The 137,260-nt window shown below is 35.4% G+C and overlaps 21 protein-coding genes and 2 pseudogenes across 34 annotated transcripts; 17 read left to right on the forward strand and 6 right to left on the reverse strand.

The window, feature by feature from the left end:
* Positions 1-1,546: 1,546 nt before the first annotated feature.
* Positions 1,547-2,918, forward strand: LOC142556737 (GATA transcription factor 12-like). Its single transcript, XM_075668217.1, has 2 exons — positions 1,547-2,020; positions 2,197-2,918. Exons 1-2 carry the CDS (start codon positions 1,742-1,744, stop codon positions 2,812-2,814), a joined length of 897 nt encoding a protein of 298 aa, XP_075524332.1. The 5' UTR covers positions 1,547-1,741; the 3' UTR covers positions 2,815-2,918.
* Positions 2,919-5,191: 2,273 nt separating this feature from the next.
* LOC142556738 (CASP-like protein 3A1) lies at positions 5,192-7,318 on the forward strand. The gene is made up of 3 exons (XM_075668218.1): positions 5,192-5,600; positions 6,674-6,809; positions 6,973-7,318. Exons 1-3 carry the CDS (start codon positions 5,317-5,319, stop codon positions 7,186-7,188), a joined length of 636 nt encoding a protein of 211 aa, XP_075524333.1. The 5' UTR covers positions 5,192-5,316; the 3' UTR covers positions 7,189-7,318.
* Positions 7,319-7,820: 502 nt separating this feature from the next.
* On the forward strand, positions 7,821-9,060 carry LOC142556060 (early nodulin-like protein 7). Its single transcript, XM_075667280.1, has 2 exons — positions 7,821-8,154; positions 8,570-9,060. Exons 1-2 carry the CDS (start codon positions 7,962-7,964, stop codon positions 8,896-8,898), a joined length of 522 nt encoding a protein of 173 aa, XP_075523395.1. The 5' UTR covers positions 7,821-7,961; the 3' UTR covers positions 8,899-9,060.
* A 106-nt stretch (positions 9,061-9,166) lies between these two features.
* On the reverse strand, positions 9,167-12,909 carry LOC142556059 (proteinaceous RNase P 2-like). 2 transcript variants are annotated; one of them, XM_075667279.1, is made up of 7 exons: positions 12,330-12,909; positions 11,349-11,741; positions 11,143-11,244; positions 10,862-11,034; positions 10,377-10,497; positions 9,717-9,780; positions 9,167-9,555 (listed from the first exon to the last, which is right to left on the reverse strand). In XM_075667279.1, the coding sequence occupies exons 1-7, from the start codon at positions 12,834-12,836 to the stop codon at positions 9,545-9,547; spliced, it is 1,371 nt and encodes a 456-aa protein (XP_075523394.1). In that variant the 5' UTR covers positions 12,837-12,909; the 3' UTR covers positions 9,167-9,544. The 2 variants fall into 2 exon arrangements, with proteins under 2 accessions (XP_075523394.1, XP_075523393.1); XM_075667278.1 differs by having other exon boundaries at positions 9,717-9,785.
* Positions 12,910-13,345: 436 nt separating this feature from the next.
* On the forward strand, positions 13,346-18,832 carry LOC142556061 (uncharacterized). 3 transcript variants are annotated; one of them, XM_075667282.1, is made up of 14 exons: positions 13,346-13,479; positions 13,574-13,654; positions 14,206-14,632; positions 14,788-14,879; positions 15,071-15,229; positions 15,316-15,649; positions 16,029-16,220; positions 16,287-16,507; positions 16,588-16,644; positions 16,922-17,078; positions 17,529-17,639; positions 17,728-17,898; positions 18,301-18,360; positions 18,439-18,832. In XM_075667282.1, exons 2-14 carry the CDS (start codon positions 13,611-13,613, stop codon positions 18,550-18,552), a joined length of 2,139 nt encoding a protein of 712 aa, XP_075523397.1. In that variant the 5' UTR covers positions 13,346-13,479; positions 13,574-13,610; the 3' UTR covers positions 18,553-18,832. The 3 variants fall into 3 exon arrangements, with proteins under 3 accessions (XP_075523397.1, XP_075523398.1, XP_075523396.1); XM_075667281.1 differs by having other exon boundaries at positions 13,358-13,654; XM_075667283.1 differs by lacking the exon at positions 18,439-18,832 and having other exon boundaries at positions 13,357-13,654; positions 18,255-18,350.
* A 1,386-nt stretch (positions 18,833-20,218) lies between these two features.
* Positions 20,219-21,006, reverse strand: LOC142556739 (dynein light chain 1, cytoplasmic-like). Its single transcript, XM_075668219.1, has 2 exons — positions 20,608-21,006; positions 20,219-20,524 (listed from the first exon to the last, which is right to left on the reverse strand). Exons 1-2 carry the CDS (start codon positions 20,743-20,745, stop codon positions 20,384-20,386), a joined length of 279 nt encoding a protein of 92 aa, XP_075524334.1. The 5' UTR covers positions 20,746-21,006; the 3' UTR covers positions 20,219-20,383.
* An 8,425-nt stretch (positions 21,007-29,431) lies between these two features.
* On the forward strand, positions 29,432-34,335 carry LOC142556062 (CRM-domain containing factor CFM3, chloroplastic/mitochondrial). The gene is made up of 9 exons (XM_075667284.1): positions 29,432-30,287; positions 30,577-31,033; positions 31,113-31,243; positions 31,642-31,980; positions 32,189-32,345; positions 32,483-32,775; positions 32,942-33,001; positions 33,611-33,691; positions 33,873-34,335. Exons 1-9 carry the CDS (start codon positions 29,466-29,468, stop codon positions 33,975-33,977), a joined length of 2,445 nt encoding a protein of 814 aa, XP_075523399.1. The 5' UTR covers positions 29,432-29,465; the 3' UTR covers positions 33,978-34,335.
* Positions 34,336-35,565: 1,230 nt separating this feature from the next.
* Positions 35,566-37,745, forward strand: LOC142556064 (uncharacterized). Its single transcript, XM_075667285.1, has 2 exons — positions 35,566-35,924; positions 37,350-37,745. Exons 1-2 carry the CDS (start codon positions 35,670-35,672, stop codon positions 37,533-37,535), a joined length of 441 nt encoding a protein of 146 aa, XP_075523400.1. The 5' UTR covers positions 35,566-35,669; the 3' UTR covers positions 37,536-37,745.
* A 5,317-nt stretch (positions 37,746-43,062) lies between these two features.
* On the forward strand, positions 43,063-45,070 carry LOC142556741 (uncharacterized). The gene has a single exon (XM_075668220.1). It carries the CDS (start codon positions 43,114-43,116, stop codon positions 44,995-44,997), a length of 1,884 nt encoding a protein of 627 aa, XP_075524335.1. The 5' UTR covers positions 43,063-43,113; the 3' UTR covers positions 44,998-45,070.
* Positions 45,071-51,465: 6,395 nt separating this feature from the next.
* On the forward strand, positions 51,466-64,422 carry LOC142556065 (N-terminal acetyltransferase A complex auxiliary subunit NAA15-like). Of its 2 annotated transcripts, XM_075667286.1 has the most exons (26): positions 51,466-51,675; positions 52,964-53,042; positions 53,709-53,791; positions 53,898-54,047; positions 54,946-55,061; positions 55,588-55,693; positions 56,429-56,500; positions 56,582-56,697; positions 56,851-56,983; positions 57,370-57,447; positions 57,527-57,580; positions 57,652-57,722; positions 57,999-58,053; positions 58,144-58,239; positions 59,331-59,459; positions 59,568-59,650; positions 59,742-59,972; positions 60,173-60,305; positions 60,384-60,488; positions 60,698-60,829; positions 61,196-61,252; positions 61,400-61,497; positions 61,645-61,703; positions 61,783-61,894; positions 61,966-62,066; positions 63,700-64,422. In XM_075667286.1, the coding sequence occupies exons 1-26, from the start codon at positions 51,625-51,627 to the stop codon at positions 63,894-63,896; spliced, it is 2,697 nt and encodes an 898-aa protein (XP_075523401.1). In that variant the 5' UTR covers positions 51,466-51,624; the 3' UTR covers positions 63,897-64,422. The 2 variants fall into 2 exon arrangements, 1 of the variants encoding a protein (XP_075523401.1); XR_012822513.1 differs by lacking the exons at positions 61,783-61,894; positions 61,966-62,066; positions 63,700-64,422 and having other exon boundaries at positions 61,196-61,301.
* A 4,710-nt stretch (positions 64,423-69,132) lies between these two features.
* LOC142556068 (auxin-responsive protein IAA17-like) lies at positions 69,133-71,135 on the forward strand. Its single transcript, XM_075667290.1, has 5 exons — positions 69,133-69,384; positions 69,727-69,905; positions 70,204-70,315; positions 70,410-70,471; positions 70,957-71,135. The coding sequence occupies exons 1-5, from the start codon at positions 69,179-69,181 to the stop codon at positions 70,992-70,994; spliced, it is 597 nt and encodes a 198-aa protein (XP_075523405.1). The 5' UTR covers positions 69,133-69,178; the 3' UTR covers positions 70,995-71,135.
* On the reverse strand, positions 70,955-74,726 carry LOC142556066 (D-glycerate 3-kinase, chloroplastic-like; annotated as a pseudogene).
* Positions 74,727-76,936: 2,210 nt separating this feature from the next.
* Positions 76,937-82,776, forward strand: LOC142556067 (uncharacterized). Of its 2 annotated transcripts, XM_075667288.1 has the most exons (9): positions 76,937-77,238; positions 79,247-79,444; positions 79,861-80,139; positions 80,855-80,974; positions 81,103-81,249; positions 81,562-81,645; positions 81,856-81,978; positions 82,192-82,266; positions 82,551-82,776. In XM_075667288.1, exons 4-9 carry the CDS (start codon positions 80,878-80,880, stop codon positions 82,664-82,666), a joined length of 642 nt encoding a protein of 213 aa, XP_075523403.1. In that variant the 5' UTR covers positions 76,937-77,238; positions 79,247-79,444; positions 79,861-80,139; positions 80,855-80,877; the 3' UTR covers positions 82,667-82,776. The 2 variants fall into 2 exon arrangements, with proteins under 2 accessions (XP_075523403.1, XP_075523404.1); XM_075667289.1 differs by lacking the exons at positions 76,937-77,238; positions 79,247-79,444 and having other exon boundaries at positions 79,451-80,139.
* Positions 77,117-80,109, forward strand: LOC142504503 (katanin p60 ATPase-containing subunit A1-like). The gene is made up of 3 exons (XM_075617356.1): positions 77,117-77,248; positions 79,247-79,444; positions 79,861-80,109. The coding sequence occupies exons 1-3, from the start codon at positions 77,117-77,119 to the stop codon at positions 80,107-80,109; spliced, it is 579 nt and encodes a 192-aa protein (XP_075473471.1).
* A 744-nt stretch (positions 82,777-83,520) lies between the features above and the next one.
* Positions 83,521-87,420, reverse strand: LOC142556069 (plastidic ATP/ADP-transporter-like). The gene is made up of 5 exons (XM_075667291.1): positions 86,417-87,420; positions 85,334-85,588; positions 84,886-85,029; positions 84,449-84,796; positions 83,521-84,044 (listed from the first exon to the last, which is right to left on the reverse strand). Exons 1-5 carry the CDS (start codon positions 87,194-87,196, stop codon positions 83,694-83,696), a joined length of 1,878 nt encoding a protein of 625 aa, XP_075523406.1. The 5' UTR covers positions 87,197-87,420; the 3' UTR covers positions 83,521-83,693.
* Positions 87,421-94,110: 6,690 nt separating this feature from the next.
* LOC142556070 (uncharacterized) lies at positions 94,111-98,191 on the forward strand. Its single transcript, XM_075667292.1, has 9 exons — positions 94,111-94,286; positions 94,717-94,896; positions 95,802-95,881; positions 96,408-96,467; positions 96,684-96,917; positions 97,037-97,099; positions 97,324-97,392; positions 97,615-97,660; positions 97,865-98,191. The coding sequence occupies exons 1-9, from the start codon at positions 94,277-94,279 to the stop codon at positions 97,921-97,923; spliced, it is 801 nt and encodes a 266-aa protein (XP_075523407.1). The 5' UTR covers positions 94,111-94,276; the 3' UTR covers positions 97,924-98,191.
* A 582-nt stretch (positions 98,192-98,773) lies between these two features.
* Positions 98,774-100,304, forward strand: LOC142556071 (uncharacterized; annotated as a pseudogene).
* A 145-nt stretch (positions 100,305-100,449) lies between these two features.
* Positions 100,450-102,774, reverse strand: LOC142556072 (protein RESISTANCE TO PHYTOPHTHORA 1, chloroplastic). Of its 3 annotated transcripts, none has more exons than XM_075667294.1 (6): positions 102,616-102,774; positions 102,419-102,488; positions 101,433-101,608; positions 101,033-101,243; positions 100,771-100,940; positions 100,450-100,690 (listed from the first exon to the last, which is right to left on the reverse strand). In XM_075667294.1, the coding sequence occupies exons 1-6, from the start codon at positions 102,682-102,684 to the stop codon at positions 100,664-100,666; spliced, it is 723 nt and encodes a 240-aa protein (XP_075523409.1). In that variant the 5' UTR covers positions 102,685-102,774; the 3' UTR covers positions 100,450-100,663. The 3 variants fall into 3 exon arrangements, with proteins under 3 accessions (XP_075523409.1, XP_075523410.1, XP_075523411.1); XM_075667295.1 differs by having other exon boundaries at positions 101,033-101,239; positions 101,429-101,608; XM_075667296.1 differs by having other exon boundaries at positions 101,433-101,605; positions 102,616-102,773.
* Positions 102,775-103,580: 806 nt separating this feature from the next.
* Positions 103,581-108,981, reverse strand: LOC142556073 (uncharacterized). Its single transcript, XM_075667297.1, has 6 exons — positions 108,516-108,981; positions 108,046-108,113; positions 104,499-104,690; positions 104,227-104,389; positions 103,918-104,064; positions 103,581-103,829 (listed from the first exon to the last, which is right to left on the reverse strand). The coding sequence occupies exons 1-6, from the start codon at positions 108,588-108,590 to the stop codon at positions 103,803-103,805; spliced, it is 672 nt and encodes a 223-aa protein (XP_075523412.1). The 5' UTR covers positions 108,591-108,981; the 3' UTR covers positions 103,581-103,802.
* Positions 108,982-117,424: 8,443 nt separating this feature from the next.
* Positions 117,425-121,048, forward strand: LOC142556074 (isovalerate--CoA ligase CCL2-like). 4 transcript variants are annotated; one of them, XM_075667298.1, is made up of 2 exons: positions 117,425-118,009; positions 118,395-121,048. In XM_075667298.1, exons 1-2 carry the CDS (start codon positions 117,619-117,621, stop codon positions 119,834-119,836), a joined length of 1,833 nt encoding a protein of 610 aa, XP_075523413.1. In that variant the 5' UTR covers positions 117,425-117,618; the 3' UTR covers positions 119,837-121,048. The 4 variants fall into 4 exon arrangements, with proteins under 4 accessions (XP_075523413.1, XP_075523414.1, XP_075523415.1 ...); XM_075667299.1 differs by having other exon boundaries at positions 117,426-117,969; positions 118,400-121,048; XM_075667300.1 differs by having other exon boundaries at positions 117,651-117,914; positions 118,400-121,048.
* A 206-nt stretch (positions 121,049-121,254) lies between these two features.
* Positions 121,255-123,596, forward strand: LOC142556076 (uncharacterized). Its single transcript, XM_075667307.1, has 3 exons — positions 121,255-121,968; positions 122,482-122,654; positions 123,274-123,596. Exons 1-3 carry the CDS (start codon positions 121,420-121,422, stop codon positions 123,428-123,430), a joined length of 879 nt encoding a protein of 292 aa, XP_075523422.1. The 5' UTR covers positions 121,255-121,419; the 3' UTR covers positions 123,431-123,596.
* A 123-nt stretch (positions 123,597-123,719) lies between these two features.
* On the forward strand, positions 123,720-128,925 carry LOC142556075 (F-box/LRR-repeat protein At4g14103-like). Of its 4 annotated transcripts, none has more exons than XM_075667302.1 (6): positions 123,720-124,578; positions 125,357-125,901; positions 126,550-127,720; positions 127,818-127,961; positions 128,055-128,230; positions 128,542-128,925. In XM_075667302.1, exons 3-6 carry the CDS (start codon positions 126,749-126,751, stop codon positions 128,552-128,554), a joined length of 1,305 nt encoding a protein of 434 aa, XP_075523417.1. In that variant the 5' UTR covers positions 123,720-124,578; positions 125,357-125,901; positions 126,550-126,748; the 3' UTR covers positions 128,555-128,925. The 4 variants fall into 4 exon arrangements, with proteins under 4 accessions (XP_075523417.1, XP_075523419.1, XP_075523420.1 ...); XM_075667304.1 differs by having other exon boundaries at positions 125,619-125,901; XM_075667305.1 differs by having other exon boundaries at positions 123,720-124,565; positions 125,619-125,901.
* A 2,166-nt stretch (positions 128,926-131,091) lies between these two features.
* Positions 131,092-135,726, forward strand: LOC142556077 (uncharacterized). Its single transcript, XM_075667308.1, has 5 exons — positions 131,092-131,530; positions 132,246-132,375; positions 133,173-133,393; positions 134,605-134,778; positions 135,255-135,726. The coding sequence occupies exons 1-5, from the start codon at positions 131,327-131,329 to the stop codon at positions 135,339-135,341; spliced, it is 816 nt and encodes a 271-aa protein (XP_075523423.1). The 5' UTR covers positions 131,092-131,326; the 3' UTR covers positions 135,342-135,726.
* Positions 135,727-137,260: the final 1,534 nt, after the last annotated feature.

The raw sequence follows: 137,260 nt of genomic DNA on the forward strand, positions 1-137,260 counted from the left end.
CAGTCCTTAACTATACTAATAATGATTTCCAACTTATTATCTTGAGAAACTTTAAACCCCACAGATTTCGATAGAAAGTTCAATCTCACAATAAACATCAATTTTGTTCTTCTTCTCCCTTACAAAACAACGGGGAATGAAAATTTCAGATAGGGTATTGTTTATTTGTTTTAACGGTACATTTAGAACAAAACCTCCACCGGGGGGGCCTTTATCTGATTGCTTCAGTCTGTATTCTTATTTGTGACGGACCGACCAGCCCATTTTGTTATATTATTGTGCTAGTTTAATGGAATCCCAGGCCCACGATTTTAATATCAGCCCTACTCTCCTCCAGTTTAAAGACTCTTTTTTTTCGCAGTGGCCATTCAAAGACTCATATTTTCCCTTTTAATTTTTGATTTGTCAATATATGATATGGAATTCATTTATTTGATAATATATGATTATTCTTATTTACACTTCAAAAATTTATTCCTACACCCTACTTTTTAATTTAAATGTTATCCAAAATGACAAAGGTGCATGCCAGGGGCGGAGCCAGGATATTGGTTCAGTGTAGGCAACAAAGCAAAAAAAAGCAATGATTAATTGATAACTAAAAATAATGTGTCATAAAGTTTGAACACAAGTTACGCACAGCCAGTAACATTGATAATTGATGGGAAAACGTCAGAAAAATGACGAACAACTAGCATGTACAAAATCCGAAATCAAAATAAAATATGATATAAAATATAAAATATACGTCGGAAAAATAAGCATGAGTTCATTATCGATTTGAAAAAGCATAAAATTATAAAACAATTGAATGATCGACAAATATTGAATGAAAAAACGAACCTAAAATTTGGTAACATTTTGGATTTTTTAGAGATTATGAAAGATGAAATAGTAATTAAAATGAATTGGAATGATTGTTAATCAAAGTATATGACGTTCGTAACTCGAGAAGAGAAAACACATACAGAAGGCTATAAAGTGTATACTTGGATACTAATAACATGTAAAAAATCGAGTCTAAAATTTGAGAAAATTTGATCAGTACAGACAACTAAGCATATAATAATAGCACATAAAAATTAAAAATTTAGATATATATAAAATTGGCCCAGTGTAGGCATCGGTCCACACTGGGCCTATGCTGGCTCCGCCAGTGGTGCATGCACGGGCGTTTGCAACGGCTTACTCGAGACACGCAGGCCGGAGCCACATGCTCATGTATCTGAATTTTAGTCTGGATGGTCTAATATTTTTTTAAAAAAATTTATATATAAATTTTGTATAATTTTAGAATAATATGATATTAGCTCGGATAGATCAATTTAAATTATTAAAAGATTCTATAGTTTAAAATCCTAATTCGGGCCATGTTTCTGGCTCGGTCATTGAAAACACGAAAAACAAGCGTTGAAAAAGTTGCTGCATTAACTATTCCAAGAGATTCATGTTAACATTTTGTCGGTGTCGATAAGATGATTATCACCATGTATGCCGATAACGCTATATGTGTGTGTGTGTGTGCATATATATATATTTGTTTAATATGAAATGTAGAAACGAACATGCTTGTGCATGGGGGAATGTGATTTTAAAAGATAATTTGCGGCATTTACGTGACATTTCTACCTCTGATTTGAGCCAACCCATCTTTCCGAAGCTTTCCACACCACCTTTTTTCTTCCACTTCAAAAAGAGGAGAAATTAAAAGCAGCAAATTTTGAAAAATCCCATTCATATCATGGGGCATTTTTTCAAAGATTACACAGAATTCTCTTCGGCGAAAACAGTCACTAAGTTCAACTATGATAATGGTGTTAATTTCAGGGTGGATCATGATGATATGCTGGATTTTCCAAAGGAGAAGGAAACCATGACCAACGCGTTTGCCGACGTCAGTTTGACGGTCAATTCCGGTAACACCTCCAGCATTACCGCGGTTGACAGCTGTAACTCATTGCTTTCCGGCGGCGTTAGATTTAACGAGTCTCAGTTCTCTGAAAATGAACTGTGTGTACCAGTAAGTGCACAGTCTCTATTCGTTTTGCCTGCGTTTTAACTTTCATTTTCATTTTTGCCGACACTAAGTTCAATAGTTTTAGAGTGTGCGTAGTGTGATTGAAGTCTTCTGAGTATGAAAATGAGATTACCCAGTAAGTACATCTGATTCCGTATCGTAAATCTTGCTCAACACAGTATGAGGATTTAGCCGAGCTGGAATGGCTTTCAAATTTCGTGGAGGAATCATACTCAACCGACGATCTCCACCTGTTCATCCCTAGCGCCGCCGTCGCCGAGAAAAGCTCCCCCGCCGACGGTTCTTCCTCCGCCAATTCCACTCAGAACTCGCCTCCAATTTTCCCCACCGAGGTCATAATCCCCGCCAAAGCACGTAGCAAACGCTCGCGAGCCGTCCCCTGCGGCTGGTCCACCCGCCTCCTCCATCTCTCGCCACATTCAAGACCCAAAACGGCGCCGTTGAGGATAAGGGAACCCACTGGCAAAAAATGCCTCCACTGCGCGTCGGAGAAGACCCCGCAGTGGAGAACAGGCCCATTGGGCCCAAAAACTTTGTGTAATGCATGTGGAGTCAGATTCAAGTCTGGTCGCCTCGTACCCGAATATCGACCCGCCGCCAGCCCGACCTTTCTTTCCTCCAAGCATTCGAATTCACACCGGAAAGTTTTGGAGCTCCGAATACAAACACAGATTCAGCACCAGCAATCAGGAGACAACCTATCCGACGGTTGTGATGAATGGTTGATTCGTCATCGTAATAGCGTCGACGGCCCAGATACAGGGCACTTGATCTAAGCGCATGGGAACACGGAATCTCTAATCGTGTTCCATTTAATCAATCAGTAGATTGGTAATATTTACGTTTTATTTTGTGTTATCTGTGCATTTCACTTGTGTAAAAAATATATCAAATTTATTTATAAATTGAGTTTAAATATCAAATTCTATAATATTAATATTATAATAAATACGTGTATATAATTTTCTAGTTTGATATATTTTATAAACCGGCGAAATATCGTGTTAAAGATATTAATTTAACATGGATTAATTGCAGCGAATACTGGACTTCTCAACAAGACCAGATTTAAAATATAGTCACACACATAATTTAGGGAATCAAATATATATCAGATCGTATGCTGTACCACGTGAATATGCGATTAGAATTAAATGCTTCAAACATCGAAGAATGATGAAAAGATATATATTTTTTTGGTTCGAAGGATTTTTTGGAATTAATTCTCAAGACATGATATTTTTAATGTAAGCCACCGAACCCTGCCAATCACACAGAATTTTATCACAATAGACTGAGGAACATTATATGGTATTAAAAAAATTTAATGTCAATATTATATTATAGTTTATTTAAAACATATATATATATATATATATATATTTTAAACATACATCTCTCTGTAGCGCACTCCAACATCCATATATATATTTTAAACATACATCTCTCTGTAGCGCACTCCAACATCCCTAGATAGCCAACATAACTCCTACTGGTTAGGAATTAGGATATGACTTTGACCAAACACAATGAATGTGCATAATTCCAAGTGCATTGCATGTGCACTCGTGGATTGGGGAAGAGGAGCACATGCAGTTATTTGATGTGCATGCACCATGGTAGACTGTGCCCCATGCCTGTCCAGCTAGGTCATTTGCCTGTCACCTCTCAATTGGATGAGTCTCTTTCAAATCCTCCATATTTACATATTTATTATTATTATTATTATTATTATTATTATTATTATTATATTTATATAGTATTTTATGTTAATAAAAATGTATTTTAAAAGTGTATTTTTCAAAAGCTCCGCTGATTTCTGACATTTGATTAACATGAAGAGAAGACACTCTTGCGGTTTGATAAATAATACGCCATTAGTGTCGGTACTGATGTTCTGTTAAACGAAGAATCGAACTTGAATATCCGAATGTCACATCTGGGCCTATAGCTGTTCTGGCGTATGAGTTGGATATGGCCAAAGTCGGACCTTTGTCGGATTAGTGTGAATTTTATGGTCTTAACTCAGTATCTACTAATAAACCCACCAGTCTTGTCTGGGCTCGGCCCAAGTAAACTAACTTCAATTTTTGGTTAAATTCCAACTGCAATTCATATCTGCTATAAATGTACATATCTATCATATGTATAATTTAATTGATTCTTTTGTTATTTTCAAATAGAATACGTGATTTGGATACATAAATGGAATTTTTTATTGAGTTAAGGAACATTATTAACATCTTAAAATTAAATATTTTAGATAAAAATGATATCTTCGTTTTCTATGAAAATTAATCAAATTTTACATTGGTCGAAAACCATAGTGTCTTTTTTTACCAATTATCTATACTATATATTAAGGATGCCCCTAATAGAGACAAAAGTGGACACCAAATTTTTTTCCCAATTTTGCCCTTATATAGTATAGATATTACATTTTTGTTTTGTTTTTTAAAAAAATTTAACAAACATTTTTTTTACTTTTTTTTTAATTTCAATAATTCAAACATCACTTTAGCTTCTCGATAATTTGTCAAATTTCACTTTAGTCCATCGATAATGACAAAAAAGACTTTCTACACACACCGCGTGTGCAAAGTGACTAGTATATATAAAAGCTGCGCTCGACTACGTGTGATTATACCAAAATTGTTAATTAATTATATATATGAATATGATCTCACTCTGATCGGTGGAAATTAAGTGGATGTGTAAGAACAAATTAAGCCTCGCAGGTCCAAATAAGTAATACACGTCCGCGTGAAAGTAAGGTCAGTGATCACGGGACACCATGTTCACATGTGTTAACAAAGTTGTTGTTTGAGCTAGAGTAGGTGAATATTTTCTTCATTGTTAGAAATTCATTTCTCTTATCAATTTTTTTGGAACAAGTTTATCATAAAAAGTTTGCTCAGTATAATTTACTTGACTAACGTGATTTATCTGTTATTTTGTTAGCTCAAAAGTTTACTCCATGCACACAAAAAAATAAAAGTTGCGGATCCAACATCAAAAATTAAAATTAAAATCGAGAAATAAAGATTGACGATAAAATATAAATTAAATAAATTATAAAAAATATTTTACAAACACGTAGTTAGACTAATGTAAAATAAGAACAAATTCGATAAGACATATACTTGCCACGTGTCCCTCTTTATGTTTAAATCCAAACTCAAGCCGGAAATGTACCAGTACCATAACCCTTCCTTCCTTCACACACCACGGGTCATTTTGCGTTCAAACCAAAAGAGAGAAAAAATATAAGGCTAGAGATGATGACAAACGGGTCGAAAAATGGTCCGGATCTGGTAATTCAGCTGCCGGAAACCAAGGCGGTGGCGGAGGGTGGGCCGCGGGTCCCAGAAAAGAACGGCGGCCCGAAGGTGGATGGGTACCGGACAGCTGATGTAATGCATGTCTTGATCCGATTGGTCTGTATCTTCACTAGCGTGACAGCCATGTCAGTGATGATAACAGCGAAACAGGCTTCCACCATTTCGCTTTATGGCTTCGGCATCCCTGTGAACTCCAAGTGGTCTTTCTCCGACTCCTTCGAGTAAGTTTCTCTTGCAATATATATTTATTTCCTTTGGCATGAAACACTCGAGAAATACTTTTAAAAATACAATACTTTATATAATTTTTTATTTGAAAGTATCTGAAATTTGCCATTAACATAATACAAGGGAGAGATTCAACGTCGTCATGGCATCGTTGGTTCATGTTTTACGATAATTTTGTCATTTTCTTTTTATTTATTATATAACGAGCCAGATATATGTTGTAAGAGTAATCTATATGTTTTACTCTGTTATTACTTTAATTTAGACAAATATTTCACTATTACGGCTCTTTTTATAAATTTGCTTTATTATGGCCTTAGAAATTCTAGTTTAATAATTTATCTTTGTTCTGAAACAGTAATTTGTAGTTGATATTCAATTGTAGAAAATGGATTATTCGTTAATAACTTTTTGGATACAACAAGTTGAGATTTTTGAATTTGTGTTTTTCATCAATCTTGCTTATTTATATAATCGAATCTGGGGGAAAAAAAGTCCAGTGGGAAATATTTTGAGCACTGGGCGATCGGTTCATGCATGGCACTTTCGAATCGAAATAAATACAAAATTGCATGTGGTAATATTAAAATATTGGCTTCTTAATGCTATTTTTTGAATGATACATATTACTCGGCCATTATTTCATTGAGGTAATTTTGGTATTTTCCTTGCGCATAAATTTGTATGAAGTCTCAGTTTTTTAAACTCAAACCGGTTGAATATATAATCGCGACAAAATCTGAAAAGGACCCTCTTTATCAACGCCAAACACCAGAGCGCATAAAAACAAGAACCCGTGAACCACTTTTGTCTTTGAGGCGATTATTTATTTCTTGAAATTCAAAATTATCCACCTTCAAAATAAATAGCCACAAAAAGAACTGGAACATACATAATTCTAGGTCTTGAATTTATTGAAGTTAAACTTAAAATCTTTAAAAAAATATGGTGAAATGTATTTGATGTGAAATGGAAAGACATGCAACAAGAAATGGGTGAAAAAGAGTGGTTGAGTAATGTAAATTTTGTGTTGATAAATAATAATAATAATAATAATAATAATCAGGTATCTGGTCGGAGTATGTGGGGCAGTTGCAATTCATTCATTGCTCCAATCGGGCATAAAATTGTGGAGAATGTTGAGCAAGTCGCCCATCATTCCTTCTAGGAATCATGCATGGCTCATTTTTGCTGGAGATCAGGTAGTCTATCGACCTGAAACACAAGTTTCATTGATTCTTAGGATTAGGGGGTCGATAATTATTTTTACATTTTTAAAAAATTTGTATGAAATTTAAAGAAATTTTTTTTCTACTGTATGTAATTTCCCCCAATGGGAAAAGTAACGTGTACATATCCCCGCAGATATTTGCATATGCTATGATGAGCGCTGGATCAGCTGCATCAGGCGTGACGAACCTGAACCGAACAGGGATCCGCCATTCGGCCCTTCCGAATTTCTGCAAACCCTTGCATCATTTCTGTGATCGTGTTGCTGTGGCCATAGCCTTAACCTTTTTAAGCTGTTTCTTGCTGGCTGTTTCTGTTGTTCTTGATGTTGCATGGCTATCTAAGTGCTGATCATTCAATTTTCATTTCTTTTTTAGTTTAATCTCTCCTATTTTCGTACGTGTTTTCGATCTTCAATGTGGATTCAGAACTTGCAAGTGATCTATTAATCCATTTTGTTTAGTTTATGTTATTGTGTGATATGACTAATTCAATTAAGTAAATTAAATCTTTTGGAAGAAATATCAAATATAATATTATATTAATGTGTTAACACAAGTCGATCGTTGTGATCTCTTATGAATTTATTATATACAATAAATTCATGTGATTATTGCCTCTAATTTTTTCAAAGATTTATGTATAAAATTTGTGATTATAATGAGTTTAAATATGATTAACTTATGTCTATTTTTGCCCAAAAAGGATTTATATTCGAAAATGTGTTTGGTAATCAATTTTAAAAGTAAAATTAAACATAGTTAAAATATATATTAAAAATAATGTTGAATGATCACGTTAGTTTTGGTTTTTGGGAAATTATAATTGTTTAAATATGACTTATGATTTTTATAAGAACATATTATTATGGTTGGTGATATGGGCCTGGCTTAGTCCAATCCAATCTGTGGCCCAATGGCAAAAAGGACCCGACCCAGACCACTAACTTTCCGTCAACCGCCACGATCAACCACTCCTCCGGCGGTTACTCTGGAATTTTCAAAAATCCCTCCTCCCTTTCCTTACCACTACTCTATACAATCAAAAATCCGCTTCTCTTTACCTATTTTCTTAACTTCTAAACAAAGAATTCAGATACAATATAATATAATATATATAATATAATGAAGCCCCACAAAATGGAAACTTTCTTCGCTGTTTTGATAGTTCTGTATGTCGTCGGTTCTGCTCCTGCCACAGCAGCTGAGGAGTTCAAAGTGGGCGAAGATGAGGGTTGGCGGCAGCCTGCCGCCAATGAAACTGAGATGTACTCCAGATGGGCTGCAACTAAGAGATTCCACGTCGGAGATTCACTGCGTAAGTTGACATCTCATGCATGATTTCATATTCGTGATTGTGTCTCTGCAAAGTGAACAATAATGTATGATACAGGGTAATCCATGATTTTTGTCGAGCATGAGACAACATTCTATAAAAAAAATATGCTCTAAAATTTGGCTTTTGACCGTGTGATCTTTCTCGAATACCTGAATTATATTTGGGTTGAAAAAGTTTAGAAAGCCGTAGCTTCCATGTGTGAGTAAATAATTAATGCATGGTCTCATTTACTTGTTTCTTCTGCTACCACCATTGTGTATGATATTAACAAATTTGAAACATGGATACAGGTATGCATGAAGGGGAGAGATTGTATTATATGGGATGGATACATGAATATATATTTGCATTTAAATAATTACAGAAAATGTATCATTTCATTTCTTGAATACAGGTTTCGAGTACAAGAGCAATACCGTCCAGATTGTGGACAAGTGGGGATACTATCACTGCAACTCAACTCGTCCAATTTCGGTCTTCAATGATGGCCACACCTTGATCAATCTGGATCGATCTGGCCCACTTTACATTGTGAGCGCCGACCCGGATCACTGCAGAAGCGGGCAAAGAATGATCGTGGAAGTGATATCGGTGAACCCGAGATCTCCCAGTTATATGGATGCTTCTCCAGCACCATCGCGATATTCGAGCGCAGCAACATTCTCTTTCGCGACAGAAGTCGTTTTCTTCTATGCTGTTTCTGTCGTGGTTTCTGTCACATAAAAGTTTTAAGGATAAGTGCCGCGTTTAGGTTAATAATTTAAGGTTATCAACGTCTGTTTCGTTTCCAGCCTCGAGGGTGTTTACCTTTTATCCTTATCATTGTATTTTTACTTTGGGAAAAATTCATTTCCGTCATGTGTAGGAATTTATAACGATTTATTGTGGAATTTTAAATCGTAACTGCAATTTTTGTGCTGTATTTCATTTGATGGCAAAATACTTGGGTCGCTTTGGATGGGACAAAATTTAAAACAATTTATGGCATAAATGAAGCCCAAATATGAGAACCCTTTTTAAAATTAACTTAGGGATTACTGCCAAAAAAATAGGTATAAATGAAGCTGAAAATCTCAGGCGGCACACTGCTCAAATTTTCAGTCGATTTGTTGGGTGGAGAGTCTGCGTCATAGCCACCTTCCACTAGAAACCAAAGAAGCTTTTCCAATCACTTCAAACTTTGATTGATCTGAATCAATTCCATGCTCAAGAACTCTAAAAAATGTCACCACCGTCGCAACTGTTGTTTGAAACATGATTGTCGTGGGAAACTTTTTCAGCTTCATTGGAACCTGGCCGTGTCACGCAGAGCCAAGTTCTGCAACGCTCATCACCTGCTACTTCTGCTGAGGGCACGTGCCATGATCCCTTAACAGATTCCTGAAATAGATATAAATTTGTTTAGGACGAAATTGAAATGGAGGTCCATGTTAAGCTCAAGCCATAGGTTTATATTGTTCAAAGTATGAAAAAGGATGATGAAAACTGAAACCAAATAAAGATTTTAAGCAGCGAAAATAAACGGGTTCAGATAATAATACCTGGATAACGAGAGAATACAATGGCGGCATCAAAAGCTTCGGATTGCCTTTCATGAAAGTATATCTGACCTACAAAACAATATGCTTGTCTAGTTCAGTCAAATGAGAAGCATCATTATAAAAAAAACGGAAAACTTGACTCTCGTCTGCCTCGGGATGTTCAACATCATCGAGAAATTATCACACTACCTTCCTGGCTCTAATCCACCCGACCCCTGACAAAACACATGTTATGTCGAGTGGTTGAAAAGGTCCTAATCATTATCTTACCTTGATGGAAGGGAATGAATAAGAGGAAAATAAAATGCGCAAATATCCTTGTTGAGCGAATTTAGTCTTTCAGGCAACTGAACTATATCAATGCTTCACCTTTTACATATGAAGTCCACCAATGTTGTTTAAATTACTGCTAAATAATTTGCTTCTATGCCAATCACAACATCGTATCAAAAAAAAATCCATTATAGTTGTTAGTGGTATTTTAATAAATGATTGCAAGATTTCACTTGACATATCCATCCATGTCAACATAAAGTTTTTTGTTGCATCCTATTGCATTCAGTTTTTGGCAGTGGGATCATAGTTTTTATGACGAAAGAACTTGTAACTAATGTAACATAAACTACTAAGTTTATCGAGGAACATAATAGATAAACCAACCTGATGTCTTTCTTTCCATCTGAAGAAAAAGTTGCTACCAAGGAGTGCAAAAATGTGATCTCTCATTTCATCATTTGTCAGTAAGAAACACTTCAGTTTCACAGTGGCGTAAAGCCAATACCTGAATTACATAACCATATGTGACAAATTACAACAGGATGCACAGGATAATCGATACTTCATTAAAGATGAGCAAGTATGATTGTACGCTTTAGGGAATCTTCTTCTCGAACCATCAAAAAGCAAGTAAATGCAAGTATGAGCAAGATTAAGGAAAAAACTGTACCAACTGTCCTCACAGTCAAAAAGAAAAGAAAGGAATTTTGTCGAAGGAGGCAATTTAATATGTTTCCGTTACTTTTTCTGTTGATGAAGCGAACAAAGGTCACCGTTTTAGAGTCATAAAACACAAAACTTGAAGTTACTTTTCATTTGAGAAGGGAAATCCCCAGATGTATAATCTTTTCACAGAACTATAAGTTTACCAATCATCATTAGATCCATATGGTGTTCCATAGAGAATGCCTTTATCGATCCACTCCTCGATCAGCTCTCTTTTAGAAGCATCCTCAAGCAGAGATCTCACACGCTTTTTATGCAAAACAACCAGGGGCCACTTCTTGCTGCTGTTGTGCACTTCTTTGACAACAGCATCAAGCTGCTCTATTGAAATTTGGGAAGGTAGCAAAATGAGCCATGGATTTTTACTCAATATAATACAGGGAAAAAAGTAAAAACAACAAACAACAACACCAAAATACACAACCTGTTCAATGCTAAACCCCCCCTCTGCAAAGTTCTGCTGGTACAATCCAATATTTGCCCCATCTATCACGGTCTCATAGTCAGAATGCTTTTCCAGCCAATCCTTTACAATGTTGAAATAATTTTTTACTACCAGTTTCCATAATTGATCGTGATAAAGGAAAAAAATAGAAGATTCGATCATCATTTACTGAGAATATTTAAGACCTGAAATTCTTTAAAATTTGATTGGGCTTCTCTTTCCATAGCGAAAGAAGCAATTGATTGCTCAAACTTCTCAGTCTCTGCTCTATCAATATCAACACAGACCAACTGCTCATCACATGCAGAACACTTTCCATCCGAGGCTATATTCGATCTTTGTACAATCCAAACGCCCTCTCCAAGCCAGCCAAGTCCATGCCATCCACCTCCATTCCTTAAAAGGGCTTCTTTCAACTGATTCTGACTCAAACTAATTGAACCCACCTCAGTTGCATGATTCTCTCGAAACCAATTATCTATGAGTTCCATAGCCGGCTGGTTAACCCCTCTTAGTGCCACTCTTAGCTTATGCAAGTACTCATAAACCTTTTCCAACCTGCTTGCCTCCATGCTAACCTTCAGAAATATGAATCAGACTGTCAATCCTACAAAATATGGATAAAAATTTCCCACCAATAATGAGGAACTCGCTAAACTCAAGGTTAAGACAACTTGGGGTGAAAATTCCAGGGCTTTCAACTATCATCTTATTAAAATAAAATTCAATCAACCAAGATTATGTCCTATAATTTTCCAATAGTCAAAACTAGACTTCACAATTGACATATTCTAATGCGTCAAATGGATGGAAAAAAATATTATGGGATTAATTAAATGAACAGATTGAAAGATTTCTCTGACGTTCAATTTTAAAAGGTGTTTTCCTAAAATCGATATAAAATTTTGAATTGAAATTACATGTATGGAGCAGGACAGTTGCTCAAATTTCAAGTGTAACTTTTCAAATATCGCAGGTGAATCTTTTCAAATTTTCCACGATATCTAAAGTCTTCCTTGACCAGCAGGCAGGGTTGCTACTGCTCACAAATGATAATAGCACAACAATTCACAGTCACTAAGTGAAACAGGCACAAAAAATGATCATTAAACCTTAACCTTACAATCGTGGAAACAAAGTCCCGTTCATGAAGAAAAAGCTCTCACCTTTAGCAATGCCACAAGTTCGGGTTCCTCCAATTGAAGCCCCACAGCTTGCACGTGCTCCTCCACTTCATACGCCTTATCCGTCATCCCACCATCACAAAAACAAATCAACGCCGGCGAAAAAGTCCTGAGCTTAGGCGCAACACCATGACCCTTCACTCTCTTCGCTAACTCAAACGCGTAATCCCCGTCGCCTTTAGCTGCCGCCAGCCTGGATACAGCCGTGATCGTGGCCTCGTTCGGCTTCAAGTTTCCATTGTTCTGGTGGAATAGCTTGAATCCGAATTCAATAGCGGGTTTCCGAGTTTCCGGGTCAGACACGGAGTTGGAGCAGATATACAGGAGGGAATTGAGGTTATTTAAGGAGAGGGTGGGGGCGTCTGTGGATTCATAAAGGGAGATGGCCTCGAAGAGGTTTTTGGTTCTGGAGCAGTGGTCGAGGGCGGCGCGAAATTGTGCTTCCGGTGTGAGTTTCTGCTTCTTCCACCGCCGGTTCATGGCGGTCATTTGTGGGCGAGGCGACGGAATGCGGCGGCTGAGACAAGCAGGAGCCAGCCCTCACTATCCAAAGTGTTTGGTTGATAGAATCTTCTCTATTTAATTATTTAAGGGGCCGGAGTTTGAAATCCCGGCCCATTAGATTTTTTGTTTTTAATGGACCGAGGTTTGACAAACGCGGCCCTGAGATTTATAAAAACATTTTCTTAAACTATATTTTGATAATATTATTATTTTTTATTTTTGTTAAAATATTATTATTAATTTATACACATAAAAGTAAATATATTATATTATAATTATTATCAATGAATAAACAAAAATACTAATATTGAAACCACGGAAAAAACAAATATGAAATATATTAATATATTTTTCATTGTTAGAAATATTAAAAATAACGATATTAACAATAATAAAATAATATTTGACAATTAGTAATATAAAATTCGACCTACGAATTCGATATGTGAGACCCCATGAGTTTTCACGACGAACAATAACATCGTGTAACCAAACAAAACCTTACTTTATTTATTGTTATGGTTGTTGTGTTGTTGGAGAGAATTGTTAAAAGAGAGTGAAGATAGGATTCAGGCGTCGCTGTCTTAACGCTGGAAGAGAAACAAGAAATTTGGATAAAACTTTTTATGTAAGTAAAGCTAAATGTTGGCGGGAGCAAATTACGAAGACCTTTTGATGTTGAAATTTCTTGTATTTTATCACACCTCAATGTTTTCTTGAAGTTGCATACAAAAGCTCTTCGTTCGCTTCTCTATTCTCATGGCTTCCAATTTCTCCGTAGGATCCTCCGGCTTCTGCAATCGGTATGCTGTTTTCTCGTTTTGACAGTAGTTTAAGCGGTGATTAGGTAATAAATCTTCAATTTTACGTTTATTTTTTTTGGACTGACGAGTTAGTTTTCAATTCTTGGGTGCGTTATTTTGGACTTAGTTCTGTGCGCTCTAAATTTCCAATCTTCCGAGTGTTACACAAGGGCAGAAAGGTTACTCACAATCCGTCCTGAAAAATTTTCAAATTATACGTGAAACTGTGATCCCAGGTATATAAATTTTACCTACTCATGGTTCACCTTCTTGGTGAGGGGGCGAAATTAGTTGAGTTGTTCTTTTGTTGCACGTCCTCAGTTTCCTATTTTTTGCAACATCTGATCAAGATTTTCAGTTTCTGTCTATTAACAACTTGAAAGGGCTATTGGTCAGTGGTCAGAGATGATAATTGCAAAATATAACTGCACTGAACCCTTCAGGGGAAAAAAGTTATTAATAGTAGAAATCGATCGTGCTGAATATTATTGGCATAAATTCCATAACTCTGAGAACCCTTCAATTTTTTATTTTTTATTTTTTTGTACCAGAAACCTCGTTCGTAGTGAGGATAGAGTAAATTATGGAAACAATGCACCGTGCCTGGCAAGGTTTATTGCAAAAGAGCAAGAAAGGAATGCCTTTGTGATGAGGTCCCATCCAAAAGAATTTCTCCTCACAAATGCATCTGCAACATTGTCATCGAAAAGGATTTCTTCTAGGGCACTATCATCAATGGCATTCGCTCCCAACTATGGTCAAAGCATATTGGAGGATAACCAGTATCCTTTTGTTAAGTCACAAGAAGGTGAAATGGAATTCAATCGGGTTGATTGTCTTGTGTGGGTGTTACATGAATCTGCTAGAAGTTTATCTCTTTCAATACAACAACTTGAAATGGTTAGAACTGGTCCACCAGTTGCAATGGCATGGAACGGGGTCGATGTGCATGCCTGGCATAAACACATTGCATATCAGGTATGAAATTGTTCTGGTCTTTGTTTCTACTGACTCATAGAGAGTGATGATGTGAAAAAATGGAAAACAAATGTAAATGTACAAACAGGAGAAACAGTTTTCAATAATTTGAAGAATAATTTTTATAAACAGATGAGCATTACAAATCTGTGCAGGTTCCAGTGTATGCATTACTGAAAGCAGCACTTGAAGTGGAAGTGTTTCTTTCTCACAAACGCAGTAACAACCCTTGTCCTGTTCATCAAATGTATGTGCACGTGTCTGGAAACTTGTATTTATCAGATGCATAAGATTTAATATTATAAAATGGAACATTGATTCTTCATTACTTCTGCATACCACCACATCAGGTTATATATGTTGATCACAAAACAGCAAAATATCGAATGATTGATTGGTGATTGTGTCATGACATTTTCTTCTTTTATGGCATTCCAGTCTGTTTTCAAAAGTAAACTTTCTTGAAGAACACATCGAAAACCAATTATGCGCGAGGAGTCCTACTTTGGTACAGTGGTTTAGAACTATGGAAGTTCCCCGGATTGCTGGATTGTTTATGCCCTTGTTCAAGAAATGGTCCATGGATTATGCTGGCAGGTTTGTAAACCAAATGATGAAACAAGAGTTTTTTAAAAATACCAAAGACGAGTCGCGCGAGAACTCTTAGAAAACAAAGAATTCAGTGGTGTTGCAGGAACAATTGTGGCGATCACTTGTTGTGCAGCTGTGGGAAAATTGAGTTGGAGAATTTCTTGTTCGTTGTTTTCAAATTCAATTGGAGATGCATTGATCGAGCTCATTACCACTACACGTGATCTTGTTTCTGTTGATAAATTGTACCACTTAGCTACCAAGGCTGGATTTGAAGAGGACTTCTTGTCTCATTTTGGACGTAAAATTCTTCCAAGTAAGAATGTTGAAGATCTAGAATTTTGGATTGGATTGGTTCAGAGAAAACTTTTTACGGCATTCCGAAGAGAGAGTGTTACTAAAGGCAAGCATATTCTTTCCAATAAGGTTTGCTCATTCTTCACCAAATTTCATCAGATCTCTTACACTGCAAAAATTTATATAGCGTGAGTATTACTTCCAGCTACACACATTTCAGGGCGGATAAACTATGTATGAACTTGTGTTAGAAAGTGGGTGTGCAAGTGGTGATGTTCAAATGTCCTGTTTTGTATTTCAAAAACTACTAGTTCCGTCGCACAAAAAAATTAGATATTCTAGTAAAGCTACTCTGTTTAGATTCTTCATTCATCGTGTGCATACTTCAAAGTACAAAAACCTCCACTCTCAAATCTTGAGAGTAATTTATCATAATTATTTGCATTTCTTTCACTTTTCTATTATTTAATGAAATGCCATCTACATATGGTCTTTTTGGTATCAGCAGGTTCAAGAAAATAGTTTGCCCATTCTGGGTCTTTTTGCTTATCTAGGAAGAGAAACGAGATTATTTTTGTCAAGACACAATGTGAAGGACCTTGACGAGGCGATAAAAGACCTTTACAGTTACTTGGAATGTGGTATCATCTTCATTTATCCCGAATTTTCGTCCCTATCAGTGTATCAGCATCTAATGGAGGTCAGTTTGTTTGTAACATTTAATTGGGCATTGAAGACATCAAAGCGTAATGGTTGATGTTAACAGGTAATTGTCGATGAAATTGGATGGCTCGACTTTTATTCTGCATATAACTGCCAGCTATACCAAGAAAGGAGAAGATCCAAAAATCCAATTCAGGCAGAGAAGGAGATTATCTTGTACTCTGTTTTTACAGTATGCTATGATGTGGTTTCGGGTTTCGCTCACTACAGCAGTTCAATACAGCAAACTTTAGATGCTGATTTGTTAGAATTCTTGCTTCAGAGGTGTTCAAACTCTGTCATTACCTTTTTTCGGGATTGTAAGTAAGCATCAGATGTCTGAGCAATTTTAATGTCCTTCTTAGTCAGGGCCTGCTGTCATCATGTCTGGAGGAATACTGGGCTGCTTATGACGTATTAAGGTAAGTTTTCCTTGGTGGATAATTGGGAACAGTTTTTGCAATTCATATAATAACATTTCAGTTTTTCATAAAATGTTGGGGGAGGCACAATTGGCATTACTGTCACGTGACTGCATATTTGGTATAGCACTTGAAACAAGGTGCTTGGGCTATTAACTATTTTAAAAATTTTGAGTTGCATAACAACAAGAAGAAAAATGAGATATATACCACAATTAATGTCACGATGAGTAATATTAGGGTATCAATTTACGTGTCTGTAAACTTTCTCAAGCAGTGATCTTCAGAAAATAGGTGAAAGAAATGAACCTGATTCAGCACAATCTTTTCTGATTAATGGCACAAAAAATCCATCTTTGGTTATGGATGCTAAGCAGATTTCGGCAGAATTGAAAGCGAGAGAGACACAACGGAACTTGTCAACACAAACTGCGGTATGGCTGCTGGATAAATGACTGAGATCTGCCGTAACATGTTTACTCTACCTAATTTTTTGTTCTTGAACCAAATACATCTTTTAACTACTGGTTTATATTTTATAGGAAGAGTGATTTCTAAGTTTAACTTATCGCCTTCTTTTACAAGTATTTGATGAGCAACACGAGGTTCAAAATTCATGATTAGAGGAAAACCAACATTTCTTGATAAATTATTGGGGCAGGGTTGATCAAATCTGCAAACTCTATTACGATCTTTGTATTGATTCTGCAAGCAATTGTATGATTTATTTAAATTTAAAAGATTAAACTCATTTTCCTTCCATAAGAATGTGATTCTTGAAATGTAAAATGGATTAAATGTTTGATGTCCTTAGTTCCCTCTCCCTCTCCTCGTGTGTGCTTAAGTCGCCTGCAACTATTATAAATGGCCTATAAGAAAAACAGGGCCCCAGCTCAAACCAGGCTGGAACCGCAGTTGATTCGGGGCATACTACTACGTCCACTCAACAATGTTTTTTCAGAAAGACAACGGCAAATTTAATTGCTACAAGTGTTGTAAGTTTACTTATCCTATATATATCTGACTTTTTTTGTGTGTTTTTCTTGTTCTTGCTAATTATACAATCTGGAATACTCGATATAGGATATTTGTGTGGGTACTCAGCTGCTATTTATAGATATATTGGATTCCCTGAGGCTTCTGGCCAAGAAATTATGCGGCCATAAAGTTACAAAGCGGGAGAGGAGAAAAATGAAAAGAACGGCCACCGACGTTGTTACACTTGTTCCAATTACAATTTTAATGCTAATTCCAGTAAGTCCAGTTTTGATGCGATCTGTTGAATTTTCGAGTAAACGAAATATGGTGAAGAGAGCATGTAATGTAACACGATTTTCCTAGTTAGGCTACAAAGGCCTACTACATCCATGACACAATAACCGTAAGGCTAAAACTCAGTCATTTTATCTTAGCGTAGATTGCAATATTAACACTTATACAGGCAGGGAATTTTTCTTTGACTTGAAAGATGGTAAAATAATATAAAAGACGCATCATAATTTTAACAATTTGAATGTCGTGAATTTGCAAAGTTACTCCCCAGTGTTTGGTTATTCTTTGTAGCTGACCAATTAATTCGATGGTGGTTCATTTACTTTCTTGGAAGTCAGAACTTAGGTCTGGGTTTATATCATATTTAACGTCATCATTCATCAGGTTTCTGCAGTCGGTCATGCGGCCATGTTGGCAGCAATCAGGAAATACATACCATCTCTTGTAAGCAACATTTCTCCCTTTTATGACGTTTCTTGCAGTTTTTTCCCTTCCATTTTTTACAGTCTTGCCGTGGATTAGATACCCTCTCCCTATTCGGATTACCGGCTCGACGTTGCTAAGCAACTGAAACGAACAAAAAAGATGGAAGTTCAACGTATTACTAACGAAGATTCAGATTCAAAAGTCCTATAAGAAATCTCATACTATATTTTGATGCGACGATAAGAGTTGACACATCAGATTCGGACCTCTAAAGAACAAATACATTTCAACATTTGATGTTACATTTTTTAATATGCTGATCAGATGTATCAAGTCACGGAGTCACACGAGGCACATATGGCACAAAATATGTAGTATTCGACTTGAATAACTTCCACCTCAAGTTTGGAACATGTTCCATCTTTGGTCTGTATATTAGGGAAGAGGAACATAATGCTTTTAATCCAGATAATTTGGTTATCAGTTGATATTTCCGTGAGGCAAGTCGATCGTTCATACTTATATTTTGAAAATTAATATTTTTGACATAAAAAATATGATTTTTTTCACGTCAGATCGAAGATCTATCTAACAAAATTGATATGTTCTGAATATTTTATGAATTGAAGTATTGTTCTAATTATAATATAAGTTTCATCTTCAAATTATTCAACCACTAACCTCATAATTCGCCATTTGAGGATGGAAGACCCAACATATTATCAGCAATTTCAGTTGGTGGAGACGATGGATTCTTGTTTTTTCTCCCCCGCTTCTCAAATAAGCAAAAGAAACCAGAAGTTATTCTCAATTGTCGATGATATATATACCTCACGTAGGGGAATATAACATATTTTTTTATGTACGTTCTCTCAGTGAACAAATTAATCTATATTGGGTTATTGATTATGCTTTTAAATGTTACTAATTGGGTTAATTTTTCTCTTTTCATCCAAGTTATCTACCCATTCACGGGTAAAATGAGAAAATACAATGTTGAAAAAATCTATTGGGCGATGAAAGGTTATAAGAACTTTTATTATTTACTTTCCTTCTGATCTTAATTCTCAAATACAAAAACCCATGCAATTAATAATTCCATTGAGATTGACTGGTACTAATTACGCGCAAGCGGGGCGGTTGGTAGAATCATACGACGGGTCAGGCTATCGGACTTGGACATGGATCCGGACGCGGGTGGTGGTGAACAGTAATAGATGCAGGTACAACGAACTTCGTTCACATACAATTCACAAAAGCCTTTGATCAACTTATCCTGCCCGTACTTATTTGTGCATGTTGCGAGGCAATCCTCGCCACCTTCCGTTGCATGATCACAATCCGACACCCGCGAATAGAAACACTTCCCCGTGAGCCTGTGCCTGGCCATGCTCCCCTCAACCAATTCTGTTCCAATTACAAAAATCACCGTTATTATAATTAATATTGCAACCGATGGTTTTAGAACTGGCTTTCCCATCTGCTGTTTCTTAATCAAGTATTTAATTTTTCGAATGTTTACTCCGATCCACTGCAAGGCCTCTACCTATATGTATAATTCGAGAGGTTTTACGTACGTATAATCTTATTCTGCCTTTTTTATTTTTATTTCACGTTAAGTCAACGTTCCGTATCTTTGATTCTGAGCATGTGATTTGTGGATTGCATTTATTTTCATTTTGAATTTGTCAGATTAAGTTTCGATTATATATTTATATACTTTTGTATTATTATTACGGCAATATAAATTGTTTGACTAGAATTGGAGAAAGAATATATCTTTTTATGTACGCAATGAATGCGTGGTATTGCATGCATATTTACACCATTCCGATTAATAAGAAATTGTGATAAAAGGAAAAAAATAGAAGACTATGTAATTTCATTTAATCCCCAAAATTATGTCGCGTATCTAAATTTGGTTCTCCTCCTAACACTAGCTAGCCAATTCTTGTTATCAATCCCGGTCTCCATTTAGGTATTCAAACTCCCAGTCTTTAATAACAATATTGAAATCCCTTCAAGGAGAAGACGGAGGAGATTATGAAGAGCCTTTGAAGATGAGGAAGTTGAGTGTCTCAAGTGTGAAGTATATGAAACTCCCCTTTTTGTGTGTGAAAAAGCAGCCGAAGTTGGATCCCACCACACACTGCCATCCATTCCCATATTCCTTGTCACATTCCTGCACATATATACACAAAAATATAAATAAAAACTTACAATCGCTAAAAGATATATAAAAAGTATTATATATATATACATGACCTTCTTGATATGGGCAGCAATAGATTTGCAGTCCAAGACATCGTACAGATCCAGAGCTTGAGAAGCAAAACCCATTGCTTGGATCTGCATCTTCAATGGCATATCTGTATCCTCTACCAAACCTCTCCCTTCCAACATCTTCCTACTTGAAGAATCTCGACTTCTTTAATTAATTCAAATTTTCTGTATCAAGAGAGAAATTCCCTTTCTGTGTTTGAAAGAATACTGAAGAAAAAGTCGAGCTAAAAGTTTCAATGCAGCCACCCATGTTCCATGTACCAGGTTTTATACATAGGCTGTAGAAGATGCCATTGATATTGGGTTCCTAGGAGAGGGAAATGGACAATGACAATTGTTCCATTCTTCAATTATTATTGTAGTTTGTAATTCTCGGATCATGATAAAAAGTAACCACTATAGACAGTATCTAGATCAAGGTCCTATGTTCAAAACATACGCTAACACATATAAAATGTATAGTAGTGTCTTGCGATACGGTCTCACGAATCTTTATCTGTGAGACGGGTCAACCCTACCGATGTTTACAATAAAAAGTAGTAAAAAGTAATATTTTTTCATGAATGACTCAAATAAGAAATCTGTCTCACAAAATACGACCCGTGAGACCGTTTCACATAAGTTTTTGCCTAAAATTTAATTTGATTTAATTGGAAGGTATTTGTAGCTTCATATCCAACTAACTTTGTATATAGATACATCATTTTTACAGTGATTTTAGTTTGTATTTTTTTCATTTTTTACTAATTAAAGAAATTCATTTCAATAAGTATATGATCATGTTCTTATGTGGTTTAAACAAAAATTATGGTGGGCATAAAAAACTTTGGATTTTTTTTGAATAATATTTTATATATATATTCTAAATATAGCGAATATTGTGAAGAAGAAGAAAAAAAGAATTTCGGTGGATTATCGCGAAACTTATCTTAAAACGTGGGTGATTCATGATTCAATATTTCGGCACACATTCCAAGATTTTTATGTCCTTTTCCTCACACTCTATGGATAATTCATCACTGTCTTTTCGGCTTGGGAGATCACTCGCTTTGTGTTCGATGCTGTGTACTGAATAATAAATCATGATCATTTATCTATATTATGAGATCATAATTTATCCACTCAGCATACGTATTATGGGTCGAATGGATTAAGACATTATCCGTATATACATGAACAAAACCCACCTTCCCTATCTATCGTGATAGAGTTTGTTTTCAAATTTCTGTAAATTTTTTTTTTTGGTCGAACAAAATATTTGGCCATACAACTTATCGAGCTGTGTTGAGTAATAAAATTTTTGAGGCCCTAGTTCTCACTCCTAACTAATAAATAATAACCATTAATAAATGAGCTTCATAAATGATGATAGATGAAAAATTGTATTTCTAATTTTTTATATTTATGTCTGCGTGATTTTGAACTTATATATTACTTAATTTTAATTTTAGTTATATATCTTTTTATTTTTGTTTTTAATTTTATTTTTTTTCAAAGAAGTGCTAACGTGACACTGAACACTTTAAAACTACGTCCGAAAAGGAGCAACATTTCAAAAAAAAAAAAAAACGTAACAGAGAAAAACTGAGATTTTAAAACTTAAAGTGTCGAAATCACAAAAATATACAAGCACAAAAAATGCGATTTTCCCTAATAATCTTAGCTGTTGATAAAATATGTAAACTAAAAATATATAGATTCCCTATACAAATCGCTAAATTTGATTTGCATAGTATTTTTGTTTATCTCGCTACATAGATTTCGTTTTTTCTTGCTCTTAATTCTTAAATGATTTTAAACTTAATTTTGTAGGAAAATATTATACAATAAAACATATCTAAATTAATACTCTCCAAATTAATAATCTATCTAAGATAATATTTTTTTCAATCTCGACTTGAAACAGTTTATTAAATCAATAGTTTCAATAAATTTATAAGAAAATACGTTTTGAGTAGGTCTCTTGTGAGACAGTCTCACGAATCTTTGTAAAAAAATTTCATGGATGACCTAAATAAGATATCTGTCTCACAAAATACAATCTGTGATATCGTCTCACACAAATTTTTATCATGCATTTTTAGAAGACTCTTATATAAATATATAGTTTTTTCAATATCATAAATTAATAAACCTTTAAAATTACAAAAAGTAACTAAGACAAATTAGTAAAATATGATTGAGTAGGTCTCTTGTGAGACGGTATCACGAATCATTCTATCCTATCATGGAGACAATACTCACATGAGTAAGATGAAATAAACATACATACGGTGAATTGAAGTGAAATATGGAATCTGGCGGGACGCTGTTGGAAGGCCAGCCTGTCCGAGTGCTGCGTATAACTACGACATGTTCATTTTAATTTTGTCTTAAATGAAGATGGAACAGTTCCGATTTTAATAATATATATATATACACAAATTTATAAAAATAAGGGTTCCACAGTAAAGAATATGTAAGGGATACGAGGTACACTCAATCTGTCTTAAAATTTGACTACCCCTCTTAATTTGTCATCAAGTAAGTGTCCGGAAAATGACTATACGTGGCAAAATTTACAAGGACCTCTATACTTGATTACATTTATTATCATATTTTTCTTTTTATTTTTATTTTTTTTGCTTTAAATCCCGACTTTTAAACTTAAATTTGCATTCAATCATTATAAAAAAAATTTACCTGCTTACACTCTTTGATCCAAAAAAAAAAAAAAAATCTGCACGTTCTGATCCCACATGTCTTATTTCGTACATAATCAATACAAAATCTTAAACATATAATAATAATATGTGATATTTGAGCATCAACTCTTTCAGATCTAAAACCAATACACCAATTTTTGGTACAATAAAACTGTTTCAATTTTATGATCAAAATCTTATTACTTTGTTATCAAATATCATATATTAGTACCATATTTTAAATACTTTGTATTAATTTTTATTAGAAAATATAAATATGTCATTAATATTAATATTTGATATACATTTTTATACTAAAAAATTATAGATTAATATCATATCGAAAATAATTTATATTTAAATATCATATATTAATAATATATTTTTAATGTTTTGAATAGATTTTTATTAAAAAAATGTGGGCAAGGAAGTTTTGTACCGATTTGAAGTGCCTAACATTTTTTGTGGGACAGAACCCGTTGCCTCACATAAATGCCACAATAAATTCTCTGAAATTCCTTCGAACTAGATCATATGATCATGTGTTAGGATCATACGATATTTGAGCATCAATCCTTTCCAATGATTGTAATCAGACTATGTTTTTTGATAGACGAGTTTATAGATTTATATCCTGTCAAACATGATCTATTTTTGGAGTCAAAAGTAATATTTTTGACGTCAAAACTAATATATTTTAATGAGTCGAACAAAATATATGTCTTACCAAATTTATTCATGAGACATAGAGATAACAATGAGACAGAGCCGAGTTTGTCATTCTCATTCCTCATTTTCATCCCTGAATTATATATTTGTTCTCATCTTCACTTCTAGCTAATTGGTGAATCCTCATCAGTCATCTCCGACACCTTTAGAATTAAATCACCGACGTCCGTCACATCTCCATCCCCCCTTCAAATACACAGATAGCTTCCCATAATTAAAATATCTAATCCTTGACAGTCGATCAAAAAGATACTACAAACTATGCTAGATTTTTGTAGAGCTACTCAATTTAGGCGATAATGTGCGTACATTTAAAAATATTATTGGATCCTTACCGATTATATGTGCACTCAAAGGTGACTGGTTTCTGAATTTATTTTTTATTTTTTTAAAAAAATAAAGATCTGAAGCTTAATCTCAAAATGACTTTATGAACATGTATATAGGACATTCCATTACAAAAAAAATATTATTTAATTAAACCGCAAAAGAAAATAGGTTGTATTTTGACGTATTTGGATTTGAAAAATGATTTAAAAAGTAAAAAATTGAAAATTATTATCAAATGATTTTACTGAAACAAATCAAAAAATTTGTTATTATATATTTAAAATACATAAATTCAAATCAATTGATCCAAAACGCAAACCAGTTCGATTAAGTTGGGGTGGGTAGGTTTACACCAAATATTCCTTTAGCACTAATTAAAACACCTAAAAACTACCAATTTTCTGCAGCTGCATAGAGCGAACGAAGATGAACAAAAAACCAATCCCACAAAAGCTGATTCAAGAAACCCTCCACACAACCAAGAAATTCCTCCAAAGAACAGTCAAAACCCTCAAATCCCTCCACCGAATCTTTCCTGATAACAGCAAGATCAGTTTCAAGAACCAGAACCTGCACAAAATCTGCATGAAAAAGGATGCTCCATTCACGGGACAGACAAAGGACATAGATCAAGAAAAACGCAGCAAGAGTTTAACCAGTGTCACGGATCACAGCAAATCGAGGGACTTAAAAAGAGCGGAAAATGCAAGGAAACACGCCGGAGGGATGAGGACCTCGAAGTCGAGTTTCCGGGCGGCTAAAGCCTTAGGAAAAAAGATGAAAGAGTTGGAGATGATGGATATTGATGACGAGGATCACGTGTTGGACATTAAGGAGATCCTCCACGACTATTCTCAGCTTTCTTGCCCGGCTTATCTTGAAATAGTGGACAAGTTTTTCATGGATATGTATACAGAATTATTGGTTCCACTGCCATTGGGTAGCAGTGTCCACGGCTCTATGAGGAAGGTGGGATCGAACAGTGTCCACGGTTCTATGAGGAGTCTTGGCCCTATCAAGCTGTAGAATTGGGAGGAAAATGGATAGGAACTTAATTACAGTACTAAAGTGGGAGTAGGTCTTCGTTTCACTCTTCTCGTGTCTACCAAGAACACGTACACGTAGCTAGAATAATTATGTCTCCGACATTTTTCATTTTTTAAAATACTATTATATCACGAGTTCCATTATGAATTATCCCTCTTGATAATTTGTTTCGGAGTTTCCGTTAGGTAACTTAAACATTATTATTTAAAAATAAAAAATATGCCACTTAAATTACCAAATTGTCGATTACCTTTTCTTGACAGAAATAATAAAGTTCGTTGTTTGGGTTTTTGGGTATGAAAACCCAAGTTTAATCAAATCACAAGTTATAACTTAAATATTAAGATTTTTTTTACTAGCTAGGGTCTTTATTAATTACTTATTTTGTGATCAGACACAAGGAGGAAAAGATTTTCAATTATTTAGGAAAAAATCTTTCAATTCTAACTTAATAATATTGTAACGTGTCTCAAAATATTTGATCGAGTGGTAGCTCTACTAACTTAGAGAATCATGTATTTATTATTCAATTACGCTTATGATGATGTTTGTTAGGTTCTCCCACTTAAATAAATAAATACTAACTGACAAAAATTTGTGTGAGACATATTTCTTATTTTGTGAGACATATTTATTATTTGGGTCATCCATAAAAAATATTACTTTTTATTCTAAGAGTATTACTTTTTATTGTGAATATCGGTAGGGTTGACCCGTCTCATAGATAAAGATTCGTGATACCGTCTCACAAGAGACCTACTCATGCTAACAAATGTGATTTTAAATTTCTGAAACCACAACACTCATCAATTACCATAAAATTTAGGTAAAAAGCTTTTTCTACGATTAAGATTTGAGGAACGAAATACCTAATTGGTGTACAATCAATGAAAAGCCAAACTAAATTTCTCAATCTTCCCGAAAGAAGTTTGTCTTTACTTTCGACTCCCCTCTTTTGCATCATATGTAACCAATGGCGAATCATGCTGCAGTTTCTGCCAATTTTTCTGCTTTTGGGATCAATTTATAGTTTCTCCGAATCCCATCAAAGGAAGATCCCATTTTGTATAAGTTCAAAACTTTTTAACAAAACCTGGAAACTTTTTAGGGATCCCTTTTCATATTACAAACTTATATGTGGAGGAAAAATTATATTTTCTTTTTAGGAAACAGAAACTGTATGTACAAAACGGTTGAATGTCACATATTCTTTTCTATTTTAGGCTTCGTCCCTTTCCTATTTTTTTTTAAAATTTTCGTGGACTGGAATTAACAGCCACGTCTTTGGAGATTGGGGAACCAAACACGGAATTAATATTCCACGAGAATCAAAATCCAACAACGAAGCTGTTTTATTGGGTCTGAACTGTTGCATGGGTTCGACTATCCCCAAACTGTCGATTCAATTACTCAAAAGGAGTATAAAATACACATGCGGCTTTTTTTTTTCATTACACCAATGGTTGTGACATTGTCCCAACTACTTAAAGATAGAGTACTCATATAAATCGTAGTATGATACCACAGCTAAAGAATTTGCCGATGATGGATGCTCGGAAGATTGGGGGTAGAAAGGGTGCACAATCTCGATCGAGCTCAAGAACTCTCCTTTCGTACGTTAGATTTAATATCCTGATTCTACTGTTGGTATCTGGAATCCCAAAACCGAGCTCTTGCAAACATACAAACAACAAATCTCGTGAATAAACATCAAGAACAAGAGGCTAAACAAACATATATTATCATCAAAGTTAAGAAAATACGAGCAATCTAATGGTATCTAAAACTCGAGCGGTGTCTCACCACAATCTAATATCTTCACAAATCTTTTTGAAAAAGTGATGCTTTCCTCCGGTGATTTGCAACCAAATGCAAACATTATTCGAAAAGTTACAAATTTCAACAATGAGGTGGTTATTGAACTTTAATGCGATATGTAGAGAAAAATCATCGTGTGGAAATTGATATTGATCATTCTCAAAATCAAATTTCGGCATTCTCGTCTCAAACGGGTAACAATTATCAACTTTTTAAACTTTTCAAATATAAAGTTAGAGAAAAAACTGCTACATATTGTGTGATTAAACAACTTTATTTTAGTTTTATTGATAAATTATTTTTTCAAAATTAAATTTCAACCAATGCAAGTCCTTATATTAGATTTATCACACGAAATACACTCAAACGCATACGTAAAAAATTATTGTTGAACCAAAAAAGAATTAGTTAATTTAAATAATAAAGTTTCTTTGTGTTCAAATATTTGGAATGATCATTGGCAAAATTATTCATATATGAATATTACATATAATTGGATTGATAGTTCTATCAACATTCAGAAATTATTGCTTGTATATAGATTTTTAATAAATCACACATTACACATTATTGCTCAGCTTATATTTGTTATTTTAAAATAATATAATTAACTTCTCAAATTTTTTCAATTTTTTTATAATGCTAGTGCAAATATTTATAGTATTGGTGATCTGATTAAAATATGTAAATCATCACTACATGAATAATTTTCATATTAGGTGCACATGTCAAATTTAAGTTCAAGTTGAACTAAAAAATTAAAATCACACATTAAACTAATTAGGACTGTAATTCATTATCTATGAACACATCCCCAAGCAATGAAATAATGAGACAAGTTTTGCAATATTAATGGCATGAGGCCTAAACAGTTTGAACAAGACTTTCCAACTCGTTAAAATTCAACATATAAATTGTTAGTACCGTTTTTTGAATATAAATATTTATTATGTTTATTTTTCGTCAACATGTTCAACCTCTTGATATTTATTTGTTTTCGAATTAATGTAGTATATGCACTGATATTTGTGAAATTTTAAATTGTTTAATGATATGTATAACCAATTATTTGGTGTTTTTTTTTATCAAACTTTTCATTTTAGATTTAATATATTGTTGCAACACTGCTTAAGTTTTCATTCAACGTATTAAATGAAGTGATGATATTTCAGTTCAATGTATTTATTTTATGAAAGAGAAAAATATTGTTTAGAAATTTCTTAAATATTTTTATGTGCTTTTGTTTTAGATCCTAGACTCAAATTATATGATCTACAAGAAATGTTATTATTATTATTATATTATGATTATTTAGACCCTGCTACAGAAACGGTTCCATGCATTTCATTGCTTTGTTTAATATTAAAACTCATTTATATGATATTTATAGTGAATATAATACCAAATATTGTGAACAATTATTCCACATGAAGCACAATCCACTAACACTGATAATATCATTTCTAAACTTAATAAAAAAATTTTATTAAGATAATAAGCGAAACCTCGACGAGGATCCTCGGGTTCTATCAAGAACTTGAGAATAATTTTACTACTATTTTTTGTTTTAGTTATGTAAATGATGAAATTTTTGACATATTGCGATAATAGTCGCAAAAAACTCAAATGGTTGCAACGAAGGAAGCTTTTAGTCCGTAAGGAAATACATTGGATAAGAGACGTTATAGCTCAAAGTTGAAAATTTTAGAATATTAATATTTGCTCAATATCAGTCAAAAAACGCTATCCGAACACAATCTATTAAAAACGACGAAGAAGATCAGGATGAAACTGATGGAATATTCGAAACAACGACGAGAAAAAATGTGAGTGATTGAAGAACACCACTCATATAGATAATTATGCGAAGATAAACGAACTACGTGAACTTTGATTCTTTAACGTCAAAAAATTATACATATTATAACTTATATATAGTTGTACTATATATAATTATAACTACATAAGTACAAGTTTATTTATTTATTTATTTTTAATTTAAATGTATATTTGAATAATATTTTCTTAAGAAAAACAAAAAAGTTAAACCAGACCTAGACTCAAATCACCTGGATTTCTCGACCTCGACTCGGATCCAGAGCGTCTGGGTACCAAATGAGAGGCCGAGAATATTTTGATATTTTTTAAATTATTTTGTATTGGTATTATTTATTTAATTATAAAAACCTCATCGTCAACAATGTCTACTTGCTTCTCAGTCTGGCTAAAGATATGATGACCTCCTCAACGGCGAAATTGACAGAATTGCCGCCACATATCTTCTCCGCTCTGTCTCGTAAGCCACCGCATTATTCTCTCATCGTTTTCAAGCCTTTCTCTTCTGCTCTACGCTCTACTAAAGTACCCAAAACCTTCCCCAGAAGGCCTAATACTGCCAAAGAACCGGAGAAGAACTCCTCCTCGTGGATCAACAAGTGGAGCTCTCCACCTAAGGGCAAAGCTTCTCGTCCTGAACCCGTTTCCAAACGAGCCGAACAGTCCCCAGCTGAGACTCGGGCCGGAACCACTGCCATTGATAGGATCGTGCTTCGGTTACGTAATCTAGGGTTAGGGAGTGACGACGAGCGAGATTTGGGGGATGTTGCAGGGGGTTTGGATTCGGATTTGGATTCGGATTTGAACTTGGATGAAATGGGAAACTGTGCGGTTGAGGATGGAAAGTTGGGGGACTTGTTGAAGAGGGATTGGGTCAGACCTGACACTTTTTTAGTTGAAAACGATGGTGATGATTTGCTGCCATGGGAGAGGGGCAAGGATGATGATGATGAGGATTTGGGTGACGGTGGAGGTGAGGTGAAGAAACGTGCCGTGAGGGCCCCGACTTTAGCCGACTTGACTATCGAGGACGAGGTGTTGAGGAGGCTGAGGAGAATGGGGATGACTCTGAGAGAGAGGATTAATGTGCCCAAGGCTGGTGTAACTGGTGAGGTCTTAGAGAAGATACATGATAAGTGGAGGAAATGTGAATTGGTGAGGTTGAAGTTTCACGAGGACTTAGCTCATGATATGAGGACTGCACATGAGATAGTAGAGGTTGGTGAGTTCCAATATAGCCTCTAATGGGGGAAAATATTAAATTTCATACAGTCCTCCCTGTATTCCCACATTGTCCACTGCTTCCATGTGAACCCCTGAATTCTTGATTTGGAGCTATATTTCAGTTTAATTGATTCTATAGAATATTTATTTTTAGTATTATTTTGTTAACTCATGTTATCGAATTGACCATGCTTGATTGGGACTTAAATCCAACTTATACGGTTTCTTTAACTAGCAATATGTTTACGAAACAAAAAATTCTTATGCCTATTTCTCTCATCAGCGTCGCACAGGAGGATTGGTGACATGGAGGTCTGGAAGCGTTATGTTGGTCTTTAGAGGAACTAACTATGACGGTCCTATTTTGAAACCTGACAGAGGGAACGGTGAAACTAATTTTGTCCCTACCGTTTCCCCTGCCTACAATTCAGCTGCAAGCAATAGCAATGTTAGCAAACCAGTTGTCAAGAACCCGTACCCAGTAATGACTCGTCGTGATGAAATCATGACTGAGGAGGAAGTTGAATACAATCGCCTATTAGATGGGTTAGGTCCACGATTTGAAGATTGGTGGGGTACAGGAGTTCTTCCTGTTGATGCTGATTTACTTCCTCAGGCTATTTCCGAATATAAAACTCCTTTTAGGCTTCTTCCCACTGGAATGCGTCCACGGCTAACCAATGCTGAGATGACCGACTTCAGAAAGTTAGCTAAAGCACTTCCATGCCATTTTGCTCTTGGTAATGTTAGCCCTGCGATATTGTTTTAATATGCCACAAGTGGATTTCTTGTGATCAATATATCTCTTTAATTCTCTAGGGAGAAACAGAAATCATCAAGGTTTAGCAGCAGCCATACTAAAGCTTTGGGAGAAAAGTTTAGTTGTAAAAATTGCTGTCAAACGTGGAATTCAAAACACAAATAACGAAATAATGGCTGAAGAACTCAAGGTACGCTCAGGTCTCTTCTCAAAATAGTGATTAAGAAATTTGAATACTGTGGATTTGAAAATTATCCAAATGAAAGTAATAAATATATATAACGGGTTTGAAATTTTTTGCTCCCAATTCCTCAATTAAACACACCGTCAGAGTTTATATTGTAAGTAAACATGTAGGACATATATTTGCATGTGTATGATTGATGGAGGTCAGGAGGAAGGGATTATTGGCATCGCAGTAACGTGTTCATGTTACTACTGGACTAAGTAGTCACTTAATATTTTCATAATATCCTGAGAAACATTACATTTAAATCCTGGTATATTATTAGAGATCTGGAATCAGTCATTCTTTCACATTAATTGCTCATTTTCCCTCTTCTTCTCTTCTCCTGGTTTTTTTGGCAGAAATTAACTGGGGGAGTCTTGCTTCTAAGAAACAAATATTTCATAGTTATGTACCGAGGAAAGGATTTTCTTCCACCTAGTGTAGCTACTGCTTTAGCAGAAAGACAGGAATTGACGAAACAGGTTCAGGATGGTGAGGAGAAAGTCAGGGTTGGACCAGCGGCATTTTCAGTTTGTGAAGAAAAAGAAGCCCTGGCTGGTACTTTGACTGAGTTTTACGAGGCTCAGGCACGATGGGGGACAGAAATCTCTTCCGAAGAACATCAGAAGATGATAGAAGAGGCAACCCAAGCTAAGAGTGCCAAAGTGGTCAGCCGACTTGAACATAAGTTAGCCATTGTAAGTATGTCTTGTGTTACTACAATAATCTAGTTTTTCCTGTGCGTTATCTCTATATTTTCACAGAATTATATTCGAGCCCATCCACATCTCTTCACATCCATCCTCCAAGTTAATGTTCCTGTATAGTATCCAAATCACTAAATGTAGGACAAGATGTATCCCTCATTTGTTGGTTGAGATTTATGAACTGACAATTCATTTACAGTCTCAGGCAAAGAAGCTCAAAGCGGAAACTCTGCTGTCTAAAATTGTGTCATCCTGGATGCCTGCCGGTCCTTCAGATGATCAGGAAACAATCACAGAGGAGGAAAGAATTATGTATCGCAAGGTTGGATTAAGAATGAAACCATACCTTCCATTGGGTGAGTTGTCATTGTGATAGAGTCTAATGGTGGAGGGGAATTTATGTCTAGTTGAGACCAGTTTCCATTTTTCAGTCAAAACATGTGTTCAAAGTTTCAAAAATGGAATATCATGTTTCTTTATGATAATCTCTCAGGGATTCGTGGTGTTTTTGATGGTATTATTGAGAACATGCATCTCCACTGGAAACATAGAGAACTTGTAAAGCTTATATCAAAAGAGAAAGTACTTTCTTTTGTTGAAGAAACAGCTAGACTTTTGGAGTATGAAAGTGGTGGAATACTAGTGTCAATTGACCGAGTCCCCAAAGGCCATGCTGTAGTTTTCTATCGTGGCAAGAATTATTACCGACCTCTTACCTTAAGACCGAGAAACCTTCTAACAAAGGCAAAAGCATTGAAGCGTAGAATTGCCTTACAGCGATACGAGGTTGGGTCATTCGTTCTTTACATATAATTTCCAAATTTATAAAAACAAAATATATTTAAAAAAAACAAGCAATGGTTTTATGAAAGCATGACTCATAGTTAAATGATTGATGTGACGCCCCTTCGATTTTGTATATATTAGTTATGTCTTTTACTTGATGGTGCAGGCTCTAAGTCAGCACATATACGAACTGGAGAAGAATATAGAGCAGATAAAACAAGATATTGTAAGTTGCGATTTTGAGGTTGATTGCAATAATAGTATCTCTCAATATAATTAAATTTTCAAGGATATATTAATCTCCTTGAGAGGCTGACTATCATGTTAGACTCAATTTCTTAAATTTTCGTTTCTTGGTGTGCTTTCGCTCTTTGTTTGTTGACTTTTCTGCTATTTTAAGCTGTTTGTTTACTAAAGTTGTAGGTAAATATACTTTTGAACCTGACATATACATTTGTTGTTAGTTCTTACTTCTTGGAGTGATTCAACTCTCGTAGCATTTGAATCCTCGTATTCTTTTGTTGAAGAGATGAACCTCCGGACCCATATAGTTCATCTCCGCTGAAACAGAGGTCATCATCCTTTATCTGTATACTCCAAATTTTATAATTCTAAAACGGACAGACCCAGTGAAAGTGAAGCAGGGGTAGTCGTCTTTTCAAATATTGTAATTTTGAGTGTGCTTTTAGTGTCATCGTTAAAAACTCATGACACCCCCCCCCCCCCCCCCCCCTCTCAAGTCATTTTATTGTGCTAATATGTTTAAATATATCCATGGCAAGAGGTTTTTAGCGTTTTTATCACAACTAAACTCTTCCATCCCAACTCTTTACAGGGTGGTTCCAATAATGTGGAGAATAGCAAGCCTGGTAAGTTACAGGATCACGACCAGTTCGACGCTGCTTTTGCTGATCAAGTGAGTGATTTTGTTTTCCACGTACTCATCATTTAGCATGCGTACGTTCTAGTTGAGCAGTTCAGGCGATCACATAAAGCAAATGCCACATTGAAAACCAAGATTTTAGACATATGCAGGGAAATGACCAAACATAAGACAAGAAACAGGTAAAAAGTGTGATGTTCTGTCCTCTGTGCAGGGTGAAGATGAATATTCAATAATAGGTTCTAATGGTGATGAAGATGCTGAAGAGGATTTGGAGGATGATGAAGATTCTGAATTTTCCAGTTTCGAAGACTTTTGAGACTCCTTCCCATAATCATGGCCAGGAATGACTTTGTCCCGCTGATTATTATTTTTAAAAATTGCCATATATAAGAAAAATTTGACGCATGCTATATGAAGGAGAGGCGTTGCTGTGCCTGTTAGCTAAGAATTCAAGAAAACATTGATTCCAGAGTATCAACGGCAATTAAAATTAACATTTGAAGCTTGGACAGGTTGTAAAGCAATCACCGTGTTGTTTCCCCAATGTGTGGGAATTTTTGGAGTTTTATTGGCCTGTGTAATTTATTTAATGAAAGAACAAAATTATAGGGGTTATAGATTTTGCCGTGTTACTTGTAAGGAGTTAGAAAAGAAGTAAACTTCTCCATAAGTTACTCGTTTCAACTTGTCTTGTTCATATTTAAATACATGAAACTACTGTGACTCTCACGCATCTCTAATAGTTAAAACGTGATGGTTAAATTACATTGACTTAGCGACTTAAATGAAAAAAATCACTCGCGAGCTACTCAGAGTTTGGCTTGATAAAAAATTGTTTGAAACTATTCGTTAAGCTTATCGAGTCAAGTTCGAGCTTGAAAATTTTATTGAGTCGAGCTCGAGTTTAAGGATATTCAGCTCGTGAGCTTGTTCGCGAGCTCGAGCTCGGCTCGTTTATGTGGTTCAAGTTCAAATAATTTGTTGAGCTTGAGTGTACAATAATAACTTTTATTATCTCACACAAAAGTTTAAATATAAGAGAAATAATTGAAATGCTATAAAATGATAAGCATATCTTCATAATTCTCTTATCTTACTCGACCTTTTGGCTAAGAATGTTCGACGAGCTCAAAAAAGAGCTTGATTAACGAGTTCGAAAATGGACCGAGTTCGAGCCAGAATCATTAAAATTTCTCACGTTAAGTTTGTGAGCATGTTCTCGTGCCTAAGTCGACTTTTTGGCTAAAAATACATGACGAGTTCGAAAATGAGCTGAGCTCGAGCCAGACTCGTTAAACACGATAAACAAAGCTATTAACGAGTCGAGTTTGAGCTACTCGTCCGCTTAATAATTTTAAAATGAGTTGAGTTCGAGCCTCATGATAAAAACTTGAATAAAACTCGAACCGAACTCGAGTGTATACATATCTTAAACGAGTTCAAATCGTTTACATCCCTTGATTGACTCTTGTCTAATAGTAGTGTCATGCTACCAGGTTTGCTGAAATAACCACTAAACAAGCACCAGAATTTTTCCTGAGACCTTGGATTTGGTAGACCAATTGCAATGGATATTTTTTGTGGATAGGTGATGTGGGATGCGTAATGAAAACAAAATTCAATGATAAACCTAGATAGTACGAGGAAAATACAAGGAAGATGATCATTGCCGGTCTAAGTCCAACTGCAAATATGTAATTAAAATAATAACTTACCTCGTTAATTTTTTATAACGAGACAAGTCGGTTAGACGAGTTTAATCTATTTTCATTAAATATTAACCTGAAATCATCGTGAAAATATAGAGAGCGAATTATAATTTATTTACCAATTCGGGTCGGACAGAAGACATTCGGATCCAAACTCAAGTTTTTAGTCGTGGACCGCGCAGCCCTCTCCCTCTCTCTCTCTCCCTCTCCCTCTCTCCCGTGGCTGTGCGTATATTTCTGGCTGAGAAGCTAAACAATCGCCGCAGGAAATATATCAGGCACTGCACCAGCTGCCCCATATGGCGTTTCTGTCCCTCTCCCTCCTCTCATCAACTAGAACTCCGACTACTCCGTCGGTTTTTTGTCCCTCCCCTCCTTCGACTTCAACCACGGCAGCGACGACGACGTCGTCGGCTTCCCTGTTTCCTGCTTTGCCTGTTTTCCCGAGAAGTCACTCTCCGGGAGTGGCGTGCGGAGGCCGGAGGTCAATGGTTGTGGGTATGGCTCCCGAAGAAGAGAAGATGACTCGCCGGTCCCCACTGGATTTTCCAATTGTGAGTTCAATTCATTGCTTTTCCAACTCACTGAACTATTTTCGTATGGTTTTCTTGCCTTTTTCTGTTATTTTCTGAGCTTTATTCATTGATGAATTGTGGATTTTGGGTTGCTGATTTAGTTTCGTCATCTGATTATGCTAAAGCTTACCATTTTTAGCTCAAGACTTTTATAGAATAAGAGTGGCATAAAGCAGAAATTTGAACCGGAAGATCTTGGAGAAGCTCTTTTCTTACTTGTCAAATAATATTGAGCAAGAACAATCCTTGCTTATGGAATTTGGACGAGGAAGCTACCCCAGACTCGGCCTCAAATGCGCCAAAAAAATAGCTGGTGAAACTTTAATCTGTGAGAAAATTTTAGCACGTGTCTTAGTTTGAACTCTGAATTATTCAAAATAATCGGAATCGATAGACTGAAAACATCGAGTTTTGTTTTGCAAACTTTGAATCATAGAGATAGCGCACAAACTATGATAAACGTGAACTGTTTATGGAGGAAATTAATTTGAAATTTCCCTTGTAGAGACAGGTGAATTCTTGATTATCAGTCAGTGAAGTAGTAGTTATCTTGGATAACTGGAGAATATTACTGCTTGTGATGATTCCTGTTTTTGTTTTTTAACGAGTCCTTTTCAACTTGATTGTCGTGTATCATGTTCTCCTTGGTGGTTCACTGGTTTGTATGGAAGAACAAATGAATTCCCTTGACTTTAGTTATCATTAGGATTCCTTTAACTTAGACTTTAGAGTTTAGACTCCCGATTTCATGACATGAAGAATTTTCTTTTTTTCATCCATTGAGCATGGTTGATGTTGAACATTTCTAACTGTACCAAAAAATACAACTGATACTAATTATGTAGTCCGAACATATCATATCATACATTAGTTCAGACTCCACAATCTGATCACACAGTAGGAGCCATACAGAACAACATGGCTACAGTTGATGCTTAACAGATATGTGGTGATTTTCAAGTCTTTGGCAGTTCTTTGTGGACAATTAGGAGCCGAGACTTCTTATATTGTGCCTCAAGTTCTGCCTGAGTTTACTGAAATTCAGTGGATTTCTTTCATCAACATGCTTTGGGAGATATTTGTCAACAAGTCATGGTACTTAAACTTGGAGGATGCTTCCTCTTTTGGACCACGGTTCACATATTGGCATTTATCAACACAAAGAAGCGATTTTTTTTTTAAATAATCCATGTCATGCCTATGTTTTCTTTCTATTTTCGGTGAGCGTGAGTAAGAATTGGGGTGGGACCTTCAATTGGCAAGATTTCACAATATAATTCTCTTGCAACATTTGTTATCGTATCTTTCTCGTACTGAACATCCATTCATTTAAGGGATATGATCAACTATAGCAAAAGATTTGAAACAATAATCAAGTACAAAGCTTATTTCAATCATTTTCAGGAGTGGGATAGGCCGAAACCAGGAAGGAGACCTGACATTTTTCCGCAGTTCAGCCCAATGAAAACTCCATTGCCACCACCAATGCCAGCTGATCCACCAGAAGAAGATGAGGAAGAGGAGGAAGAAAAGAAAGAAGAAGAGGAGGAAGACCCTGATAAAGAGGAGATAGGCGAGCCGGAACAGTAGGTGCAATTGGTTTGCATCTGAAGCAGGTTGCGTAGATTTAATTTTTGATCACATGCTATCAGGATTCGTGAGACCCTCATCCTGTTTCGGTTTCGAGTGCGATTATGAGGTTTGTAGTGAAGTATGCTCTTGCAAGATCGATGTATTAATTTGCAGAGAATGTATTTTTGTTGATCTGTATTAAGGTTATTAATGCGGTTTTTGGGACAATTTCGGTCGCATTTTCTGATATCCAAAAACCAAAGACACGACATTTGGTTTCATTAAGCAAACCATCATCCTATTTTTTGAAATCCTTTCCCCCGAACACATTTTTGTGATTCCTATTCATTTTTTGCCTGCCCAATTCCTATATTCACTTGAACTTTTCATACTTAAAAAAACGTAGATATATATCCTCGAAAAAAAACATAGGTATCGATTATTTCCCTACTACATTCATTATTTTATATTTAAAATATTAAAATTTAATGGCTTGAAATATTGATATGATTCGATATAGAAATTGTTTTTCAGAAAAAAAAAGATTAATTACACGTACATCTGAGGTGTATTATAACTAAAAAACCCCAACTAGCTTTGAAAATTACATATACATTCTTTCAGATTTTTATTAAGCTTACATTTACATCCGTTAACTTTGAGAATTACATATATCTCCTCACAGTATTTTATATACTTTGCACTTATTGTTCATAATATTTAAGAGTTTACACATTTAAAAATTAATTTAAGAAAAAAAATTACAAAAAATGAACACAAAAATAAAATTAAATCAAAATGAAATTTTTTGTTTTGGTTGTGAGTGTTAAAACTTAAAATATTATATTTAGTTGATGTATTTTAAAACTAAAATCGATAAAATCAAATCAAAATATATTTATAATTTGAATTTTAAATTTGTTGTTTACTTGTATTTTAATTTTTTTGTTTTTTTTATTTAAATATATTAAAACTAAAACTAAATTGAATCGATTTCTTGAATACTTATATTTGAGAGATAATTTTAATATTGACATATAATTTAGGAGAGATATATATAATTTTTAAACTGAAACGATATAAATATAAGCTTGATACAAACTCAGAGGAGATACAAATAATTTTCGTTAGTGAGTTTTTTGTAATTATGATAAAATTAGGGGAGGTATATGTAATTAAACCAAAAAAATTAAATATATATCAGATCATCATCATTATTATTGAAAACTCATTTGCTTAATGTATTTTGGGGAAAAAAAAAATAAAATCAATATTACCTGGAATAAAGCCAATAGCCTAAAGTCGAACATTAAACATCGTAATTTCCCGTAAATTATCAAAATTTGAGGCATTTCCCTAACATCAAAGAAAAAGTCGGCTGGCTGGCTGGCTGGCTGGCTGGCTGGTTTTATTTGTTCTGAGGTTGAATCTTTTTTTAGTCCAAAGTTCAATATTTTCTAAATATTATATTGCCGATTCTTTTCAATAGAAGTAGTGAAAAATCGAATCACTCGTAGTATTTAACTTCTCTCAAAATCGGATTATATAAATTCTAAAAAGAAAATGGATCCTACATCATACATAAGACGAAAATATACCAATAATTCCTTAACATCCAAAAACTTGACAAGCCTCGTCTCAAATATATATAATTTTACTTTTTCAACGTAGATTTAATTTTTTTTAAAAAATAACTTTAAATTTTATCTCTATTTATTTTTATTAGAAAATCGGTTGCATGTTCTTTAGTTAATTAATACGAGTATATCAGTAATAAAATAAAATAAAAACAAATACAACTAAATATAGAGACATACTATATATTTATTATTATTATTTTAAAAAATATGTAATTGGAACTGAGAAATGAGGACAAAGAAGTTGGCATATGTCTGTTGAAATTTGTAGACAGTTATATGTGCAACAAATAATGAAGGAAATGACTTGATTCGTCAATTTTCCTACGTTCTTGGAGAAGCTGAGAGTAACGATCTTTATACAAATAAACTCTCAATTTTGTTTAAGAAACTCTCTCAAGTTCTTATGTTGCTCGTTTTAGAATGCTGGAAAGCTCGTGAGCTATTTAAGTTTTAACAACACACACAAATATATATATTAATATATATAGACACACACACATGAGTGGAGCTTGAGATGGATTTTACTTGATCGAGTCGAGCTTGAGTAATATGATTGCACCCATCGGATCATGGTAAGAGCGTCTAGTAGCATTGCCCCATGATCCCCTAGGTATCACTGATAGTGCCTGCAAGAACCAGTCGATTATGATTAACGTACAGTACGGTCCCTTCATCTCATATATCTCGATCGAATCTGCAACCATTGGTTCATCGAGGGTTGCATATTAATTCGATAACAATGTGATAACTTTAATAGTGGCATCGCGTGTACTATTGGAGAACTCCTTCTCCAACGTACATCTCATACTCTGGCCAGAGATTCCATGCATTATTATTACATCAGATCACATAGGATATCCACACCCGCAGGTGAGCGGTGAATCCCCGACTACAATGCACTGGCTCCTATATGTGTCGCAACTGTACCCAACCTCGCCACCTGATGACTCTCCTGGAGCCGGTAAACGAGTCAAAGCACAGCCCTAGCATATAGAGCCTCAGTGTTGTCCTGGGTCGTAAGGACTAATGGTGTACAATCATAACCACGGACTTATCCTCTCGATGAATGATAACCACTTGGAAAGTCCGAGGGAGGGTTGTTCGGTATAATCATCATATGACTACCCATCTGCATGTTTGGACATTTCCATGCCCTTACCAAGAAACGCAATACACAACATCACAGATGCTAGTCTCGAGCTCAAGCGACCTTTATCCATGTTTAGGCGGCTGAATCGACTAGGAACGAATTTAGAATATGCAGTGTTTATAAATGAGTTTCAACATCGAATTACGATTCATTTGTATTAAAGCATAATCAAGGACTTTATCTATGCTGATTGCATGGGTATACAGATAAAGTATAACAAGACCATTAAAAGTTAAATTATATTAAAATAAAGATTGTTTATTTCACTTGAGTCAATAAAATCCCTAGTCAACCATTGGCTTGCAGGGCATCTACTCTAACAGGAAAGATGAAGGAACGCCATCTTTTATTCGAGTTTTCTCCCATTTAATAGTATTTGGATAGTTAGTTATATAATAAACGAGTGAAAATGCTACTATAAATAGATGCTTCATTCTTTCATTTTAGACCATCTTTTCTTCGAGTTTTCTCCCATTTAATAGTATTTGGATAGTTTGTTATATAATATTTGTGAGGTGTCTTGTTCTAGAGAGTGTATGTTCTCTTTGGACACACAGTGAGTGAGTTGTACACCAAAAATATTATATTGAAATTATTTTCATCTTGTTCGTTGTTTTTATCCTAATAATTATTAGAAGTTTTTCACGTAAATCTCGGTATTCAATTTATTCTTTATTTTCATATATTATTATTTCAAGTTACCGGACCAACACTCCAGTTTTTCCGACCCCAGATATCGCACCCGCCCTAAGACATGTTTGGTAGACACAATGTTATTTGATTCTTGCAATCCACACAAACCATATATCTCTAATTGCAACCAATGCTTCAGAAGAAGAGAAAGAGTTTATTCCACAAACCACCAGCACCGGGGTCATGACTGATGAAGCGGGTTGTTGCGTTGGATTTGCCATCTTGACAAATGACTGTAGGCCTGCCATTAAAGATTTATCTTATGCGAAGAGAAATATTTACCACAGAAATGACTGTTGCCATTGTATTTCGATTTTCTTTTATTATTTAGATTTGATTTTTTAGGGTTGTTTGGTTTATTTTTTGGCATGACTTGGTAGAGTTCGTTGATTGTGGTTGGTTTATCATATTCTCGATTAAGAACTTTTATATATACATACATATATATACGTACTAATCGGTGGCTTTTATAAAATATTATGCAATACATACAGCTTGAGATTTTGGAAAATGAATTAAGAGAAACAACGTTAAAAAAAAAAAAAAAAAAAAACTGACGACATTGAAAATTCTTGGTTTAATACTAGGTTAACATATCAAAACTAGGGGTGTAAGCTACTTGTGAGCGGATTAGAACTCGTGTCGAGTTCGAGTTTTGATTCACGAATATATACTATTATTTTTTAATAAAGATATATAATTTAAGGGTATTTTAATTTGTCCATATAAAAATAAAACTTGAACCCTAAAATTATTTTACAAATACTTTTGAACTTTCGAGTTTGAACTCGACTGACTCGTGTGCCCGTGAGAACCTATTTGCAATTGCACGCCGGGATACATGCTCACGGGGGAAGAAAGATCACAAATTCAAATGTAAGATTTTTGCAAAGTACACGAGGTTTATTATCTTTTGGTTGCGATACAAGATGAAGTTAAGGGTGTCTAGCTATTTGGTGATATGGCTATAGATTTGCACAAAGCTGTTGGCAAGGAATTTGAGATGGCTATGCAAAACCAAAGATGAAAAGAATTAAAATGGTGAATATCACGAGGTTTTGTTATTCTGTATAAAATATAATATATATACTCGAAATGGATGATATATTAATAATTTTAAAAGTGTTACATCTTTTAAAAATAAATTAATAAGCTGACGATTTGATTTTATATTTTTCTTGTTTTGAAAGTTAAAGATGAAAATTGTACGGATTAGCACAAATTCTTAATCACCAACGATAAAAATTATCAAATGACGTAGAAATCTAGAAGTATATATTTAACCATGCATATCATATATTCACTTCGTGAAGGAAACAAATAGTAAATTTGTTGGTGGAATTATTTTCATAAAATTTATCTCGTTGGATTGAAATTTGATTTTTGATAACGATTATGATAAATTTGGTGAGTATGAATAAATCCCAATATTGGATTCTAATAGACTCCAGCTTAATCATATTAGTGATTCGATAAATTTTTTTTTTCATATATAATATCATAATTCATATATATAGCTTTATTAGAACCATAAATAAATTAGAGTAGGTCTATTGTGAAGACGGTCTCACGAATCTTTATACGTGAGACGTGTCAACCCTATCGATAGTTATAATAAAAAGTAATATTTTTTTATGGATGACCCAAATAAAAGATTCGTCTCACAAAATACGACCTGTGAGACCGTCTCACTCAAGTTTTTGTCAATAAATTATTAAAAATTCGATGTTAAACTAAATTAAAATGCGAGATGAGTCAAAATATTATATTAGCTTATGATAAAATCCAATATGCATAAAACCCGATTTAATTCGATAACTTTGGTATATATATATCACAATTTTTGAATAATCTCTGGTGATATATTCAAGTTGTTTTAAAATCATTCAAATTTCAAGCTTGATCAAATCAAAATATGGGATGGATGAAGCATATTAGGTTGTGATAAAGAAGAACAAAATTAAATCGATAATTTTGATATGTAAATATATAATTTGAATTTTATAGGAACCCAGTTTCCCAAGCATTCCGATTACCTACGTTATAAAACCCACTCTCAGGACATTCAATCAATATTCTTCGTTTTGCCATCAAAAGTTACAGAAGATTTACAATGGCGGCAAAAGGTGTGACGATTTTCTTTTTGTCGTTGTTTATTCTTCTGTCACTAAGCCAAGGCGAGAGCCATGGAGAGTGTCAAGCGAGGGATAATTTCCTCAAATTTTGTGGGACTAACTTCGGATTAAGTTTACTTCATGTTCGAGCCCGTCCCTATTGTTGCCAGCAAGTTAGGAAAATTCACGACCATTGTCTCGTAGGATTGAGCAAAAGAGAACAAGACTTCATCAATGGTGCCACCAAAATTTGCGATAACCCGTGGATAGATGTTCCTCCGTTCAATCATCCGCCACCTCCACCCGCGCCTCTTCCACCACCACCACCACCACCACCACCACCTGTGTCTCCCCCAACCGAACCACCGTCTCAACCACTGAATCCGCATAAAATCTGTCAATCGGTGACTCAACTATTGGACACTTGTGGCGGGACCGGCTTTCTTGCTCCGGAAGATGCACGTACTTACTGTTGCTTGCAAGTTAGAAAGATCACGAAGCATTGCTACGTGAGCAGCTTGGATCCCATGGAACGTAAATTGCTCCAAGTTGCAAAGAATATTTGTGACAATCGTCATGCGCCTTTGCCGCCACCACCTCCTCCGGTCATACCACCGTCGCCATCCCCAACACCAATCAATCCAACCCCAACACCATCTCAAGATGTTCCAATCCCGGTGCCATCTCCTGATGCTCCAACACCAATACCATGCCCAGATGTACCATCCCCATCACCATCTCCCGACTCACAGCCACCATCTCCATCCCCATCTCCTGATGCTCCAATACCAATACCAATCCCAGATGTACCATCCCCATCCCCATCCCCATCCCCATCTCCATCGCCATCGCCTGACTCACTACCACCATCTCCTGATGCCCCAACCCCATCACCAAACTCTCCATCACCGTCTCTTGATGCTCCTACCCCAGCACCATCGCCAGATTCACCACCAAACCCTCCATCCCCATCTCCTTATGCTCCTACCCCAGTTCCAACACCAGTACCATCACCAAACCCTCTACCACCATCTCCTGATGCTCCTACACCTGTACCATCGCCTGATTCACCACCAAACGCTCCATCCCCATCCCCTGATGTTCCAACACATGTACCATCACCAAACTATCTACCACCATCTCCTGTCGTTCCTACCCCAGTACCATCGCCTGATTCACCACCAAACTCTCCATCCCCGTCCCCGTCCCCGGATGTTCCAACACCCATACCATCACCAAACTCTCTACCACCATCTCCTGATGTTGTCCCAACCCCAGTACCGCCACCAAATTCTCCACCACCATCTCCAGATGCTCCAACACCAGGACCATCCCCATCACCATTCACTCCAACCCCAGCACCATCTCCAGACTCTCCAACCCCATCTCCAAACTCTCCATCACCATCTCCTGGTGTTCCAAGTCCAGCACCATCGCCAGATTCACCACCATCTCCTGATATTCCAACCCCAGTACCATCCCCATCACCTGATGTTCCAACCCCAAGTCCAACTCCAGCACCATCCCCAGACGTTCCAAACCCAACTCCGAAACCGCCATTGCCATCTCCATCTCCAGATGTTCCAACCCCAATACCATCACCGTTCCATCGCACCCGCCCCACGACATGTTCGATAGACACAGTGTTGTATGATTCATGCAATCCAAAAAAACCATCTGTTTCTGATGCAAGCAATTCTTCAGAAGCAGAAAAAGAGTTCATTTCACAAAATACCAGCACGGGGTTCATGACTGATAAAGCAGGCTGTTGCGTTGGATTTGCCATCTTGACAAACGACTGCATGCCTACCATTAAAGATCTATCCTTCGCAAAGAGAAATATGTACAACTACCTGGAGGTAGCATGTCGTTCCCCTTATTAAGGGACTTCATGCATTTACTTTTGGTACGTTGGAAGTTTTATAATTTAGATTACATACATACATATATTGAAGACTTTAGATTAGAGTTTTATGGTTGAGTTAGGTGAATTTTGTCGTGGTTTGACAAGAATTCGTTGTTTGTGATTGGTTTATTATATTAGTGTTCGTTGAGAAGTTTAATACATACTTATAGATTAGTTGATTTTGATGTGTTTCCGCCCATCTTGATTGAAATTTTTTTTTACTAGCAAAGTTTTTACACTATAGTTATAATGTGTTTTCCTTAGATACTCTTATTTACCACACACGCGCACACACACACGCACACATATATATATATATGAATTTAACAAGGATATCGACGTCGATCTAACGAGTTGAGATTATAACAATATCCTGCAACTAATGCATTCACAAATTGAGCTTTTGGCATGAGAAATACAGGAAAACAAGGTTAGTGGCTCATAGATAAACACTGATTGAAACACAAATGTTATTCATTATTCAATAAACCATCATTTTATTCGATTTATTTTTAATCCATCACTTGAATAAAACATGAAGAAAGGTCACAATTTTCCTCCCGAGGGATCAAATCCTTTTCCCTTCTTCGGTGCCGGTGGCGGTGTCCGTGCACACATGTTGTGGCAATGACGAGGACAACTAGATCCAGGAAGGGTTCCATCACCGTTGCACATGCGCATACACCTGGTAAAACAATCAACAGGAACATGATGATCTGCATTTGCCACACAACCAAAGAGAACCATCACCATCACAACACACACAAGTAGCCCCAACCCTCTTCCCTTCATCATCTTTTGTTTGGCTTGAGAAATTATATTTAAATGTTCTCTTTTATGTGTCATGTGTTTATCAATGTAGGGGTACTTGGTATTTATAGTTGTTGGAAATTGGAATTCTTGGAATATTCAATGCATAGATTTAATATATTTTGGCTTTTTTTAACTTTATTAAAATTCATTGGAATTGTGTATAGACTATGTAAATCTTGAGTGAATTACATAATCTATACACAATTCCAATGAATTTAAAATAAAGTTAAAAAAAGGCAAAATATATTAAATCTATGCATTGAATATTCCAAGAATTCAAATTTCCAACAACTATAAATAGCGAAGTACCCCTACATTGATACACACTGGCACATAAAAGAGAACATCTAAATATAATTTTCTCAAGCCAAACAAAAGATGATGAAGGGAAGAGGGTTGGGGCTACTTGTGTGTGTTGTGATGGTGATGGTTCTCTTTAGTTGTGTGGCAAATGCAGATAACCATCTTTCTGTTGATTGCTTTACCAGGTGTATGCGCATGTGCAACGGTGATGGAACAACCCTTTCTGGATCTAGTTGTCCTAGTCATTGCCACAAAATTTGTGCAACGGCACCGGCACCGGCACCGGCACCGAAGAAGGGAAAAGGGTTTGATCTCTCGGGAGGAAAATTGTGACCTTTCTTCATGTTTTATTCAAGTGATGGATTAAAAATAAATCGAATAAAATGATGGTTCAATCTGTGTTTCTTGTTTCGCAACTCATATTTCTTGTGATCGCTAAAACAATTTTCCGATTAATGTCGTTGGGTAATGCCATAATATTTTAAAAGTTTCGCACATGCTTTTGTTTAACTTGTTGAAATCGCATCCAAATTTATATTGAACTTGATTCAGATTCTGCCAAAAAAAAAAAAAAAAGAATTTTGAATTAAAACCCAGCTTCTTTCCAAAACTTCGAATCTGTACCTCGTTCTTTGTTAAATTGTGTAATAATTTTGATATATTTTCATGTTTAAATCTATAAAATCCAAAAAAAAAAAAAAAATCTTCTTTTCTAGACTAATTTTAAAGTGCGAACCAAAAACCCAAGTTATCCTTATAAATTATGATAGTATATTGTTGGGAATTGAAAATATTTGGAAAGATGGAATTTTAAAAAGAGAGGTATATTTGATTAAATTTGATGGGTTTGATTACAAAATTGAAAGGGGAATCTAGTGATTTGAATTATGAATAAACAAAAAAATATATTTATTTTTTTATAATTTACTCATAAATTTTAATTTTAATTTCAAATTTTATACATGTCATTTTTTCAAAAATCTATACTATTAATTCACACCCACTTATAATTATATATTTCATTCTTTTTATAAATTATTTCAAAATCAATTAAATATATTCTATATTAAAAAAATTATATAAATCATTTGTTTCTCTGAACAAAACTCCATTGCTTTTACTACTAAAAACCTAATCTATCAAAATTATTTTATTCTTTCAATTTTCACTTGATAAAATTCGTATTTTCATCTCTTTAAAAAGCTATTTAATAAAAATAATTTTTCATGTGTTTAACAATAATTTTTGTTCTATGTCTTGAGGTACGATACGTGAATATTCATATTAAAAAACTCACTGTCAGTTTTTTAAAATATATTTTAGTTGGCATTCTATATCAAGGCTTACAAATTTTCCTCAAATCTCATCCTGAAAGTATCATGATCCCGCCTTTTTCCCGACTCGTGCTGTCAGGATTTTTCCCATCCCGATCAATGTTAGGAGAAGAATCAAGAAAATAATAGCTACCTGATGAGATTTCGGACCCGACCTGACCCAATTATTTTAATAATTATTTTTAAAATTTTTTAAAAATATTATTAACATATTGGGTTGGGAAATTTTAATTTTAAATAGAATATTATTGGACCCAACCCCATACAAAAATTGCCACAATTTTTAAAATGGGTTACGGTTTTATGACTTTAATTAAATGGTTAACTAATTTATACAAATAAAAAAATTCAAATAGTAATTATAATTCAAATAAAATTTTACAAAATAAAATAGACTTCATAGTAATTTTTTCTCATTCAGTCTAAATTTAAAAAGAATGAAGAGAACACATTGTTGTGAGCGAGAATGACTTGACATATCAACGGAAAGAAATCGCGTCTGGTAATAATTAATTGGTGTCAAACGATTTTTATTTATAAAAATATTATTTTTATGATTTTATATTTATTCATGCATTATTATCAACGAATAAATGTAGTCACTAAACCTTATTCAACTAGGAGAATAGTGACTGATGTCAAATGGAGCTTGGGAAGGCTGTGTGGTGGTTTAATGAGACAATGACTTGGTATGTTCATTTTTATTTTGGATTTGCTTGGATTAATCAAGAATCTTTACACATCTTTAGGAATGACTTGATTAATTTTTGTTTTAGGAATTCGATGTGTGACATTTGTAATACACTCGAACATCTAATTATTGATTAAACGCTCACCTACTTCACTAACTCAAACACTCTTAGAACATCATCTCACAACGGTATTAAATGTATGACTTGAACTTGAGTAAATGAAACTTAATCTATAATAGAATAAAACAAAGAAGACAAAACTCTCATTATTGATCACAATCAGTATAATTTCTACATGCAAAACAATATAATAATCAGACTTTAAATAGTTATTTATTGTTATTTTTTAAAATTAAACTAACTTAACCGAGAATCAGTCCGGTTTTTGATCGATCCATTTCAAGAATAACAATATATCGGGAAAAAAAACCTGAGACCTATTGAATATATGTCGACAAGTTGATTGATCCATTTAAAATAGAGTAGGTCTCTTGTGAGACGGTCTCACGAATCTTTTTCTGTGAGACGGGTCAACCCTACCGATATTCACAATAATAACTAATACTCTTAGAATAAAAAGTAATATTTTTTCATGAATGACCCAAATAAGAAATCCATATCACAAAATACGACCCGTGAGACCGTTTCACACAAGTTTTTGCTTTTAAAATATACCACGCCCATATACGTATTTATAAAAATTATTTCTGAATTTCAAATGATATAATACGTAGGTGTATTGAATTAACTCGGGTATAACATTAAATTTGATATGGTTTAATTTAATATGTTCATATTTCTTATTCCATATACAATTTCTTAAACCATAGTTTATTTATGTAAAAATGCAATCCTCATTAATAATGAATTCACAATCCAACACTTAAATATATTGATAATTACTTAAGATTGCGCTTGGATTTGATGAAATATTTGAAGTCAAATTGAAATAATTCAAAAAATAACTAGTTGAGATTTGAAATTCATTATAATGTACATAAATTTTGTCAAAAAAGCAATAAATTTATTATTATAGATTTAAAATCTCTATATATATTTTCAATTCCCTTCGTCCATCCAAATGCAACATAAAAGTTTGCTATAAGAAAATAAAATAACTTTTATATCATGTTGTCTATTGAACACATACATGGCATTGATCTCTTCAATGTTGGTCAAAATTACACAAATCTCCCCACGAGCAGTAAGAAATCTCATACAACTTTAAAAAAACAGTCCAGAAGGCCATACCAAAAATCATCCAGTTTCACAAAATTGTATGAACATAATTCACAGAATCCATAATCATTTGGTAATAAGCCCGTGATTCTAACAAAGAACGCGTAAATCTTGTGTGAATCGCATAATCTATACACAACATGAATGTATTTAAATGAAAAGGCGCAATATTAATATTTCAAATTACTTTGAAGAGGATATCCACATATATACAATTTATTTAAGTTAAAAGAACAAAATGAAGGGAAGAGGGTACTTGGGGTTTGTGTGTGTTGTGATGGTAATGGTGCCCTTTTTTTGTGTGGCAAACGCAGATCTCATGAATGTTGATGACCGTTGCTTGGATAGGTGTATACACAAGATCTGCACCAAGAAAGGAAGGCGTCCTGGAACTATTTGTTATGAGTTTTGCAGCCAGAAGTGTAATCCACCGCCCGCCATCGCCGAGGATGGGACAAAGGGTTTGATCTCTCTGGAGGAAAAAATGTGACCATGTCATGAATAACTTGTGTATTTTCTTCATGTTTTATGCGAGTGATGGTTCCAATCAATGGTTCTTGCAGTTTTTCTGAACTATATTTTAATTAATGCCAGAACGTTAATAAAAACAAACTTCTGTATAATGTTGTACGTATTAATATACTGACAATCGATCTCTTCATTTTTGGTCAAAATTTTGCAAATCCACCCTCCGCTAATAACGAAAATTCATATAACATTAGTGAAATTCAAAGCCCCATTTTGGTGCAGATCACATACATACAAGATATTTTAAAAAATTACCAGCAAACATATCTCGATAATCAAGACCACGTACAACTATAAATACGGGCACACACCATTAAGAATAACCCAAAAATCGAAAAGAAAATCCCAATAAACTCAAAGATGAAGGGTTGCAGGATAGGAGTGATTCTGGTTCTAGCAGTGGCACTTATGACATTCTCTACGAATGCAGAAAAAACTAACGATCTTATTGATCTCTATAAGCGATATTTTCAGTGTTTGAATGATTGTATCTCACGATGCCATGGATTCCTTAAAATTTTTTGTGAAATAAAATTTCTCGCTAAGTGTAGGGAGATTTTACCCCCGGCTCTAGCGAGAGCGCTGCCGCCAATTCCTTCGATGCCACCCACGAACGTGGATGCAGTGGTGAAAGATTGAGGGAGAAAATATGCATGGTTTAAGCTAGAGTTAGATTTTATGTCATGAAAAGAAAATTAATAGAAAATACTTTGCTATTGATTGTGCTCTATTTTGAGTTTTAAGACTGGGTTTTATTATAATTTTGATGGATAATTTTGATTACGGTCAACATTAAAAATTGATGGATTAAACTAAAACAATGAAGTCGGGTATAAAGTGATTTTGATAAATATTTAACAAGTTTTTCATCTAAATAATTCGTATAGTAACTATTTTAGAACAAATATGTAGTTTTCATAACAATTTGCTTTGCAATGACTTACATTATAATTTATCATTAAAAATAATAAATGATTATATTCAATGTCCCTGTATCATTCTCATTTGATTTAATTTTTACAATAATAGAAGATAAAAAATAACTATATTTTCTTTATATATCAGTTTATCATATCTTTAAATGCACGAGTTATATAATGTCTAAAACTAGTATCCAAGATACCAAAAAAATTATAATAAATATACTATTTTATCTTTTTGATGAAACTAAAAATAACTATTCGGCAAATTGTGTGAGACGGTCTCACGATAAGATTGACCCGTCTTACAGATAAAGATTTGTGAAAACGTTTCACAAGAGAATTACTGAAACTACTCATATGTACTTTAACGATGGTTACAAATTATATTTCCTGAAAATATTTGATAGGTTTGAGACGACGGATTTCAAATAAATCATTTAAATTTTTTCACTTAATTGAACGATCATATGTTATATACTTTTTAATTTTAATAATAATTATGATATATGTCAAATTCATTTAAAACGAAATGACCATATTATTAAGACGACTGCTAATATGTCGCATTACAGGGTGCGAAATATTATACATGGGGCCTGGTGGAACATGAATTGACTAACTTACCCTTGCTCAGTCCTCTTTATCTGGCGTAGTATGGCAGCTCGGGAAACCCATTTCCTTGTATTTGTTTCTTGCGTTGGACTTCTGATACACTCTATCCCTATTCTGTAATTCGCTTCCTCCACGGTCAGCATTCGGTGTTGTTGCTGCGATGGGCGCTTCGCTTCCCCCAAAAGAGGCCAACCTCTTCAAACTCATTGTTGTATGTTTTTCTTCATTCTTGTTTTTTCTTTCAATCAGTAAGCCTCGGTGAATTTTCGTAATTAAATTCGAAATGATGTAATTCGTAGAAACCTAGGGTTGTGAGTATGTTATTGTTGATTTTATTGTTAAATTTTGATAGTAGGACTGTGCATTCTTCCATTTTGAGTTGATGCTACCAGTGTCGAAAGGTCCACCCTGGAAGATAGTCTTTTATTTAATATTAAGAACACTTTTCACAAGCTGTAGTGCCCCAGGATTAATCATCAACTAATTGAAATTTTAAAAGAAACTGCTGTTATAACGTTCGGACTCAAAGCCAACTACAATGATGAAACTATCATTACCAAAACTGGAGTTTATAGGACGTGTGTTTTGATTCTTAAACATTGTAATTTTTCTTCTTTTTCTTCTTCTTCTTATTTTTAAATTTAGAGTTTTGGTGTGTAACAAGTGCTTGTTGGTTCCTCAGACTTTTGGTGTGATTTTATAATGTAGCTATTATTTTTAGAATAATTCGTTCATGTTTGATTATATTTGAATTTACATTTTAATTGTTCCGATTTGAGAAAATGTTTTTGCCTCCGAAGTTAGAAAGTCGGTTTTCTTCTTCTTCTTCTAGGTGTGATAATGCATTCTTTTTTCTCCCTGTGAAGAACGATTTTTCAATTTGATTTTGTGGAGCATGCTATGTGTGTTGTTGGTTTAATTGTTTTGGCCGTGAACAGAAATCGAGAAAGGTGCTTGTATTGCTTTCTTATGCTGCATACTTGGAAATTGGAATACAGGAAGGATTGTGTTTTTATTATAGATTTCTGGCTGTTTGTGATGAGAACTTTCAACTTTCAGCAAATCTATGTTAGTACAATTTCCTGGAGAGAGAATATCAGTGATACTTAAATATATACGAGATAGAATTCCTGAGCATAGTGAAGTCTAAGATGGGATGTGAAATCACGAGTAGTATTTGTAGACTGTGTTGCTCCTTTGCTGTTATACTGAAGAATAATATGATATCAATTATTGTCACAAACTTCTCCACTTCATACAGAATTTTTGCATTTGAGTGCCAAGTAAAGTTGCATCCAGATGTTGTGTTTGTGAAACATGATCTTTTGGTGGAATGAATTTGCCAATAGCTATATCATATGCATCAATATCACTTGATTTTTGACTATGTGCTATCAAATCAACATTATTGAATGGCTGATAGTATCTTTCGCATAGGCTGATGCTCTATTCAATACCTTTAGCTTTACGATTTCAAACTTGATTGTAACATGATACAGAAATCGTATGAGACAAAGCAGTATAAAAAGGGTTTAAAGGCCGCTGATGCAATTCTAAAGAAGTTCCCTGATCATGGAGGTATGAGGAAATTTATCTGATACTATTTAGGAAAGTTGATTATTTCGTGGTTAATAGTAATAATCAAAACTGTCTCTTTATTTAAGTAATTGGACCGCTAGGAAGATTTGTTGTATCTTCGTTTGTTTCATACCCTGGAATTAAGATTTTGGACGTTCTTAGCCTGGAACTATCTTTTTTGATGAATTTAGTGAGAAAGTATTCTGAAGACTTTTGGCAGAATCATGATTGAGATGTAAATTGTCTCCTTCCGGTTCCATGCCTCTCTTGTATTTGAAATCAATTTTCTTCTTCTTTGATATATTTCTGGTTTCACCGTCAACTATTCTATATTTTTGGGGAAGTAGCAAGGCAAACCATTTCTGGTTGGCCTAATACTTCATCGACAATTTGGCAAATTTAAGAATGACTTTTTGGATTTGAGCAATCCAAGGGTGGGATATTTTTTCATGGCTCCTGTCACCACGTGCAGTTTTCTCATTGACAATCCACATAACGTAAACATTTGGCCTTGTGAAGTGAAATAGATGAAGTATTGGAAAGATAATTTGCTTCATCTTATGTGATCAAGCAGATGCCCATTCTTACATGGCCATGATGAATTTTCCCACTCTTGCAATTTATTTATTTTCTTTCATGATTCATTCTTGGTTTTTTTGGCTACAGAGACTCTGTCTATGAAAGGATTGACTTTGAATTGCATGGATCGCAAGTCAGAAGCTTATGAACTTGTTAGACTTGGATTGAAGGTTGATCTCAATCTTTTTCGTGGTTTAGGTTGAATTGACTTTTGCTTTATCTTATGCCCTCAGCTATAGGCTGACATCAATTCAAAGTCTTCTCTCGTTTGTGCAGAATGACCTCAAGAGTCATGTTTGCTGGCATGTTTATGGGCTTTTGTATCGGTCAGACAGAGAATACAAGGAGGCAATTAAGTGTTATCGCAATGCGCTTAAAATTGATCCAGATAATATTGAAATACTTCGGGATCTTTCTCTTTTACAGGTGCATAGTGTCATCCATGGCTCTCGAGAAATATTTTACTTTTAACAATAAAAGTCTTGTTTACTTTGCTTTGCTCATGAGGTATATATTCTTAATAATATATTGTCATATAATTAGTTTTCAGATTGTAGTTTTTATTTCCTCTCTCTCGCTTGATGCGTACGATTCTTATAAAATGTAACTTTAGCTGGTTGATATAAAGATGTTAATCATCGAAATTCAAAATTGAAGCAGGAATGCAAACAACTTAGATAATGATTAGTTACCTAAATATAGGTATCAGCTGTCAGCAACTTTACTCGATCTGAGGAGATAATGTGCACTAAGTTCTTCTTGTGCTACGCGACATTGCATTGAGCTGGGTCATGTTGGGTAATGCACAGAATGTCCTGTAATATTTTAAATATGGGAGGGCCTTTGTCAAGGACAAAGAGATGGACTCACATGACTTTGATGTATTCCTACAAAGGACTTAACTAAATATTGACACTCCTTACCTTATTGTTTGTATGTAGTCTCTAAGAACCCTAGATTTTGGTTGTTCAGGGTGGCTAAAGGCACCATCTAGATGCAGTTAACTATATTTTTAATTAATTCCATTGGAAAATTTTACATTGTATCCTCCATTTTTTATCCATTATTCAGTCGTTCTTGCGGTCCAGACAACTTCATTTACTCAACCTATCTGTACTAGTGCTTCATCATGTAATTCCCAAAACTCTTTCCAGATAGATCAACTCTCAAGGAACATGGGGAAAATTTGAGATGTCTTTGCTTCTGTTTATCTTGCAAACTGAAAAAAGAATATATCATCACCTTTCTGTTTTCATTGTCAAATTATCAATTTATATTACAGCAGACAAATAGTAATGTCTATGGTTCCATATTTGTTTTACAGGCTCAAATGCGTGACTTGTCAGGTTTTGTTGAGACGAGACAACAACTGCTCACTCTGAAGCCAAACCATCGAATGAATTGGATAGGATTTGCTGTTGCTCATCACCTGAACTTCAAGTACGTTTTAGTATTTTGTTTCTCTTCTGTTAATGTAATTTTTTTGGAATGCGTAAGAGAGGGATTTTTTAGCTTTCTTCGTGTAACACTGTTAAATCTACAGATCATTTTTCATTCCCCCGGCCTGAAATAAAAGGTAGATATGGTGAAATCAGTAGACTCTACGGATTTAATTGGACCGATCCAAAAAATCAGCATTAATAAAAATGAGAGTAAACGTTAATAAATTATAGCTCTGATATATTAACTTTGTTCTAAAAGGGAAAGTTATGTTGCACGATGAATGCTCTTTGAAACTATTTTATGCATGATTGATGATTAGAATTCACTAGTCAATGACAGATAAAATGTGCCGTCATTTTTGTGGTGATGGTTTGAATATGATGTTTAGTCATCATTAATTCATGTTCGTTTATATAATCTAATTTTGATAAGAACTACTGATTGATTAAAACTTGGTTGAAAGACTAGTTTATGGAGTTTGGATTCTTAGATTCATAATCTGCACTTATCTTTGATATACTAGTGGATCAAAGGCAGTTGATATTCTTGAAGCGTATGAAGGGACTCTTGAGGACGACTACCCTCCTCATAATGAACGTAGTGAGCACGGTGAAATGCTTTTATACAAGGTACCAGAGTTGGTTGATCTAGGACCCTAGCTAAGAGTTTGGCTCGTAGTTATTCTTATAATTGTCTGAAGTGTCTTCTGCTTTTTCTTACATCTTAATGGTTAAAGAATTTGTAGCATGTATTGTTGTTAGCCGTGACTTTGTTATGCTTCAGAGATAATATCATTGGATTACATACAAATGCAATTTCTACTACTGATTTTGAAATTTTGAGTTCCATAAATCCTGAAAACATTCTTCTTTATATGCTGATTTTTTTTGTTTCCTTTTGTTTCATTGGCATATGTGCTTGAAATTTAATCTCTTCATTGCTCTGTGTGTTACTAGCATCAAATCTTTCCATTTTCCTTTGTCTCAACATCAATATCACATATTGGCATAGACAACTGCTCTACACAAGCAAAACAGTTTAAAATTTTAAAATAATTTGGCAGAAATTTCTCTCTTATTGGTATTTGTACTCGTTATCGGAACATCATTATTCTAAAGATAATCTGGTTCTGGAGCTAGCGATGGATGATTTACTGAATTCCTTCTAGTGTATGTTCTTGGAATTTCTGAAAATAGAAATTTGATGATCTGTTGCTTTGATTGATATGGTTCTTCCTTTTTTATTACATTGCTTTGCAACAGCCTGTATGTTAATGGTATGCATATTGAGGATGATTCATTGGAAATGATTGTTACCTTGCATGCTTTTTTAGTTTTTACAATGAATCATATATTTATTTTCAGATATCTATACTGGAAGAATGCGGATTGATTCAGAGGGCTCTCGAGGAGTTGCTCAACAAAGAATCCAAAATTGTTAGTTATAGTAGTTGATTTAGTGCACTGATTTTCTAATTTCATGTTAAACTTCTCACCTCTTGTGATTTTGTGCTCTAGATTGATAAATTGTCGTGCAAGGAGCAGGAAGTTTCTCTGCTTGAAAAGCTTGGCCACTTTGATGAAGCAGAAAAAACTTACAGGATACTTCTTTCGATGAATCCTGACAATTACTGGTATCTAAAGTAAACTTTGTTTATCAGACACATCACACCAATCGGTTTTTGTTACATACGTGCTTTAAAAAGTTACCAAGTTTCATCATTTTCCGCATAATTCTCATACCGTGATTCACTTGAACAAGTAGATTTTATATTTTATATACTTAGGTACTACAAAGGCCTCCAGAGGTGTCTGCAATTATATTCAAAAAATGGGCAGTATTCTTCCGATGACATTGATCGCTTGGAGACCTTGTATGAATCACTCAGCAAGCAATACAGTAGGTCATCTGCTGTCAAGGTAGCAGACTTTTCTATCTTCTTCCATAATTTCATGTCCCCCAAATATTCACAAGCACGTTCTTATAGTCCCTAATATAGAAATCGCATTCAATTTCTTTCTTCATATCTGCCAATGTGCAATATTATCTCAATATAGAAATTGCATTCAATTTCTTTCTTCATATCTGCCAATGTGCAATATTATCTCATGCTTCGCTTTCCAGAACTGTTTAATTCGAATCATGTAAATAATCAGTGTATGGTTCTGTATTTTTCATGTTAGTTTCCAAATCTATAATCATTGCCCTCAGAGAAAGGAAGGCCAGAATCTCAGTGAAGCCTGTCTTCATCACTTTTTCGGGTTCTGCTTTAATAATTTCGTTTTTATTGAATATCCATCGACAGAGGATTCCGCTTGATTTTCTAAGTGCTGAAAAATTCCGTGTGGCAGCTGGAAATTATATTAGACCTTTACTGACCAAGGTACTGCCCTCAACTATTCATTTGAATGGCTAGTTGACAATTCTCAGAGATATTTTTCATCTATTGATGGCATATATAGGGTGTTCCTTCTCTCTTTTCCGATCTTTCTCCTCTGTATGATCACTCTGGAAAGGTTAGTTTGATTCTTTTATAGAATGATGGTTGAGTGGATAATGTTTAAAGACCTACCATACTATTGTGCAGGCAGATACTTTAGAGCAGTTAATTCTTGAGTTAGAGCACTCTATCAGAACTACTGGTGGATATCCAGGGAGGTAACTTTACCTGCTTTTGTGATTTGTCTTCTTTAAAGACTACCACCTACTTGTTTTTGTTGGTTCTCAAACTCCAGCATAACACTTGTTTTTTGATTAGTTAAAACGACTATGGGCTACTGCATACAGATATGGAATGCACATTTCTTGAATATAATTACTGATTTTGTTGTTCATCTAAATTGAATGGAGTGGACTGGATGTTAAGTTTTAAAAGATTTTGGATTCTTTCTTCATCTTTCATCTAAAAAAATTCTGCATCTGCCTTGTGTTCAGGGCGGACAAGGAGCCTCCATCGACTCTTATGTGGATCTTGTTTTATTTGGCTCAGGTTTGTTTTTCTTCCATTTCTTGTGACGTTTCTTCCTGGGGTTTGTTAAAGAAGATTTCTTTGTTATGCTAAGATACTTTCTTTATTCAGCATTACGATCGACTTGGTCAGTATGAAATTGCTCTCAGAAAAATTGACGAGGCCATAGAACACACTCCAACTGTTATTGATTTATACTCAGTGAAGGTAATCACATGTTCTGAGATATCTTGATTCTGAAACTGTTTAATTTATTGCTCTATGATGTTTGTTTTTTATGGTAACCTGCTTGAACTTTTTGTTTCCTTGTTAAAATTATATTTGGTGGATCACTTTGAAGAATCAGTTCCCCGACTTATTTGCATATTTGCATTTGAGTTGATGTGTATCTTGTCATACATTTTGTACTATCCAGATTTTGTTTTCAGAGTATTATGTCTCATGCAATTTTTCTTGATACAGTCATTATATTTCCTTTGAAGTAAGAGTTATCTACCAGACTTGGTGAAATCTCCATCACTCTTCCTGTTTCTAATTTTATTTTACTCTCGTGTGTGTAATTATTCACCGGAGTCTTGAGTTCATGGGTGTTGAGGGCTGTATGGAACTTCAAGTCGTACATCAAACAGACAACTGAAGTAATGTTTCTGATTTTTTTCTAGATATACGTTATTGAAGTAGAGATCCTGAAGCTGTATTAAAGTAAGATTCCTGTAATTGGACTCTTATATCTGGACCTAAGAAGCTTGCTAAAATAATGAGATTATTGCCAGTGCCATGATGATGCCTGCGTCGACATTGAGACACATTTTGAACCCAATTGGCTTTAAACCGCAACTTTTCTCTTATAGATGCTAAAAGGGTCATTGTAAATCAGTTCTTTATTTTGTTTACCCTTGCACATTGTGTGCTTTGAAGCCAGGACCTTAATCTTTGGCAAACAAATGTTCCCAATATATATATATACAGTTCTTTGGGCCAAACTCTGCAGAAATTGAAGAACATGATTCTTGGTTGCGCCGACTGTGCTATTTCATCCCTTTTAGTCTTTGCTCTTACACTTGTAACTGTTATTGTACGTTTTCCGGTGAATTTTTGTGTGCACTTGATTTGATTCTTTATGAATATCATAGTTGGATTCCGTATGTCTGTTGCATGCACACATCCATTAGCTGGTATAAATATATGTGCTCCTTGGCATATCCCAATGACCCTTAGATATAGACCTATAAATATATTTGTGACAGTGGTTCGGTTATATAATATTACTGTATCTATGCGATTCCTTTTTGTTTCAGAGCCACATATTAAAGCACTCAGGTGACCTGGCAGCAGCTGCTGCTTTGGCTGATGAGGCTAGATGTATGGATCTTGCTGATCGTTATGTCAATAGTAAATGCGTTAAGCGTATGCTGCAGGCTGATAAGGTTGAGTTTTGTTAAATTTTTCTTCTCCTTTAGACCTACCAAGGCCATAATTTGTTATTATAAGCAATTTTTCTTTGGTCATACCCTTATCTTAACATTCTATTCTAGGTAGTATTGGCAGAAAAGACGGCTGTTTTGTTCACAAAAGACGGAGAACAGCACAATAACCTTCATGACATGCAGTGCATGTGGTGGGCATATTTTCACTAGTTTCTAAATTAACTGATGCTTCCAAATCAAGAAACTTGTACCTAGGGCTATTATTCTTTCTTCAATTTTAAGGTATGAATTAGCGGCTGGAGAAAGTTATCTACGCCAAAGAGACCTTGGACGAGCTTTGAAGAAATTCTTGGCTGTGGAAAAGCATTATGCAGACATTATTGAGGACCAATTTGACTTCCATTCGTATTGCTTAAGAAAAATGACTCTTCGAACCTATGTAGAAATGCTGAAATTTCAGGACCGTCTTCATTCGCATTCCTATTTTCGGAAAGCTGCTGCTGGAGCCATCAAGTATGTGCTCTCTATTTCTCTTCTGAAATGATGAAATTTTTTTGGCACTTATTTTCTGCTCAATGTTGTTCATTATAAATTGGGACCACCATGGGCTGAAGTATTGCTTATGTCTCCTGCAAGCCCTGTAACAGAGTAAAGATTTTTAGTATCTTACTTTCAGATCCTTCATCCTTTTTGACATTTAAATCGATATGCAGATGCTATTTAAGGCTATATGATTCTCCTTCGAAGTCATCTGCAGAAGAAGATGAAGAGATGTCAAGGTTGCCTGCTTCACACAAAAAGAAATTGAGGCAAAAGCAGAGAAAAGCTGAAGCAAGAGCTAAGAAAGTAATTAACTTTGCAGACTTGCTTATGTGAAAGAAAGTAATCGAAACAGTTTGTCCATCATTGCTTGCATATGTGTAGGAAGCAGAAGTCAAGCAAGAATCAAATGTTACTGCTGTCTCAAAATCTGGTAAACGTAATATGAAACCAGTTGATATGGATCCCCACGGGGAGAAGTTATTGCAGGTACTCACCATATTTAGATGTAAACGTTGAAAGAGAAATAATATGGTTGAAAATTTGTTTAATGAGTTTCACTCCCTTCTCCGGCCAAGTTCATAAATTAGCCTAGTTCATCTTCTTATTTTGTCTTCTCTATTAATGAATACACATTAAGAAGATGCAATTGGCAAAAATGAAATGTCAATATTTTACTAAGTCATGTATACATGTAGGTTGAAGATCCTTTGATGGAAGCTACAAAATACTTGAAGCTACTTCAGAAGCACTCATCTGATTCCTTAGAAACACACTTGCTCTCGTTTGAAGTTAATGTGAGAAAGCAGAAAATCTTACTTGCATTACAGGTGAAGTATTCACTAGGAAACTCCTATAGATGCTTGCTTTTGTCCTCTCTTGCATTTTTCTATTTTGATCTCAGCTGAAAGTTTTAGTTGGTTTAGTATAGTTAGTCAATTACAGCAGTGATGTTCCATCTAGTTAGTCAATTATATCAGTGATGTTCCATCAATTTGTGTATGATTTTTATGTGTGCATATTGTACCAACAATAGTTATTCTTAAAAGCTCTGTCTCATGATGGACGATACTTTTTTGTAATCTCTTAGCCTTCATGGAATCTCACATTTGGCTGCTTCAATCAAAGGATTGTCCTTTTTCTCTTGTTTTTTTAATTTGTGGACGAAATGAAAATCACCTCTTTGTTTGCCACAGGCATTAAAACATATGCTGCGATTAGATGCTGATAGCTCAGAGACACATCGTTGCCTGGTATTCTGGTTGCTGATGGTTTATTCCTCACAACATCATGCATACATATGTATACGTTGCATATTCTTTAATTCACTTTTCATTGTAGTTTTTCATGGCACTATCTGCTGTTTGTTTGAACTTGGAGGTAAAGTTTGCATTTTGCAGATAAAGTTCTTTCATAAAGTGGGATCTCTCCCAGCACCAGTAACTGATACTGAAAAGCTCATATGGTGCGTTTTGGAGGCCGAACGCCCGTCATTTAGGTATTTTATTATTATTACTATTATTATTATTTTTACTTGGCCTCCATTTATTTGGGGAGTTCTTTCTAATTTCTGACTGTTATCTGTGCACTAACTTCCGGTTACACATGTTATTTGAGGTTGCCTTTCTTTCTTTTGCTTTTGTAGTCAGTTGCATGGAAAATCTCTCATTGACGCAAACAACCTCTTCCTTCAGGCGCATAAAGGTCTTTTACTGGCTTTATTTAGGTGTTCGTTGCTGCAATTTTTGTCCATTTTACTGGGGTTTTTTATTCTTGTTGCCAGATTCTTTGAGGCACAGAACTGCTGTGGCAGAAATGATGATTCTTATGGAGCCAAGCAAGAAGAGCGAGGCTGTTAACCTGATAGAAGAATCATCTAACAGCCTGGTTTCTTCGTACGTCACTTGATAAAAATTTAAATTTTCCATCTTCATACTCATCTTGAGCCTTATTTTTAACTTTTCAGAAACGGAGCTCTAGGGCCAGTGAGAAACTGGAGACTCAAGGACTGTATCGAAGTCCATGAGTTCCTACGGAGGATTTTAGACGACCATGATGCTGCATCAAGTAAGCCTTTGTTTCCTTGATAGTTATATTTTCTTTATCTTGATTATGATATTTGTAAATTTTCTGGCACCCTGTCGTGTAATTGTTGGATTGCATTACTGATTGCATCACCTGCCGGCGTCTAGCTTCTAGAGCCCTTGTACATTCAATATTCTTTTGGGTTGAATCATTTTAATCCCAACTTTTAATCTCTAAGTTATCTTCATCTATGTATTTTTGAATAGTGTATTTTCATCATTGTGTTTTTTACAACGTTAAAATAAACTCGTCTTGTTCATGCCAAAATTTTCTAGAATATCAACTGAATTAATTTTCCTTAATTTATTAGAGAATTTTGAAGCTTAACTTTTAATATTTTACATGACAAATTACATAGTTATAGATGTTTGAAATTTTTGAAAATGATTGAAATATAACTATATAAGTATATACTTTTATACGTACAATCAAAGATTTCTGTCAATATTAGTTATTTGAATAACAATTTATAAGGTGGTTTAAACCAAATCATTTTTTTTAGTCAAAAGATTAATTTTAAAACGTTTTGAATAGGAATATCTTGATAAATTTTTAATTTCTTATATCTTATGATTTTTTTTATCACTGTAATTACTCGTATTTAAAAATGAATATGTAATCTTCGGACTAATTAGTATCAGAAATAATTTTATTTTATTTTATTTTATTGTTTATGTTGTCATTTATTAATTCCAAGAAATAACAATGAATATGATTTAAAGTACATAAATTATTTTGTTTACATAACATTAAACATTCCCAAGAAATGCAATAAATTAGTTGGATTTTGTGTTTGAGGGATGAAATGGGACGTGGTAATAAAACACATGATTAAATTGATTGTGGTTGTGAAAACATTAGGATGAAAATTAAATGATTAAAAAACATATTGATATATTTCATTTTGAAACAGAAAATCGGAATTTTACTCCAATCTTCTGGTATTGTATAAGGCCAATTCATGTAACATTTTCTTAATGCTTTCGCAAAATCACTGTATTTTGTGGGGGGGGGGGCAGTAATCGATGACACAATCCTACAATCTGCTAGGCTACTTGCTCCAAATGTGGATATAGAAAATAGGAGCCGCAGTTCAAATCGACAAAAAACAAATTAAAATTTCTATTTATTCTGACGGGTGGTAATGATTTACAAACTCGAGTATAATATAGGCACAAAATCCTTTTTACTTTTTCCAAAAAAAAAAAAAGAAAGTTATTCAGACAAACGAACAGGTGGATCTCCCTTGCCTCCTCTTGCTTTTGGGTTGAAACTAGGCCAGTTCTCTGTGCTCAAGTTGGTAATGCCTCTCTAAATCGAGAACAAAGTTTTTGTTTATGTTTACCTTTCTTTCAGTTCCTTTTTCCTAATGCGTTTATTTTCTTAACATTCTTATGAAATTCAGTCGTATGGCAATCATTGTAAATTTTCCGTGATGTTTCACTAGCTGTGCATGCAGAAAACTGTTTTTGATTTCTAGTATATTGGTTATGTCTTGTGCCATACAAATTTGAGCAACTTGAAGCAACTAAAAGAACAGAAATCATCTTACATTTGTATCGAATGAACAAGATTCTTTTTATGCGGTGGGGTTTCATTTGTTACACTTTTGCAGGATGGAAGGTTCGATGCGCAGAGTATTTTCCATACTCAACGTATTTCGAGGGCATCCACAGCTTTGCTGTCCGAAATTCAGCTTCCCACCAAATCCACAAAACGCCTGAAAATGGTGGCATAAACAATTCAATTGCTGGTCCTAATACCTTCTCAGTTCCATCAAATGGAAACTTAGAGAAATTGCAGGCATTGTAAAATCTTGCCATTCACTAGACCAATCTAACATTTGCTTGCAGCGATTTATCTGGAAAGAAGTAGTTACACATTCCAACGATCAAACAAAGAATCCTAGTTGAGGATTAGGAGTGTAATGAGACGAAAGGAGAAAATACTGCCCTATGGGCATCACATTTCCTCCTCCACAGCAAATTTCATCCGATTCTGGTACATAAATGCTGCGAACATGTAAGCCTTTTGTGGTTAGGTTTTGTGGTTGCATCATTTATTATCTCGCTTTCTGCTCTGTTACTTGGTTGGGCTGAATCTATAAAAGAAAGAGGTTATCTTTGATGAAAGAAAGAGTTCCGGGAACTGAGATATCTCACCTCAGGAAATTTTTTTACACTAATCAATAGATCAGCCAACGTCAATAGCATGTTGTATTTTCTCATTATTCTGGCTGATTATTAGTATCATGTATAAATTTCTATTGATGTGGAATTTTGTTGGGGGGTATGAATAATAAGTATATTTGTTCTTGAAATATATCAAGGCTTTTGTTAGCCTAATTTTTACTGTTATTCCAACTTAGCATGCGATCTGCTGGTTAAGTATCATGTTTTGCTTGTTATCCTAAACTAACTCTTAGTTAGGAGCAGGCAATTTTTTCGATAATATTAAATCTTTATCATCCTAAAATAAATCATTTTTCCCCCTTGATCAAAATTGTTGTGTTCATATAACCTTGTTAGCCAGCCCAAGGCTAATGGATTTTAAGCATTTGCATGCCAATAAAAGTTGAGACTCGTCCACATTTCATGGCAATCGTGACCACTTTGTCTCGAGGGCTACTGTTTTTTTTAAAATATAGAACGAAGATGAGGATTTATTTAATATAACCTAACTAAACATCACATGTAGCCGTTGGCATTTGAACTTAAGACCACTAGAATTTTGGGATCTAACATTTGTTAATAGAGCGAGGGATCTTTGGCGAGGACTACTGCATTAGATAAGAAGGGACGGAATTTGTTATCTGTTGGTGGAACTGAGAGATGGATGAAGCAAAAGACGATGGGATTATCAATATTTTTCATAAAAAAATCCACATGCCCAAGTTTTTTTTTTTTTTTGGAGAAAAAAAGTTAACCTTTCTGACACCTCAAAATTCTGTTGGAGTCCCTTCATTTAGTTAATAACTGCGTCTCTTTCTGACCAAACATTGGATCCACTCTTTTTGAATGCCAGGCGTAGAAAATTCAACGCGATACTTTGTTTGAGATAAAGGCTACAATTAGATTTGTTGTTCACGTGAAGGTGGTACGAAGCCAACTTGAAAAATCTATCTGTCACGTGGATGCATTACAAGGTTGCATGTATGACCAAAAGTGTGTGTCAAATATGGTCACAACGTGAGTACATTAAAGATTTTCAGGGAAGGGGAACTCAATAGGGTTACAAAAATATCTTTATTTTTTTTAAAAAAAAATTATATATTCTTCGATCTTTTATAAAACGTCAAGTTGGTTTCGTAAAATGTTGGTTTTTAAAGTGAAATTAACTTGTAGGCATCAATGAGAAGCCCTTTAATACCCAACAAGAACATGAATAAACCACTTAACGAAAAGGTTAGATGAATTATGTATGACAAAATCTATATCATTTCATTTTACTTGACTGTAAAAATAGGTGAGATTCAAATGAGTCATGAAAGACCATAAATTATTATGTTATCTAAATATATTGATTTATCGTTTTATATCGTACATTATTCTTATTTCATCTCACATCCCACAAGACAAACGGCTAGATATGAATAATAGCTTCCAAACTCGAATAAATAAATATATACATATATAATCGTTCTATAATCACGATGAACTATACGCATCCTTCATGAATGATATTGTGAAAAATGCTGAATACTGGTTTATTATGCGCACAGTATTGATCACCGGCAAACTTGAAAATCTCATTATCATAACATGAATTTCTAGACATTAATAATTAAGTTCGTAAAGGAAAATTTCTCAGTCAATCCAGACATTATAATACACGTAGAAATTATTTTTCCTAGGACCACGTTATCCCTAGACGACCGGACACCTACGAAACAAGATAATTACATTTATAAATTATTTAAATTTTGTTGTACAATAATAATGTTTTCTGTCGGTATTCTTTAAATTATGTGAGCGTACGATATTTGAAAAAATTAAATTTATTTTCTCCGTTTAAATAATCATATATATTCTGAATGTTAAAATGTTTATATATATCTTAATTTTTTTAAAAATTATATTCGATTACCCTCTAATTACTGTGTGTAGTCCGCGAGTCTTATTAGAAAGTAAAAGATACAAATCAATTAATTGAACAATGTTATATACGATAATAAAATATTATGTATGTCATTACATGATGATTTTTCATTTTTCCTTTAATTTGAACAATGATTATTATACTTTAGAATTTAATTCTTTTCATAATTTATTGACTTTTTTTATAAAAAAAATTAAATTTTAAATACTAGAGCTTGTTGTAGCAACTCATGATATTCGACTCTATCTCGAATGTTAATTTGAAACCACGTAGAGTTGTATGTCTCTCTTCTCCATTATATTTAGTTTTGAAATTAAACCATACATGGAATAATTTATATTTTCAATTAGCTTGGTGATATATGTTATAACAAATCATATAATTAATTTTGAATTAATTTGATATTAAAATGAGTTACTCAATTTTAAAATTTCAGAGTTCAAAATTGAGTTTGAATAGATCCGTCATTGTCTGCGGTTGTTATTTTTCGGTGAGCACTAAATAAAATCTAGTGGTAACTTATTAACTTAAAAACTACGCTAGTCAGGTAAATCGTATTAGACAAATTCAATGAAATAGTCTTATCCAATAAAAATGTTAATAGATATATTTAAACTTATGACTATTGATCCGATTGTTACAACCAAGACAGACTTAGAACTACATTAAAAATAATTCTCGAGATCATAAAAGGTGCCACGATCTATGTTATTGTAATTATATGACAAAGTGAAGGATCATGCGGGTGAATCAAAGTTGTTCATTTCATGTGTTCGTCCGTGGATCACTGTTCAATGGTCAAACTAATTAATTAGTTTCAGGCAGGCGTGGGGGAGAAATCAAGCACAACTCGCTTTTCATGGTACTCAATATCATGAGTAGGTCTCTTGTGAGACGGTCTCACGAATCTTTATCTGTGAGACGGGTCAACCCTACCTATATTCACAATAAAAAGTAATATTCTTAGCATAAAATGTAATATTTTTTCATGAATGACCCAAATAAGATATCCGTCTCACAAAATACAACCCGTGAGACCGTCTCGCACAAGTTTTTGTCCAATATCATTTAAGGATCTTTTATTTAAAATATCAGCATTAAACATAATTTAGAATGCATGGCTTAATATATTATAATCTAAATTATATTTAGGTAGTGTTTCCCAAAAATATTTTTAAATTTTTTTGTAAATAAAATATTTGAAAATTATACATCGAAACTAGGGATGTAATCGAGTCGAGCCGAGTCGAGCCGAACTCTTGAATTTTTGAGCTTGGCTTGTTTATAATCGAGTCGAGCTCGAGCTTTATTTAACAAATATATTCATGGCTCACGAGCTTATTCAAACTTTTATCAAACCTAAACAAGTTCAATAAATATGAATTGTACATTTAAATGTTCATTAAATTCATTAAAAGATAAAATTATACATTTAGAAAAAAATATAATATTACTATTAAAATTTGTTAATTTATTATAATAAATAAATTTAAGAGATTTTTCTATATACTAACAAACATGTTCACGAGCTAACGAGCCGAATATTGTAGAGCTTGAACTTAGTTCGTTTATCTTAACGAGCCTCATTAAACGAGCTCAAACGAGCTTTTATCGAATCGAGCTTCGAATATCTCACGAGCGGTTTGGTTCATTTACATCCCTAATCGAAACTGTATAAGTTCTTGCAAACACAATCTATATATATATATATATATATATATCAGCATTAAATATTATTTTTTTTTCTCGTCAAAGTTTGAATTTTGATTTTTCTCGTTGCATGAAAAAATGATTATGATATTGTATCATGCCCGATGTTTTTAGTAACAAAAAAAAAAAATTATGTCAGTGGTGCAATATCATTAATCCCACAGATAACTTTTATTTTTCTTTTACTGATCGGAAAATAAAAATTGTTAGGGGGAAGCATGTTGACCCGATAATCTTGGAATGACGTTTGATAAGACTTTAACACCAATTGCATACACCCACGTGTCGTATGGTCCTAAAGAAAACATAATAATAATAATAATAATAACCCGACAAAGCAACAGCTTCACGTGGGTGTGTGTTTTCAGTGCTTTAGGAGTTGTACATCCGACATGTTGCCCCCCACTTGCTTTGCCTTCATCACACGGTTACCAACACCTACGGGATATTTCCACGTGGAAATTTATAAAATAAATGTATTCGAAAATTTTATTTAAAAAAAAAAAATTTAATTGATGAATGTTAGAAATAACAATACCCTTCCACACAATGTCTTTATTTAAAGAAAAGAAAATGAACTGATCAATACAATGAATTATTAAATTTTTTATTTTGAATTATAACTTTTTTTATGAACTCGATATGAAATTGCTCAAATTTTTCGTCCCAAAATGAGTATTGATTAGATATGAATCTGATACAAATTGTGTCGTCGATGTTTAACCGCTGATAATTATATATTTTATATGATGAATCATTCTACCATTATTACTATTAATTGTGTAGCTCTTGTAGAAAAATATCAACTTTTGAGCTTCTTTTGTGATAAATTGAATTTTATTTCAATATCAGTACTCATTTATTAGTAAAATTATTATATATCTTTATATTTTGGGAAGATTTTTATTTCAGAAATAATTTGGTTGGAGAAATAATTTTGTTATTTTCCAAAATAAAATTTTTGATATACTGATTGAAATATATACATTGTAAAATTTATTGTAGCATGATCAAGTATGAACACTGATCACCGATCAGGAGATCCAAAATGATTTCTGTAGCGTACGTAGACCGAAACCACGCAATAATGCACCCTCGAAATGACACGTGCTGTCTCTTCAGAAAGACAAATCGAAGCCGCTGTTCAATTACACGTGTCCGAAGATAAATGGTCCTTCCAAACGACATCGTTTACTTTTCCATTCTGCTCATATAAAAGTCGCTTGAACCCATCTCTCCTACGAATCAATTTCTAAAGCCCATCAATTTTGCAGGAGAAGGGGAAAATGTCGTTGGAAAGAGTAGCAGACTCGCCGGGAACCGAATATTCCGGCGGATTGAAAACGGATCTCACCCTGGGATTGCCCGGAGCTAGACCGGCGCAGGAGCCAAAGGCCGGCGAAAAGCGCGGGTTTTCCGAGACGGTGGATTTGAATGTTGGTTCCAATTTTGAAGACGAGGGTGTTGTCTCGCCAAAACTTCCTCCAGCTAAGTAAGTACCAAAATGTAAAATATACTAAGGATATTAGACACTATGAAAGTTATCGATGGTCGGGGTTATGTAAGGATGATTTTTCATTGAGGATGATTTTTCATTGTTCAAGGTGGCTAATTATTAATCATGCAGTTAATGATTCGATAGGCAAATTGATAGTTGTTGATTGTTTGAGGAAGAATTGAGCTAGCCACCTTACGTTTATTTGCAAAAGACTAAGCTTTGATATTTTATTACACAACGTTCCAATTGATGAGTGCAAGAGTTGGGTTGATAATGTAGAATCATATTACATCAGATGAAATACCAACTGATTGCATTTCTTTGGTATAATTTTAGATCTCAAGTTGTGGGATGGCCACCGGTGAGATCATATAGAAAGAGCGTGATGAAAAATTGCAAGTATGTGAAGGTGGCAGTGGATGGGACACCTTATTTAAGAAAGGTTGATCTTGAAGTTTATGCTAGCTATCAGGAGCTATTGGCTGCATTGGAAGACATGTTTACATGCTTAACAAGTAAGACCAATATTCATGTTTAGTACTCAGACTTCGAAACGTAGGCTAAAAATTGAGCTTTTCGGGATTGATGGATCCCGGATTTAATAAATGGAATTGTTGTCTAAATGTATTCCGTGGGATGAACCGAAAAATTTACTTTTAGAAAAAATTACATGGAATATGTTGAATCTTTTCATTTGAGGAGCCAATTGTTTCTCTGGCCAACATGGATATGCTTTTGATTTTGTTGATCTAATTCTTAGTTATGAGTTTTGACACTGATTTTTGGATTCCTATTTTCCTTACTCTTGATTAGGCACTGTTTTGAATGAGAGGAGGATCATGGATACTGAAAATGGGATAGAATATGTGCCTACTTATGAGGATAGAGATGGAGATTGGATGTTGATTGGAGATGTTCCTTGGAAGTAAGTTCCCAAAATTGTTTCTTTTTTGAGTTTTTGGTAATTAAGATTAATAATCTGTTGATCTAAATATTATTATTCTGTGGGTTTTGGTTAGAATGTTTGTTGAATCATGTAAGAAGCTGAGGTTAGTGAAAAGCTCAGAGGCCGCTGGATTAGGTATGTAAAACATCTTGCCTCGTTCGTGTGTATCTACTTGTGTATAATATCCTCAAAATTAAAGAACTACCATTCAAAAATCATATTTTTTGGGGAGAATTTGTCATGTTACTCGCTTCTTTAAGTAACAAACCATTTGCCAAGAGCCCTTTGACATGCCTTTCTCATTGAGGGGGAAAAAAGAAAAGAAAGACCGTGAAGGAAGGTGGTTAGTTTAAAGTCCCACCTCCAGAATTGTGTTTTAAAAAATTAATAATAATAGCCCAACCATTTTGGTCGTGTAGCAAACACCAGATACGATCGATAAAATGAAGCTAGATTTGGACATTTGGTGTACCAAACTTTAAACTAGTGCAGTTGTTTAAATGGTCATTTCTTTAATAAAGAAAAGAAATTCTTGTTTATTTTGTTTTAAAATATGCACTAGTTCACAATATTTATGTGAATTTTCGAATCTCATCATATAATTTTTGTTTTGGTTACAGACCCCAAAACTTCTTCAGAGGTCTCGAGCACAAGTTGAGATAAAGTCACCCTCCCTGGCCATTCTTTACATGTACAGAAAGGCCTTCTTATGCTGATTTGAGGAGTTACACCTGTAATAGGGTCGGGATTTTACTGATATATAAATATATGCAATAAATATTTAATGCCATTTAGTCAATATTTTTGCTCTTTATCATTTTGAAAATTTAGTATATAACCTCCACACATGAAAAGGATCGTATTTGCTGCGCGTACTTTTATTCCGTTTTTAGTATTACTGTTAATGTTCAATTTAAAAGTAACCATCGAACAGTCTAAATAATATCAGTTTACCAGTCGAAAAGAAATACTCTTATCATCAATGCAAGGATTTCGCTTTCTTCTTGTTTTCATTTCCACTTCACTATCAGCATAAGAAATCTGGACGACGTATCTGGTTTTATTGAATCGTCAGATCTTTTAAAAGATGGAAATATAGGCTATAATAATTATTACATTGAGCGGATACATGCATTAAATTTAAGAAATGGCCCTGTTCTTAAGCTTGATTAGTACTGAAGTCGATGAGTAAGAACAGGATTTCTGCCCACGTCGACTTCAAAAACCAGTAAATGCTCCGGATTTGCCCCATTCGGTCCATCGGAGTAAAGGATAGGGTGGTATGCTTTGTATGCAGGCAAATATCTTGAAACAAAATCCTGAACCTGTAATCACAAGACGGGGAAGATAAATTATTTATTTCCTTAGAAAAATTTGATTTACAGGTTCATCTGGAAAAATGGGTTCATTTTGGTTTTGTTGTTTCTGTTTATTCTATGGATGAAAAAATTTCATTGAGGAACAAATAAACCTGCATCTTTGTTAGGATCTAAGCTATTATGTGTTTATATTGTGAAGTGACAAACATATTTCTCTTTGCCCTACCTCGTCATCAGACATCCCTGGTTTTCCATAGTCCCTCATGGCAACTTCAGCCTGTGTATGCCACCATGATATAGCGTTCATTTAAGTATTGCGAGTTAGAAAATTTTCTAAAACCTTAAAAACGAGGATACATGCTCGACTAACCTGCAATCGCCAATGATATACACAGCCAGGGTCCTGAATCTTGATTACTATCCAGGAGTCTATGAACTTGTCCCATGAATCATGATAATCTTTCAAGTTATTATTAACTGTCTCCAGCTGAAATTTTAAGTTCAGGAGCAAATTCAAGTAATTGGTTCGACTAATGACATCTTAAATTTGAAAAAGAGATTCTATACTAATGCCAACATAAGATCTCAACCTGAAGATCGACTGCTTTCACGACTTCAGCAGGAAGGGGCTTAAAGCATCCAACCCTCAAACAAAACCACCTGTTGGCCAAGAAAGGTAATATAGTGATTCTGACAATGCAACGAAAGCAGTTTTACTTTGAGCCTTGTGGCAAACAACCCATTTTATAAAATTATTGACTTTACATATCTGATTTGTGATTTTTTCAAATTCAATACAATACTGGATAGCATGTTATTTTTTGGTTGTAATTTATTTCGATGTATGACAGCGGATATCAAATGGTTTTTCAAGCGATGTAAATTTAATCCATTACAAACTGCATATCTGACCTATCATGACCACTTACCGTTAGAGGCCCCTCCACCTCTGGCCATGTGGAAGGATCAGCTCTGTCACCTCGACCATTATATGCAGACTGCAAGAAACATATGAATTTTTTATCTTTTGACAGTCCATACATCAAGATCAGAAAGTCTTATGTTTTGCTTACCTTGTTATACCGAGGAAGCTTGATTTTTTTCCCTAAAAATGGACAACATTGATTTTATGTTGACCAATGAAAGTAAAAGATCAACACAAAAATTATACAAAATATAGGCTTGCAACAACTAACCTTCTTTTGTCAAACTGCCTATTGCTTTCAGCATCTCAACGGATAATGAAAGGTCGTGGCTTCCGGCGTTACCACGTAACTGTGGTAAAATAAGTTACAAATAAAACCTTCATCCGACATTTGCTATAGAAAAATTGTGATTTTCAGAAAGGATGGTTTGAACTACCTCAAGAAGTTCGTTTTCAGGATTGTTTTCCCTTAGTTTGGCCTGCAATGGTATAATGAAAGTTCTTTAAAAATAAAATTTACTTGATGCAACATAAGGATTTTAGCAGTGAAACCATACCTGCTCGTCTGCAGTCAGGTAAAAGTCATCTATAGATATAGTTGCAGATTTCCTGATATTCAAAGTGTTGGCTTTTTAGTATTGATTTGCGGGGTTCTATGAGTTATTTTTCAGTAAATATTAGCATCCTACCTTCCAGTAGTTCGGAAAAGATAATTCAGGGCATCGACTAGCGTAGTTTTCCCACACCCTTGTGGTGCATTGAAACCGATCTGCATCCAGATTCCAGAGTGATGATAAATAGGCAACACCATTAGCAATTTATCTAGAGATGCTACTCTTGCCCGCTTTTCCCCTTTTTTATTTTTGTACTTCTATATATTTTGTAATGAACCAAAAATCTCAAAAAAAAATTGGTTCCAACCCTTCTAGAAACATGTATATAAGATAAAATTAAATGTACCACTAGAGGAGGGATTTCGTCATCTTCTGTGAACATGGAACGATGGCGAGAAACTTCTCGCTCACACCACAAGAAGACTGGTACATAGTAATTGATATATCCGAATTTTCTGAGTCTCGGTAAGGTACACTTCATTTATCTTAAAAAATCTACACAGCTTCGATCCATAAAATGTCCACTTGTGTATGGATTCAGCCACCTTCTCTGGTTTTAGGCCTATTTCTTTTAAAATGGGACCCGAGCAAATAAATTCATAGAGTTCCTTCACAGAGGAAACTTCAGCTTGTGCTGAAGGAAAGGCATCCCGCAAAGGTTGTTGCAATCTTAAACTGCCTGAACAAGCACAGAAAATGAAAAATAGAGCAAGGCAACTAGACTCCAATAGGTTCTAAGAAAATGATATAAATCAGTATAAATACAAGAAATGGTCAAGAAAATTGATACAAACCATTAATATAAAGTTCATTTCACTGAAATTGCTTTTGTAATTTCAAGAGACGACACCAAAATATTTACCATTTTATAGTTTCAATTTCTTCATCATGGTTCACTTTGATGGATTTCTAACTGCATTTAGTAACGTACCAAGAACCATTAATATCTAGACACAGTTCTTGCATCTACTAATGTTTTCCATCAACCAGAGTTACTTACTACTCACAAAAAAAAAAAAACATTCGAAATACACCAACACTTGCTAAGGGCACGAGGATTTGCCATGTAAGAGATGCAATGAAAACCTCACTGCCTCTCATAGAGAAGAGCTCTCGCTATGGTTCTGAATCGAAGTCAATAATCCAAGTGCGTTTATTGTATCAAAGTGCAGGCACAACGACCATGTATGATTCTTGTCTGTACGTAAGTAAATTTTTCTTCTTTATAAGATTATTCATCATTCTAGAATCTAATCTGATACTTAAATCCTCATAACTTATCAAAACATATTCTGTCGGCGAAAGCGAGAAGAAACAATACACTAAAACAAATAACAGTGGAAAAAGAAAAAAAAGTCATCTCCATAAAATTTGAACGCATTCAGTAATTCCATTGATCTTGCGTATCCATCAAATTCAACTGAATGGAAAAAAGGAAAACCAAAAAAAAAACAAAAACCAAACACCCGTATCAAAACATTACCCGAGGATTTTTTGGAGATGGTCATCATCTGGGACGTTATCAAATCTGCTCACTTCTTGGTGTTTGCTAATAAATAGCGAAGCTGGCTAGGAATAATGCTATATGTTTTATAGATAATATTTGAAACTATTTAAATATTTAATCAGCATATCAAAAATTTGTTAACTTGAGGAGATTAACTTTAATTTATAATTTTATAAATATATATTAAACAAATCATTTACCAATTGAGAAATCTCAGTAATAAAAGTCATATAAATAGTCTAATATTATTTGGTATATATAGTGACAAATTAAGATGAGGCTCCAAGATTACGACATGCATGCATTTATGTATATTGACGTTTATGATTATTTAAGATGAATCCTTAAACTATTTGAAAGTAAGGGATTGACGATTAGATTATTTTGGTGCATTGGTTTGGTGGCTGCTGTCTAATAGACCAACGTATGTCTTTTGCAGTCGATAATTTTGATCCACCAATATCAAATATTGTGGGATTGACTTTCTATTACATGTTTTAATTTTCTAAGGAATATCAATTTAAGTATAAAAATGTTTTTACGGCTGAAAATGAGTTTAGACAACTATTTTGTGTTTAAAAAAATGTACAGTTAAAAATAATTAAAAAGATGTTTGAACCATTTTTCTACAAAAACTTTTAAAATACATATTTAAAACTATCCAAATTTTGATGAATTTAATAGATAAGGGAGCCTAAAAATAAATTATTCACGCTTTTCAGATGAAAGCCATGTAATGTTGCCATAAAACTATTCGCTAGAAAGAAACCGCAGCCTTCGAACACACTTAGCACGAGGAAAAATACTTCGTGTCGGTAGAAAGAAACCGCAGCCTTCCTCAAGTTTAAAATCCTTTTATAATATAATAATTATTTTTTAAAGCACTTCCACAAAATAACAAAATCGTGCAAGAAATCGATTCTCTCACTCTTTTTTTTTTTTTTTGTAAATACAATTACGACCATACATATCTATATATATAATATATTTTTAAACTTGAACACCTCGTGCTAAATAATTTTAATATATCAATATGATACCAAATTTTCTTTAGAGTTTGAGGTATTTTTTTTAAAAAAATAATATTTTCAAGTGTATTTGATGTCATTTTCTTACAAATATGGTTGACCGGTTTTATTTTACAAATTTTCGCTCATACTTTACCCTTCGTAATACTTGTTAGCAAACTCACGTTAATTTATTAGTAATTTTTGTATATATTTCTATTTTTTCGAATTTTCTCCTATTTATCTATGATTTATCTAAAAATTTAAACTAACTCACTAAATATTATCTAATCATCGTATCCTAAAATAATATATATTTTTTACAAAAAAATTTAATATACGGACAACTAGTATTGTATTAAATAGCCCAACCTCGCGATAAACACTTTGTTTTGGTCTTCTTCAAATACGCATCTAACAACATTTGTTTTTTTTTTCTTTTTTTTATACTGTTGTTTTGACATATTTCTTTATCATTAATCAATATCATTAAATTATTTATTATTCGAGAATTGAATTGAGACCATTGGATCTCGTCTTAGGGCATAATCTCAACCACGGATTTCCTTGATTTGCTTGCTCAGGTTTAGGGATGTAATCGAGGCGAGCCGTGCCGTACTCTTGAATGGTTGATCTTAGTTCGTTTATAATCGAGCCGAGCTCGAGCTTTATTTAACGAATATATGCATGGGTCACGAGCTTATTCAAACCTTTATCGAGCCTAAACAAGCTTAATAAATATGAATTATACATTTAAATTTTCATTAAATTAATTAAAAAGTAAATTATATATTTAAAGAAAAATATATTATTCTTATTAAAATTTGTAAATTTATTATAATAAATAAATTTAATAGATTTTTCTATATATTTCGTAAATAATATTCAAAATCAATAAATCAAATATCAAAACTATTATTTTTTCATCTAAAAGATTACTCATGAATTTACCAACGAACATGTTCACGAGCTAACGAGCCGAATACTGTAAAGCTTGAGTCTGGTTTGTTTATCTTAACGAGCCTCATTAAACGAGCTCAAACGAGCGTTTATCGAATCGAGCTTCGAATAGCTCACAAACGATTTGATTCGTTTGAATCCTTATTCAGGTAGTAAAAAACATAAGATTCTTTTCCTTTTTTTTTTTAATTTGGCTGTTTATTAATCTTTTAGTGAAAAAGAGAGAAACTGACGAAAAGGTCAATTGACGCGCGTCCAAGGACTTCAATTGGAATTTAAATTTCCTTCCTTCTCAAAATTCATGCTACAGTTAAACGTCGTCGCCTTCTTCAATATCAACGACTTCCAAGTTCAACTCCCCCGATTCGAATTATTTCCCCTTTAGTTTAAATTTAAACCCTTACAGCACACGTCGGAATTCTGACGGGTTTGTTCGTGTGACCTGTAAATGGCGGGCGCCACGCCGGAGGGGTTGCAAGATCACTTGAAGCTGGCTAGAGAGTATGCGGTGGAAGGACTCTACGATACTTCCATTATATTCTTTGATGGCGCCATTGCTCAGATTAACAAGTACTTTTCTGTATCTATTTAGTTAATTTGCTCCGGGCCACCTTTGTTCTTGTGTTTATTCGGTGTTGTATCCAGAGTTTCATGCTTAAGATTTGGATCTCGAGAGATGATGTGCTCTTTTGTCAGAAAGAAAGCTACAGCAAACCAGAGTATGAAATGGGAAATTTTTTTAGCCAAAGCAGTTACTTTTTGTATTTTTTCACTTTATGCATATGCGTGTTGTGAAATTATCTTTAGCTGCATTCCCATGATCCCGTCCATATGAACTGATTCGCCTAGTGCTAGCCCAGAAACCGAGCTGTTCATTGCCACTTCTTCTTGTTGGTCACTGTCACTATGCATCTCCAACTCATTACGCTAACTTCAAAATAATGTAATTCATACGCCAAATACAAATCTCGTCTCCAACCCATAACTTTAAATTATACACTAAAAAAATATTCTTCAATATTCTCTATTATTTTATTCACAACAAATAATTTATTCCATAAAATATTTTAAAACGCCAGTAATTAAAATATCAATAATATCTAAAATAATTTCCATATTGATATTATTCATTAGAAATTTTTTTAAAAAAATTTACAATTTTATTGAAATAATATAATATTATTGACACTTAAAATCAACACATTACAATTAACCATTACAACAAATAAATTCTAATTAAAAAATACATAAAATTTTAACAAAAGAAATAAATTTTAAAAATTGACGCTATTGTTATAGTGTTGCACCAACCTAGCGCTGAAAATAGCGCTGGTAGTGTTGGATTGGAGATACTCTGATCCGGAAGCAGCAATATGTATATATATGTATGAATTACAGATTTTGAAGTCTTTTACGCTTGTCGAATATAAGGAAACCAAAGAGCAAGATCATACTGTCTTTGCAGCTCGTAGAGAGGTTTCTGCTTCTTTGTGTGTAATAATTTTGCTAGTAATAGAAAAAACTGATGATAGAAGACAATGTTAATAACAATATTTAGTGTTCTTATAGAGTTCCTATACTGAAGTCATGTGTTAAAATTTTTTGTCTTTGTGTCTTCCTTCGTTTCCAAAATTTTCTCAAGAAAGGCAGTGGGAAATCGTCCTCTGGGAAAACAGATTCCATAGTAAGTTGTTATTCTAGAATATGTGTTTCGATTAAGTATATCTATAAGTATATTGACAGTCGTGCAGTATGAGATACCAGGTTACTTGCTACTTGGATATAGAAATAATATAAGTTTGACATTGGTTAACCAAATACTCACATGCAACAATCAATTGACTGAGATGCCTTTGATGTGCACTCAATGATGAATATCTTATTGTTTACCTAGATTTGAGAATAACTCCCTTTTGTTGTTCTCGAAGCTAGTTTTAGCAAATTATTTATTTAGTTCCGGAAGCATTTTTTGTTATCAAGCTTGGAGCTAATAGTTTGATGGATATATGTATAAAATTAATTGTATACTCATGGCGTAGGAGTTGTTCATATCTAATATTGACTTGTCTGGTTGCTTGAGTTGATTTACCTCTTCAAGTTATCTATTAAGCCTTTCTATAAAAAAAAAAATTTGTGCTCTAATAAATGCCATAACACAGAGAAAATGTTATCTAAATATAGCATTTAATTAATCTTCAGTAGAATTTTTTTAACTTTTGTGCTGTTATTTCAGCATCTATTTATTTGTATTGACTGCTTTTATTTCCTTGATTTGTCATCCTGTGGTGAATGTTAATTTGGCAAGTTCAGTCAGAGTTCTAATTTCTGTAAGTTGTGAGTTTTTCATTCTGTAGAGTATAGACCTATGAATTTGACATAACTTCTCTGTTGTCGCATTTAGTTTTTTTTGCACATAGATAATGTGAAAAGTCAGATTTATGAAATTTATTGAGTGGATTGTACACTATTCTAAGGGATCTTGACTTTTGTTCCAGAATCTCGTCCTACTCTTGTATTATATATTGGTAATATGTTTGACTCATCTGAGTATTTTACTGGTTCCTTTTCTGATTGTCAGAATGATGATACCGAGGATGTAAAGCCCAAAAAAGTGCAATATGAAGGGCCTGACTCTGATTTGGCTGCTATGCTTGAAAGGGATGTTTTAGAGACCACTCCTGGTGTTAGATGGGATGATGTGGCTGGGCTGAGTGAAGCAAAAAGACTACTAGAGGAAGCTGTGGTTCTTCCTCTTTGGATGCCTGAATATTTCCAGGTATCGATAAATTTGGTGCAGAAGAATGCTTGTGTTGTATTTTTTTCTTTTTTGAACTTACCTAAAATACATAACTGTAATCTATATGCTTTATTAGTCTCAGAACTGATGGGATTAGCCTCTTATGTTATATTCTCTAATGTGTGAAGCAGGTAGTAACTTCCTTTATAGTTAACCTCCTAGTGGCGTGGGCAAAATTTGGAAATATTAGTAGAATCCTTATTGCTACCTGTAGATAGAAGTTTCCATATGAAGGCATAGAACTTTGAATTCTGTTCGAGGGGAAGATTCTTTAAAGTTGCTAATTCAGTGGACGCACTGTTAGAATCTATCTTCTTCCTTATAAGGATACAGGAGAAATGAGAAATCTGCATGCATGGCTTAACTAGTTACTCTTATCACATCTCTGCTTGCAGGGGATTAGGAGGCCATGGAAAGGTGTGCTCATGTTTGGTCCACTTGGTACTGGGAAGACACTTCTTGCTAAAGCAGTTGCTACCGAGTGTGGCACAACATTTTTCAACGTTTCTTCTGCTACCTTGGCTTCAAAATGGCGTGGCGAAAGTGAGAGAGTGGTCCGGTGCTTGTTTGATCTTGCAAGGGCCTATGCCCCGAGTACCATATTCATAGATGAGATCGATTCTCTTTGCAATGCTCGAGGGTAAGATAATAAGAGTTTCATCAGTCCAGGCACGGTAAGATAACTATTGTGTTCCCTCTCTCAGCGGATTCGGGATATCTCATTCCTGGTTTTGTTAGTTGTTTCCTCTGTTAATTTCTTGTTTGGAGATGGACCCATCTTGAATGATTTATCCGTGTATTACTGTTATTGTTAACTGGATGGAAGTTGATGGTATATTTATTTCTATCGTAAAAGCTTTTAGACATAAACTGTATGATATAAAAAAAATTCTTAATATCAAAGAAAAAATTATATAACTAAATTTGTAATACACATATATACCCACGTAAAATAGATATACCCAGACGGCTAGTTGCTGTTAGGATGCATCAAATGGTTTCACAAGGCGATGCATTCGAAATTGAATGTCACCAAGAAAGTTGATTCTGTCGATGTTGCATGTACCCTTGGCTTTCTCCGCCTCCTAAGCATTTAAAATAAGTAACTATTTCACATCAATAACATCGTTGGCATTTTAAAATTTTGTGTATTTGTAGTATATGATAATTTTGGGATTATCAACTTTGCGTAAACCGAAAAAGGTTGGCTGCAATTAAAATTTCAATGTACCATATCTGACTGTTATTTTCTTTTAGACGGCCAAAATGTAATTGGTGTTCAATTTATAATAATAATAATCTTCTTCATTTGATGGGCTTACCTGCTCGAGGAGCAAGCCTCTCTGTCTATACATATTCCATGAGTTTTTACATAGCTCTGTTCTTCAGGTCTCTTAAAAAGCCAAAAGATTATGGGAAGCAACAACTTGAACTTTGGTCCCATTCTCTTCTTCGTCCCTTTCTATTTCTTCATTCTCCTTCACACCCCTGTTTCTGTGTATGCCCAAGGTAATCACTCCTGCCATCAATTCAACTCACGAGTTCATAAAAACATCAATCACAAGAACTCCATTTGGGATCTTTTTTTTTGGTTTTTTTGCATAGCTAATGAAATGTTATTTGTTTTATGAATGCAGATGATGTATGTAAAAAAATAGATTGCGTGAGAGGAACATGCGTTGGCAACAAAAGCGCATTGCTAGGATTCGAATGTATTTGTTACCCCGGCTGGAAGCAGTTTACATTAAGCGACTTCACCTTTCCACCTTGTGTCATCCCAGATTGTGAGTCCTCATTTTTCATCCTCTTTTTAATACTAATTTCCACTCAATAATATATATCTATTTCTTTTGAAATTCATTACAAATATCAATTATAAAAACAATAGTTTGATATCTTTTCAATAGTTATAAGATCTCAAATTAAATAGAGGTATACTGGTAAAAATACTGTTAAATATAGTACATGATTGTATATTTGAGATTAACGAAAAAGAATATATTTAAAGTAATATAATTTTTTCCCCATCTTATAAGACATAAAAGGTTACATGATTTCACAAGTAGATGTTAACATATATGCGTGTCTACTTGCAGGCAAATTGGATTTTCATTGTGGTAGTAGCACTCCGGCACCACCACCCCCGCCGTCGCCGCCGTCGTCATTCAATATTCTCGATCGTAATTCTTATGGATTCATATTCTATAGTCAAGGCTTAGAGTTATTAAAAAAAAATGAGACACACATGTTATAATATAAATTAAATTAAATGAACGAAAGATATGATTAAAAATTATATTACTGATTTTAAAATTGTAGAGAGTTTTTTTAACAAAGATCAAATTTATAAAGAGATTTATGAAATTATTAACTTGTATGTTTTTCCTCAGCCTGTAATATTGCGTGGTGTGGCGATGGAACTTGCCAACCAGATGGAATCAGCCATTCTTGTCAATGTTTCGAAGGGTCCGCAAATTTATTGAACATGACAGTCCTACCTTGTTTCAAGAAATGTAAGAATCCTAAATCATTTCGTTTTCGACTTGTCTTGGATTTATTTATGTAGAATAAAAGTATAGGGTGAATGATTAGGTAATATATAACCTATTTAGAGCATCCAAATCCCTTATTTTTACAATCCATCGTCGCTTTTTTTTATATACACTAGATAAATTCTCGGACAAACGCAACCTAGTTTATATATAATATTATTATTATCTTTGTAGGTGGCATAGGAGCAGATTGCAGTGGAGTTGATCTTGATCCGCATTCAGCATCGACTCCACCACCACCATCAAATGGTAGGCTTTGCCAATCAATTTAATTAAGTGTTTAATTTATTTTACACGTTCTCTATTCTATTTTGTATATTCAATACGTGTGTATCTATAGGAATATCTATTTTTAACCTATTTAAATAAATATATATTCATAAATTTGGGTTACCGTGGGCTCCTCGTTTGGGAGATGTTTACGTCACTATACGGTGATGACATCATTTTCATGATTATGATTATTATCATCATTGTTATGTTTAATTAATCTCGCACCGATAAATTAAAAATTTGTGGTTTTTTTATTATAGGATCGAAAACCACCTCTAGATGCTCGGGGCCATTTTGTGCCATGAATTTCGGTTTGATATCCGCAATCATCTTGGTATCAACCTTCATCGGCCATACTTATTGCTTACTAATCTAACTTGATTTGGCGGATTAGTTCTAGCTATCACGCAATTTCAGTGGTTCAAATATTCGAATTTGATGAATGGTTTCAAGTTATTGCCTTAATAAAGGAGATTCAATTGTGTGACATCATATCTTCTGATTTAAGAATCATATTTTAAATAAAGAACATCGAGTAGTTTTGTGGACAAGTAGGTCTTTTGTGAGACGGTCTCGCGAATCTTTATATATGAGACGGTCTCGCGAATCTTTATATATGAGACGGGTCAACCCTACCGATATTCACAATAAAAAGTAATATTTTTAGTATAAAAAGTAGTACTTTTTCATGGATGACACAAATAAGATATTTGTCTCACAAAATACGACATGTAAGATCGTCTCACACAAGTTTATGTTTTCGTGGACATATATATCATGCACTGAATTATTTCGAGAAAATTATTATCTTTAAGATATTTCCACAATACTATATCCAATAATTCAAGTTTATTTTTATACGTCAATCCATGATTTTATTTTTTTTTTGTGACCTTACATATGATAATGAATATAGACTATTGGATGTAATAGCAAGTTACTACTAACATCTCATTAACCGTAAAGAGCTAAACAATTAATTAAGTTCACGTGAAATTTGATAATATTAGAATGTGACGTAAATGTATTTAAAATATTTATAAGACCAAAGTTTTTCATTTGGATTTCAATAATAATAATTTGATAATGTTAGAATGTGATATGAAGACCAAATTAGTTTAATTGTTAAATAAAATATACCTAGCTTGGTATGTTATAATAAAGTATTGATTTTTTATTCCCCAGCAGAAGAGTTCAAATAGACATATAAAAGTAATCAAACATCTCATCTCTGTTGGAACGACGCGTGGACTTTTTATTATTCCTGTCACTTGAGTCAAAATCTTACAACATAAAATTTCATGAAACTTTGGGAAAATAACTTCTAAATACTATAATTCCACAGAGGAGACCAATTCCCTATTCCGTTTCCATCCTATCCTTCAATAACCCCAACAATATCATCACACATTTCGTGGAGATGAGGGTTCGGATGATGCACTGGCAGTGTCACTTGAACTGCTAATGAGAGACCCGCCGCTGCCTTCGTTTGAAGATGACACGACAGGGATCTTAACAGCAGCTCGTTCCATCTCTTTTTCCAGCTCCTCTTCTTGTCTGAGTGTCGTGAACTGACCATCCAAAGATTTGGCTGCTCCCAACCATGCAAGGACGATTACGAGAAGTATGCCTCCAAGGTAGGGAGTTGAGTTTGCTAGTGAACCGAAGGTTAAAATCATAAACTGTTGAATCAAAGCCCCGCCAGATTTCCCCAAAGGATTGCACACAACGTCGATTGCTGCCTTCCCTTTTACCTGATGAAATAAATTATTCTGAGTTATTATCATGAGAAAGAGAGAAAGGACAACAAAGCAATTAAGTAATATAACAAGAGTCTATGAAATTAAGGGCCGAGCCATTTTCTAGTATAAAGAACTAATATGAATTAAAACATTAAACACGGAAACTCATTTCTAGAATTTCACCGGCATGCCTACTTATGCAAGAGAGGATGCCCTGGCAACATTTATTTTAAGCTTCTTGTGTACTTGAAAATGATGATCCAATTCAAATATTTTGAAGGATACAACTGCTTAACATTTCAATTGCCATGCCACATGGGCAAAAACACTTAGCAGTAAGTATGATTGTTGTCCAACATATTTGCAACGAAATCATACAGAAATAGCGGGAAATATAGGCAGCCTAAGATTCGAACCTTGGTGTCTTCATCTAGAGGAATGTAAGCCATTTCCTTGCATGGATCGAACAAGCTGTACTTTGCGCTCTTGCTGAAAATGTTTTGCATGGCTCCTACGTACACAGCAGCTAAAAGTGGAGTCAACCCAAATTTGGCAAGAGCTGGAGCAAGAGGGTCGCCACACAAAATCAGTGAGAAAAAACCAACTCCCGATAAAAGTAAGACAGTTGGTGTAATCTTTGCTGCTACTCCCCAGCCGTATTTGTTAAAGATCCATTGGCTCAATAACATCATTGTAAAAGTAGTTATCCCAGTAGCAGTTGAGAAGTCTCCCATAAAGGATGAATATTCATTTGGTGTCGGGAACTGAGAAATTCCAAGAATTCAGTATAAAATAAACAAGAAAATAATGATAAAGTAGGGGCAAAAGAGGATGGCCTTGTTCAAAGGTTCACCTGAGCTTTGAGCTTTGATTTCCAGGTAACCTCGACAAGGTTGATGCTAATACCATATGCCACGACCAAAGTCGCAAGATCTCTTATATATCTTGATGATACCAAGAACTTTAAGCTCTCCATTGTTCCCATCTTTGGCTTCTCCTGCAAGGGAAAATATAATTTGAAATCTTTCACTGCATATAAATGACATCTGAACTAACTCAAAATCTTAAGAAAATTCCCACACTAGTGTCCAAGAGGAACTGCTGCTTAGGAGTTTGAAGGAGTAAAAAAAATATCGTGAATGAATACCACACCGATGGTCGAAGGGTTGGTGTCCATTTCATGACAAGTTTTTTTTTTTTATAGGAACCATTTCATGACAAGTGAACCCTATGTGAATGTAAACAGAAAATAGCAGCTCATATTCTGTTCTTTAAAGATTTTGTAAATAATTATTAATTACCTTCTTCTTCTGACTACGGATGGGAAGAGCGACATTACGATTCACCCACCAATAAAGGGAACAAATTGCGAGCCCCATTAGTACAACGATACTCATCATTCCCTTCAGAGAGATGGCCCAACCATCAACACCGGGACCGAGGTTTTGTCTCATTTGTGAGAAATATTTCACGGTTCGACCGGAGAAAATAAGGGCAACATTTGCTCCTAGTCCAAATAGAGGATAGAATCTCTTGGCCTCATCGACAGTGGTAATCTGAAGATAAGAAATACAATGACGGTTAAATGATGCCATATTTATCTTGTAAACTAAACAACAAAGATAAAAATAAGACTGGAATCAAAACATATATTAATAATTTCCCTTCGAATTTTGAGATGATATCCTTCTTGTGCAGACCTTTAAAACAATAATAAGGACGTGTTTAACAGAAAAAATAAGAATTCACCAAAAAGACATTGATTTTAGAAAATTTGGAAGGAAAGAGAATGAAACTACCCTCCATGATAACCTGTAAACTTATTTCAGTATGAAGCAAATCACTGAATACATTAAACCGCAAAACACTAGCCAACCCACATTATTTGCAATTCCTAAAATAAGGCTTAGATCAAACCAAATAAAAATAAATAAAAATAAAACGGGTGCCACTTTAGAATCAAAATATAGAAAGCAACTGCAAATAATCCATTTCAAAAGCACTTCATCCATTCATACAGTTGGACGAAATCACTCTACAACTATGAAGCAATGAGGAAACAATAAACTATCAAAAAATAACCCTCAGGGACTATACCATACACCTTCAAAAATTTCCAAAGTATTGAGATAACCATTTTCAAACTACCCATCATCCAACTTTAGTAAACTTTTGCCACACAAACACTAAAAAAAAAAAAACTCAAGGATTTAACAGACAGATCACTGGAAATTTGTCAATCATTTCTATCAAGCAAAAGGTGGGATCTTTAATCAATAAAGGAAATCCTGACATTGATAGTCCATAAAATATCATATAGTATATTCAGAAATTAGGTTACACAGCGCCAATAAAAATAACTATCGCTGAGGTGAACCCATTACCTGATTAGCTAATCCCCAAAACAGAACCGAGACAACGACACTTCCCCACAGCTCAGCCATAACATAAAACAAGCAGAAACTCCATATCCTCATGATTGCAAGCGGCCCAAGAAACCTTGGACCCAGAGTATTCAGAAGCTTATCAGCAAGAGCTGTGGGATGGAAATACTGACTAAGAGGATACAACACAAATCCGAATGCCCCAAAAAAGGCAATGAATGGAAGTATCACAGTATAAAAAAGAGCCTCTTTTGACAACACATTAGCTAATTTAGTGTACAAAATCATGAACCCAATAGCGAGAGGCAAATTCACCCATGTTTTGAGGAAAGGTATGATTTCTGCACTAGAACCTTTGGCTGTCACCACCAAAACATCTTTAGTATCCCTGAGAATTGTGTAATTAAATAAAATACAGAAAAACATCAAGCCAAGTGGTATAATTTTCTTGAGGGTAGCAAGCTCGACACCCATAAACTTGGGTGGTTCTTTCTCTCCATACAAAGACTGCCCATCTGCTGAAGCTGCAGCAGCCTCAGCCCTGGGTAAATTTCTCGACTTTTGACCAATTAACAGAGGTTTGGTCACATATCCTTGGAATTTGGAAGATCCATTAGCCGATAACGATGAAGGGGGAAGTGTTGTTGGTTTAAGTAAAGGGTTTGTAGGGTTGAATCTATACCTTATGCACTGTGATTGTGATGGTGATGGTAAAAAAGTTCTGATTCTGGGGTTTGAAGGCAGAGAAAGAAGCCCTTTCGATTGTAAAACAGCTTGCATTTCTCCGCACGTCTCCTCTTCTCTCGACTCTGTTCTTGTTTCTACACAAAGCTCCTAATAGAAACTCGAAAAGATGCCATTTTTATGAACTGAATATGAGAGGAAGAGGGATGCGGAAATGTAGATAAGGTTGGAGTATAGGCCGAGGAAGATGGTTTCTCCCCTCTTTCCTTCAAGGGTTTGGTGCAGACATACAAAAAAATATATATCTCTTTTTATACACCCAGCGGCCACCAACCAGCAAATAAAAAAAAAATATCTTTTTATCAACCCAGCGGCCAGCAACCAGGAAAGAATTTTAAACCGATGTCTAATTAGACCAGAAGAAAAATTAAAAAATAATGATATTATTATGTCGGGGACTGCAGAGAGAAGGATTTATTGATTCCAAACAGTGTTTAACACTACTTAAAGAAAAAAGTTATTAAATAAAAGAATACGGAGAGAAAGAAAAGAAAAACTCGAACGAAGATGACATTGAAGAGAGTATCTTCCAAGAATCAAACCCAATTTGGAAGTCAATCGTCAATCATGTGAAGAAAAAGGGACAATGCAGACCCCGAGATCACAAATGTATCTAAATATTTTCTCATGATATCTGGTTGTCGAATGTTGAGCTATATATTCTTTAATTGAAATTTTATGTCACTCTTATGTTTCTGATTCAACAATCAAAAGACCATATCAGAAGATTGGGCAAATAGCATTTTAAAATCTCGTATTGTGCGTAAATATGTTTTATTTTTAAAAATAGATATGAAATTGCGAATAATGACCAAATATTTCTCACTATTTTCTCATATCAGTTCACCTTAGACCAGTGAATACCTGCAATTGAGCCACTACCTCGTTATTAATCACAGCAACAGATTTTGATTTGTCGATATTGCTGACTGTTTAATTGCAACCAATCAAAGTATAAATTAAAGTTAAACTTAATGATATCGGTGAGAACCCGGGTCGTCCTTGGACTCAATCATGAGAACAGAAATAGAAGCAAAGTCAGCACAAAACTAGACCCAAGAGTTTTGGAGTGTGATTTAGTCCCGATAATGTCAACACTTACTCGATATGACAAGCTTACTTCGATCCCATAGTTACCCGGAAAACCCATATGGGTAAGGAAATAGTAGAATATTCTTATCAGCCCAAACTTTCACTACCGCAGGTAGTTTGTCAGATCGTTGTAGATTCACACAAGATCGGATCTGTATCTGAGACCGAGCAATGTAAGAGGACTAAATCAAAATAATGGTGGACCTTGTCCACCAAAAAATCAAGGATCTTTCTCATCTCATGCAAAAATCATAACATGAGTAATAGTCTCACACCGTGGTCACTACTCGAGCATCTCAGGATGATCAACTAACTCAGCACCGTATTAATACCCCATCAGAGGTAAAATCAAAGGGGGAATAGTCATGATCATTGGCATTCGCTATATCGAAAATTTTCAAATTACATACTATTATTATATCGAAAATTTCGATAAATTCGATATTTTTGATACATTGACCTCGTTATATCGAAAATTCGATGTTTTTTCTCATCCCTAATTTGAATGCAAATAATTATTGATAATTTAATTTATTAATGATAACATATGATCATTGAAGTAAAGAAAAATGAAATCAAATGAAAATAGGCTACGTTGTAGTCCAAAAAGAGAAGGCAGATCCCGTGCATTTTTGGGTTCTTTCATATAAACTAGTCTAACATCGGGGTGTTCAAAACTTCGGACAAAACAGAAAAATCGAAAATCCAAACCGAAAAATCGAATACTGAATCGAGGCGTAAACCGAATTTTATAATTCAGATATAAATGTTAAAAACGAAATTTATTTGGTTCGATTTCGGATTATAATGTCAAAATCGAACCGACCGAAAAAATCGAAATTTCATTAAATTAATAATTTTGTTTTTATTATATATTTTTTGAAATGATATTAGTGAATGATAAATTATTTTGAAGAATATTTAGTTGATTGTTGTTTATGTAATTTATTTAGATTTTATATTTAAATATTTTACTAAGAAATCATGTAAGAAAGATAACATATTATACTTTACAATATATTTATCTTATTAATTAAAATAATAGTTATCAAAATTGAAATAACTGAACCATTTCGGTAGAAACCGAACCGAAGAAAAATGGTTCGGATATCGGATTATATATCTGTAAAACCGAAAACTGAAATAAAAAAATCGAAAATCAAACCGAACCGACCGATGAACATCTCTAGTCAAATGTCGTAATTGGCAGCCATTGCCCTCTAATTTCTTGCACTTTCTTTTGGAATAATGGAAATTTCATTTTGGAATATAGTGGACTCGAATTGATCGTGGACCTTTTCGGATAAATTACATAAATCACCTCTATAATAAATGCGAAATGTTCGAATCTTCAATATTTTCAAAACGATTAATCCTCTAATTAGATTTTTAGGTCAAATCATTAAGTCGAGCTTGGATTTGCTTAATTATTCTTTGAATTCCATTATTATTAAATACTAGTCACGCACACAATATAATTATATGAATATTATGTATTGTATATGTGTTGTCCTTAAAATTCTTGATTTGATTATAATAATATGTAAATAAAATTAAATATGATATATTTTTAATAATTATAAAGTATGAAAATTCATGCATATTTTATTGCATTAAATAAAGTTACAAATCTTGACTAACAAGTTTAAGAACAAATTAAATGCCTTCAATCTAAAACATGTGAGAAATTTTGGGATTAGGAAAAATGATTCACCAAAAAATAGTTATTATTAGATGTTCGTTCTTGCTTTACTAATAGTAAGTGTAGATATCATATTAACCAAAATTATGCTTGGATCGATGGATACTGATTTCAGTATAAAATTGAATTGAATTCCAATTTCAATAATATTTTTGATAGATTTCAAATATATGCAAAACGATAAATTATTCCTCCAATCAAATCCATTCGATTGCGACTCCAAAATATTTATAAATCAAGGAATCATCATCAAAATTCCAAATTTTTATCGAGCATTCGTGACTTGATTCTTGAAATAGTTTTTTTTTTTTATGAAACTGCTTTCATTAAGAAAATATAAAAAGTTGATAGTACACATATATTGGACATTTTCAGAAGATATAACAATGAATCGTACACGAAATAAGAACGACATACAACAAAATATCTATCATATAATCATATCAATAACAGTAAGGAGACATGTGAAAATCTTGCACGATAATTACCTGGTGGAAACAAATGGAAAACCAGCGAGATGGTACTGGGGCCCGAAACTGACGGTGAAACATTGCCCACGTTCGAGGGCACTGCCTCTCTATGAAAAAGAATCGGAGGTGGTAGGCACCACCCATGCATCTTTTTGTTTTGATATTCAGCAGCAGAGCATTTTATATATCATGGTAAATAATACATATCAGTGCATTGATGTCATAAAAAATCACACCCAATGAAATATATTGAATTTCAGATAATATGAAATCAATTTCTTTAATAGAATCGAATCGAACCACCTAAAAATATGTGTAAAAAAAAAAAGTGAGATGACTGTGTATCAAGAATAGAGTGAGATGAGTCTATGTGAAAGCAACGTCACTTCGACGCTGAGTCAGTATAATATTTGGGAAAAAGTATTGAAATTGCATGTGAATAGCATATGAAGGATATATAAAAGACGTAGTTTGATAGGAGTCATGAGTCTTTTATTTATAAGTGGAGAATCTAGTTAATATGAATTTTTGTAACGGATGAAAATTATATTTGTATATCCACGTAATTTTTTGTAATATCTTTAAAATATAATTAGAAATGTGATAGAATTTGTATCCTATCATTGTTTATTATTATTATTATTTTAAAAAAATACACAGAGACACGAAAACATTGTTAGTGATATAAAAAAATTGTTAATTTCAAATGTTTATTTGAGTGACAAAAACAAATATGATTTAAGTGGGCTTTTAATTAAAGCCATATTCATCTAGGCTCAAATGAACACCAGCCCACAATTTCATTCATTTAAAAGGGGTACATGAAGAAAAGCGTAAAGGGCCTGCTCCATTTCTTCTCAAAATTTCGTCAATGGCGACCTCAATTCCCACCTCCGCTCTCCGATGATATCCTCCGCCGCTCCAATCAATCCCCCAAGCCCCAGATCCACCCAATTTGAAAGATAAATTGATTCATGAGTAGTTTTCTTGTGATTTTAATATTGAGTCGGTTCATATTTATTTTTGAAAAAAAATTAATGTATATTCATGAGAAATCTGTCGTACAAAATCAACATGTCATACGAGCTCTTTTTTTTTTTTTTATTGTTCATACCATGAGCTATGATGATTGTCCACTTTGAGAAGGTTATCTTACGAAAATAATGTTTGAATACGATAAATTATTTAAGCTTTGATATTTTTCATATTAAACTATTTATGTTCTGAGATCGAGGGCTTGGCCCAATGATCTCACCGGAATTTCTCATGCATTGACTCAAGTTCGAGTCTTCCCCATTTTCTAGATTAAGATATAAAAAAAAATTATTTATGCTCTATTAGAAGCTCTTAGCGAACTCGTGGATAATCGTTTTATACAAAGCTATTTAATACAATAAAGCTATTTAATACAGCAAAAATACGAAAGCTTGTTTTCACTATTTATTTACTCGTCTAATATGTTGGCTTTACAAATTCTCTCACAATTATTTATGCTAATTTTACATTATTAATTGCATAGTGATTATACGTAAATTTATATAGTCCTTTGTGAGGAGGCCGACGGGAGTTTCTGCTCAGTTCTCAAGATTTGCCCAACAGAATATATCATCATTTTTTTATTTTTTTTTTAACATTAGCTTATCATCAATTATTATATCTTTTCGAAAATTTGAGGTGTACTTTTCTATATGATTATCTTAACTATAAATTATATAGTTTGATTTTTAAAAGGTAAATTCATCTCAATTTATTTTAACCTAAATTATTTCATTGTGTTCTTTCGATTTTTTTATGACTTGAGAACTATTGCAAAAACTGTCTCCACCTAAAGGAATGCTGATGACATCAAGTTTTACCACTGCAATAGAACTTAACCAACAAGTTCAAGATATATGGGTTATTCGCAACCATTACCCTATTCTTTTGATTCTGCGTCGACATATTTTCGTAAACAACATTTTAATGCAATACGATTATACATCCACATCAATTTATTCTTTTGATTCTCCATCGTAGAGCTACTGCTAGCACTAAGAAAGTAACAAAGACACAGAAGAGAATGAAATCGAGAAGACAGTTAGACCAAATGAAATACCAATTGAGGTATGAAAGTGTCTATGAGAAATTGACATCCAATTGTTGACTAGGCTCTGGTTACTAGGAAACTGTCAGAATCTTGGAGACATGGTATGTAGTACCAATTTACAAAAATAAAATAGATATACAAGACTGCTCAAACTATAGAAAAATTAAACTTATAAGTCATATATTGAATATATGAGAGCGAGTGAGAGAGGGAGAATTAGGGGTATTACTATTATATCAGAGAATCAATTTGATTTTATGTCGGGTAGGTTTACGATGGAAGCTATTTAGGTGTATATAAGATAAGATTATGGAAAGACGTCTAACATGGTTTGGTCATTTGGTCATGTAAAGAGAAGACCACACACTAGTCTCAATCTAGTATTGTAACGACCATTGGCTATCCCGATCTTGGGCTCCCTCGGGGGCTTTGTCCCATCTTGGGTTCCCTCTGGGGCCTTTTTCCTCACGGGCTTTTCACATGCGCCGTTACTCATAGGACTCTCCACACCAGGTTGGTGGAGTGGTACCTACCCAAGTCTCGAACACATGACCTCCTGGCTTAAGTACATAGTTCAAAGAGACTTGGTACCAGTTGGGCTATGGGACAAGACCCCCGATGGAGCCCAAGATCGGGATAGCCCATGGTCGTTACAAGTATGTTTTAGATTCACATATTAATTGAAGAAGTAGAAGGAGAGGGTAATCTATTGAAAACTTAGATAAAGATGATTAACGAAGATATCTTAGATCTTGGTTTAAGAAATAAACGTGAGAAAATTGCATAGTTTGAACTACTAATATCCATCTAGTATACTAGACAACTAGCCAAAATGTACTATGATGAAAATGATCAATATAATTATGTAAAGTTTTCTAAGAAATTAATGTCATCAATTTGAGGGTTTTTTTTAAAAATATTATAAATAAAAAAAATCATTATAAAAATATTGCAGAATGAAAAATTTTACAAAACCAGTACAATTTGCATTTCACTGCACCGGATTCAGACTTATTTAAAAAAAAATTTAAAAAATAAAAAATATATAATAAGGGTGCCACGGATTCATTGAATCCGTGGCCCCCACCCCACCCCTCCCCTTTGTTTATTTGTTGCACCCTCCCATTGAAATTTCATTCGGTATTCATTCGGCGATTTATTTGCACCTTCTCCGATCATTCCATTCGGTATTTTCGTTCAGCGATTTGTTGGTTGTCCTCGGCATTTCAATTAGTTGGATCATCGGTGACATATTCTTCCGTCTTCGGTATTTTTATTTTGCGCAACGTCAATATTTTCATTTGTTGGTAATAATTCTCGTCGATTTGTTAGGCACATAATTTTTTTGTTATCGAGACTTGTCAAGTATTATTTTATTTTATTATTGTTGAATTAATATTGTTTTATGTTGTATTTTTTGTAAGAATGTTTAAAAATATATCATGTTTAATATTGTCATAAATATGATCAATATTATTATATAAAGTTTTCTAAGAAATTAATGTCATCAATTTGAACACAAATATATAATTTTTTTTAAAAAAAAAATTAAGAGGAGTTTATATTTGAGGGACAATAGATCGCCTATGTCGACCTCAGACAAACTTTTTACATGTTCGTTCGTTGAGAGATCGATAGGACTATTTCTTTATTTATTTCCCTTTACCTCTGTGGTCCGTCTTCTTCGTTAACATCGCTAAAAGCAAAGCTTCGGAAGACTATTCAGTCAAATTTGAAGCTCAGTTCCGCGGCCGCCGCTTGTTCACATGTCTTCATGTAAGTTCATCTCTCTCTCTACTTCACCCCTTAAAGTGTCCGTCGCCCAACATTTTACTGTTCAAATAATTGTGCAGAGTGCGTGTGCATCTATGACCTGTGTGTTCTGATTGATTGATCATGGGAATGTAAACCAGATGTTGTCTTTGTTCATGTATAATTATGTAATGGGTTTCTTTTCCTTGATTTTGGGACTAGCACTTCCTCGGCCCTCGCTTTTCAGGAAGTTTTGATTTTATTTTCTTTGATTGAATTGTCTCTGTAACGTGCATTCTTTGAAATTACCTTATTTGTGCTAATATGTTTTGAAAACCTTTTCCGATGTTTATAATAAGAAGGGTAGATGTCTAAAATTGCTCCAAATTACTGCCCATCTGTTGCATGTCTTGCTGAATGTGATGATGATCTTTCATGTTAATATTTGTGTCAGGCGGTTTGGGTGCTTCCGGCCTCAAGATTACAAACTTGGAATTGGGGTCTGTTAGACCCAAATTGGGCAAATTGCAGCCTTTCCGTTGTTTAAATTCAAAATCTGTTGGATTTGATGGTTTGAGACTGTCAAATAGATCAAGGAATCAAGTAATCCGATGCTGGGCTTCTGGCACTGATGGTAAGTTCATTTGTTTGTATGCTTGGTTACAGTTCATATGGCCAACTCTATTGGACTTATATGAGTGAGGTTCTTACTAAAACTATGGTTATATTAGTAATTAAACAATGTTCATGCTTTGACTTCCAGATTGGTGTTATATGCTCTCTCGTATTTATTGGATTTTGACCATGGCCCCGTTATGGTGTATTGGAAACATGGCAGACATTCAGACAATCTAGTTGTAGAGGGTTTAAAACGCGTGCCAATTTATTAAGAGGGTCTAATTAATTGAATAATATCAATATTAATGTTATGTATGGTAAATAAACAATATTGTGCAGCAAATTATTTGCTGCTCTCGGTGCTGTATGCTCTCTCTTGTATTTCTTGGATTCTCCACTATTCACTTGGTATATCGAAGACCTGCCAAACATATAGGTGATGTAATTGTAGAGGATTTGAAATTTGTGCCAATTAATTAAGAGGAGCTATTTCATTCGATGCAAATGGATGTTAAGGTCGTTTCTAAGTAAAATTTATGTGGCTCGTTGTTATATTCTTGAAGTTGTATATTGGACTTTGTTCAAGGCCTGGATAAAGGGTAGTAGGCAATGTGATACATTAACGGTCAACCTAATGCATCTTGCCAGCAACTTCTATTCTCTTTACAGACTTGTACTTTACTTCCTGAAAATATTTGCACATAATATAGTTCAATAGCGAGAAAAGAAAATAGCAAAATAAAAAGGAAAAAGAAACTGGTGAAAGAAGTTCGGAGAAAGAGGTATGTATCTGAGGATGTTTTATTTGTCCTTACTGTAGGTGTGGAAATCTCGTAAGAATTGTCATTTCTATGTCAACCTCTTGCTATTATCTCGTCTTTTTAATTTTTTTTTCCATATTTATGTTTTGATGAATAACAGCTATTGCAAATTTGGAAGATAATTCTGAAACAGCTAAATCATCTGACGAAGTAAGCCAACTCATTCCCAATTCATTCGAGGTGGGTTGTTATTTTAATGGCCAATGTCTTTTTCCCTTTCTATTCATTCTGATGTTATAGCTATCGATTTATTTCCTATTTTGTGGTACTGTGGTATTCTGTAACACAAATCTTGACTAGAAATTTTTAAATGAATAATTACAAATCGTTTATGCTGCCCACTTGTTTTACTTTTTTTGAAGAAGATGAAATAAATTTGCATATGAACTTGTACTGGTACTACTTTTTTTTTATAGAGACTCCGCCAATGTGTTTCAAGCTCGGGGTTTAAGGACTCAGAAGCATCTACATTAACATATTTGTAATCTGCGATTTTTCAATGGATTGCAAACATTTGGTTTGTTGATTCATTTTCTCATCACTTTTGACACAGTAAAAATCCGCTGCTGCTCTATTTGATTATCTAGCCTTAAGCACCAGATGGACTGAAACTTAATCGCAAATGCATAGTTGGTGATAAATTTGATCTTTGCTGCTTGCAATGATAGAATCCTTACTAAAAATCTTAACTTTTGCTGTTTTGCAGGTAGAGTCCCTTTTGACAGTGTTATGTGACACCACTTCCATCGCCGAGTTTGAACTTAAAGTAAGCTATTTTTATGCTTATGAATCTTTGGCTCACTCACCCTCTCCACCACAAAGTAAAAAAACAGTGTAACTGACTGAAATGGACAGTTCTTTTTCTTTGAAAACATAATTTCAACTTCAATATTACTATGACATACAAAACAAAATTCTGTTGATTCATTATCTCTTTGTCCTTCTCTCCTGATTTTGTATTCATTTTTTTTTTTATGATTAGCTTGGGGGATTTCAACTATATGTGACAAGAGACTTGGCTGGGCAAAGTGATCCCCCGCATCCTCCCGTTTCTGCTCCAGTAACTGCGCACTCAGTTGTTGAGACACCTAATACGAATGGGTCGGCTTCATCATCATCTTTAGCCCTGTCCAAACCAGTGCCCTCCTCGTATGGTGTTCAGACTTTACTGGATAAAGCTGCAGATGAAGGCTTGGTGATACTTCAATCTCCGAGGGTGAGAATTTAAAGAAACTATCAGTAGTAATGTGTTATTTTCTTGAAATTTGTCATAAATTTATCAGTAGTAATGTGTTATTTTCTTGAAATTTGTCATAAATTTTATACCTGACGCAGGTTGGTTATTTTCGAAGATCGAGAACCATTAAAGGGAAGAAGGCTCCTCCATCTTGCAAAGAGGTATTGTTTGGTGTTATATTAAATGCTACATTGAGCTAATATTTCCCATGTATGTCATTATGAAACACATGTTGAATTTATAGCTAATTAGTGCGTATTACGGGTGATGAACATCCACCCAATTTGGTAGATGCATCAATAAATGTAGTAGAAATTCGGAGTGCTGTTTTCTTGGTCAGAGGTCACCAGTTATGAGTTTTACCAGTTATTCTTGCTTTTCACAGAAAGATATAGTGAAGGAAGGGCAGGTGCTCTGCTATATTGACCAACTAGGTGGCGAGATCCCTGTCGAGGTTCTCACTTGGCTTTGATCTCCATTGGCATTATGAATCTTTTTTCAACTTTTCTTGTTTTGTTAACGATTAAACAAATTCTCTAACTTTCGCCTACCTCTGCCATTTCCATTTCGAGTTCATATTCACTTTTTCTTGCTATAATTGTGAAAAAAAATTCATGCGTTTCATGTAAGCTGTGAATACCTCACTTAATCCTTAATTTTCTTGAATCTTTTCCAGTCTGACATATCTGGGGAGGTTGTTAAGATTCTTAAAAAAGATGGAGGTATGATATTTTCTTCCATTGTATTCTTCAACTTGCTGCTTTCATGCTCCCCCATCAGTTAAAAAAAAAATCAAATTCCTTATATAATATTTCTAAAAATTTACTTTTTTGTCCTTCAAAATATATCAAGTCCCTTTGAAAACTTGTTTATCGAGTATCGGTTGATAATTTGCTAAAAAAGTTGCGGTTTCTTGGACTGGGCAGATCCTGTTGGATACGGCGATGCACTTATTGCTGTGCTTCCTTCATTTCCTGGAATATAGAAACTTCAGTAGATCATCGTCCCGTGTGACATTTAACCTTATTTTTTTGTGGCAGCTTGTAATTTTTTATCTGAGTGGATTGCTTTCGAGTCGCAAAAATTTGCAGGAACACAAAAAAATCTTGTTCCTGAAAGATCAGACGGATCAAATGACATGATTTGCTGTATGCTTTATGTTCAAACTTGCGAGACTTTTATTGTGAAGTTATCACTGCATTTTTCTGTGTTGAAGGGGGAGAAAATAAAAATATACGTAGTCCATCGGATGACCAAATAAATATGTTTGTATTAATAAAAAGGGAGTATTTCTTTGATTCAACCATGTTTTTTTACATTTTTTCTTCCCTTTAAAATGTGCCCTTTCACCAACTCCAAGAACCATAATTTAGCCCCTTGAAGACTCTTATTTTTAGAAACTCCCCCTCAAATTTTTAAATTTTCACCTTTGATTCTTGATTTATTAAATTGTATTAATTGTCCCTGATCTCTTTAACACAACTGAACTGATAAACAATCAAGAATGAGTGTTTCTCATGCGTCTATTGAGCATTTTCTTAGGGATAAAAGAGGATGCATAGTATATTATTAAGTGGAATATGAAATTACATTTACACTGTCCAAAGTTGACGAATATAATCTCAAATCGATTTTATATTTCATCACGAAATTTTTCTTAAATAACTTACCTTTTTAGTGGATTAAATAAAAATCATTTCAATATAATTCTACTAATTTAGGTCAACCAAATAGGAGTTTGAAAAAGTTGAGTGAGATTTTTTAGGGAGGGAATTAAGATCAAAGGATGCACAAAATGGAATAATTTGCAATAATTGAAGGGGTATTCAGCGATTAACTTTTTCATTTTAAACCACGGACCAAAAAAATCAACTGTGGCATGTGGGGTCACATTTTAGTTCACGTGGGCACACAAAACCATGCAAATTCCACCCTGTCCATTACCGAAACCTACAATTTCCATTATTGGCAGCCACCATTAACATCCACCCTGCATACCTTGCTTCGAATTCTTGAAGAACCTCCTCCGCATCCAAATTTCTTGATGAAATGTGGAGCAATCTTCCCTTTGATCTCCTAGCCAACATCTTCTCCTGCCTGTTCCCGGATTCGTTCGCTCGTGCCAAAGCCGTCTGCCGGAGTTGGCATGATGCAGCCAAGGGTGCGCCAACAACCCAATCAGCAACAATTTACAATTGGCATGTGTTAAGTCTTGACCACATCAGTTGCCCCGTCAGACCTATTGATACAATTGGTGGCCTAGTACCTTTGAGGGTCACTGGCTCTACACCCCTTAAGCTTGCCATATGCAACCCTTTTACTAGGCAGTTTAAACACCTTAATATGCTAAATGTGACGCGAACCAATCCGGCTATAGGAGTGGTGGAGCATGATTTAAACCATAAAATTTCAAATTTCGAGTTCAAGATTTATGTGGGCAGGCAGGTGGGATATCAGAGTTAGGCAGTAGCGGTCAACCAACCGTAGAAATGTACCAATCGAGTTATGACACGTGGAAAAGGGTAAGCCTAATGCCGGTAGAATTTGCTGTGAGGCTAACAGTCTGGACACCAAATTAGAGTGTGTTTTCAAACGGGATGCTATATTGGATGACCTCCGCTCGGGCTTATTATGTGATGGGATTCGAACTCGAGACGAATGAAAGGAGAGCATTGAATGTGCCTATGGCAGATAAGCTTGCATTTGCGACATTGGTGGCAAGAAACCGGAATTTGACCTTGATTGGAGGCACCAATGTCGGAACTATATGTATTTGGGAGATAAGGGAAGATGGTGTATGGAGTTTCCTCGAGAAGGTACCATTTGAATTGGGAGTTGGGCTTTTGGGAAGTGAACGACATTGTGCTAGTGTTAAGTGTGTTGGCATCGATGGGGCAATATGTTTGTATAGAGATAGAGGCAGGGCTCATTGTTTGGAGGGAGGTTTTTGGTGAATGGAAATGGGAATGGAATTGGATTGAAGGGTGTTCCCTGATTGGAGGGAAAAAAAGCTCATAATTCACCCATTAAAGGATTGTTGCTACAACCAAACTTTGCTCGTTCTACTTTTTTTGAGTCGCTGAAAATTATATGGACCTTTCTATCAGTGGTTGGTATTTCAAGGATGATTGTTGTTCAGAATGGCAAGAAAATCTTGAATTTGTGTTATTTGACTATTTCATCCACCTTTTGGTTTATGGTATTGCAGTGCGTGAAAAACAAGAATTTCTGATGTATAAAAATGAGATTGACCCCGGCCTTTAAAACTCCATGATGATCCTTCTTCCCCGCTTCTCTTCACGTTAAAAATGCATATCTTGAATGAAAACAAAACGTTACAGGCGTTGCTTCGAACTACAGGCTTTAAATGCTGGAAAGGACCTCAGATTTACAGTTAGATGCAAAACTATTTTATTAGTTGCGTGAAACTCACTGATCTAATTTGTTGCGTGAAACTCACTGATCTAATTTGTATACGTCAAACTATAGTGCGTTGGATTCTTCATTCAAATAAAAAAAATAACCAAATTTCATTTATAATATTTTTCAAAAAAGTAATTTCCACCCAAAAATACATCAACATATGTCGCTAAACTACATCCCTGGTCCTTCCATGCCTAACAACGTAGTCACGTACCAATGATAAGGAACAATGTTATGTATCCACACATTCTAATTGATGAAGAACATCTCTGTGGACTCACTCCAGCCATAGTAGATGATCTTCATTCTTTCTGTGAAAGCCATCCAAGCTGTAAAGCAAAAAATAAGGGTTCATTTTTTATGGGGACTCTAACAGGTACCGGTGCAAAACAAATGTGAGCTGAGTTACCTTCCATGCATACATGGCAAAAAAGGCAACTGTATCTGCAGACCAAACAACTGCAAATGATTTCAAGAAAAATGGGATCGCAACATTAAGTAATGGAATGAGGAGGAACAGATAGTTGAGGGCTTCTTTCTCATTCTTGGAGCAGTCGCGAGCACGAAGTGAAGGGATAGCTGAAAAGGTAAGTTTCGTTAAACCATAGACAAACCGATTAATTAATAACATCCTTGATGAAGTCCTATCGAGAAACTAAAAAAATGCTTACTGAACATCCATATGGACCACATGCCCATAAGTCTCCATATGTCTGGCTCAGTAGATGGAAATATGAGATTGAAAGAGAGCGCACCACCCAATAATAAAGAGGCATAACCTTGAACCTCAAAAACGGTGTACAAAACAGAGCCAGGTACAGCCGGGTTTTTAGTGGCAGTGGATGCTCTTGGAGCAAAGGTAGCAGCAGTCTTTTGGACTACCTGACAAATCATAAAAAGTTAACTATAAAAAGAACGTAAAAAGCATGACAATGTGACATCAACCATATTTCACACATAATTTTCGAAGTTGATGCCAATTAATCAAGAAAAATGACAAATAAAAAATCCCACTAAATAAAAATGAACTATGAACAAAACAAAAGTGGAAATGAAAGGAGAGATACTAGCCCTTTTCAAATTTTTGTCCAGTTCAGGACCCGGAGATGTTTCCCCACTTGAAACCTTGCTTGATTCTTTAGTTTCTTGATCTTGCACTTCAAGCTTGGTAAATCCTGCCGACTCTTGAATATATTCTTCTGACTTTGCATCCAGATCATTTGAACTCGCACGAATTTGAAATCCTTTGAGATAAAAACCGATTCTTGATTATAGGGCTTCGAGAAATTACAAAGTTGTAGAGATATGTTGCACAAAGAACACTCATTGTTTCTTTAACTTCATGGCATTTTATAAAGAGAGAATAACCCATGAGTTGGAAGTGCAACCCGTTAACATGGATGAATTACACTCTATCAAATTTTTATGTATTACGAAACTAGAGCAACTGCCACGACTAAATTTTTCGATATCATAACTTAGACCCTCCCATTAATGTGGTTTATTTTGTGTTCATAAGGGGAGGAAAAGCCTTCGAGATACTATTTACACAATTTGACATCAATTGTGTGTCCTCTTGCACAACTTTGCAATTGACGCAAATAACCTCGACGCACCAATAATGAAGTGTGTCAAGAGAATCTAAGAAGCATGAGAGTCACAAAACAGAGAGAACAAATATTTGAAAAATAAAGAGAAGGCATATAACCCTCATTACTTGAAGAATGCAACAAAAGTACATTGTAAAACTGAAAAGGTGGTTGTTCAAATACAATAATTATTTATCAGAAGTTTAAAATCTACTATCTTGTTAGTTAGTGATTGAAATAAAATACTAATTGTATTTCATGTTCAAATTAATTTATTATACACATTTTGTAACCGAAGGAAAACAAAAGATTAAAACTTTAGGCTCAACTCTAGTGTTCTTTAATCGATTTTAATTATCGGTATCATGATACATCAACCAAAACCTTATATGAATATCATTTCTGAAGGGCAACTACCTGACTGTTATAGTGATCATGAAAGATAGCAAAATTGCAATAATGGCTCACCATGGGGGTTGGAGAGTGAGACGGTGGCGATAAGGTGGTGATGCGCCGGTGCTCCCACGATCTTGCATCTCTTGGGTTGAAATTTCAGAAATTCACGTCAATTGGCAGAGCTACACTACCATTCACACACAGTTACGAAAACACACACGCATGCATACTAGAGAGGATCGTTGGAGATGTAGAGGGAAATAATTTACCTGTGCTAAGAAAGAAGTAGAAGCAGTAGCAGGTGGCGTGAGCATGGATGAGCTGAGAAGCTGCTGCATCTGTGGCTGTGGGATGTATGGCTGGCACAGGTACTCTCACTTATCTCTATTTAGGTCTGTCTTGCTTTTTCTTTTTCTTTTTTTCATTTTTGCGTATGTATGTGTGTGTAAAACAATAATTTTTTGGCCGAAGTTTTCATCAATTCTAAAAAATGTTCTTATTATTATTATTATTATTTTAAACTATGATTTAAAATAATATACTACTTTGAAGTAAACTAATACATCAGAATCAGACCAGTTTCTCCAAAATAAATCAATTATGTACTTTATATTTTCGAATTATTTCTCCAAGACTTCGAAAACAAGCACATTTGCCCAAAACTTCTATAACAAATAACTCGATGGAAAAATCATATCAACAAATTTACGGAAGCAATTTCGATGCCATTGTGAGAAAATAAAATTTACAAGCATATCAACATTATTGTCGTATGATCATCTATTATCGAAAGCGAAAACAAAAGTGTACATTAATTCGCGTATTTAATCAAAAGAATGGACATGACGCGTATGATATGATAAAATTAAATATGATGATCACATCTTACAATCATGCAAATCTTTTATCTAGTATGATTGATTATATCGACTTTTTTATTAACAATTGCATCCACTAAAATATTCGTGATTAAACATTATTGCTTAGGCTCACAATAATATTTGAATTTTTCATGTTTTCCTAGAGTTTTGGTCTCTGGTATTTGCCGAGTTCCAATCAATAAGAGCAACTTACCATATCATCATTCATAAAACTTGTGAATTATAATTCATTTGCACGAGGACAGCCACTCCTCACCTCACACGAGCCACCGAACAATACAAAGTACAGGCTCTCGACTCAACACCTTAGCATCAGATAATGTTTCTTGCATGAATCAATGACGCGATAATCATTGTAAGAAAGGAGCTTCAACACATATAATGAGGGTTCATTCAAACTCTTTTAGTGTGTCATTATTTCCACAATTAGTTTCAAATCTATTCCTGTCACTGTAAGCTTCAAGTCATAGTTCATCATTTGAATGAATACCTAACTGACTTTCCCAGGTGTTCATAATACAAGGCTGCAATGGAGAAAGGCTTTAAATGCTGGCAAAGACCTTAGATGCTACATTTTAACTTGTGAGCTCTTCCATTTGGCCCTGTTCATCATTAATAGATACAGTTAAGCATAACCATAAATCGAGAAAGTTAGAAGGAGTGTAAATCATTTCTAGAAGTTACACTCACCTGAGTGATGTACTGCTCAGCATCAGTTCGTCGTAGGAACATGATTGAATGGCGAGCTAAAATGGCTACCTGATCGCCAAGCAGAACTTTACCTATATCATCAAGAACTCTCACCTTGATGTAGGGATCTTTGGGAGGAATCATATCCTGGAGAAAAGAATGCCCAAGTTTAAGTGGGAATATTTTTCCTTTTGTATAGTCTGAATGTGGTTTTTAATTTAATTCTCCAACACATGGTAAACGATTGTAATGAGAATTATGCTCGACTTGCCCTTTTGGGTGAAATTATGTAAAATGAAAAATATTTACCACACACAAATTAAGGTCAATCTCTGCAATATATGATTGTAAAGTATCAAGGTGTTTCTTGAAGTACTCTTTCTCAGAGTTGCTGAGTCTCTTTTCAATTTCTTCAGGAAGGTCTCCATCAACCATCCATCCCAGATTTGTTATGACTTCTGCTCTATTATATCTAGAATCAGAATAATATAGTGCAAAAAGAATGAAGATACGGTATAGAGCTTTGGAGAAGATTCTAATGTAAATTGATGTACTAAGAAAATATTTTTTTCATTACTCACACATAGGCCATGAGACAGCGTTTGTTACGGACCATGGAAAGGTGATGAACCAGTGCCCCAAACTGATCAGATTTCATAGCTCCTTGGATTACTGTCTTTTCAGCTTGTGAATTCCCCCTATCATCTTCTGAATTTTCCATCTCATCTTCTCTGCTTATATCTTTCAACTTGTTCTCATGTTCTTGTATTTTTCTGGTGTATTGTCAAATCGTATAGCATGAGCATGAATGAAAACAGAACTTGCGAGCACAACTGTGTTGAACATATTTACTGTATACAAACTAAAAAGTAAACAGTACAATAATATACAAAATGCATTCCCGGAAAGCTGAGAACATTTACTGTGTACGCACTAAAAAAACAATAATCTATAAAATGCATTAAACAAATAGAGGTGATCAGACAGATTAAATTTGATCTCTAAATGATATGCGTGTGCTAAATGTGATTGATTAACGTACTTAAACCTAGACAATATATGTGGAATACAATAAATAGATTATAGGGATATTTGATTTTATTGATATCAATTAGTTTTGATTTGATAAGATAATTTAATATTTTAAATTAGTAAGGATAATTACGGTTCTTGCAGCTCATCTCATCGCATTTCTTCTGATTCCTCACGTTTTCATCATGTCCACTGAATCGTCCAAATCTTCCACCTCGTCAGATGACTCCATGGCAAAAAAATTTGATGGGCCATCTGGGTCTGTTACTCTTTCCGGGTGTGACCTCTCTTATTACAGTCCATCGCCTCAATGGCCACAATTATCTCCAGTGGCCACAGTCTGTGAAGATTGTGGTTTGTGCCCCCGGCAAGTTAGGGTATTTAACGGGAGAACTCCCTGCACCAACCCCATCCGACTCGTCTTACACAACATGGCTGGCCGAGAACTCCATAATTCTTGCTTGGCTTATGGCAAAAATTATACCTTTTTCTTGAGGGTATGAAGACATGAGCTGAATGTAGCGTGAAACTGAGGCTCAATCTGGAAAAGGAAAGGGTTTTCGATTTTCTGGTAGGCCTCAACCGTGATCTGGATGATGTCCGTGGGATGCTGGTTTGCACGGGATCCTTTCCCGTCAACCGATTATGCTTTTGCGGAGGTCCGGCGCGAAGAACACGCAAAGCAATGCACATTGATGTTGTGCCACAATCTTTCTCTGCTCCTGAATCTTCTGTAATGGTTTTGCACAAAAATCCTACTCAAGGTCAGCGCCAAAACAAACGGCCTTAGTGTGACCACTGTCATCCCCCGGCCATACAAAGGACAAACGTTGAGAAATTCACGCAAACTTAGTTCTCCATGTTCTTTCATTGACCTGCAATTTTCTATCCATCGGTAAACTTACTGTGATAACAATTGTATTGCTGAATTCTCACATTTCTCCTGTTTACTTCAGGACTTACTGTCTGGGAAGACGATTGTAGTGCTAAACTTCACAATGCTCTTTATTACCTTGAGAATGCTCCGTTGACAGATGTAAAATCTTGCTTGGCTTATGGCAAAAATTATACCTTTTTCTTGAGGGTATGAAGACATGAGCTGAATGTAGCGTGAAACTGAGGCTCAATCTGGAAAAGGAAAGGGTTTTCGAATTTCTGGTAGGCCTCAACCGTGATCTGGATGATGTCCGTGGGATGCTGGTTTGCACGGGATCCTTTCCCGTCAACCGATTATGCTTTTGCGGAGGTCCGGCGCGAAGAACACGCAAAGCAATGCACATTGATGTTGTGCCACAATCTTTCTCTGCTCCTGAATCTTCTGTAATGGTTTTGCACAAAAATCCTACTCAAGGTCAGCGCCAAAACAAACGGCCTTAGTGTGACCACTGTCATCCCCCGGCCATACAAAGGACAAACGTTGAGAAATTCACGCAAACTTAGTTCTCCATGTTCTTTCATTGACCTGCAATTTTCTATCCATCGGTAAACTTACTGTGATAACAATTGTATTGCTGAATTCTCACATTTCTCCTGTTTACTTCAGGACTTACTGTCTGGGAAGACGATTGTAGTGCTAAACTTCACAATGCTCTTTATTACCTTGAGAATGCTCCGTTGACAGATGTAAAATCTTTGGTGTCTAGTGTTGCACTGGAACACACTCAGTAAGTCAAAAACAAATGGAGTCTCAACACCTCAAAATGAGTTGTGTCTACTCAAGACGGAGAATATCTAAGGTAAATACATACATTGTGGATCCTACGTACAACCAATAAAATGAATGGAGAACAGATCCTCAGCCAGGTAACACTCTTGATCTTGATGCACCAGTAGTCTTTAAGAAAAGAATGCTATCTTGTATGCAACATCTCATCTCTAGATTTGTATCATATTCAAAGCTTTCATCCCTGAATGGAAAGTTGTTGTGCTAGAAGATATGCGTACTTTGAAACAAAGCAACACATGGGACTTGGTAGAGTTACCTCAGGGAAAAAATACAGTGGGATGTAAATGAGTATCTAAAGTCAAGTACAGGGCAGACGTCTTCATTGAAAGGCACAAGGCACGTCTGGTGGCCAAAGTTTCACACAAACCTATGGTATTGATTATACTGAAACCTTCGCCCCAGTCGCTGAACTAAATGCCATACGCATCTTTCTATCCTTGACTAGCCACTACATCAACTCGATATTAAAAATGCTTTTTTGAATGATGAATTAGAAGAGAAAGTTTATATGCGTCAATACAGAAAAGAGAAGATCACAATTCTAATTGTTTATGTTGATGATATTATTATCACTGGGGATGACAGTCAAGACATGGAGGATGCTGAACAGATGATAGCTAGGGAATTCGAAGTCAAAGACTTTGGAACACTAAAATACTTCTTAGGGATAGAGATTGCAAGAAATAAGAAAGGTGTTTCAGTTTCCTAAAAGAAGTGTTGCAAACCAAGTAAAACACCCATTGAATCGAGAAATAAAAGGAAGGTACTCGAGGGGAAAAAGTAGATGTTGGAAGATAATGACGTCTGGTTGGGAGACTTATTCATCTTTCACATACTCCCCCTGATACTGCATTCGTACTTAGCATAATAAGTCAATACATGCACTCACCTAAAGCATGCAAACATAAAACAAATTTTCAATCCAGTGATGTTACAATCAACATATGCCATCAATTTCATTAGCCAGTGATTATAAAACTCACTCTGCGGACACGGAGAAATGATGATTGTAACAACGTACTGTACTGAAGAACTCAAATCACAAAACCATCAGAGAGCAACTACCCTTAAGAAAATGGTGGATTATTTACAATTAGTTTTTGTAAAAGAAAAGGAAGAGAAATTGCTGAGTATCACAATGTTGGATTTATCCGCGCAAAGATTTCACAAACTCGAAGGGGGCGGTCCGCCAATTTATTTTGATATGTTTTTCGCTTAACATGGTACCTAGTACGCAATTTAATTAATTTTTCATGTAGTTGACAGTCTCACACAAAAATGGGAGGTTTCAACCCACCACGGACGCGAAAAGAAGTAATTAAAAACATTAAAGTAGGGAAGCATACAGAGAACACGAGAGGTGGTGTTACCTCATTAAGGGATGAAGCTGGTGGAGATGTCCATTACATTCTTCAAGCACTTGAGCAAATAGATCATTCTGAACAATTGTAGAAACCAGTGTTCAAAAAAAAAACAATGGAACTGAATCGTCCGAATCTTTGAGCATTTAAAAGTGACAGGCATTGAAGTTGGGCCTCAATCGAAAAATTCGGAAATTTCCTATTTAGTTAAAATTCATCCCTCAATTCACCCCCGACAAAATTCTGGTCACATAGACATGAAAAACAAAATTGATTGAAACTAAAAAAGGAACATAATAATTTTATCCAAAATCCATTCCATCTCAAAGTACGATATCGATCAAACAGAATATTAGCGCCTAGCATCAGTAATGCGAGCAATTGTGCATTCAATGAAATTAAAATACCAATTAAATAATCTCTCGTAGAGAATGAAAGATAAGGGAAGATCTGAGACAAAAGACTTGAGAAAAACTTACATTGAAGGTGCAAAGCTGCCCAGGCTGAGTGCTTGCCAATTCTTTAACTAATTCACTTGCTTTTTTGGCGTACATTTTTGTTTTTCCCCGCAAATCGCACCCCGATTATCACGCCAACTTCCTCACAAGCATTTCTTCAAAGATATAGCTACAAAAATTCAGGTAAAACGAATATTTAAAAGATCTGTAAACGTGGAAAGGAAATTCGAAAAACCAAGAGGTTAAAGATCGAAAATATTGTGGTGGGAATTAATTAGACGAGAAATGGAGGACAGGGAATCTAAGGTTTCACTCCAATGAGTCAGATGTGATTTAGTCAAATTCAAAGAAAGTTCCAGTTCGGGCTAGAATAAAAAGTTACAGATCTTAGATAGTGGGAGATCTTTTTATATCAACCAGTTCCTTCCAACATTTGTGATTGTTCCAATGCCCAAGGAAAACAGAGGTTATGCAAGAACAAATTTGATCGAATTTTTGGCGGGAGATTTGGTGAAGAGAATGTTCGCGAACGTCAGTATGTATAAATATAGAATCACGCCATTAGCGACGGTTTTGTGCTAAACTGTAATAAACCGTCGCCGATGCGAATCGGCGACGGTTTAGCATAACCGTCGCTAGTGGCAACGGCAGACAAAAACCGTCGCTCGTAGCGACGGTCAACAAAAACCGTCGCCGAATTGTTCGGTCCGTCAACCAACGAAAATTTAATATTTTAAAGGCAAAAATCATTGATCGTATTTTGTGATACGGACCTTTTATTTGGATCATTCGTAAAAAAATATAACTTTTTATGCTAAGAGTATTATTTTTTATTGCGAATATCGATAGAGTTGATCTGTCTCATATATAAAAATTCATGAAATCATCTCGCGAAATACTTATTGTCTTTTATATCATGAAGTGACTACGGCTCCCTTCATACGATAATTGTTACACCAAAAAACATTATTAAAATAAATCTACGTGATTAAAAACGAATGTGCATTTTAGAGGTAACGACTTTCTATTTAACAAAAACCATACACAAAAATTAATTATTTGTTCAATGATGGTTCAACTTGGCGAGTGGCACAATTTGTTCTCGTACAAAATAATTATGATTTTGTTAGGTAACAAGATTTGAAGTCAAAGAACTAACCTTTTCCCGGTTTTGCAAAAGGAAATAGACTACTCAATCATATTTAATTCTTGTTATTGGGACAATAATATTGGATTATACCTGATATCCAGGGATGAACCCATCAAGATCCGGCCCAAATTCCCGGCCCATCATTAAGGCCCACAGGTGAATGGCCCATGACAAGCCCATGTATTCTTCTATAAATACCAGGTTGGAGCGTATGATTATTGAATTCACTATATTATTTTCAGCAGCGCCCTTAGCTGCTCCCCCATATATCCTCAGTCTCTGACTTGAGCGTCGGAGGGGCTACGCCAGGATACGCTCCTGGCCCCCTCCTAACGGTCTTATTTGTGATTTCAGGCCCAGGGTAATTTTGGAGCCCGTGTCTGGATTAGTGACGCTTGCGTGGATCGGACCCTAAATTTCCCGTGAGTATCACTTGGCGCCGTCTGTGGGAACACTTGAGTTGAGACGTAGAGATGGTAGGCAAGAAAAGAAGTAGAAGAGTTACCTCGGCATCATCGCGTCCTCAGAGGGGACCCGAACAATCTCATGTTGAGACAAGACAAGAACAACCGCGTCTTGAGACGAGACAAGAACAATCTCGTCAAGAGACAAGAACCGAGCAGTCCCTTCACGAGACAAGGGTCGAGCAACCCCGTCCCAATGAGAATGTGGGGAACTTGACCCTGGAACAGTTGGGCCAATTTATCATCCGGACAGTGGATGAGGCCATGAAGAGGAATCAAGATTCTATGTTTGCAGAAGAGCAGGCCGCTCGCCAGGAGCGAGAGGAGAATGTGAAGGGCAGTCAGAGTAGGGTGGAGGAGACGCGACCCCTACCAAGTGAGGAGAATCCGGAGATGGAGGAGATGTGGAGGGAGATACAGATGTTGAGGCAGCAGTTGGGAAGCAGAGCACCGGCACCCAAGAGAGGAAGTCCCTTTTCACTAGCCATTTTAGAAGAAGAACTTCCTCCAAATTTTCGACAGTCGAATGTGAGAGAGTACGATGGACATACTGACCCCAAAGAACACTTGGGGAGATTTGAGAATGCGGCCCTATTACATCAATATTCAGATGGGGTCAGGTGCAGGGTGTTTCTGGGCACGTTGGTGAGGTCAGCCCAGCAATGGTTTAATACCCTGCAACCCAACTCCATACAGTCATTTGAGGATTTCGCTACAGCTTTCTCGCACCGATTTGCCAGCAGCAAGAGGCACCAGAAGAATTATTTGAGCCTGTTTGTGATGAAACAACAAGAGGCTGAAACTTTGCGAGAATTTGTCCAGCGTTTCAACAACGCAGCGCTGGAGATACCAGCGGCCACTCCTGACATCATGATAAGTGCCTTTACCCAGGGACTTAGAGGAGGAGAGTTCTTTAAATCATTAGTAAAGAAACCTCCATCAAGTTATGATGAGCTGTTATCTCGGGCGGATAAATATGTAAATCTCGAAGATGCCCAGCGGCATAAGAGGATGGAGCAGCGACCTGGGGGAAGTAGAGTTGAGGGAGCGGAAAGAGGAAGTAGGAAGAGAGGCGCGGGCGAGAGAGAGGATGATAAGGCTAGGGACAAAAGACAATTCTCATCACATGTTCCTCTGAATAGGAGTCGTGACGAGGTGATGGAGGTGAGGGAGCCCGAGGAGAGGTGGGAGAAGTCGCGAAGGGCTAAGAGCAGTGCTAGGTTGCCTTCGCGGGACAGACGAGAAGGATCTGCATCCGGGATTCGACCGAGGTCTCGCCCGTCCCCCAGGCGTGGTCAAGGCCCTCCATGGTTAAATCAGAGGGTCGGGGAGCAGAGAGATGAAGGTCGAGGTCAAGGTGTTCCTCAGGAACTCGTCGAACCGAGGAGAGGAATGAATGAGGATAACAACCCTACTAGAGGAATGATTCATATGATCTCGGGGGGTGTTACTGATGGAGACTCTGGGCGAGCTCGGAAGGCACATGGGAGAAGGTTGGAGAACTTTTAGATATCTAAGGTTGCAGACTTACCACAAGACCCCGTCTTCAGTTTTGGGGTGGAAGACCTTCGAGGCGTTTATGATGTGGCGAGGATATTTATTGATAATAGAAGCTCCGTGAACGTCTTGTTCAAGAGCACGTTGGATCAAATGAAGATGGAAGGATTTGAGTTTGAGCCGGTATCCACCCCGCTCTATGGATTGGCAGGACATCCCATCCCGCCGCTCGGTCAGATTGTCCTTCCTCTATCTTTGGGACATGTGCCTCAGCGGGTAACAAAAATGACAACATTTACTGTGGTGGACACCCCATCTGCTTACAATGGAATTCTGGGGCGACCAGCCCTAAAGGATTTCAGAGCTATAGCGTCCACGTATCATCAGAAGTTGAAGTTTCCCGTAGGGAAGGAGGTTGGAGTTTTATGCGGGGATCAGAGGGTCGCGCGTCGATGTTATGAAGGGGCAGTGAGGGAGGAAAGGAAAAGAGCGCGTTTGGATGTTAACATGATTAGGAAATGAAGAACTGTGTAACTTTGTCCTATAGAGGTACAAGAGGAGCAGAGATAAAAGTTGGAGAATGCGTCGGGCAAGGGTCTAAAGAGGCTGAGGAACGCTTGTCACCTTAGAGAATATTAATCTTGACTTGAATTTTGCTGTATTTTGTTTCTGAATTTATCTTATGTTATCAGTTGAAAGTTAATAAAGCCAAGTTCTTATATTAAGTTCGTGGATATTGTTGTATTGTGAGGATGAAATGAATTAATTTTTCCTGCTAAGGCATCGCCTAGCAGAGGAGCAGAGTGGGGGAGAAGAATTTTATTTTCCTGCTAAGGCATCGCCTAGCAGAGGAGTAGAGTCGGGGATGAGAAAAATTTTATTTTCCTGTTAAGGCATCGCCTAGCAGAGGAGTTAGGGGGTGATGGTGGAGAATCTTTATTTTCCTTCTAAGGTATCACCTAGCAGAGGAGTTAGAGGATGGAGGGGTTGAATTTTATTTTCTGGCTAAGGTATCACCTAGCGGAGGAGTAAGGGGGTGGAGGTGTTGAATTTTATTTTCCTGCTAAGGTATCACCTAGCAGAGGAGTTAGAGGGTGGGGGCGTTGAATTTTATTTTCCTGCTAAGGCATCGCCTAGCAGAGGAGTTAGATGGTGGGCGTGTTGAATTTTATTTTCCTGCTATGGCGTCACCTAGCAGAGGAGTTAGGGGTGAGGGTGGAGAATCTTTATTTTCCTGCTAAGGTGTCGCCTAGCAGAGGAGTTAGGGGGTGAGCGGAGTTGGGGATGAGGAGAATTTTTATTTTCCTGCTAAGGTGTCGCCTAGCAGAGGAGTTAGGGGGTGAGGGTAGAGAATCTTTATTTTCCTGCTAAGACATCGTCTAGCAGAGGAGCAGAGTTGAGGATGAGCAGAATTTTTATTTTCCTGCTAAGGTGTCGCCTAGTAGAGGAGTTAGGGGGTGAGCGGAGTTGGGGATGAGGAGAATTTTTATTTTCCTGCTAAGGCGTCGCCTGGCAGAGGAGTTAGAGGGTGAGGGTGGAGAATCTTTATTTTCCTGCTAAGGTATCACCTAGCAGAGGAGTTAGAGGGTGGGGGTGTTGAAGTTTTATTTTTCTGCTAAGGTATCACCTAGCAGAGGAGTTAGAGGGTGGAGATGTTGAAGTTTTATTTTCCTGCTCAGGTATCACCTAGCAGAGGAGTTAGAGGGTGGGGGTGTTGAAGTTTTATTTTCCTGCTGAGGTAGCACCTAGCAGAGGAGTTAGAGGGTGGGGGTGTTGAAGTTTTATTATCCTACTTGGGCTGAGCCTAGTAGAGGAGTCAGAGGGTGAGGAGGTTGAAGTTTGATTTTTCCTGCTAAGGCCCGGCTTAGCAGAGGAGTTATGAGATGATGAGGTGAGAGTTTGATTTTTTCTGCTAAGGCCCGGCTTAGCAGAGGAGTTAGAGGGTGGAGGTGTTGATTTTATTTTCCTGCTAAGGTATCACCTAGCAGAGGAGTTAGATGGAGGAGTTGAATTTTATTTTCCTGCTAGGGCCCTGCCTAGCAGAGGAGTTAGAGGGTGGAGGTGTTGAATTTAAATTTTCCTGCTAAGGTATCACCTAGCAGAGGAGTTAGATGGAGGAGTTGAATTTTATTTTCCTGCTAAGACCCGGCTTAGCAGAGGAGCTAGAGGGTGGGGGTAGTGAATTTTTATTTTCCTGCTAAGGCATCACCTAGCAGAGGAGCAGAGTTTGGGAGGAGAAAAATGTTATTTTCCTGCTAAGGCATCGCCTAGCAGAGGAGAAGAGTGGATGAGGAGAATTAAATTTATTTTTCCTGCTAAGGTGTCACCTAGCAGAGGAGTTGGAGGGTGGAGATGTTGAGTTTTTATTTTCCTGCTAAGACATCGCCTAGCAGAGAAGCAAAGTTTGGGAAGAGAAAAATTTATTTGGTTAGTCGATAACAAAAGATGTTTAAGGGGAGCAGAGTTTACGGGGATCGACCTGCCCGGTCAGGTCGTGGGGGTGTGGGGGCAACGCCCCCATAATTTTTTCAGAAATCACACAATCATTCGCAAGGGAATATATCAAATTTCTCAACGTATTGGACGAGGCGAAGGCGTGGGCGAAGGCGTGGGCGAAGGCGTGAAGGCGAGCCTGTGGCGCGAGGGCAAGCGAGTGGCGGGCAGGCAGGCTCTCGGCGAGCTGGCGTGGCGTGGCGGGGGCGAGCAGGCGCTCGGGCGAGCCGGAGTGGCGGGCGAGCTGCCGGGCGCGGGAGAGCTGGCGTGCGGCGCTCGGGCGCGCGGCGAGCAGACGCTCGGTGGGCGAGGGCGAGAGCGGCAGGCAAGGGGCTAGGGGCGAGCTGGTGCTCGGGCGAGCTGGAGTGGCGGGCGAGCTGCCGGGCGCGGGCGAGCTGGCGGGCGCGCGGCGAGCAGACGCTTGGCGGGCGAGGGCGAGAGCGGCAGGCGAGGGGCTAGGGGCGAGCTGGTGCTCGGGCGAGTTGGAGTGGCGGGCGAGCTGCGGGGTGCGGGCGAGCTGGCGTGGCGTGGCGCTGGCGAGCAGGCGCTAGGGCAAAGGCATGGCCGAGGGCTTGAGGGCGAGCCTGTGGCACGCGAGCGAGCCGGCGCCCAGGCGAGCAGGCGAGCGTGGTGCGCGAGGGGGCGAGTGCTTCGGCAGGGCGCCGAACGAGCTCGGTGAGGGCGTGGCGCGCGGGAGCTGTGCGGCCGCGCGGGGCGAGGGCGCCGGGTGAGCGCGCGCAAGGGCGGACGCACGCTGTTGGGGCTAGCGTGCAGGCGGCGAGGTGATGATGAAGCGGTGCTAGGATTGATATTTGATTTGTTTCCAACTTTTTGGAGACTGACGGAGGCCTGGAAGAAAATGCACAACTCACGTGTTGTAAACCGAGAACAACGCAATCAATCGAACTTTGAACCTACGATTCAGTTCGACTCGGGAGGGGGAGACTGGTGATACCCAGGGATGAACCCATCAAGATCCGGCCCAAATTCCCGGCCCATCATTAAGGCCCACAGGTGAATGGCCCATGACAAGCCCAGGTATTCTTCTATAAATACCAGGTTGGAGCGTATGATTATTGAATTCACTATATTATTTTCAGCAGCGCCCTTAGCTGCTCCCCCATATATCCTCAGTCTCTGACTTGAGCGTCGGAGAGGCTACGCCAGGATACGCTCCTGGCCCCCTCCTAACGGTCTTATTTGTGATTTCAGGCCCAGGGTAATTTTGGAGCCCGTGTCTGGATTAGTGACGCTTGCGTGGATCGGACCCTAAATTTCCCGTGAGTATCAATACCAAACTAATTAAAGACTCCATTTTGTACCAAACCGACCTACTGAAAAACCAATCCAAAACCATTTGAAAAAACATATCCAAACCTAGTGGAACAGAGTTTGGCTTTTAATTATTAGTGTCTAGGGACGATTGATTTTTAATAATTCACTTATCATATGTTTGGTGTCTATGTTAAGATTGTGATAGAACCCGTATCAACTCGCACTGTATGCATTAATATTATTATGCTCTTGTTGATATTTATATAATTTTTTAATAAAAAACTGATAATATTTGATTAATTTAAATTTTTATTTAGTATCCTAAAATTTAAAATAATTATAAAATAATCAAATTTGGTAATATATAGATATAAATTTTAATTTGACTAATATTATAACTAATTTAATTATTATTAACCATATTTAATTATTATTATTAAATTATTTTTAACCATAATACTATAATTGTTATCAGTCGTTGCTTAACATTTAAATTTGTATTCCTCTTGTAATTATCACAATAAACATATATTTATGTAAAATTTAATTATTCTCTATGATATTAATTGATTTTGTAGTTGTTTTCGGAAATTAAAATTAGTGAAAATTTAATAATTAATATAATTATAATTTTTAACTTTTTGAAATTTTATTTATTTATTGAATCATTTTAAGAATGTATTACTAATCAATATATAACGAGGGTATTTTAGTAATCATAATATAATTAACAAAAATAATCAAACAATTAAAAATCATGTCAAACATCGTATAATTTATCACAATGTATTATTTATTTTATCTTTTATTTTATAATCACTTTTATTATATATCATTTACTTATCATATTACACAAAACGATACCTATATTGTTTGACTTTACTGACACAATGTTATCAAATTTAAGAGTTTTTTGAGTGACCCCCCAAATTTCCAAGGTAAAAACTTATGTGAGACGGTCTCACGGATCGTATTTTGTGAGACATATATTTTATTTAGGTCATCCATGAAAAAATATTATTTTTATACTAAGAATATTATTTTTTATTGTGAATATCGGTATGATTGACCCGTCTCACAGATAGAGATTCGTGAGACCGTCTCACAAGAGACGTACTCAATTTCCAAAATAAATTTCGTTTGCAATTTTAAATAGCTTTGGTTTGAAGTAGATATTATTACGTGGACTAATCCAGCTCAAGTCTCGAGATTAATTGATTGAGATATATAACAATAGTTTAGTTTTTTTTACTAGATTTATTTGTGTGACGGTTTTATAATCTATATTTATGAGCTGAGTTGATATGATTTGTCTCTTCTGATAAATTGATTACTAATTTTTAAATTCTTGATAAATTTATTTCGATTTTTACCTGAAATAGACGCTAAAGATATCGAAGTTTAGAAAAATTGTATTGTTATTAATTATGAACATAAATTCATGTGAGACTCTCTCATATATAAATTTTGAGATACATGTCTCTTACCCGATCAATCCATAAAAAATTATTTTTTATATTAAAAATATTAGTTTTCACTCTACCTCTGAACCAGATATCACAAATACTGATATATGAAACTATTGGTTGTGACATTTCAATTATACAATTCACGCAATAACAAGCCAGCTAAAAAAAAAAACAAATTTATTAATAATCTGAGTATTTTAGACCGACTACATACTCTAATATCTTGAAAGATACTATATTTGATAAAAACATTATCAATTTGTAATAATTTATCTAATAATTTTAACATTATCATTCTAAACAATATGGAATGAATATATATTTTTATTCGAGTGACAGCTAAAAATATGCTAATTCTGTTATTATTTCAACGTGAGATCGAATCAGTAACTATAATATTTTGAATAATACAGTTTTAAAAATTCAGTAAAATCAATTAATAAGCATTAATAAATATTTTGAGTGTACATTTTTTGCTGATAATTTTAAAATCACAGTAATTTGAAAAAATCTTTTACTTTTAAACTGACATCTAAGGTAACATTGCTAATTAATTAATAGATAATTAACAGACACCCCGAGAATTTTAAAACTCCCAGTTTAAATCACTTTTCAAGCAAATGTCAAATCATCTACGAAGATTCAATGACAACGATGCAGATAAGTCTGCAAAGTATACTTCCAACGAAGGCATCTCTTTATAGAATCTTTGATGCTAATTTACCCATCAATCATTCTTCAAAGTCTTGTTTATTTACCATTCAAATCTCACAAAAATGAATATCTTTCTCCGCCGGCATACCTCATACCTGATACCTCGTCGGATCTTCTTCAATGGCGTAACAAGCATAGTACACTCTTCAGGTAATAATTATTCCCGCAACTTATGTGAATTGACTACAAATCTCGAAGATCTGTCGCGGAAAAAATTCGAGGGTTTGGTGAAATGTCCGGTGAATTACGTGCCCTTAACGCCGATTAGCTTTCTGGAGAGAGCTGCGAGGGTTTATGGAGATAGAACTTCGGTTGTGTGCGGTAGCTATAAATGCAGTTGGGAAGAGACTCATCTGAGGTGTGTGAAGCTTGCCTCTGCGATGACCCGGCTAGGGGTTTCTAGATTCGACGTGGTAATTAACTTCTGTGTGCACTTGGGGAATCATGAACTGGGTAACTTTACTTGAAAAATTAATTAAAACAAATAGAACTCACTTCGTTTTTTGAATTATTGCATTCACCTCTCGTGTACTTATTGTATTTGAATTTGAATAAATATTGGAGACGTGAATACGATAATCCCAACGTGCATATATTGATATAGAAACACAGGGACCGGGATTAAGGCCGTCCTATTAACTAAAGTAACTACGATTTTTTTCAGTTCAAGACGATATAAATTATATTTGCTTTATATTTGAAATTATTGAATTTTGATCGAGTCTAGTTTATATTTCAAACGCTAAGAGGTTGTTGGTGTATGGTTTTGCTTGGCTGATTTTCTCTTCTCTGCAACGTTTCTCTTTTTAATCTTGGATTCTCAATGCTGTGCTCTTAGAACAGGTAGCAACCCTGGCCCCTAACGTACCAGCAATGCAAGAATTGCATTTTGCGGTGCCAATGGCCGGAGCCATACTCTGCACATTGAACACTCGCCACGATTCCACCATGATTTCGGCCCTGCTGCACCATTCTGAAACCAAGATTATCTTTGTCTACCACCAATTACTTCATATCGCTCAACAAGCATTCCATACTCTCGTATCAGAATACAAAATCAAACCACCAATTCTAGTACTCATCCCCGAACGTGATAATCCATCTCCCTCATATGATATTCCCGATATCCATGAGTACAAGTCGTTCTTGGCAAGTGGAGATGGTGAGTTTGTCGCCAGACGACCAGAAACTGAGTGGGACCCCATCAGTATTAACTACACCTCCGGCACGACGTCCAGACCAAAAGGGGTGGTTTATAACCATCGTGGCGCATATATAAATGCACTTGCTACAACATCTATGCACGGTATGGGGTCTATGCCTGTCTATCTTTGGACGGTGCCAATGTTTCACTGCAACGGGTGGTGCCTTATTTGGGGGCTAGCAGCTTTGGGTGGCACCAATATCTGCCTCAGGCAAGTTGAACCTAAGGAAATTTTTAGCAGTATTGTGCTTCACCATGTTACACATATGAGTGGAGCACCCACAGTATTAAACATGATTATTAATTCAAGCGATCAAAAGCAACTTCCTCACAAAGTCAACATAATGACCGGTGGTGCAGCACCACCACCTTCAATCCTCTCCAAGATAGAAGATCTGGGCTTTCGGGTTTCACACTTGTATGGGCTTACGGAAGTTTATGGGCCTGGTACGTCATGCATGTGGAAACCCGAATGGGATTCTTTGCCTCCCGAGGAGCGGTTCAGGTTTAAAGCAAGGCAAGGAGTGGAGCATTTTGGCTTGGAGGAAGTTGATGTGAAAGATCCTACCACCATGAAGAGTGTTCCAAAAGACGGTGCAACAATGGGTGAAATTATGTTTCGCGGGAACACGGTAATGAGCGGATACCTAAAAGACCTCAAAGCTACCCAAGAAGCCTTTGCGGGTGGATGGTTTAGAAGTGGCGATCTTGGTGTAAAACATGAAGATGGGTACATAGAAGTGAAGGACAGGTCAAAAGATATAGTGATCTCGGGCGGGGAGAATATAAGCACGATTGAAGTCGAAACAGTTTTGTACCGGCATCCAGCAGTTCTTGAAGCAGCTGTTGTAGCAAGACCAGATAACCACTGGGGGCAGACTCCCTGTGCATTTGTGAAGTTAAAGGATGGATTTGACGTCGATCCTCAAGATGTAATGAACTTTTGCAGGGACCATTTGCCTCATTATATGGCACCGAGGACCGTTGTTTTCGGTGATCTACCAAGAACTTCAACCGGTAAGATTCAGAAGTACATATTAAGGGAAAAAGCTAGGGCCATGGGCAGTCTTGCTTGAGCATCTCTGCATATTACCTGAGTTGACAAATCATGACAAATGCCATTGACGCGGTAGGGATACTTCTTCAATTGCCACCGGTGGCTGCGGTAGAAGATCTTCTGTTTTGGAGAAAACCCACCTTAGACTCGCCCTTTCGTTTCGTTCCCTCTGAAAGGTGGTTTCGGCCAAATGTCATCAGAATCAACCCACGTTAGGCGCTACATAATTTTCTCGGAGTAATTTCGAGCACTGAATGTATAATGTATTCGAGCAAAACTTGCATATTTAGAAGCTCCAGTCGCCGCAATTCCCACTTCCACACACTATAAGCAAGAATCCCTCTCCAAAAAAAAAAACAAAGGTAATCGATTTCCTTTTTAAGATAAGATATACAACTTTCATAAATATGGGCCGAATATGATCATGCAACCCATTTAGTCACGTTAGTGCTAAAAAATGACCAGTCGATTCCACGGGTACAATGTATTGAATTTTAAATTCACTACATTCCAAATCTCTGTTACTTCTGTTTAGGATATTGTTTCCTTTTTTCTGGTCTTCTGCTTGTGATGGTAGGAATAACGGCAGACAAACAAGTGATCATCATGATTTAGGATATAGTTCAGTAAGCTTTTATATCGTGTATATATGTATGTACAAACATGCTAATACAAGTGAGAATAGCATGAGTTTTAATATTATGATTTTTTAGATGACATACATTCTTACAAGTAGACCATTTCTCTTTTCATGCAACTGAGTTTTTCCTTGGTTGAGCTAGGATTTTAGTAATTTATGTCATGCGATGAAAGACAAGTATATATTGATAAATTTATTTCAAGTAAATATACACACGCATACGCACACGCACTTGAAAATAACATTTGTGTTGAATGAATTAGGGTGGTCTGCTTGTCTTTATCATGCTACAAAAATCTTGATAAAATCGCAATGACATGGTGTTGAGTAGTTTGATTCTCCACCAGAAATAACACAGAAATCTTGATTGGCGGACCCCCATTTTACTAAATATCGTGATGGAATTGTTTTCTTCTGTTTCTTTCTAATCTGCCATTCTTATTTTGCTTGGAAAACAGTCTTTATATCTCTCTTTTTTGTTATTGTCGTCCATGTTTTATGTCTCTCTTTTTATTTTAAAAGAGAAATTATCTTTAAAAATCGAACAATTTGCAGCACTGAATCTATTATTTTAATGATGTTTTTTGTTAATATAAGATAATTGTTATGGTGTGTGTGTGTGATATATATAAACTATGTGCAATCAATGTAAACCACAAGCCAATCAATAATTTTTGAAATCCCTATAAAAAATATATATTTTTTATCATAATTTATTTATTGTTATAAACTACTCCATGATGATCAATCAACAAATAAAAAACTGTCCATGCATATCTTCATTTTAACGTGATTATAATCCAACGGCCACCATTCAGCCACTTCTTCAAAATCTCCTATAAAACCTGACCCCAGCCACCGTCCTTCCCTGTTCAACGCGGCGGAGCACCGCCTCCTTCTGGTCATATCTTATCTACTAGAGAATCCTACCTCGTTATTAGTGAGAATAAGAAAATAATCAAATGAAAAGAATGTTGCTGAGGAGCTCTTCCTCGCCAGTCTTGAACTCATGGCTACCCAACTCAACATCCGGGTCGTCCCCGGAATCCAATGCCCTGCCCCAATTGACGCGTACCCGATCTGTATGCGTTATGGCGTCGCTTCATTTCGAAGATAGCCCGGTAAGATGCACTCCGGCGCGGTCTGCATTAGAATCGGATCTCAAGGACCCATTGAAGCCGAAGAAGAGCTTGATGCTACCGAAGAAGGTCACGGTGAGGAAAAAACCGCAGAATATGGGGTCCATTTTGCTGTCGAGCTCTGGATTGGGTGAGTCGATGGCGACCAAGGGCTGTTATGCTGTAGCGGAAAGGGAGAGGATGCCGCTGATGCCGTTGGTTGGCGGCGGCGGTACGAGTTGTGGTGGTGGTAGAGGATCTTATGATGGATCTGGTTCGCAGGATTCAGGAAGCTGGAATGGGCAAGATAGCACACATGCGTATTATGAGATGATGATTAAAGCCAATCCCGGGAATGCTCTTTTGCTGGCAAATTATGCTAAATTCTTGAAGGTGGTTCTCACTTTATCTGGTTATCTTAAGATTTTGTTTTTACAATGATTAGTTTTCGTGTCTGATTGCACCCACCCCGTCAGCTTACGCAACATAGAGTCATGCAGATATTAAATTTGAAAGTTCTATAATTTTAGACGCCTCAGTCCTGTTTTCTATGATATTTTAGAGCTGGATTTTTAGCTTGTGCTCGCTAGGGAATTTTTTTAATCTTGTTATCGTTTTCTTAGGTTATAGTGTATACCTGTAGTGATCATCACGACTCACGAGGACATTCTGCAAAATGTATTAGGATGGAGTTTTGTTTCATAGTTTGTTTATAGTGCCTTTTGTGAAATTTTTCTGAAATTGAAAGTTCCCACCACATGAATGCACAAAACCGCGTTCTTGTTTTATATCTTGGGTCTGCGTCACTGATACTTTACCTTCTGGAAAATCAACAAACATTGGCTTAATTCATCAAGTTATGCAAATTTTTTTTAGGTATTGATTTTAGATTTTGTTGTGTTAAAGGTTAAGGGAGACTTTGCTAAAGCAGAAGAGTATTGCGGAAGGGCGATTTTAGCCAACCCAAATGATGCCAATGTGTTATCACTCTATGCTGATTTAATATGGCAAACACAAAATGATGCTGAAAGAGCCGAGGCTTATTTCGATCAAGCTGTAAAATCCAACCCCAATGATTGGTAAGCTTGAAGTTGCCATTGATATTTTCTTGATCAGATACTTTTCTCTGTGGCTACTCCAAGATTTTAGATTATTATCTTGACTAATAAGTTTGGTTTACTCTTTCCTTCGGTCACATTGAAAATTCGACATTCCTATCTCGAATGATAAGTTTGTTTTGCTGATATGTTTATTATTAGCTTCTCAATGGTACTTCAAATGCTCCATGGTCAATACAACACATGCATAATAAATACAAAAAGCATGTAAGTTTTGACCCAAACATGATGAAATTGAGGCGCGTGTACATCTCTAATGAGTGAATTTATTGGTCGACATCATTTTTGTTGTTACAACATTCCTTAAATTTTCTGGATGGTGCATTTGAGTCTCAACTTTCATCTCCGTGTAATGAGACTTCATTAAATTTTGGTATCTTGGTTTTGTATCCTTGATCATGAAATAAGGTTGCAAGCCACTTGGGCACCAGTCGCTCATGAAGGCTTTAAATCCCTGTTTAAAATATTACAAGGACTAGGCAAAATATGGTGTGTAAAGTTCCTAAACGATGAAGCCATGGAAGGTTAATGCTTTTCTGCGTATTTGCTTACACTATGTAAATATTCTTGTCAACTGCAGCTATGTGCTAGCTTCATATGCTCGATTTTTGTGGGACGTGGTTGATGACGATGAAGAGGAGTTGTCAAAAAGCGAATATGGACTGGGGATAAATAGCGCATCATCCAAGTTTTTGGAAGAAGGATCTCATTGGCCTCCTCTAGCCACAGCTTCTTAGTCAAATCTCTGCCGTGATATGGATTAAGTGAAGGGGAGAGAGTGAGGCCAGCACGTTTAAATTTTGCATATCGTAACTGTTGTGGTGTAAATATAGAAGAATAACAAGATTCTGACTCTTAACTTGTTTGATTACAATAATAACACATTTTGCTCTCCTTTTTGAATCGGCTTCATGAAGCTTGTGAGTCATGATTGAATGTGTATGTTGTTTTGTTTGAAATATTAAAATCATTTATAAACCAGATGCAATTTGGAGCCCATTTTTAGATTTCATTGGCTGTCAAATATTCAGAATTTTCATTTCATTTTAGACAAGATTTAAAAAGATCCTGCCCGAAAAATCGGTTTATAAAGAGAATCCTCTTCTGGACTACAATAGCTCTTGGGTGAAGCGGCTACTGGCTAGTGAGCTTTCGTTAGAAATTATTGGTGTTTTTTTTTTAAAAAAAAATTAGAAAATATTGGTTTAAAGAAAGAAAGAAAGATCCAGTTTTACCACTTTTTTGGTAAATAATAATTTGACTATTGAAAAATGAAGGTAAATTGAACATAATGTGAGTTGAACAAAACTGTAGTTTTTTAATAGCAAAAATAATTCTTTTTTCTTATGGGTATTTAAATTTTAAATTTTGATATATTGTTCATCGATAATCGCATTTCACGTGAGTACTCATTCCATTGCAAAACGAATAATCCCTATCCGTTAATTATGCACACACTCAAACAATTCATTTGAAATGATTGTCATAAACTTTAATATCTCATGATATCTAACTTACTACTATTAATTTAGTTCTGCAAATATTAGTTATTATCATGGGAAAAAGGTATTGCCTGTTGACCGGATTCAGATTCAGATTCGAGACCCGACCCACATCGCCCGGCCCGTAACTGATTAAGAAGCAAAGAGCGCCCTTTGGCTGTAGTAATTCCCTCTGCATTGTTCAGTTTCTGGCTACACAATAGAACGTTGAATCGGTGGATTCTCTGTTTTTCCCCTTTTGGTGTGGGATGCCTTTGTATTGATTGTTTGAATGCATGTGATCGATCCGTTTTGATTCACCATTTTTGTTCGCGTTTCGGAAATCGCGGGATTCTTGATGCTGAGAAGAGTTGCGCCTCAATTATTCCTGGTTTGGAATTCAAGTATATTTGATGAATGGGAAGCTTATTTGTTTTATACAGTAGAATTTATTATCATGCCGTCGTGGGGAATGTAAATTTAGATTGTTCCCACTGGCATTTAGCAGCTGGCTCTGTCTACCATCCAATCTAGTAGTAATAACGTTTGTACTCATGAAAGAAACAATGTTCTCAAAGGGGAAGTTTTTGTATATTATGCGCAAGAAAACATGATTTGGCGTCAAGAATATTTGATTAAAGTTATTCGCGTCTTGATTGAATGATGAAATATCAGCATAGCTTTAAAGATTTCAAACTAAGATTCACATCTTGTATTCCATTAACTATATTGAAGTAAGAGTTTCGTGTTTGTGGTCCTATGTTGTATCTTCTGAGTTCATAGTTATAAACGATTTGTTTTTAGAGAATTCAATATAACAGAAAATTTGAAACGGGGATCTGTTTCCTTTATGCATGCATGTTTTTATAGAAGATGATGAGAAGTGTGGTGGATGCGATCATATATGATTATAATTTTTTGTTCCTATTTCTATGACTCTCTTGTTGATTAATGTTAGTTTGTTCCAGTTTCATTCTCCATACTGATTGTAATGCTAGAAATTATCATTTTCTTTTGTTTATGTGACTTCCTGCAATGCGATGCTGTAAGCCTTTTACATTTTCTGGTTAGGCATAAATAAGTCCATGTCGAAAAAACATATATGCAATTCTTGATTAATTAAATGTTTACGTTTTTTTAATGTCTAATCTGATATTTGTCACATTTCACTTTAATTTTCAGTGTTTGCCACTAACAGATACTTGACGTTCAAGGTTCGAACCAACTGTTGTACAAAGGAGTTAATGGTTGGCCATGACATACCTACTTTTTTATTGCAAAACTCTATGTGTGTGAAATGTGCAGTGTATAACAGTCGTTCAGTCACGTGAAAGTTGCTAACTTGTCACCCCTGTTGCTGTTATTCAAACACGTGTTCGTGCATGTGAAACGTGTCTTGTATGGAAACACGTGTATAGCCCTGTATCTTGCTTTTCATGTGCAGACAGTGAGGGAAAGTGTTCATTGAAGGAGTTCATCGAAAAAATCGAGAGGGTAGTGGTTTCAAGGGTACGGTGAGCAGGCAGCCAAGAAACCTTGATAGTAGAAGGATCTGCTGTGGTGCTGGGTGTCTGAATGTAGGATGGTAGTATAAAAGAGGAAATAATGGGATAAAAGGAATAAGTGATTATAATAAGGAAAGAAAAAAAAGAGAGTGCCATCGAAGATAGCAGGAAAAGAGAAGAACCGGAGAAGATTCAAAAGATTTTCTGCCAACATTGCCACTTGTGAGTGCATTTCTTTTAAATCTTGGAAGATAGTTTGTGTTTCTAGTTAAGACGTATTTGATCACCTATGCTTATTAAAATTTAATTGCTTCATGTAAATTTAGTTTGAGGTAAGAATAAGATTGTTTTTGAATTCTTGTAATCTCAGTTGCTTAAATTGATATGACAGAATGGTTAAAAAGTGAATTAAAAAAGCCCACTTGCTAGTTATTAGATTGACATTGTCTCTGCTTCACTCACACATGCATGCTCATACTAGAAAAATTAATTTTTTTTACATGTTCTTCAAGAGCAGAAATGAAATTTATCATGGCAAGTTGGATTCAACAAGGATGCGACCAGTGATTTAATGTTTTAAGAAAAAACATCACAGGAATTACCATTATTTTACTTATATAATAACGTGTCTGAAAATTCAGTTTTCTTCTTTAATGTCCTGTATTACAATGCAAATGCCTTATACCCATAATAAAATTCTGGAATGTTTGTTTAACAAGTTCATGACACTGTCGAGATTTAAATTTCTTTGTTTTATAACAAAATTTGCCCAGTGTTTGAGTTAATATCTACCATGGAGGTTTGACATGTTAATGAAAATCTTCTTTATTAGAATCATATGTGTAATGCACATATCATACTTTTTCGCAGGAAAATCATCATGATCATTTCTTGAGCAAAACAGAGCTAATGGATTGCTACATCGCCAACGCAAATCAAGAAATAGGATGTATACGATAGAAGCAGTAATTGACAGCTCCATTTAAGATAAGCTGCAGTACCCTTAGCGAGGCTTAAAATATTCTCGATATATCTCCCCTCTTTGTTTACAATCTGGAGTTTCTCGCACATGGATACAATCCAAAAGCATTTCAAGTCTATTGAAAAAGTACCAGTAAATGAAATACCCCCGGATGATGATGGTCGAGATGGTGATGAAATGGATAGAATAAGCGATATGCCCAATGAAATCCTCTGTCACATCCTATCGTTCCTGCCCACAAAATATGCGGTTGCCACCTCTATCCTCTCCACCAAATGGAAAAATCTTATCTGTTTCATACCCAATCTTAGACTCCACCTTGATGACTCGATATTATTAAATCAACAAACACCCTCCAGCACCAATCTGATCAGTTTTATGAATTTTGTTAATAGATTATTAAACGTCACTTTGTCTGATGTTCCTTCTATCAATGCCTTCTGTCTGATTTGTCAAAACTTGAGTGATGGGTTATGCATTTCCAATTGGGTTAGTGCTGCTATTCGTCTTAATGCCAAGAGGATTGATCTCCGGGTCCGTCATCTTAAGAATGCCAATGCTTTGTTCGACAGTCTTTATGGGTGCAAGATAGTGTCTCTGAATCTCTTCCTATACTTTGTTGACCATAATCTTGAATGCAGGTTCAATCTACCGAACCTTAAAATACTCTCCATTCAATTCATGAAATATAAGGAATCAAATGTTCTTCTGGAAGGCTGTCCAATGCTCGAGTATTTGTTGGTATATAATTGCTATTGTTACCCTGGAGACATACTTAGGATCTGCATTCCTTCCCTTAAAGTTTTGAAATTAGTTAATGACTTTTACTGTCTTGAGGGTAAAATCGAGCTTGAAGCTCCAAAGCTTGAAGAGTTGAACTATCGTGGGTTCTTGGCAAATCGTTATTTGGCAAAAAACCTGAAATGTCTTCAGATAGCTCAGCTAGATCTTGATCAAAGTATCAGCCAATATCCATTCGAGTTCAATGAATTTGCTTCTGAGCTGATAAAAGTCTGCTCGAATGTCGTGAAGTTGTTCTTGTCAGAAAAGATCATCATAGTGAGATTCTATCTTCTTGACACGAATGAATGCTCATTCATTTTTACACTTGCCCTTGCAAAAGATGGATCTGTTATATGCTCATCATTTCATGCAGATGTTTCAACTTTTGCCTCATCTACTGCCCCGGTTTCCTAATCTTGTCACTTTGGCTGTAAAAAAAATGAATTCTAGTGGATGGCAACTACTACCCAGCTTACTCGAGTGTGCACCCAATCTCAAGAATTTGCTTATTAAAGATGTATGAGTAGTGGCCCTGATGGTTAATTCAATATCATCGTTTTCAGTTTGTTAGTAGACTCGTATTATTAATATTTTTTCTTTTTGTATGTAGGGTTTTGACATGGAATGCTTTGAAAATTTCAAAGATTCCCTACCGGAATCATTGTCCATTAACTTGTCACAACGGGGAGAAAAAGGTTTTCTTCTGGAGATCTGTAGGGAACCAAGAACCATTGAGCCAGATAAGATACACTGGGAATCTTGTTTGATAGGGACAAACAAAGAAAGGTATGACTTCTACACTTAATCCATTGGATGGATAGGGAAGGGTGCCTTTTTTCACGCTGTCTAAAAATTCACAGGATTATATTCACAACGCACGGTGAAAGTCCTCATGATGAACTTAGTCGATACTAGTTTTCAGATGCAATCTTTTTCAGTCTGATTATATCATATTTCGTTCATTAAATTTGTGGTTAAATAAAACAAGAAACATTAGATGCAATCTTTTCTAATATGTGTAATGACTTAGATTGTTAGCATTTCTAACAGGTGCATTTATTGTTATATCTACTTATTTCTATTGTGTTTTCTTGTAGCATTTCCCAGTAGGAAATAAGCCATATCTAGAATCATAGCTCAAGAAACCCGGGAGACTGAGTGTAAAAGCTCAATTTCAATGCGGAGGAACTAGAAATATCGAGTATGGAGCAAGAAGTGTGAGTGATCGGTGATCCTTGAACATCAAACTTTCTTTTTGCTTTTTATTGCAGCTGAATGACCTCCCATCTCCTGTGTGTACAAACTTTACATGTTTAGTACCCGCACTCTTTTTGGTGTGACTCTTTTCATTCCATAAAATGCTGTCACTGTGCTATTTTAGTGTGTTCATCGTTTGCTTTTTTTCAATTTCTTCAACGCAATCTTTTGTTTCCTGTCATACCAGTACCTCTGTATGAAAAGTTGAATTGTTATTGCATTAGTGGCTTTATGGATTTCTAAAATATCCGTTGTTTAGATAATATATTATTGATTTCGATATTTAAAAATAATAACATTTCATGCACATATTTAAGCAAGACACTTTTTAAATTGTATGGGTAAATTATAAAATTGTATGGGTAAATTATATTTTTTGAAAATATACAGGCAATCTTTTTGATTGTACTATGCCAGTTCGCCGACTAGGATTCGTGAATCTTTTCCTTGAAAGAAAGAAAGAAAATCAGAAATTAGGTTTAATGGAAAAGATAGTTTTTATCCTAGTATGAAAGTTATTTATTTACTACCCATCCTTACACGTGTTTGCTCAAGAAAGGGTACAAAGATCAACTTATTGAAGTATTAGAAGTGACAGAGCAAAAAAAAATCTATGATAATTTGGTTTTAGAAGTGCAACAACTACATAAATTTAGGGAAGAAACTCGAGTACCATTTCGAAATAACATTGATATTAAAAGCTCGAAGCAATTTAGCCAACATTGATTTCATGTTTTGAATTAGCTATTTTCATTATTTAGCAACAATTAGGCTGTGAATGGATGGGGATGTTTAAGTAAGATTTTATTTAATAAATGTATTCGAATTATTTTTGAATGGATATATATTTGTAAAGGTTAGGGTACGACCTTTTTTTTTTAATATGTGAAATGAAGAGGGTTGAGATTGTGGCTCTCGTTCGGCCTTCAATGTCCATAGTATGTACCCCGTCTGCATCCCCTCAAAAACCAGCTGCTCCATAAACGTATGTATTATGTGTACACACACTGACACACACTCACACACACACACTCTGACACACACACACACATATGTAGATTAATGTTAGCTCATCGCACGTGCTGCATTAGTAACAAAGCAAAAATAACAACAAACCAAAAGAAACAAACTTGAAAGTGTATCGACATCAAATCCGAATTAAGTAAGATCCACAATAAAGTATAACACAAAAACATCATTTTGTTTCACGGAACAGCTGCATGCCTGCATTTTATAAATAAGGATAACGAAGCAAACATCAATTAACCGATTTACAACTTTTTGGGCTAAATTTTGTATAAGAAAAAAATAAAATAAAGTTTATTTGAACATACTTTCGCCCAAGTCGTTCTCGCTATTCTAAAATTGCTATTTAAAAAATCAAAAATTTTAATTCCAATAGATGAATATTAATTTTGTGGCTCCGAAGCTGTTGGATATAAAGAAAGTATGCAACATGCACAACGTACCGTGTTGAGTCCAGCTAAAAGGGTATTAAGAGCCGGGCGGGCTGGGAGCATCCGGTTGAGGCTCATCGTGGCGACGCCGCCACCGATGGAATGTGGAATGTGTACTCCACGAACATGAAGAATAACACAGAGGCGGCGAATGCGCACGGCACAGGATGGTGGCGCGTCACTCCACGTACATCCGCCATGTTCCACTTCAAGAAATGCGCGTCGACGAAGCAGCGGGGTGGTAATATCAATCTCTTCTTCACACTTAGGTGAGAAATGAGAATTATCTGTCTCTGGAGTATTGGCACCACAAGGGAGGCGGCCGTTCGTGGATTTTCAGTCATGAAGCTGAGCGGCGGCGAGCCGTGATGGTCGCGGTGGAGTTACCGGATATCTGCATGTGAAATGAGGATGGTGACAAAACCAGGCGCAGGTATTGGTGACGTAGAGTGCGCTTGTAATATTTTATTTTTATTTGACAGGAACCAAAAATGAGGCGGTAAGCCAAATTTATTTATTTATTTTATTTCATTGCTAATTGCAGTATCTGAATTTGGAATTTCATTGGACTTGTGAGGATCCCTTCCGCGTTATAATATATTTTATCATTGGTTAAATAAAAAAAATGTGTGCGAAAAATAAATAATTAATATACCAATTTAGTTATTGGTAATGATAATTTAGGAAATTCAAAAAATGTATCAAAGGGGACCGTTGTGGAATAAGATAAACCTCGGTCCATTCCATGTTCATTGGGTCACTTGGGCCCATCTTTACACTCTTGATTCCATAGTCCACTTCAAATTGGGCCTATTTCATTACGGCCGACTACAGACCTTTTTTAAATCTCCTGAATCCCAGCCTATTTAGTAATTTCTTTATATTATCTTTATCGGTGGCCACCGTCCTATCCCCTACCAGTATAAATACCGATGCTTGCAACCCAATGCAGCATTTGTGTTCCGAAGCGTTAATAAAAGGACATCTCTGACCCAAAGCCAAGATTGGAATCCCTAATCCACCCTTAACCGTAACCCTGATTCCCGATTCTCGTATACTTCGATTCATTCGTCACTTTGAGTTTTGAATCCTCCTCATTTCTGCTGCTGCTTTTCTTTTTCTTTTCTGAAACGATAATATATTGGATTGAAATCCGATTGTGTAAATAATGTCTGCTATTGTTTGTGGGAAGAGATCGTTCTTCGAGGATACCGATTCTGCAGCGACATCGCCCACTTCTGCTTCGCCACCGGTTTACAAGAAGTTCCGGTGCTCTTCGGCCACGTCTCCTGTTAGATTCTCTTACTCACCTCCTATTTCTCCTGTTCCATTTGATCAGCTCAAGGCTTTGTTTCCTGATATGGAAACTCAGGTAAGTTTTTTTTTGTTATTTTTTAGGTGCTATGTTCTCACGGTGGAGGGTTTTTATGAATCCATGATTTGCTGTATCTGGTGTGTTTATTAGTTGATTTGTTATTTGCTACAAAACATTGATTTTGTGCGATTGTTTTACAGGCGTTGAGTTAAACGTTTAGAATGTTGTCTAAATTTCGATAAATTTTTATCAAGTGTTCCTTTGCTTCTATTGATTTTAAAAGAATTTATTTGTACGTTTTTGTCGCTGTTTGCGGTATTGGTAATAACTAGAAATCCCATATTTGTTTTCCTTTGATGATTTGTTTCCAGCACTGAATTCATTGCAGTGGGTGTCACGGTGTTATGATTATTGAAACGGGGAAGGCAAATGATGCATTGTTTCTGCTTAGGCACAAAGAAATATACCACTATCTCGAAAATCGGAATAATTTTATGAAGTATCTTTTTGCAATTTTGCTTGTATTTGTTTTGATGTTTGCAGCAGGGTCTAGCATCCTTTTTACCTTACCAAATGTGCAGTTTTTTGGATTCTTGAAAAATGAAGTTTGCAAATATTTTTTGTGTATCTTTAAGCTTCATTGATAAATTGATCGCGCTAATTCCCCGGCTGATATGTTTAAACCTGGGTGTTTGAATGTTCGAACACTAGTTTTCATCCTCACATGTTTTAAGAATAATAACCACTATTCTTATTTGACAAATATTTTCAGCTTATTGAGAATGCCTTGGAAAAGTATGGTGATGACTTAGATTCTGCTGTTAAGAGCCTTCACGAGCTTCGTCTTGTATACAAGGGCAACTTGGGCTCCACTTCTGAGGAAGATGCAAATTTTCAAAATGGTATGTCTGCTCTGTTTGTGGTCATGATATATCTATCATGTGTTGTGTTTCAATATCTCATATTTCTATGCATAGTGACCATGTATGTTTGATGTTCCTTTGTATTTTGGATGAGATGATTGTATTGATTGTCGTGCTCATTGCAAATCAATAAGCTATGGAAGGTATGTGATTATAACGTTGGAAAAACCCTAGTTCAAAGGATTTTTGACTTGATTTTCCATTGCATAGCATGAATGATCCGTCCAAATACTATTTGGATCATAAGTAGGATGCAGGTAATTGCTTGTTAAAATTGCGTAACATTGATAGGAAATCTGGAATACTTCTGTTATTACTAAAGAATATTTACATGGTCTTGTATCAGCTTAGTCATATTATGGTGTGGTGGTAAAAAAAATATATGCTAAGATTATTTGGTTGATGAATGTTAACATATCGATAGAAGTGGATAGAAGTAAACTTTTTGAGGTTGTGAACCAAGCATAGCACATTTTGATTCTTGGTTGCAGCTCAACATGAATGATGGACATACCCATGCTTTGTTATTTTTACGCGGTATTTACACAACCATTTTTCACTTGATGACATGATATTTTTTTCAGGCAGAATTTAGTTCCTCTAGAAATATTTTTGGTGTTTGATGCGTTTCTCCCTTATTATCAATTACATTATTTTTATTTCATGTTTGCTCTTCATGCTTATCTGCTCTTTGATTATTGAACAGATTCTGAGTTCTTTTACTTTATTAAATTAAATTAAATAATTTGAAAATAATGCTTTTATATAATTGACAGATGATACACCAACTGAAGGGGATACATTCCCTGTGGAGGAGCCTCAAGTTCAAAACCACCTTCCTGTAGATGGTGCTGGATGGGTGGACTTTTTTGTTCGGGAGATGATAAGCTCAACTAGCATAGATGATGCTAGAATCCGGGCAGCAAGAGTATTGGAGAGTCTGGAGAAATCTATCAGCGGTCGGGCTGGTGTTGAAGCAGCTCAAAATTTTCTTAAGGTCCGTATCATTTCCTCTCTTATAAATATAGCAATGCTAAATGTGTCGGATGACGAAAAAAATGTTATGATATCATTGCTATCTAGAGGTTTTCTGAGTTTTAAGATATAACTGATCAAAGTGCTATTGCTTTCCTTTCGATGAGCCTTAGTACCATAGACATCCATGGCTGTTTTGTCTGCTAAAAGATGGCGTCTTATCTTCATGCTCGATAGGTTGATCTAAAATGTTTTTGTGTTGTCAAACACTTTTTCCATGCATGAATTTTTTTCAATGTTGTAAATGAGCAGTAGCGGGGCGGTCGGTGACCGCCTACGGCCCAGACAGTTGAATTTTTTTAAGTAATTTTTTTTATAGATAATCATATATAATCATGCAATATAATCACAAATAGTCATCATTTTTTATGTAAGATGTGTAATTAAATAATGTTTAAATATAAACAAGCTTCATACAATATAATATCTAGATAATGTGCAAATAAATATATAAACTCATCATCGGATGCTTTAAAACATGCTTCAACTTGTTCTACAATACCTGCAATATGATGTTTCATTATATAAATTCTTCCTTTAATAAGTCTCTTATACAACTTGCATGTGATCCAATCCCTTTTCTCTTTATTATACAACACCGCATATTCCCAAACAATATCATTAGATTTTGGCTTAAATTCCAACTCCAGTTGTTTATCATTTTCCGCCACTAATCTTCAACAATAAATCAATAATGATTGGGGAAAAATACAAATTTGATTTTTGAAATCACAATCTGAAATATTATAAAAAAATATGTTAAATAATAAATATACAATGCCTAACCTAAAGCTTTTTTGCTGTTGGCGGTGTCGGCGGAGAGTTTTTGTTGTAGGCTTAGTGGTTGATAGTGAGGAGGAGTGAGAACCAAAAGTTAAAAAAGAAAGTCGGGTGTGATTTAAATAACTAGGATTTGAGTTTTAAAATTAGTTGATTTTGACTAGGTTTTTAAAATTTGTTGACTACAATTTAAAAATGTTGACTGCCTCACCTAGCTCGTCTGCTCGCCGTCTCCACCCACCTTGACCGCCTGCCCACTGCCGTATAGCTTGGACCGCCTAAAACAGCCGCTTCTTGCGGGCTGCCCTTCGACCGCCATTTAGAACACTGATTTTTATACTGTTATATGGAAGCATGTGTTATCTAAGTTTTCAGGTATTTTTATGAATCCAGGAAAATATGATACTTAAGGAACAAATTGAGGCCCTTCTTCGAGAGAATGTCATCCTCAAACGAGCAGTAGCCATCCAGCATGAACGTCAAAAAGAGCATGATGAGAGGAACCAGGAGGTGCAGCAATTGAAGCTGTTGGTGACTCAATATCAAGAGCAGCTGCGGACTCTTGAGGTCAATGCTGTAACTATATAATCTTTGGATATTAAGAAAAGATATATCTGGAGTCTATAGATATAATAATTATTAGGTCATTTGCATAACCGTCATCATCATCGTTGCACAGACCTTAATTTCAAATTAGTTGGGTATGTCACTTTGTGTCCGTCTCCTCCTCTTGAAATTAAAGGTTTCATTGAATCCCAATAAAGTTATACCATGTTTTCTGACCTATTTTCATGTTAATTTTGGTTATTCTCTCTTTATTTGAGTTTTACTGTCAGCGTGTGTCCTTCTTCACTGACTCATAGGTATCCCTAGGGGTTATGTTGCGTCCAGCTGTAATAATCTAATCTTCTACTGGCAAATGTACATGCCAATTTATGGAAAAGGCTTAAGAACTTTCTTTAGTCCCTGAAGAATTTAACAAGAATTAATTGCTTCTAAAGATACAACCATCAGTAGAAATCCTGATTTAACCATTCTTGCAGGTGAACAACTATGCATTGAAACTGCATTTGCGCCAGGCTGAGCAGAGCAACTCAATACCTGGGCATTTTCACCCGGACATATTTTAATGCTGTTAAGTTGGAAGTTAAGCTTTCAATCTATTGCAGACAGTTCGTCGGACACGCTGGATACTGATATTATATATTGTTATACTTTCTTTTTCATCCCTTTTAAGTATAATAATATAATGTCATTATACAAGTTGGAGGCCTTTTATTTCCGAGGATGGAGCCCATTCGCTTTCCCTCACTTTGCTTTCGATCCCTTGTTTTTGATCAAGGTTGAATGTGTAAACATCAAGGGGTTGAACTGCTGGAGATGAAGACCACCACTTACGACCTAAATTTTGCTCCTGTTGTACTTGCATTGATGTTTCACGTATGTTATGTATTATCATCATGTATTCCGGAGATTCTGAAATGGTTGTGAGAATTGATGTGTTCATTTTTATTTTGCTATATATATTGATAACATAAACTGTGATCACTATTGCCTGTATATATTTTGGGCCGTACATGGTCAATATATATATAGCTAGCCAGCCTTTTGTATGTGCTGAGAATCAACTTTGTGATTCTTTGAAAAAGTGTCAAGACATCTTAAAAAAGTTTTTTTCCCTGCCTATTGATGCTGAGATTATTTAAGTTATTGTTTGGCTCTATTGATTAGATTATCTTTTATTATTCTCTAATTGCGCAATAGGATTTCCTAGTAATAGTGAGATCATTAGTGTTGCTTTCGAGGTAAAAATATTCCAAAATTAATCGCAATTAAAAATAAGATTAATTTGGATCAACTTATAACATCCATGAAACCGTCACTAAGTTGGTCACGGTTCTGTAAAAACAGTAGTTTACCGTTTACAGAAGTTGATATTTGTTACGTGGAATTTAACATTGAGTACTGCTCGCTGGGGGCATACTCGGCAGCTTGACGTATTGCACCAAGAACGTGAAGGGTCAGTAGTCTCCACACTGCTCTGCTACAATTTTTCTTTAAAGCTGCATCTTTTTATTTGTTCTCTGAATTATAAAAAAAGTGGTCCGTCTATCCGTATCACACTACCGTATCACAAAATATTTTTATCTAAATTTCCCAATGATTAATGTTAATGAAAATTTGAATAATATAATTTTCGTGTTACCGAGGTAACTTCATATGTTTTTGATGTTATAAATTCGAACGCAATCAATCAAAGACACACACTAGCCATATATGTTTTATCGATAAGAATCCTTGTCATGCTTTTCCGGGTTTTTTTAAAAAATAATCTAATTTAAAAAAAAAATTCAAAAATAATGTAAAAAAAAAAAAACCTTTTCAAAACTATGGCAAGCAGCGTCCGCGCTCCGTAAGCACGGACGCTGGTCAACATAATCGACGGTATATTTTAGCGACAGAATATATATAAACCGTCGCTAAAATTAACTTAGCGACGGTTTTTGAAACCGTCGCTCAAAAACCGACGCTAACTGCCAACAGTAGAATAATCTTGAACTTTCAACTGCTTGCAACTTTGGAGTGTGCAATGTACGTTGCGGAAAGAGAATTTGCGCGCTGCGAAAAGTCATTTTTGTTGTGGTGAAGTTAGAGAAAAAACAGACAATAAGTTCATCGAAAAATAAGTTTTTCATAGCTTATCGAGCAAAAGAGGCTGCGCATGTGATGATGTCAATCTTGAAATGATCATGTAACCAAAATTGGTGCTTCCTGGGACTGTGGAGATGTCGTAAGAATTATTCGAGCTCAATTGAATGTTGTTCATTTTCCTCAACATCATTCTGTGGTTGAATGTCATGTACAAGATGCTGCGGACCAACATTAAGCAAATTTGTAAAACTGTGTATGTTCGACCAAGACGGAGTCTGAAAATCCTGCTGACCAAACAAACCAAAGTCACCCATCCCTGAATCAGTCCGCGCTTCGTAAGCACGGACGCTGGTCGACGTAAGCGACAGAGTATTTTAGCGACGTAATATATATCAAA

Source organism: Primulina tabacum, chromosome 9, assembly GCF_025594145.1.
Source record: "Primulina tabacum isolate GXHZ01 chromosome 9, ASM2559414v2, whole genome shotgun sequence".
NCBI lineage: Eukaryota > Viridiplantae > Streptophyta > Magnoliopsida > Lamiales > Gesneriaceae > Primulina > Primulina tabacum.

What these genes read in the sequence shown, in the direction of transcription:
- LOC142556737 (XM_075668217.1), top strand. Translation starts at nt 1,742, where the DNA reads ATGGGGCATTTTTTCAAAGATTACACAGAATTCTCTTCGGCGAAAACA. An exon ending in AAAATGAACTGTGTGTACCA is followed by an intron (nt 2,021 to 2,196) that starts GTAAGTGCACAG and finishes TGCTCAACACAG; the next exon opens with TATGAGGATTTAGCCGAGCT.
- LOC142556738 (XM_075668218.1), top strand. Translation starts at nt 5,317, where the DNA reads ATGATGACAAACGGGTCGAAAAATGGTCCGGATCTGGTAATTCAGCTG. An exon ending in TCTTTCTCCGACTCCTTCGA is followed by an intron (nt 5,601 to 6,673) that starts GTAAGTTTCTCT and finishes AATAATAATCAG; the next exon opens with GTATCTGGTCGGAGTATGTG. An exon ending in TCATTTTTGCTGGAGATCAG is followed by an intron (nt 6,810 to 6,972) that starts GTAGTCTATCGA and finishes ATATCCCCGCAG; the next exon opens with ATATTTGCATATGCTATGAT.
- LOC142556060 (XM_075667280.1), top strand. Translation starts at nt 7,962, where the DNA reads ATGAAGCCCCACAAAATGGAAACTTTCTTCGCTGTTTTGATAGTTCTG. An exon ending in CCACGTCGGAGATTCACTGC is followed by an intron (nt 8,155 to 8,569) that starts GTAAGTTGACAT and finishes TCTTGAATACAG; the next exon opens with GTTTCGAGTACAAGAGCAAT.
- LOC142556059 (XM_075667278.1), bottom strand. Translation starts at nt 12,836, where the DNA reads ATGACCGCCATGAACCGGCGGTGGAAGAAGCAGAAACTCACACCGGAA. An exon ending in AACTTGTGGCATTGCTAAAG is followed by an intron (nt 11,742 to 12,329) that starts GTGAGAGCTTTT and finishes ATATTTCTGAAG; the next exon opens with GTTAGCATGGAGGCAAGCAG. An exon ending in GATGGAAAGAAAGACATCAG is followed by an intron (nt 9,786 to 10,376) that starts GTTGGTTTATCT and finishes ATTGTTTTGTAG; the next exon opens with GTCAGATATACTTTCATGAA.
- LOC142556061 (XM_075667282.1), top strand. Translation starts at nt 13,611, where the DNA reads ATGGCTTCCAATTTCTCCGTAGGATCCTCCGGCTTCTGCAATCG. An exon ending in TCCATGGATTATGCTGGCAG is followed by an intron (nt 15,230 to 15,315) that starts GTTTGTAAACCA and finishes CAAAGAATTCAG; the next exon opens with TGGTGTTGCAGGAACAATTG. An exon ending in AGCATATTCTTTCCAATAAG is followed by an intron (nt 15,650 to 16,028) that starts GTTTGCTCATTC and finishes TGGTATCAGCAG; the next exon opens with GTTCAAGAAAATAGTTTGCC.
- LOC142556739 (XM_075668219.1), bottom strand. Translation starts at nt 20,745, where the DNA reads ATGTTGGAAGGGAGAGGTTTGGTAGAGGATACAGATATGCCATTGAAG. An exon ending in TTGCTGCCCATATCAAGAAG is followed by an intron (nt 20,525 to 20,607) that starts GTCATGTATATA and finishes ATATATGTGCAG; the next exon opens with GAATGTGACAAGGAATATGG.
- LOC142556062 (XM_075667284.1), top strand. Translation starts at nt 29,466, where the DNA reads ATGATGACCTCCTCAACGGCGAAATTGACAGAATTGCCGCCACATATC. An exon ending in TTGAACATAAGTTAGCCATT is followed by an intron (nt 31,981 to 32,188) that starts GTAAGTATGTCT and finishes ATTCATTTACAG; the next exon opens with TCTCAGGCAAAGAAGCTCAA. An exon ending in AGCAGATAAAACAAGATATT is followed by an intron (nt 33,002 to 33,610) that starts GTAAGTTGCGAT and finishes AACTCTTTACAG; the next exon opens with GGTGGTTCCAATAATGTGGA.
- LOC142556064 (XM_075667285.1), top strand. Translation starts at nt 35,670, where the DNA reads ATGGCGTTTCTGTCCCTCTCCCTCCTCTCATCAACTAGAACTCCGACT. An exon ending in CCCCACTGGATTTTCCAATT is followed by an intron (nt 35,925 to 37,349) that starts GTGAGTTCAATT and finishes AATCATTTTCAG; the next exon opens with GAGTGGGATAGGCCGAAACC.
- LOC142556741 (XM_075668220.1), top strand. Translation starts at nt 43,114, where the DNA reads ATGGCGGCAAAAGGTGTGACGATTTTCTTTTTGTCGTTGTTTATTCTT.
- LOC142556065 (XM_075667286.1), top strand. Translation starts at nt 51,625, where the DNA reads ATGGGCGCTTCGCTTCCCCCAAAAGAGGCCAACCTCTTCAAACTCATT. An exon ending in TCAACAAAGAATCCAAAATT is followed by an intron (nt 56,501 to 56,581) that starts GTTAGTTATAGT and finishes TTTGTGCTCTAG; the next exon opens with ATTGATAAATTGTCGTGCAA. An exon ending in TTAGACCTTTACTGACCAAG is followed by an intron (nt 57,448 to 57,526) that starts GTACTGCCCTCA and finishes TGGCATATATAG; the next exon opens with GGTGTTCCTTCTCTCTTTTC.
- LOC142556068 (XM_075667290.1), top strand. Translation starts at nt 69,179, where the DNA reads ATGTCGTTGGAAAGAGTAGCAGACTCGCCGGGAACCGAATATTCCGGC. An exon ending in CCAAAACTTCCTCCAGCTAA is followed by an intron (nt 69,385 to 69,726) that starts GTAAGTACCAAA and finishes GTATAATTTTAG; the next exon opens with ATCTCAAGTTGTGGGATGGC. An exon ending in CATGTTTACATGCTTAACAA is followed by an intron (nt 69,906 to 70,203) that starts GTAAGACCAATA and finishes ACTCTTGATTAG; the next exon opens with GCACTGTTTTGAATGAGAGG.
- LOC142504503 (XM_075617356.1), top strand. Translation starts at nt 77,117, where the DNA reads ATGGCGGGCGCCACGCCGGAGGGGTTGCAAGATCACTTGAAGCTGGCT. An exon ending in AGATTAACAAGTACTTTTCT is followed by an intron (nt 77,249 to 79,246) that starts GTATCTATTTAG and finishes TCTGATTGTCAG; the next exon opens with AATGATGATACCGAGGATGT. An exon ending in GGATGCCTGAATATTTCCAG is followed by an intron (nt 79,445 to 79,860) that starts GTATCGATAAAT and finishes CTCTGCTTGCAG; the next exon opens with GGGATTAGGAGGCCATGGAA.
- LOC142556067 (XM_075667288.1), top strand. Translation starts at nt 80,878, where the DNA reads ATGGGAAGCAACAACTTGAACTTTGGTCCCATTCTCTTCTTCGTCCCT. An exon ending in GTCATTCAATATTCTCGATC is followed by an intron (nt 81,646 to 81,855) that starts GTAATTCTTATG and finishes GTTTTTCCTCAG; the next exon opens with CCTGTAATATTGCGTGGTGT. An exon ending in TCCACCACCACCATCAAATG is followed by an intron (nt 82,267 to 82,550) that starts GTAGGCTTTGCC and finishes TTTTTATTATAG; the next exon opens with GATCGAAAACCACCTCTAGA.
- LOC142556069 (XM_075667291.1), bottom strand. Translation starts at nt 87,196, where the DNA reads ATGCAAGCTGTTTTACAATCGAAAGGGCTTCTTTCTCTGCCTTCAAAC. An exon ending in TTTGGGGATTAGCTAATCAG is followed by an intron (nt 85,589 to 86,416) that starts GTAATGGGTTCA and finishes TCTTATCTTCAG; the next exon opens with ATTACCACTGTCGATGAGGC. An exon ending in CTCTAGATGAAGACACCAAG is followed by an intron (nt 84,045 to 84,448) that starts GTTCGAATCTTA and finishes TTATTTCATCAG; the next exon opens with GTAAAAGGGAAGGCAGCAAT.
- LOC142556070 (XM_075667292.1), top strand. An exon ending in CTCCTCCATCTTGCAAAGAG is followed by an intron (nt 97,100 to 97,323) that starts GTATTGTTTGGT and finishes TGCTTTTCACAG; the next exon opens with AAAGATATAGTGAAGGAAGG. An exon ending in GTGGCGAGATCCCTGTCGAG is followed by an intron (nt 97,393 to 97,614) that starts GTTCTCACTTGG and finishes AATCTTTTCCAG; the next exon opens with TCTGACATATCTGGGGAGGT.
- LOC142556072 (XM_075667294.1), bottom strand. Translation starts at nt 102,684, where the DNA reads ATGCAGCAGCTTCTCAGCTCATCCATGCTCACGCCACCTGCTACTGCT. An exon ending in TGGACAAAAATTTGAAAAGG is followed by an intron (nt 101,244 to 101,432) that starts GCTAGTATCTCT and finishes ATGATTTGTCAG; the next exon opens with GTAGTCCAAAAGACTGCTGC. An exon ending in GTGGTCCATATGGATGTTCA is followed by an intron (nt 100,941 to 101,032) that starts GTAAGCATTTTT and finishes TTACCTTTTCAG; the next exon opens with CTATCCCTTCACTTCGTGCT.
- LOC142556073 (XM_075667297.1), bottom strand. Translation starts at nt 108,590, where the DNA reads ATGTACGCCAAAAAAGCAAGTGAATTAGTTAAAGAATTGGCAAGCACT. An exon ending in TTGACCTTAATTTGTGTGTG is followed by an intron (nt 104,065 to 104,226) that starts GTAAATATTTTT and finishes TCTTTTCTCCAG; the next exon opens with GATATGATTCCTCCCAAAGA. An exon ending in CTGAGCAGTACATCACTCAG is followed by an intron (nt 103,830 to 103,917) that starts GTGAGTGTAACT and finishes AATGATGAACAG; the next exon opens with GGCCAAATGGAAGAGCTCAC.
- LOC142556074 (XM_075667298.1), top strand. Translation starts at nt 117,619, where the DNA reads ATGAATATCTTTCTCCGCCGGCATACCTCATACCTGATACCTCGTCGG. An exon ending in CTTGGGGAATCATGAACTGG is followed by an intron (nt 118,010 to 118,394) that starts GTAACTTTACTT and finishes CTGTGCTCTTAG; the next exon opens with AACAGGTAGCAACCCTGGCC.
- LOC142556076 (XM_075667307.1), top strand. Translation starts at nt 121,420, where the DNA reads ATGAAAAGAATGTTGCTGAGGAGCTCTTCCTCGCCAGTCTTGAACTCA. An exon ending in ATTATGCTAAATTCTTGAAG is followed by an intron (nt 121,969 to 122,481) that starts GTGGTTCTCACT and finishes GTTGTGTTAAAG; the next exon opens with GTTAAGGGAGACTTTGCTAA. An exon ending in AAATCCAACCCCAATGATTG is followed by an intron (nt 122,655 to 123,273) that starts GTAAGCTTGAAG and finishes TGTCAACTGCAG; the next exon opens with CTATGTGCTAGCTTCATATG.
- LOC142556075 (XM_075667302.1), top strand. Translation starts at nt 126,749, where the DNA reads ATGGATACAATCCAAAAGCATTTCAAGTCTATTGAAAAAGTACCAGTA. An exon ending in TGTCAGAAAAGATCATCATA is followed by an intron (nt 127,721 to 127,817) that starts GTGAGATTCTAT and finishes CATTTCATGCAG; the next exon opens with ATGTTTCAACTTTTGCCTCA. An exon ending in AGAATTTGCTTATTAAAGAT is followed by an intron (nt 127,962 to 128,054) that starts GTATGAGTAGTG and finishes TTTTGTATGTAG; the next exon opens with GGTTTTGACATGGAATGCTT.
- LOC142556077 (XM_075667308.1), top strand. Translation starts at nt 131,327, where the DNA reads ATGTCTGCTATTGTTTGTGGGAAGAGATCGTTCTTCGAGGATACCGAT. An exon ending in CAGCTCAAAATTTTCTTAAG is followed by an intron (nt 133,394 to 134,604) that starts GTCCGTATCATT and finishes TTATGAATCCAG; the next exon opens with GAAAATATGATACTTAAGGA. An exon ending in AGCAGCTGCGGACTCTTGAG is followed by an intron (nt 134,779 to 135,254) that starts GTCAATGCTGTA and finishes CCATTCTTGCAG; the next exon opens with GTGAACAACTATGCATTGAA.